The sequence below is a fragment of the Cryptomeria japonica genome, chromosome 2, assembly GCF_030272615.1.
Source record: "Cryptomeria japonica chromosome 2, Sugi_1.0, whole genome shotgun sequence".
Classification (NCBI taxonomy): domain Eukaryota; kingdom Viridiplantae; phylum Streptophyta; class Pinopsida; order Cupressales; family Cupressaceae; genus Cryptomeria; species Cryptomeria japonica.
This window is the reverse complement of record NC_081406.1, coordinates 568045414-568189592: the sequence shown is the minus strand read 5'-3', so window position 1 is coordinate 568189592 and position 144179 is coordinate 568045414. Positions and strand designations below refer to the sequence as shown.

At 37.5% G+C, this 144179-nt stretch overlaps 1 protein-coding gene across 2 annotated transcripts; it reads left to right on the top strand.

Annotated features, from left to right (window-relative positions):
- The first annotated feature begins 27760 nt into the window (after window positions 1–27760).
- On the top strand, window positions 27761–115817 carry LOC131043532 (pentatricopeptide repeat-containing protein At5g42310, chloroplastic). 2 transcript variants are annotated; one of them, XM_057976743.2, is made up of 4 exons: window positions 27761–29514; window positions 53963–54115; window positions 54483–54554; window positions 114216–115817. In XM_057976743.2, the coding sequence occupies exons 1-4, from the start codon at window positions 27856–27858 to the stop codon at window positions 114327–114329; spliced, it is 1998 nt and encodes a 665-aa protein (XP_057832726.1). In that variant the 5' UTR covers window positions 27761–27855; the 3' UTR covers window positions 114330–115817. The 2 variants fall into 2 exon arrangements, with proteins under 2 accessions (XP_057832726.1, XP_057832727.1); XM_057976744.2 differs by lacking the exon at window positions 114216–115817 and having other exon boundaries at window positions 53963–54143.
- The last annotated feature ends 28362 nt before the right edge of the window (window positions 115818–144179 follow it).

Genomic DNA, 144179 nt, shown 5'->3' with positions numbered 1-144179 from the left:
CTTATCCACCCAGGGCCAATGAAACAAGGAATGATCCCCCTAGAAATCAAGGTAGGAGGGGTCCTCCAGGCGGATGCTTTATGTGCGGGGAAAACCATTTTTCCAGAGAGTGCCCCAGGATGCAAGGACAAATTAGGGCCAATCAACCCCAACAAGGGCCCCAACAAAGGATTCATGCAGCGGTTAGGAACCAAAGAGGAAGATACCAGAATGTTCCCTTGGAAACTACAGGTACACTATTTGAACAACCAATATCAATTCTAATTGACACTGGATCATCTGAATGTTTCATCTCACCTGAATTAGTAAACAAATATACATTAAAAGTTAATCAAATGGAGTTATCATGGACGGTTAAATATGGGGATAAGGCAACTAGGGAAGTAACTAAGTGTTTACCGAGGGCAAGGGTACAATTTCCTGAGTTCGAAACAAGGGTAGATCTCTATGTGGCACCCCTAGGATTATATGATGTAATTATGGGAATGAGTTGGTTAACAGACCATCAAGCTAATGTAGATTGCTATAACAAAGTTGTTGAATGTTTGGATGATGGGGGGAAAAGGGTCAAAATCCAAGGAAAGTGTAAACCCATTAATATAGAAACTATCTCAGCAATGCAATTAAAGAAGGAAAGGAGAAGAGGAGGACAAATCTATATGGTTGAAATTGATGAAGGAAAGGAGGAAAATACACCAACATTTGAAAATACCCCTTTCTTAAAGGAGTTTAAGGATGTTTTTCCAGAAGAATTACCCGGTTTACCCCCTAAGAGGAAGTTTGACTTTTCTATCGAAGTACTCCCAGGAGCTGAACCAGTATCAAGGGCACCTTACCGGATGAACACAACCGAATTACAAGAGCTCAAAATGCAATTAGAGGAACTCTTAACTAAGGGATTAATAAGGCCAAGTGTATCACCATGGGGAGCACCAGTTTTGTTTGTTAAGAAGAAGGATGGAACCTTAAGGCTATGCATCGACTATAGGATGTTGAACAAAGTCACAATAAAGAATAGGTATCCCTTACCTCGCATAGAGGATCTTTTTGACCAAATGAAAGGAGCGGCAGTTTTCTCAAAGATAGATCTCCAATCAGGGTACCATCAACTCAGAATTAAGGAGGAAGATATTCCGAAAACAGCCTTCAGGACTAGATATGGACATTATGAATTCATAGTAGTTCCTTTTGGTGTAACTAACGCCCCAGCTGCATTCATGAACCTAATGAATAGTGTACTCCATGACTACTTGGATAAATTTGTTTTGGTATTTCTGGATGACATATTGATTTACTCTAGAAATGAAGAGGAACATTTAGTGCACCTACAAATTGTTTTGCAAAGGTTGAGAGAACATAAGTTATATGGGAAATTGTCCAAATGTGCCTTCTTTGAAGAAAAGATTCACTATCTTGGGCATATAATATCAAAGGACGGAATAGCAGTCGACCCAGATAAAATAAAGGCAATAGTAGAATGGCCAATCCCTAAGAATGTTTCAGAGGTAAGAAGCTTTATGGGGCTAGCAGGTTACTATAGGAGGTTTGTGGAAGGATTCTCTAAGATAGCAAATCCCATCACCTCATTGCAAAGGAAGGGCAAAAGGTTTGTGTGGACCGAGCAAAGTGATAAGGCATTTCAAATCTTGAAGGGAAAACTAACTTCAGCACCCATCCTAAAGGTACCAGATCCGAATGGGCACTTCACAGTCATAACAGATGCTTCTATTGAAGGGTTAGGAGGAGTACTTGTCCAAGATGAAGGGGTAGTAGCTTACGAATCTAGAAAGCTAAAGACTCATGAAGTCAATTATGCACCCCATGACTTAGAATTGGCAGCAATTGTGCATGCCCTACAAAAATGGAGACACTTCTTACTAGGGAAGCCTTTTGATCTAAAGTCAGATAACCAAGAGCTAAAATACATCTTTACCCAACCTCACTTAAATGCCATACAAAGAAGGTGGTTAGAGTTTCTAAGTGAATATGATTTTGAAATTGAATATATCAAGGGGAAAGAAAATAGGGTGGCAGATGCCTTAAGTAGGAGGAGACACTTGATGACTATAGCAACATTCAAAACCTCTTTCAAAAGGAAAGTAATGGATGAACAAGGACATGACCCATGGTATGAGCAAGTCAAATTGACTTTAGAACACAACCCAACCGATCCTAAGGTCGAAGGGTATACATTAGATGAAGATGGGTTGCTCAGATACAATAATAAAATCTATATTCCTAATTCAGGGAACTTAAGGGAAGTAGTCTTGTCGGAGGCTCACAATGCCCCTTATTCAGGACACCCAGGAGTTAACAAACTTTATGTAGATCTAAAGAAGTTATACTTTTGGCAAGGGTTGAAGAATGATATTTTCAAGTATGTAGCTAAATGTTTGGAGTGTCAAAGAGTAAAGGCAGAACATAGACACCCAGTTGGATTGTTGCAATTGCACGATGTACCTCAACACAAGTGGCAAGTTATTAGCATGGATTTTGTGCAAGGGTTACCCATGTCACCTTCTAGGCATGATACAATAATGGTGGTAATTAACAAACTCACTAAAGTGGCACACTTTATACCAAGAAATCTGATGGATGATGTGCCTACCTTGGCTAGACGCTTTGTTAAGGAAATATTTAGGTTGCATGGAATACTAGAGAAAATCATATCAGACAGAGATGCTAGATTCACTTCAAGGTTTTGGACCACTCTTCAATCAGCTCTAGGAACTCAACTAAATTTTAGCACCGCATACCATCCTGAAACCGATGGTCAGATAGAAAGGACAAATCAGATTATGGAAGACCTGCTTCACATGTACTGCATGGACCAACAAAGGAAATGGGAAGAGTACCTACCTTTGGTAGAGTTTGCTTACAATAATACATATCAAACATCTTTGGGAATGGCACCTTTTGAAGCCTTGTATGGTAGACCATGTCGAACACCTTTGAGTTGGGATAGTCTTGAAGATAGAGTGATCATTGGGCCAGATATGTTGAAAGAAATGGAAAGGAAAACTAAGGAAATTAGGCAAAGATTGAAGGAAGCCTCAGATAGGCAGAAAAGTTATGCAGACAAAAACAGAACACCAAGGGAGTTTGAGGTAGGAGAGAAAGTCTTCCTAAGGGTTAGGCCACACAAGAGTTCCATAAGATTTGGGAAAAAGACTAAGCTTGCACCTCGTTATGTCGGACCTTTTGAAATATTGGGAAGAATTAATCCAGTTGCATACCGGTTGGCCTTACCTCCCCAATTGAGCCAAATCCATGATGTCTTCCATGTATCTCTTCTTAAAAAGTATGTGCCTGATGAGAAACACATTTTGAATTGGGATGCTTTACAGGTCCAAGAAATGGGAGGAATAATGATAGAGCCATTCAGAATCTTGGAGAGGCGCCAGTGCCAGTTGCGCAATAGAGAGGTTGATCAGTGCAAAGTGCAATGGGACCAGTATGATGAAAAGAATGCCACGTGGGAGGACACTAAGGAGATGCAGCAGTTGTTTCCTTTTTTGTTTTAAACATGAACTATAAACTCTTTTGAACGCATTTAATAAGTGCATCGGGACGATGCACAGATTAAGGGGGGGAGGATGTCACAACCCTCCTTTATCACCTTTTGATTTAAATACAAACTCTATTATATTTCTTTTGGATAAACTATTGAATGAATATTATAAAGGAATAAAAATAATAAATCACACACACACATGGAAAATATACTTTTTTTTAATTGTTTATTTAAATTTCCTCACCCAAATTATGGCACATTTTGTAGGAGGACTAGGAATATTTTTTTTATATATATCGTTTAAATTAAATTTAAGTTAATTTTTTTTTTATATTTATAATGGTTTAGTTAAATTTATTTTTCTTAAAATTAGCAAAAAGTTTGAATTCAAATTATTGTTTCAATTCTTTAGGGAATTATTGGATTATCTAATCCATGATTTTGAAAACAAGTAAGTCTTATTATTATTTCGATTTGATCCAAAAATTTCAAAAATTATAAGCTAATCACTCATGGGAAATTTGTAACCTTATAATTAATTAGTCTCATGATAAGAGAAAACATTTTTGCATTTTGTATGTAAATAACGTTACTTTTGCATTGCATTATTATTATTTCGTATTCCTTATTTTCATGCAATTACTCATAAGTTCACAATTATCATTACCACGCCAATACATGTATTAATTCATTTAATTGTAGAATAATGATATTTCTCTTTTTCAAATAGTATTTAAAGTTTAAATTATGTACATCCATTTCATAATTATATTTTCAAGCATAATGTTCATAAGCTCTTAGTTTAGAAACTAAACAAAGGAAGTTGGAAGACCAAAACTAGCAGCGTTCGGTATATACGGTGCCTCTGGGTCACGCTTACGGGTAATGCTGTCGTGTTGAACTACTGCACTTAACGCCTAGTAAAGATGCATTAACGACGTCTGTGGCATCCTCCCTATAAATCGTCGGGGAGTAATAAGGGACATTTGGAAGTTAAAATCCAAGGGGCGGGTAATCCCCCTTGGATCGATAATTTAATAAGATAACTTTTAAATGATTTTCACATCTGTTGAGATAAACCATAGTAAACCCCTTTTAGGGATGGTCAAGTTAAATGCTCTCATGAAATTGATTTTTTTTTTTCTTGAAGGGATATTGGTGATTTGCAATTGGGTGACGCTCATGTTAAGTATTAGGATCTAGTTATTTTTTTTAGGGCCACAAGCAATAGGCCATCTTGAGCCTTCGCTTAAGTGCTACCATCGTGGGTAGCAACCGCAGAGAAACTGTCTGGGACACTGACCCTAGAAAGGGTTGCGTACCCACAAATCAGTTTACATCAAACCATAGAATAGAAAATAGAACTACATACTTTATGCCTTGATCCCGTGCCGAAGCGGGTATGTAGGCAGTCTTGGGACGGAGTTGTCTCTCGTACTCAGGCGTTCGTGGGTGGGTTCTAGGCTTGGTTGAGTAAGAATCCTAATTGAAAGATAAGATAATTAAATTGAAAAAGAAATTCAATGCATACTCGGAAGGAATCCCATATGGATTCGCTTGACTTCCCGAGGCTTTAAGCCAAATTCCGAGGCGGAATTCAAGCTTGTATTTAATTACTCCTAAGGACGGCGACCTCGGTGCACTCTTGTTAGAAGAGTGTAGTACTTAGTGAGTGGCTCAAGACCCGAATGGTCCCGATGAGTCTAAGTCTCTGGCCAGAGCATCTCCTATCCCATTTGGATAGATGCCTACCCCGTATGGGTAGATGCCTATCCCGTATTGGATAGATGGACTCTTATGTCCCGTATGGACAATTGCCTAACCTGTATGGTTAGATGCTCATCCCGGATGGATGAATGCCTAATCCTAAATGGATGGATGCCCAGAGTATGCAATTGAATAAAATATAATGATTACATTAAACAAAAAAAAAAAAAAAACTCAAATTTTGTTGAATCAATTTTGGTGGGTTATTACAAATATGTTTACAATCAAGCTAATTAGGCTAGAATGATAAGTAATACTATACAATTAAATTTCTCCGATGTTGTGAAAATCACTAACATATTGCCTATATCGTTATCCTAATTATACCTCTATCTAATTGATTATACGTATATCAATAAAGATATTGTAAGGCTAACGTGAATGTCTATAGCCACATGTCATTGAAACTGATTAGATATAATAAAATCGGGTTATGTTGACCATATTTTCTAATTCATAAGCATAAAATTAGCTTATGAGTGCTTTTTGATTAAGAAAATTCAATTAATTCTCATTACCACATATTCAACTAATTTTATTCATCAAATAACCATAATAATACGATGGATAGTACCTAAATTAGTTATGATAAACTGTTTTGGGCCTTACAAACATACTCCTAAGTTTAACATTATTTTTTATGATACTGCATTGATCATGTATTTATTAAATTCTACATAAGATATCCGACATGGTTGATATCTTTTTTGCTATTTGTTTTCCTTGATTTTAGCGTGGCTAAAATCGTGAGGCAACCCTATGAAACTGGTCCGTTTCGTGCCTCACGTCCTCCGGGAAAGGTTGATTGACTCCATTGGTTAGCCTCTTTTGCTTTTCGTCTTTTGTTTTTCTCATTTTTTAAAAGTTTTTTAGATTTTGCAGTTTTGCCTGTAGGTCGGACTTTAAAGTCCGACCTACAGGGTGTTTCTTAGATAGAATTGCACATCAGACTTTAAAGTCCGATGTGCAATGTTTTGGCAATCTTCTCTGTAGATCGGATTTTAAAGTCCGACTTGCAGGGTTTTTCTTTGTTAGAATTGCACATCGGACTTTAAAGTCCGATGTGCAATGTTTTGGTTCTTTCCCTGTAGATCGGACTTTAAAGTCCGACCTGCAGGCAGTTCTTTTCCTGCAGAGCGGACTTTAAAGTTTGACCTGTAGAGTTTTTCTTTGTTAGAATTGCACATCGGACTTTAACATCCGATGTGCAATGTTTTGGTTCTTTCCCTGCAAATCGGACTTTAAAGTCCGACCTGCAGGCAGTTCTTTTCCTGCAGAGCGGACTTTAAAGTCCGACTTGCAGGAACTTTTCCCTTGCACATCGGACTTTAAAGTCCGATGTGCAGTTTAGCAAGAAGGAAGTTGCATGTCAAACTTTAAAGTCCGACTTGCAAGGAGTCTTTTCTTGCATGATTATTTTTGTTTCAATTCGCCAAGGTCCATGTGCAGGTCGGGGAATTTTTCCCGACCTACAAGTTAATTTTTGCCCTTCTCGCATATCAGACTTTAAAGTCCGATATGCAATCTTTGATTGATTTTCTTTGCACATCAGACTTTAAAGTCCGATGTGCGAATTTTGAGTTTCCTTCCCAAGTTGCAGATTGGACTTTAAAGTCTGACATGCAGTTGCTTGTCAAGTTTTTCCCTCGCAGATCGCTTTAAAGTCCGACCTGCGTATGATGTTGTTTGAACGTGTAGTTCGGACTTTAAAGTCCAACCTGCAAGTTTTTACCATTTTGTCTCCTAAGTCATTTCTGACTCCTTTTTCTTGTTCTGATTGATGAAATTTGGTCGTTTGATGGTGATCATTTTCAAAACACTAATAATCCATGTTGAAATGTTCGAGCCCTCTCCCAGCAAATCGACAGAGAAAGGAAGATGCGCTGATGAGATTGTTGATATGGCGCTAAACAAAGCTAAGATGCAAGTTGCTTTAGCTCGGTTTGAAGAATTTTAGAAATCCAATGAGGAGGAGAAAGATGAATAAAGTGTCCTCTTTTTGACACTTTCTTTTCATGTAGTTGCATTGTTAGATGCTCCAAGTTTTCTTGCAGCTGCATATTTTCTTTCTGCTGAAGTTGTAGTCAAGTGGGACTGTGCAGTTGAATTAGTCAATTATGCCCACATTTTTCTCCAACATTTTCCTATATAAGGAGGACCCTCATTTGTAAATAGGATCTTTTTGGCTATGCAACAAAATTCTGCCAGTTTGTATGTGCACTCTAAGACTTTGAGTTTAGATGTAAATCGGATTGTTTTCAATAAAAGAGGCAAGTTGTGTTGAGACTTTGTGCCAATTCAAGTTGTTATGTGATGACATTTTTTAGAGTTGATTGTGAGTTTTGTTCTATTGTGAAAGAGGGATTTAAATTCAATCTTGCAGACTTTGAGCTGCTAATTGTATTTAGAGTTATATGTTTGGTTTTCAGTTTTGGTCTTGTAGACTTTGAGCTGCTTATCATATCTGAAACTAGTGTGGAAAGCTAAAGTGGGAAGATAGCTTGTAGACTTTGTGTTGCTTCTATTTTTAAGACTTGTGCATGTGAGTTGAAGTGCATCATGTAGTTAGACTTTGAGCTGCTACATATTGTGCTTAGTTAGCAGAAAATCATCTAAAAAGGTTGATAGGAGAATAGATAGTTGAAGACTTTGAGCTTTCTTTTTGTTTTCCCGTCCCGGGGAAGTGACGGAGGTCTTTGTGCCTTCATGGAAAGTTTGCTTCCCTTTATGTTCCAAAAATCCTACAAAGAAGTCTCGTTTCTGTATTTGTTGTTATTTATTTCCAATTGCTATTACTTTTCTGAGAAGAGAAAAGAGTATAGTTTTTCTTGAAAGAAGAAGAAAGATTGTTGTCCCACCCATATTAGATTGGTTTAGTTTGTAGATAGGGGGAGCCTTCCCTTAATTAGGAGATTTTTACTCACACACTGTGGTTGAAGCCACAATTTTGTATATTTTCCCAAGTGTACAAAATTTTCAACCAACACTATTTAAGGAGTATGTTTCTTGCAAAGATAATAATCATACATAGGTAATCCCATATAGAAATAAATATGAATGACTCTAACTAAAGTGATATAATAATAATGAATTTTATGACAAATTTGTTGTTTTCATTACTTCATTGTGGAATCTCCTTCTATATACAAAAGAATTTGACGTGACAATGGACAGTGACTATCGATACACAATCATCAATAAAGACACTAATAGAAATTCAAGATCAAATGTGACAGTCTTGTTTACCTTCAAAGGAGATATTCAGAAGATCACAACATCATAAGAAATAGCATTGCAACCTCACAAGTTTTAAGCATCATCTTTACACAATCTAAGGAAATTTCATACTAGTGAAATCAGTTCAAGATTCACAATGACAGTCAAAGGCATAAGGAGATTGGCACTTAGACAAAGAATCAAGATGGAAATCCAAGCATCAAGTAATATTAGCATTGTTCAAAGAAATAGTCACAAATAAAGAGAAAAAACAGTGAAGCATGGTTTCAAGGCCATGAAAAGAAAGAGATATGATTGCAATGGTTGAGAAGTAGCAAAAGGAGAAGCTATCTACTAATGAAGAGAAGTAAATCTAAGATAAAAGACTCAGTATCCTACCACAACCACAAAGGGTTGTCAAAAACAAAATGATAAGAATGTTGTTATGGTGAGAAATAAGAGGTTATAGGCACCATTGAGCCAACATAAAGTCAAAAGGGTTTGAAGCACTATTTTCTAGCCCTCTACAAAAGACGGGCTTGAAGAGTGTTGTTATAACAGAGAGGAGAGGGCATTGGAAAGCATGCCATGAACTCAAAATTCTAAGACAACAGTTAAACAAATCTATGTGATGAGTTCATTATATAATGTTGTCATGCCCCGCTTGAGGTGAGGATTTTATAACTAGGTCGCAGCACTATGAGGAAGGCCGACTCAAAATAACCAAAAATAAAATTAGACTAAATTAATTTATGGTTGACCTCCAAGTAATATGATGCCTTTCATCAAAATAAATAAACTAAATTAGCATTACTTTAAGGACTACTTCCTTTTTGACTAATGACAAGAGATGTGTATTTAAGAAGTGGAAAGGTATGATCACCAAAAACAAAAAGAACTGATCTTCATTAAAACCAACAATTATGTATAAGCGACAAATTGTTAGAATACCAAATTAATAAAATATAATTAAGTTTTAGCGAGCACTTAAGAGGAAGAGTCATGACCCTTTCAAAGGGGTAAAGATGGTGAAAAGGCATGACTTCTCCCTCATATTGGATGGTATAAAAATTCATTTGAAGGGGAGGAAGACAAGGGGGGATATATGGAAGGAAGCATTAGATCTAATATCAAAAACTCTTATCGACTAAATTAATAAGGCATCAATTATGTAGAGAAACACTCCCTTTGAGAAAGGTTATCCTTGAGAAAGGTTGTGGCGATTCATCCCCTCTTGAGGTCTATATAAGGCAAACCTCTTCTTAGAACAAATCATTGGAAAATTTAGATAAGAAGCTACGAGGATCAAGTCCTGTTGTGCAATTACATATCCTGCATTGTATGGTGTATTTGTGATCATATTTATAACTACATTTTTCGGAATTAATATATTGAATGTTCATTAATATTCAGATCATATAATTCTCTATATATACATATACTTATGCATATACATCTAATTATGTTGTTGATAACATCGTCTATACCTGTTATGAGCATAGATCTAATTAAGAACATTTTGTAAATAACTGAACATATATATATTTGTCTATAATCTGAATGTATTGTAGCCATGATATAAGTGTAGAGATTACCAGTAGGGGAATATCATTGGGGTCACTTTCCAGGGATGCCACCTCATGGTATATGAACAAAGAGTCTCATGAGGCCAAAGGGGTATGAAGGGTGGATTTTCTAGACACCTTGTGGTAGACCACCCTCACTATCATGGTGAATGTCTGATATTCATTTTTTGGAAGTAAGGTAGTGGTTACAAGATTGAGGGGAACAATGATAAGATACCTCACTAGGTACGCTACCTCATTTTGGTAAGGGCCACATGATTCCAAGGGGGATAAGGTCTGCCCTTGGGCTTGGGTTAGAGGGTCTCTAGGGAACCCTATCAACTCACCCTATCCAAGCTTCCCAATGGTGAAAATTATGCTTTCAATATGTATTTATATACTAATACTTACTAAATGAAATTATTTGTTTTGATGAGTTATAATTATAGAACAATCTCTAACTTGTTTGCAGGACTTTCCCCAAAATTAGAGGTACTCTCTTAACCCTTCATTGACTAGAACTTGAGATCTAGGACAAAATATAGACATTTATAATTTAGGGACATTACAAATGCAGTCATGAGGAGAACTCCTATTCACCTTGACAATACATAGTCCAAGAAAAGACAATATCAAAACCCTACTACACAAGAATGCACTATGAATAGTTGAGGATGAGCTCAAAATGGTGTTAATATACTCATAAAGAAATATTTGATAATACCATTATGATAGTTAATGGCCACTGTTCAAGTCAAAAGTAAAGTCACTAATAATAGCCATGCCACAATACAAAAGATAGCGTGTTCTTATAGAGTCATTGAAATTCTTTTGGTCTAATACAATCACCTCTCTAATTTATCTTATTAGACTTTGTGACGGTATTAAGAAAATGCAATAGATGTAAGGTTTTCTAGAATTGCAGTCACGAAGCACCTACAAAGACATCAAGGATAGTATTTGTGACTTCACCAATACAAACCCTCGAGAGGTAAATGAAGAAGATAGAGATTCAAAAATAATAGGTGTGTAATGAAGAGAAGGATACATTAATTCCAATAATAATGGAAGCCTTGAAACAATGTATGAACATGCATCAAAGAATATTAATAGTACAATTTTTATTAGATACCAAAATTGCAAATGTTGCAAGTTGACATGTAATCATAATGGAGGCATATCTAAGGCATATAAATCATTTGACATACTACCTCAAGAAATCTATTCTTATGCATGGCTCGATTGCAGGGTAGGCACAAAATGAAATGGTAAAAAGGCTTTAGAAACTATCAATAAAATACAACACAAATGGGAGTATGTGAATGAAAACAAATGGCGCATGACTTGTTTGACAAATTACCTCACAATTTAAATGTGTTGAAATGCATGTGAGGCGTGGAAGTGTAGACAAAGAATGCAAAATGTTTGACAGTATGACTCAAAGAGATGTCCTCACATGGTATAAAGATTGTAGCCTAGGCATGACATTTAACAATTTTACAGTGTCCCAAAGAGATGTCTTTTTACAATACCAATAATTGCAAGATATGTTCAAAATGGATCCACTAAAAAGATTTAATAGACTTTCAAACCATAACTTTGAATAGAAAATAAAATAAAATATATTAGCAAGTTCTACATGTCTCGAGATATTTGCTTAGAAATAAATCTCAATGTTATTTTCTGTAAAAAAAAAAATCATTTTTTGTTTGAATGTATTTTACTTTTTACAAGCCTCTAACATTTCATTTGTTTTGAACAAGGCTATCAAAAACCAAATAAGAATACGTAAGACTTAATTGTTGAATTTCATGATAGAGAAAATGTTTTGCTTTAATATCTGAGTTGAGGAAAGCTTTCTTTGTCTGTGAAAGACAACAACTCAGGAGCAGTAATTATAGGAAAGATCATGAACAATGACCATGTCTCCAAACAAGATGAGAGCCACCACTATGCTCTTTGGCAACTGGCTAAAAACATGAAGGATTTCATTCTTCAAATGTTGATGATTGAAATTCACAAGCCAAGAATCATCTACAAACACACAACTTGTTACAAAGAAATATCAAGCAAGGATAATTTGCCCAACACAAACCAAGAAACATGTATTGATTGTACACAAGAATGTGATTATAATGAATGAATGGACCCTTATGAAAGGAAGAATGAAACCCTAGATGAAAAATCCTAATGCTAGATTAAATTAGCTAGGACCAAATGTCACAATCATTAAGATTGAGACAACTTAAGCTATTATTAGCCTTATTAAATAAAAGAAAATGGAACCCAAGTCTAGCTTAAGTGAAAAAGTAATGAAAGGACCTAATTAAATTAATAATTAGATAAAGTGTGTTGATTACTCTAGCACCACTCTTCTTAAGATTAACTTAGGGAGCAACTAAAGAGCTAATGATGAATGCAAAAATACAAGAATGAATGGGTTCTGACAATAAAGGCCAGATTAGGTACCCATGTACAAACTAATGCAACTATCATAAATGAAGAAAAGGAGAAAAACCCAGTGGGAGAAAAATCCTCTCCAAAAGAGAGAAAATACAATAAATTCACTAGTGAAAGAAGGAAAGAAGGAGGACTTAATGTATCCCTTAGAGAGAGAGGGGGTGAGAGAGAGAGAGAGAGAGATAGAGACAGAGACAGAGACAGAGACAGAGACAGAGAGAGAGATCCCCTCATAAGGGAGAAGCTCCAATACCGAAGATGATCCAAGAGCTACAAACAATGTTCTTCCCCTTGGGAGGAAACAAATCCAATATCCAAGGTAGAAGCAACTCTAGGAAACATAATAGTACAATGAATTTCCACCCTTTGAGAGAGAGAGAGAGAGAGAGAGAGAGAGAGAGAGAGAGAGAGAGAATGATCAAACAATGTATCCGCCAATAAGAGAAAATATCCAATGTCAAAGATGAATTCTCAAAGTTGGACATTGAAGATGATCCAAGACTGAAAAACAATGTTCTCCCCCTTGGGAGGAAACAATTATAATGGCCGAGGTAGAATAAACTCCATGAAAGAAGATGGAAGGAATAGTCTCATGATGTGTGTCATGGAAGACTTCTCAATTGTCCACATGTTTGAATCAAAATATGCCAAATCAATTAAAGCAAATCCAAACATCCGTGAAGATGCTTGATGAACAACCTCTAAAGGTACTATTGAAGATGGGATGATAAGAGTGCTCAAGTTTCCATCAAAGAGGAAGTGAATATCCTTAATCATGTCCCCAATTTTTGGAGTGTGCGATGTATCAACAAACCCTACAATGTTTGTCAAGTATGCATCCCATGAAGTAGAATTTGGAAGGGAACAATCAACTTGCTGAAATGGATCAATGGGGGCCATGCATGAGCCAGTTCCAATCTAATTAGGAACAATAGAAGATAATGAATATTGATATGGTGTCTCAATACGAGGATTGAGAACTGTGAGAAAAAACTCAAATCCATTAGGACATTAAAGACTTGTGATACATTCAAGCATCTCAAAAGTACCATGATCATAGGGTATACAATCTACATGTACAAGGGGAATGAGGCAATTTGGTGCATGATCCTTTGGAAATAGAGAGATATGAGGATCTCCATAGATATCCCAAAGGTAAGTCCAAATTGTGTGGGGACAATCAATGTCCAATAAAGCACACATAGTGTCATCATCAACACTAGAACTAGTCACCCCTACAACATGATCTTTAATGATCCTTCAAGCATGCTTACTCCTCTCTAAGGTTGGTTGAGGGATGAGTCCATATAGATAAGGCAAAAAATCAAGCCACCTAAGATGTGTCAAGATGTCCTTTCCCCAACACTCATAATTATCCTCTTATTGGGGTAAGAATAGAATGATGAATAAAAAACTCATAATACCTCCTCAAATGAAATTATTAGACCCCAAAAACCTCAACACATGTAAAGAAGATCAAATAAAACCCTCTCCCACAAACAAATCCATTTCAGGTGCCAAAACGTCCAAGTAATTGACCAGATACTGAAATCAAGAAATCTAAATAAAATATATTTAGGTAAAAATCTAGTAACATTAACTTGAGATTTGCATAGAGGAGTCCACCATCTTTCCAACACTACTCATTTGTGAAAAATGGAGTTTGGATATGGAAGATATGGCCTAGAAGTGTGAAACTAAAGAATTGAATTTGTAGGATTGATATGAAAAATTGGAGCAAAATCTGACACACCTACTTGCAACACTAGATTGACCCTAGAACCAACTTTTTGACATATCTCGTTTGTGTAATTTTGAACGTGTATGACCAAATTATGGCCAAAAAACTACACTTAGGTCAAAAACCAAATTGAAAGGCTTGGAGGGGCTAACTAGGCATCCATACTACTGACATTAGCATAATATTCTCTGATGCCAACAAAATGCCCTTTGGCTGAAAAGAATTTTGATTGCAAAAAAATAGAAGGTTGTCGAAAAAATATTTGTCAATGTTAGAATTTTTTGTAGCGGTATATGGGATGAAATATTTTGATTCAATTGAATATTCTCTGATAGGTCGACTCATAGGGATGATGTTAGATTTGAGTGACTTGCATAGTGGTGTTGGGAAGAATTTAATGCTCCCACCTTAAAAAAAATTGAACCTTTTAACCTACCAAAAAATATTAAAATTTGAATTTTTGACTCACGAATTTTTTTAGTGTTGACACAGGAGGCAGAGGTTGTACAGATCCATACGACTTTTTTTTTCCCAAAAACCACCTTTGACAAAATTCGATGATTTGAAAATGAGCTTAGGGTTTTTGGGCCTTCTAAGCATGATGGTGACGTTTGTTTCACTCCAAAGTAATCGAACTTTTTGTTGATCGTTAGATTTTGCCTTTTTTTTTGTGCCCTTATCCAAGTTGACCCAAAACTTCAACTACTTAGATTTTGACGAAATGACAGTCGATCTTAGGGTTTTGGGAAGTTGTGAACACGATGACAACCTCCGTTTGAGCTCAATGTGCATAGAAAAATATTTCAAGATTGGATCCCTCAAGAATATGGACAAGAACTTAGAAAATCTACTCTAATACCATGTATAAGTTTATGACTGAATTTCACAAGCCAAGAATCATCTGCAAGCATACCACTTGTCACAAAGAAAGATCAAGCAAGGATAATTTACTCAAAACAACCTAACAATAATGTATTGATTGCATATAGAAATATGATTACAATGAATGAATGAATCCATATGAAAGGGTGAATAAAATCCTAATGCTAGATTAAATTAGCTAGCACCGAGTGTCACAATCATAATGAATGGGACAACTTAAGGTATTATTAGCCTAGTTAAATAAAAGTAAAAAGCACTTAAGTTTAGATTTGGTGAAAAAGTAATTAAATTACTTATTAATTAAATAATTAGATAAAGTGTCCTAATTGCTCCAACAAGAAAGAAAATAGATTGAGATTGGTCAAATTTCCATGGGTTGAAAGTTGGTGATAAACCGGGGCCCTCCTTGTAATACTTGATCCTTCCCATCTATAGTAGAGAATACAACCATGGGATAGCTTTGGTGAATTATCAAGAAATAAATTAATGCAAATGGCTTCCAATTTTCTTGTTCCCCCACCCTTTTTCCAAGGGAAGAACTTAAGAATCCACAAATTAGATATAGTAAGCATGTAATTAATTTTCAACTAGTAAGGTTTGAAAGGCTTGAGGCTCAAATGTATACCATATGGATATTAATTCATCAATGTTTATAACACAAGTATTGAAGACATGAATATGATTTCCACATTCCAAACAAATCAACCCTTCATTTGATCTGTACTCTATCGCTTTAGTATTTCATTTGGTCGTTCATCTTTCTCCAGTCTCTTAAGATTATGTGTAGGAAAAACACCCGCTAAGTGTATATTTATTATTTAGTTCACATATAATAAATGGTGCATTTTTGGACCATTGGAAGTCAATTCCTCCCATTTTCAATGAGATGCAACTAGGAAGTGGTTTCATGAGTTTTATATTTACATAGATTTGAACATGACTAAGCATCCTTGTTTCTTTGCTAAACTTTGAGGCTATTATGTTACTCTCTGATTGCATTGACAATCTTTCAAAGAAATGATTCTTGCCAATATTTTATAGGAAAATAGACCGAGCTTGGTCAATTTTTTATGGGGTTGAAAGTTGGTGATCAAGGTTTATCTAATATCTTCGTAAACTAGAGGCTTCTTTGCAATACTTGAGCATTCCAATCTCCAATGTAGAATACAACCAAGGAATAACTTTGGTACATTATCAATAAATAGAACAATGCAAATTGCTTCCAATTTTCTTGTTCCCACACCCTCATAGTTTTAGGGTAAGACTAAGAATTCGTAGATAAGATCTAGGGTAAGATCCAATGAATCTATAGAAGAAATATTTTACTATAAGCAACCACAATTTGATCTAAATTTAATTAATAGAAAATTTTGACCTCGACGATGCTTCCATCTTAAGGTAGTTACAAGTCTCCATCATGAGAGAAATAATTTGGTTATTACAAAATTATATAAAAACTCCTTAACATCAAAGTATTGCCAATTGCAATAATTTTCATGTTGATTATATTTGCAACACTTTTCATAAGTCTGAAACATAAAATATATTTACATATAGCTCTTCTATATAGACTCTAACTTCATAATATTGGCAATAATTTTCATGTTGATTATAGTTGCAATACTTTTCATAAATCTGAAACATAAAATATATTTACATATAGCTCTTCTATATAGACTCTAACTTCATAAGGAAGAAATAAATATAGTGTAACTATTAACAATGCCTGGAACCCTTTTATCAATCCTTAAGTAGTAATGTCCAAAAATTTATGGGCACCTGATCACAATACCACCCCAATCTATATAGGATTAGGGAGCACACAAAGTAAAAATTTATGTCGTGATTAAAATAAATAGTAGCATTCAACATTAACATAAATATTAAACTTTTTGGGGTTTATGTAAATAACATCCAAGCCATTGCTCTAATTCTCTAAAAGGGGAAATTCAAAATGTGTGAAGTATTTGTAGATCTAACTCATTTTAACACTCTACAAGAATTGTTTTCTATTTTTGATATCGATTAGTTTTGTTAACATATTTATACATTCTCCAAATAGCTAACCCTTTCGTTACACTCCTCTATGAGCAACACCTACTAGCAATATATATTGAATGCCTTATGACACTACATCCATTAACTCTTTACGACACTACCTCTTTGACAATCCACATGCTAGAGAATATGATAAGTTATGAAAAATTTCAACTACAATAACCAATGCTTTGGTGATTCTCTCGTACATACAACCCTCATGTGCATATAAAATTTGTACTCGAACATTTGACCACACACACATTAGTTGATTAAACTCTTTTCTACATCTTTATTGTAGGCAATACATATAAGTGATACAATCATTTTTTATCATAAAGACACACACCTTTCTCTAATTACTTAAGAAGCAATACACAAAATAACATATAACCACTCCTCATCAAAACTTAACAAATAAAAAAAGAAAAGAAACACAAAACACAAAAAAAAAGTCAAAACAATCATTTTTTATCATAAAGAATTGCACCTTTCTCTAATTACTTAAGAAGCAATACACAAAATAACATATAACCACTCCTTGTCAAAACTTAACAAATAAAAAAAGAAAAGAAACACAAAACACACAAAAAAAGTCAAAACTGAACATGATATTGAATACCGACCAAAAATAAGGGGAACCATCAACATATGCCAAAATATCTCACATGAAATACACTCAATCTCTAAGTAAAATGTTAACTATAGATGAAACAATTGACACTTCAACTTAGAGAAAACAATAAAATAAAGCAAACCCTATGTGTATCAAATAAATTGCATGCATATATATCATACCTTTTTATCAAGTAATACATGTATTTCATAATTGGATCTTGATATTTATTTACTTTGATGTCGTTCTTATGATTCAATTATATATTTAAAAATATATATATAAACGACAATTAAAAATATGTAAAATATGCAAGTTATATAAACATATTGTTTAATAGAAATTTAAAAAAATAGTTTTTGTGCTTGATACTTTTTTAGTCATTTTTGGTGTGTTGCAATTTTTTTTTTATTTTGATCATTAAAGGTTATATTTGTATTGCTATTCAATTTTTTTATAGTATAATGTTTCACTTCTTTCCATCTACTCATGGTCCAACTATACAAAAGATATGGTTATCCACATTATCATCATAATTTCACTATAAATAAAATTCTAGTGCAACCATGTCTTAGGTAACTACTACCCACCCAAAACATACATCATATACGTCTACCCCACTTCACTAGATTTTAAACAAAATTTACATATTCGAGTTCTATATTAAAACAAAACATTCTGCTTTCTTTGTAACGACTTCTTCCCATGTGTTTGGGCATCCCAATAGTCCTTTTCAAACTTCACTCGCTTCCTCTTGGTCGACTTCCTCTCATTGCCTACACCCTTCTCCTCCACTTCCCTATCTCACATATATTCCTTAAGACATTGCCACCCAATTTGTGCCTTTGCCCTATGGTCCTCCTTGTCACAAGGCACACTCCAAATGAGGAAGGCTCCCAACGAAGGAGTGTAATCCACTACATGGAGCCAACCACCTCTTGACGCCACAAATCCCTCCATGGGTCTAACAATTGTGATAAACACCCCGACTCCCCAACACCACTCATCACAAATGCACTCCTTCATGAGCTAATGAGCTTCCTCCTTACTGTCTAGTTCAAGACACCAAGCCAGAAACAATGAAGCCACATCAATTTTTGTGTAGTATTTGTATTCCACCTTCAAGAACTCCTCACCCAACATCATTATAACCACCTATAGAAACATTGGGTCCTCATTCTTGAAAATATTTTTCATCTTGTCATCTGAAATCCTAAAATGCGAGCATTTTTGTCCCCATTTGTCAAGAGAAATTGGCCCCCATTATACTCAAAATTCTCTCAATCCTTCACAAATGATATTTCCAAAATGTGATGTGAATGCGAACTATCCATATGCCTAAAAGCTCTTTCACATGGATCAAATGTCTTGGGAGTGTCATCACATTCAATGGTTTGTTTGCTCATTATGGGTTTTTTGCACCCTGTGCTCCTTCATCCTTGAGAACCACCTCTTGTAGATCTTCCCATATCTCCTCATCCTTGCAAGTCATTAATGTAACCACCCACTTGGATAACACATCTGCCACTTCATTCCCCTCACACAATGTGTATGTAATTTTAAAAATTTGAAAGGTATTCAATTTCTCTCTAATTAATTTAACGAACATATTTAATTTCCAAACTTGTATATCCCTTTTGATTGTGGCATTGGTAATTATTTCTGAATCACCCTCCAAGTGGATATTGGAAACCAATAGTTTGATTGACATGTTTACGACAAGCAAAGTTGCTTTTGCTTCAGCTTCGTTATTAGTCCCATCTTCAAGCCTTTGAGCACTTCATGCTAGAATGTTGCCAAACCAATCACGAGCAACACATCTGGCCCTTAATGGTCTCAGGTTACCTTCCAAGGCCCCGTCAAAATTTATTTTGATCCAACCCTCTCTAGGTTTAATCCATTCAACCAAGTTTACATTACTACAAGTTAGATGATCCCAATGAGGCCCATTAACAAGCTCTTGCAAATAATTATTAGACCCATGAAATTGTTATAAATTAGTAAGCACATCTAAAGATGCTATTGGTTGGTCAATTATACAAATAATTTTATTGATCAAACATATACAAAACAAAATTAACAGGCTACAGTGCAACAAAGTTCTTGCCAAATGTTAGCGATTATTTTGTTATAACAGTATAGGATACCAAATAATTACAGAGATGTGTATAAACAACTTGCTATATATTGGTAAAGATGTGGGCAAAGTTTACAACATAATCGTCCCAAAGTTTACATGCGTTGCTAGTGTCTTCAAGTATTAATTTTTAAAATGCAAGAGCCAACAAAAAGGTAGAAAATTGTTATGTTATGGTTATGGCAATATTAAAGAGGGTTTGAAAAGTTTTTGTTAAATATTGTTGTAGAACAAACTACATGTATCCAATATAAGATTATTGAGGTTAGTGGTAGGTCTGTTTTTTTCTTTCGGAAATGTAAGAAAAGAAAGAAGGTAGTGGAGTGGATTTTTGCCAAAAATTTGGAGGTTTAGCTACACTTAATGGTTTGGATTTCATTTACTTTGCATTTCCACAAGACAATTTACTTGCACCTTTACACCAAGTTTACTTGCATGCCAGTTTCAATTTCTTTACAATATTCTTCCATCTATATTTAAATTTTACAACTATTTATTTATTGACCATTCACTATTGTTTGACCTAGGTCATATTTGTTTACCATTGTGATATAATTGATTTTTTTAATATTTAAATAAAGTTATTTTGATTTTTTGATTTTTGATTTTTGGGCAAAAGTGGCAAGCCATTGATATATATATATATATAGATAAGAAAAATGATTCAAGAGCTCAATAGGGAAAGAATCAGGAAGAAAACCCTATATCCTTGCTCAGATACAATGAAAGAAGGAAAAGGGACTATGAGAAGAAGCCCCCCGAATCCGGAGAGAAAGATAGGGTCTACCCATAGAATGAACCTCTTAGGGGCCAAAATTGGAGTAACAGGTCGAGGCGGGACCAGAGGAAACCATAAAAAACTGACCCCCACAACCGGTTGTTGTGGGGACTGAGAAGCGGGAATCTGGTTGTCGGAACACTGAAGAGCTACCATGATCGGTTTCTGGTTATGTTGTACCGGTATGTTGATATCGGTCTGTTGTCTTCATGACTGGTTCATAAAGAAGAAAAGCCTCCAATACCGGTGCTAGCTGACAAGCTAAGAGGATGACTCCTCTACCGGTTCTAGTATACCAGTGGAAATAAATGCAATAGCCAACACCAGAAAGCAAGGGGCAGTCAATTTTTTTTGGGGGCCATACCGGTTGTCATAAGATTTTCTACCTGACAAAAAAGAGCATATTCTGATTAGCAAAAAACAAAGCGAGAATAATTTTACTCGACCATGGCAGCGTCTTCCTGGGTCTGAATTATAGGGGCGTCGAAGGTGGGCAGAGATGGGGTAGTCCATCCCATGGCTTCATCTTGCACCGGTATGTTGAGGTCTGGAACCCTATCTGTAGCCCGTCCCCTTTCCACAGATTGTGAAATTGGCACATAGGGGTCAACATTGTCCATTTCCAGGATCTCCATTAGAGCCCCGACTTTAATTTTGACTCTGTGCACAATGTGGTCGTCCAATTGTCTGCCGAATTGATGCAAGTTGTTCTTCACATGGCGGAAGTTTTGTCGTTTGAGGGCATGTTTTATTCGGTCATAGAGTACCATGTAAGCATGGCTAGATTGAATAAAGTGACGTGGAAAGAGGTCCCCAAGGAGAGCCGACCCCTGCCATAGATTATATTTTGCCAGGGCTTCATGGAACGAGGCCAAAGCAAGCACATCTTGTCTTACCAACTTGAAGAACACTAATTCAAGCAGTGGGATAGATTGCAAGAGATCTAGAGCATTTGACAGAAAGGAACTGAGAAGTTGATAGGGATACAGAATCCTTTTGGCTTGAGGGGATAACATCTCCTCACTGATGAGGTCATTGACAACTCTTCTCAATTGTGGATTGTGTAAAAGAAAAAGTTGATTGAGGTCCCTGTCATTGATGTGTCCATGAAAAGCCACCGAAGGTTTTGAAATTTGCACTGAAACCCGGTTGTTCCGTGGCATATACTCTCAGTGTATTTGCCTGCATCCTCCGCAAGAGCCATTCTCCATATTGCAAAGCACTGAGATACTTCTAAAATTTAAATTTTTGAAAATTTCCGCTGAGAGCTGTGTGGCTAAGAGCAGTCTGGTTCCATTTATAACAAAAATTACCATCTCAAAATGCAATAAATAATCGGACTTTAGGATCATGTTTGCGATTCTTGCATTAATTTTGTGACTGTAATGTAGTCGAGGGGATGTGTGAGAGGCCTAAATCTGTTTTGCCCCGTGTGAAGTGACGTTATGGAAATCCTTGGGTATTTCGCACTAAATTTCCATACATGCCATCTACAAAATGCATTTAAAAGCATAAATTCAAGTGTCCTGTCAGCCTTCTTGTTCACAGGCACCGGTTAAGTGCTTACATGCGAGTATTTAATAGGAAGTAGCTTGTGATAAGAGTGTTGTACTTTCCTTTTGTACTAAATCAAGCAATTTAGGAAAAGAAGACAGTTTAGTAGGGATTGCGACCAACTCCACTGAAATGCCATCGCAACCCATATTTGTTAACATGTCAGCAACGTAATTGCCCTCTCTTAGTGTGTGACTAACAATGTAGTCCGAGAATGTGTTGAGAAGATCCAAGGTGTGCTTCAGAACACAAGATAGCTGCCAGGTCTTGGATCTTTTCGAGGTAATGGAGTTGATAATAACTAATGAATCACCTTCTATGTGTATATTAGAGAAGCTGCACTTCCTTGCTAACACTAGACCGACTAGTAAGGCATTTGCCTCCGCCAAGTAATTTGTACCCGGAGGGATTGGTGAAGCTTGGAAAGCACACATTTTGCCAAATTGATCTCGAATGCAAACTCTGATTCCCGACTTCCTTGGGTTTCCACGGGAAGAGTCGTCGAAGTTGATCTTAAAGAAATTAGGTGCTGGGGGTACCCATTTTATGAACTACCTGTCACTCACATGAATTGAGGACCCGTTTGGGGGAATCCCTATTAGCAAAATAATACCGTGCCATAGTTGACCTTGGAATTAATGAGAGAAGAATTTATGATTTATGTAATCGAATTTTCCAATTTGATCAAAACTTGATCTAGAGATGAGGGTGTTTTTCTGAAGCTTCTTTTATTCCTCTCCCACCAAATGGCCCAAATAATGTGAGTCGGAGCACATTTCCAAATGCCTGAGAAGGTTGATGTAGAAAATAAAAGAGGGCAAGAGTTAAACATATCCCATAATGATTTCAGAAAGGGCAACATAACTTGGAGTTTATTCATGATGAAGAACCAACATTGGGAGGCAAAGGAGCAGTGTAGAAATAAATGATCAACAAATTCTTCCTCTAAGTCACAAAATACACAATTAAAAGCTTGTTGAATGCCTAGTTTTACCAATCTCTCTGTTGTTAGGATTCATTTGTTCAACGTTGGCCACACAAAACACCCTGCTTTTGGTAAACAATGTCATTCCAACAGAAAGAATATGCCCGGCTACTTACCTTACTGTTGCAAGCCTGCTGTAGGGCATTGTAACCTTCTTTAATTGAATATTGCTCTGATTTTGAAGCTGCCCAAAATAACACATCATCTTCATTAGACATGATAACTGTCCTATTCAATAAAATATTGGCCAATGAGGAAGATTGCTGGATGGATATTGGGAGAAGAGTGGGATCTTTTTAAATTATTTTCCCTGAAAATATTTCTACAGCAGACACATAGTCACTCAATTTTGTACCCCAATGAGTTATAGCTGTGTTCACAATGTCTTCCATGTTATCCAAATGAGCAATAGGAGGATGCCCACATCATGAGTCTATCTAGAAGTTAGCATTGAGACCATTATTGATTTCCCATGAAACATACTTAGATATTAGATTCCTTGAATCCATCATGAAGTTCCAAATGGCAGACCCCTTTGGAGGGTCTAAAATTGTCAACACTCTTGATGGTTGAGTGTTGTCCAAATATTTAGCTTGCATAATCTGGCACCATTTGGAGACAGGGTTAGTGTACATTTTCCAAATCAGTTTCCCTCCAAAGGCCTTGTTGCGATGCTTCAAATTGTGAAGTCCCACTCCCCCTTGGGATTTTTGGCATGACATATTTTCCAGAGAGGTTAAGTGGATTTTCCTTTCATTTGTCATATTACTATTCCATGGAAAATCTCTAACGAGTTTCTACAATTGTTGGATGACGGATGAGGGAGCTTTGAGGACATACATGTAATAGTTTGGTATTATTGTTAGCACTGACTTGATAAGAAGGATTCTTCCTGATAGTGAAAGCCATCTTACTTTCCAAGCTGAGATTCGCGCCTAGATTCTACCAATGACAACAGACCAATAAGACGGTTTGTTTGATCCCATAAAAAAGGGGATGCCAAGGTAGGAGGATGGCAATTGGTCCATTGAGAAGCCCAAGGTCTTGCATATTCTTAGTGACAAGATTGAAGGTGTGTTAAAAATGAAAATCTTAGACTTGGCAGCATTAATTTTCTGACCCAAAGCAGAAGAATAGATATCTAGTGTTTTCTTGATGAGCTTGGCTTCTTTTAGAGAAGACTTACCAAATAACAATGTATCATCAGCAAAAAGAGAGTGAGTGACTGTTATTGAAGTACCCGGAAGAGTGACAGCAAGCCAAAGCCCTTTTGAAGATTGAAAATTGATGTATCTACTCAAGGCATCTGCCATGAGAATGAAGAGAAAAGGTGACAAAGGGTCGCCTTGTCTTATGCCCTGTGTACCCTGAAAAAACCCTGAGGGATGACCATTTATTAGAATAGAAAAATGCGCGCTTGAGATGCAAGTTTTGATCCATTTGCACCATTTGTCTAAGAAGCTAAATTTTGATAATACTTTAAAAAGAAAATCCCACTTAACTCGATCGTATGCCTTCATCATATCAAGTTTGATGACAAACTTTTCTTGTTGGCTTTCATGGATAGAGTGTAAAACCTCATGCGCTACTAGGGCTCCTTCCATAGTCTCCCTACCAGGGACAAAACCCACTTGTTCTTGCGAGATGATCTTAGGTATAAGGTAGTGCATTCTAAGGTAAATGGCCTTAGTTACAATCTTATATATTGTGTTACAAAGAGAAATAGGTCTAAACTCTGCGAATGATGAGGGGGAAGGGGTTTTTGGGATGAGAACAATATTTGTTGCATCAAAACTTTTTAGCATTGCTCCCCTTTTCCTAGATTCTTCCATTACCTCTAATAGGTCAAAACCAATCATATCCCAACACTTTTGAAAAAAGAGGGCAGTGAACCCATCCAAACCTGGGGCTTTATATGGGGAAAAGGAAAATACCACTTTGTGGACTTCCTCCATAGTGAAGGGGGCCAGTAGGGCTCTATTATCATGGTCGAAGATCAGAGGTGGGATATATTGCAATAGAAGCTCAACATTATCCTTCCAAAAAGGATCTAAATTAGAGGGAGGGGGGGCTAGAAGATTCTTAAAAAACTTTACTCCATGTTCTTGAATGTCTGCTAAATTTTTAATCAATACCCCTGAGTCCTCATGCTTGATTGAGAATACAACATTAGATGCTTTTCTTTGTTTTGTGGAAGCATGAAATAATTTTGTGTTCTTATCTCCCTGCTTCAGCCAGAGCTCTCTTGATTTCTGTCTCCAATATTCTTCTGCTCTCTTACGGACTTCTTCCCACTCACTTTGAAGACCCTTCTGTGTAGAGTGCAGGAGCTAATCCAAGCCCTTGGAAATTATGTTTTGGTTAACTTCTTCCAGTTTTTGAGCAATGATTTTTTTTGAGCAAAAACATTCTTAAAGATCTTTCTATTCCATTCCTTAACCCGAACCTTAATAAATTGAAGTTTCTTAAAAAATTGGAACATCTTTGTTCCACTACATGCAAGGGCGGATACCCACCATTGTCTTAATAAAGCCTGAAAATGTGGATGTCTAAACCACATACGCTCAAACTTGAAGGAGGAGCCAAAAACCCGCATAAGGTTCTGTTTTTGCCATTCAAGGACAATTTGGATTGGGAAGTGATCTGATTCAGCAATAGGGAGAATGTTTGAATAATAACTGACCTGATTAAGGCCGCATTCCAAGGGAATGAAAAACCTATCGAGTCTCTCTGCAATTTGAAGGAAGCCTGATCTCCTGTTAGTCCAAGTGAAGAGACCATTATTGGGGATCACATCCAATAAGTTGTTTTCTATGGTGAAACTTAGAAAATCCTGCATAGATCGCGGGGGTGGGCAGATTCCTCCTTGTTTCTCCATATGAGACAAGATTGCATTAAAGTCTCCTCCAATGATGAAATTTTGTGCTTCTTGTTGTTGGAGTAACAGAGTCAGTTTGTCCCATAGGTCTTTCTTTTCCTGAGTGGGGATGGGGCCATAAACATTGAATACCGTAAATGTCATGTCATAGCATACTGTTTTCAACATTTGCCAGTTATGATCTTGTTCTAATAAGTGAACTTGAACTTTTTTAGGATTCCATAATGTGAGCAATCCTCCCGAGGCCCCAACACCTTGCATGTGGGACGATCCAAATGTGGATGTCCATTTAGCCACTGTTTTGTGATACATTTCCTGTGATAGCTTCGTTTCTTGGAGTAAAAAAATGTCAGCCTTTGAAGAATCAAGGTGAGATTTGATTCTCCCTCTTTTGTTAGGGGCATTAATGCCCATGACATTCCAGGAAATCATTTTCATTGTGAAGAGGGAGTGCCTTTTGCACTCCTTGTAATTCTTTTTGATACTTTAAATTTTCCGTCTAGAGTACTCTGCACACCTGCCTCTATTTCTTCTCGGATCTTCACAGAGTTAGGTTTTCTACCTCTCTTTTTTGGGGTTGTAAAGCCATCTGATTTCAAAGTGGGGCTCTGCTCAACCGATAAGGATTGTGCATAATCAAAAATAATTTTTTTTTCCTCACCATCTTGTGAAAGGGTTTCCATTTCTTCCTGCCTAATTGTCAGTAGTTGAACAACAACACCTTGTTTTTCGTAAGGGACACATTACATTTGTCATACTAACACCTTCCTCCTCTGCAATTTCCTCAATCATACTAGTAAAACTCAAATTAATTCCAACATTTGTAAGTTTTTAACATTTAAAATATATTAAGATATGTAATTTGAACTATTTTAAAATACATTTATACCAAAACCTTTTTGTCTTTATACGAGTCACACTAATTAATAATAAATAAAGATTAATACATAAGATGGCTCTTAAAATCAATTACACTAATTAATAATAATTAAAAGTTAATACATATGATAGCTCTTAAAACCAATCACACTAATTGATTATATATATATTGCACATACACATACATATATAATATCGGTTAAATCATTTTCAACACATAAAATAATCTAAAATACCAATTTGAGTTTAAAAATTAAATTGTTCAAAATATTAATAATATCTAAAAAAAATCTATTTTACATAATAAAATCTATATCTAAAAAGCCATTAAAAATTAATTTAGTATAAAATATTAAAAAGATCTAAATATTCAAATATAAAAATAATTGGAAAAAATTTAAAACAACTAAAACTCATTATTTTAGTATTCTTTTGAAAAAATCAATTTTCTTGATTAAAATTGAAAATTATTCAATAAAACAATTCTAATCTTTAAAAAAGATTTAAAATACTAAAATTTTAAACCTAAAATTTAAGAGCAAATTAAATTAAATATAATTAATTTCCTTAATATTATTAATTAAAAATTTGCATCTATACTTTAATAAAAATTTATATATATATATATATATATATTTTTTTTTAAATTTTAAATTTTAAATTTTGATTTGTTAATTTCTTTTTAATTAATAATAGTTAAAGAATAGTATATACATATATATATCATAATAAGTTGTGAGCTCCTTACCATATAGATTTCCGTTGGCTGCAATAGATCGGAGATAGAGATGTTCCATTAGTGTGAATGGGAGAGCAGAAGTGCAAGCAGGGCACTCTCAGCTGAAGATGGCAATTATATTTTTATCGCCGGTCTTCCCTTCTCCATCACTTCTACCTCACAGCTCCAGCAGGACTGTGTTTTCTCGCCAATGCCATGGCTGTGTTGCGGCTTTATCTGCCCCCGTTAAGCGAGAGGAATTGAGCGGTGGGAACTGGAAGTTGGGAAAGCTCCTGAAATATGTGGAGAGAGGGGATAAGGAGGAGGATTTGTTTGACAACGAGGAAGAAATGGCAGCTGCATACAGGGCAGTGCCGGAGGCTGTGTGGCGTTCCTTGTTGAAGGGGCTGTGCAAATGGGGGGATTATGACTCTGCTACCCGAGTGGTCAAATGGTTAGGAAAGCACAGGTTGATTAAGTCTAGGAAGGGGGAGGAGCTGATGTACTCCGTAATAATCCATAGTCTCAGCAAAGAAGGCCGACTGGAGGAAGCGTTGAATGTGGCGGAAAGCAGTGAGGCGCTGGGATATGTGACATACAATGCCCTCATTGAGGCCTGCGCTCGTAACGATCACTGTGAAAAGGCCCTCTCTATGCTTGCTAGAATGAGAAAGCAGGGCCTGCACTCTGATGCCATGAATTATAGTGTCCTAATTCAGGCCTTAATCAGAGCAAAGGCAGATTCTTGTGTTATTAATAAGTTGTACCAGGATATAAAGAGTGACGGGGTTGAATTGGATGCTAAGTTGTTCAGTGATTTAATCTATGCTTTTACCAAGGCCGGGGATGCTCACCAGGCTATGTTTTTCCTAGCGAAAATGCAAGGGCAGGGGTTAAGGCCAAGCAGTAGTATTTTTACTCATGTTATATCTGCTTTGGGGCAAAGTGGAAAAATAGCAGAAGCAGACGCCGTTTTTGAGGAAATGAAGAGGGCTGGGTTGCAGCCGAAAGTGAAAGCCTATAATGCTTTGCTAAAAGGATATTTAAAAGTGGGCGCTTTGGATGAAGCAGAGGCGATTTTAGTAGAAATGGAAAAGAATGGAGTAAAGGCGGATGAGATAACTTACAGTCTTCTGATGGGGGCATACGCCAGCGCCGGGCGCCTTGAGAGTGCCCGAGCGGTGATGGAGGAAATGGAGACTCTTCAGATTAAACCCAATGCTTTCATTTATGCGAAACTCTTGACCATTTTCCGCGATTGTGGCGAATGCCAGAAAGCTTTCCCGCTGCTCAAGGATATGAAGAATGCTGGGATTTCTCCTGATAGGCATGTCTATAATGTGATCATTGACACCTTTGGCAAGCACAACCACCTGGAACATGCAGTGAACGCATTCGAGAGAATGATGGCAGAGGGCATTGAGCCAAATGACGTCACATGGAACACCCTCATAGACTGTCACTGCAGGGCTGGCCAACATGAGCGTGCAATGGACATATTTCAGCTGATGCAGGAACATGGGTGTTCTCCCGGTCCAGAAACTTACAATATCACGCTTAAATCTTTGGGGCAACAGGAACAATGGGACCAGATCAAAATCACTCTCGCTAAAATGCAAAGTGAGGGTTTGCTGCCTAATATTATTACTTACACAACACTAGTGGATATATATGGCCAAGCTGGAAAGTTTCAGGATGCTGTAGAGATCTTGGAAGCTATGAAAATAGCAGGCCTGAAGCCTTCAGCGAGTGTATATTGTGCTTTAGCCAATGCCTATGCTCAACAGGTATGTTATGAAATTCATTCAGATTGTTCTGGAACTGCTACGTCCAGTAGCTATGCAACTTTACTTACCCGGAGTGAATTTATTAACCATTTCTCAATTGCCTCAAAACTACAAGAAAACATTCTTTGACTACTGTAATAATGCGTGCAGTCATCTGCCAATAGAAGAGAACCATCAACTAAATCAATACTCAGAAAACCATGTTATGGAACTCCTAATTCCGGAGGTTTGCGACTTTACTTTCCAGGGCCAAATATATTTTCTATTTCTGAGTAGCCCCAAAACTTTAAAAAACATTCTTTAGCTGCTGCCATAAAACATGTAATGCGACTTTACTTTCCAGAGCCAAATATATATTTTATTTCTTAGTGGCCCCGAAACTAGAAGAAAACATTCTTTGATCACTGTCATAAGGCATGCAGTCATCTGTCGACAGAAGAGAAGAAGCAACTAAATTAACACCCTGAGCAATTTATGTTATGGAATTCATTTGGATTGTTCTGGAACTGCTGGTTCCACAGGCTATGCAACTTTACTTTCCAGGGCTGACTTTATTTTCCATTTCTCATTGGCACCGAAACTTCAAGAAAACGTTATTTGATTGCTGCTGTAAGCATGTACTCATCTGCCGATGGAAGAGAAGAAGCAGCCAGAACAATGTAAACACCTGAACTGAATGCCTACAAAAGAAAACCAAACAGATCTAGAAATATTCCAGCAACAAGAATTTTATTTTTATTTGGTTCATAGATTCACATATTGAAATGCAGTTTATTGATACAGCATACTGGGTGCACGCAGCAGGCAAGTTTGAATGCCTTTAAAGCCCCTGAATTCTCAGCAGTCTGCATAACTGGACACTTAAAAAATCCTGGATATACTGCATGATCCTTACTGGGGGCACCCAGCAGGCAAGTTTGAATGCCTTTGAAGTTCCTGAACTGTCAGCAGTCTGCAAAAATGGACACTTAACAATCCTGGATATTCTGCATGATCCTGCTGGAATTCTGTACCATGAATTGCCTTGAGGGTTTCTGTCCCTAAGGTTTAGATTGACCAGCCTGTAGATTTCTGCCTCCAAACGTTCAGATCTGCTGAAAGCAGCTTCACATTACTGTGAAATAAATAGAGTTTGTTTGCAATCGTCAAATGTGCCTTCCCTTTTACCGTATGCCTTTTTTATGATCCCAGCTCCTGGCGATACTAAGTCATAGGTGGTAATTCCTCAAATTATGGCAGTTGATTAATCCTCAATTGATGGCAGTTGACCACTAAGCCCCTCCTTAAATCAACGGCAGTTAATTGATCAGTCTATCCCTCAATCAGATGGTGAATTAAACAATCAATTGCCAAAGCCACCCAATCAATGTGGAAACCAAACAGTTAACTGACCACCTTATCCCAGTACACTTCAGACCAAATTAACTGACCACACAACCATCTTATTTTAGTCCTAATTATTTGACAGAAACTACAAAAACACCCGTCTATGCTACTTCTACATTGACAGACCACTCTATCAAGACGGGGGACATTACAAGCAAATATTATCAAAAGCTGGCATTAAATGAAATCTATCTTATCCTACTTCTTTATAAATTTTATCTTCCTGTCAATCTCCTTTTGAGGTTGCCACCCCTTACGCTAAGTTTAAATCTAGGTCCATGGTCTCCTATAATTTTTTCAGAAAATTGATTTTGTACTGTCTGATGTTTTCTTTTATCAGACATCTCTACGTTGTCTGAGGTAGTTGCCACCCCCTAGACTAAGTTCAAATCTATGCCCATGGTCGGATGATTTTTTCAGAAGAGTGATTTTGTAGCATCTGAGGTTTTCTTTTATCAGATACCTTTACTTTGTCTGTGCTTTGTATGATTTACTTGATTAATAGTTTATTTACATATTATTGATACTGGCAACTTGGCAAGGAAATTTGCTTTCGTCACAAATAAATACACACAAGCAACATTTAATGAGATTTAAAAAGAAGATAACTTAAGGTGAAAATTGTGAAGGTAACCACTTAAAATGCATGATTTATCGATAAAGGCTTTCATTGTTGCTCATGCATAAAGCTCCTCCTCCTATCTGACAAGTGGTTCACTATTATTTGTACATCACCAGAGATTTCTTTAATCCCCAAATTTAGGACCTAACTTCGAAATGACTTTTTTCTAAGTAGTAGAGAAATTGACTCGATTATACACTTCTACACAGATTCTTAGAAGTCTGATGCAGGCAAGGCAGAGATGTAGGATACACCAGCCCCTTCCCTGGTACATGTATGGCTGTACCTTATACAAATACGGATATGTTACATCACAGATACTATACCTGGCCATACCCAAGAAGCCGCAGTTTTGTAGTCGTGCCTGATGCATAGGGATTCAATTGCTTAAAAAATTTGACCTGAATCTTATTAAAATTGTTAAAATTACTGAAAATTGTGGGGAAAAACTTGTTTTCTCTTTTGTATAAATAAACTTGCAAGCATAAGAAATTCCTATGTTAGAGTCTATGTTGGGCCCCAAAACCATTGCTCCACAATCCTATTACTCTATTCACTTTTAGAGCCAGGGATTTGTTGTTAATAATGTAAAACAAGTTTTCATCAACAGATTGAGGAGGGTTAAAGGTCAATCCCTGAGAGTGGGTAAACTCCCCTTCGCTTTGGGCTCAGTTAAACCCAAGAGAGTATTCTTAGAGGTAACTTTAAACAAGGTTTTTGTTACAGTCAAGGATATACACATATAATAAACCAACTACTAGTACCTGGATGAAAGTTTTGATACCAAATTTTGTTAGTAGACCAAAACTGACCTATTGCCATGAGCTTTATTAAGCTGATGTACACATGAAAAAACATGATTCTCAAGATGAACACTTTCAAGGTTTGCTTTAGATATTCCCTGGGTATAACAATGAATCATGAGGTGCATAGAAAACTACTTGCTACAGCCTACTTCCTAAGCTACTAGTTAAGGATTTGTTCATTCAAGGAATATGATTGAATCATTTATTAACAAGATTGGTGCCTATCCAATGGGCAACAAAGTCACAATTTGTCTTTAGAGAGAACAAGCTGAAATCACAAAAGAATAATGAGCAATATATTTACATATACCAAAAATGTGCTATCACATAACAAAACATATGCATTAATCCATCACCAAACTACATAAATCACATATAATATAGAAGAGATCATTTCAAGGCTTGTGCATTAGAATGTTGTTAAATTCATCAAATCTAGTATTACACTTAAACCAACAAATGTGGCAAAGAAGAACCCTAGCTTTGACTAAGGGATTCCTTTGAAAGTACACAAACTATCATAGAGACGTTTCATTACAGATGACACTTACAAATTTAACCTCCTTATGATTGTATAGATGTGTGGCTCCACAAATGGATTGGACTAGCATCATTTGAAACCCTAGATAGAGCGCAGCACTTGTAGGAGTTGTGGGAACAAAAACAACCAACCCGTGCAATGGAGAAGGAACTTGCATTTAAAGCAGTTAGAAGCCATGCCTTAATACCTATGTGGGAATCTGCTTTAGATTTAGAGCTTGTATTTATGGCAATCCATGTGATTGATGACTAGGCGTTGGTGTGAGAACCACTGGGAGTTGAAATATCTCAACCACCACATTAATGGTTGCATGGGTTGTCTTTTTTTCCAGTCACTGGAAGCAAATCTGAACCCTCTCCTTTGAGATGAATAGGTGTTTTTGGGCAAGAAAAATCTGATTGGGTAGTTGCAAGGTCATATTGGGTTATTAATAGTGTCTTGGCTCGAGTTGAGAGGTAGATGGGAGTGAACAATGCAAAACATGGGAGCTTTGTGGATTGAGAGTCAGGGAATCCTCATAAGTCATAACTATGACCAATGTTGAGGATTAAGGGATTAGGAGTAAGCCATGCCTCATGCCAAGGAATTCATCCCTTTGGTCATGCAAATAAGATTAGGTCCAAACTCACTGATCTTGTAAGTTAACATAGTGAAAAGTGTTAGGGATTGAGGTTTGGGGATACCTCATAACCAATACCATATTAGAAGTATTGTCACATCTTTGACTTTGAAAAAATGTATACAAAAAAATGTCGGAAGTTTGGATTAGGGATAGAGGATAGAGGAATCCTACATATGTTGTCAATGATGTTGCACAAAGTGAGGAAGCATACAAAGCATGTGAACTATTGGACAAAATGTGAAATGTGGGTTTATAGAAAAAGCACATAAGCTATTTGACAGAGTACCTTGATTGCATAGCAAAGGAGCATAGACAAGGCACATGAATTGTTTGACAAAATACCTTAATGAGGTGTTGTCATGCTGCACAAAAGTTGTAGTGTAGACAAGGCATATGAATGTTTTGACAATATATTTCAAAAAGATGTTTACTCATGGAATGGGATAATTGAAGGATATGCACAAAATGGAATTGATGAAAAGACTGATTCTTTTTGCAAACATAAAAACTAAATTATACAAGGAACAACCTTTCAAGAACTCTCCCTACCTTTGCTGTTACGAAAATTTTGAAACAATGTATGATTAATATTATCTATGAAAAATATGAATGAAAGGTTTGCTATTAGATATTATAGATGGAGAAGCTCTATAGACATGCGCTCCAAATGCGACTGCACATACAAGGCATGCAAATTGGTTGTCAAAAGGCCTCAAAGAAATATTATCTCATGGAATATGATGATTGCAGGATATGCACAAAACAGATTTGTTGGAAAGGATTAAGAACTTTTGCACAAATGCAATTGGCAATTGTAGAGCTAGATTTTGCAATTGTAATCGACACCTCCATGCTTGTGCCATTATGGGAACCTTGAAATAGGTAAAGGGACATTGAGTTGTTTTTTTAAACAGGCATGATAGACATTCATGCAAAAATGTGGATGCCTAGACATGGCTCAATTGTGAGTTGAGGATTACATAGTTTGTTTGTGGCCTCTATGCCATGACCTAAATGTAGCTGGGTGGAAATCTTATCTAGGAATAATATCAATCGAAACAATAATGCAAACCAACATTCAAATATGTAGTGGACTCTATTTCATGGCAATAACAGACAAAATCTTTAAACTGTTTGCTCTTACTTGCTAGAGTCTTCTTGAGCTATTTCCAGCTTGCACCGATCTAGTCTTCCTTCTAGCTTCAATGGTTCTACTAGACATCTATGCCGTTTTCCTTCAATAGAGGCAAATTTTCGAACGTTTTTTCCAATGCAAGAAAATGAGTCTACCCTTTTATCTTAATTTCAGCCAGGGTATAAAGAGAATGGGATCTTTCAAATGCAATTCCCCTTTTCCTTTATTCACCGCTACCATCAGCTAGTTTTAGCCTCCATAATAGAAATGTGCCATACTGGCTCCTCACTCCCATCCACTTGCAACAATTATAAGAAAAAGAGGTTAAAATAGAAAATATAATAAAGACTATAAATGCACAAAGGAAAACATTGAATTAGCAGTAGAATCGAATTATAAAACTCATATTAAATAATTCAATTGACGAAAATGATCCTAAGCTTGCAACTGACTTCCAACATAATTATTCTTAGTTCTTATTGTAATAAGGAACTTAAATTCATAATTGATTTTAAAATATTAAACTATTGTAATAGTCTTTTGACAACACCTAACACGCTCCTATGTGTTTATCATGCATCGACAAAAAGGTGCAAGTTTAAATTTGGGGTTAACACACAATACATAGATGAAATTAAAATACATGTAATTCCTCTCGGTACTTTGATATTGTTCTTGGTAGTCCTTATCTTAATGTTAAGGATTCTATTTTTATGAGAAGAGCTAACAAGTATAGATGGGTCAAGTATGGGGTTAACTACATAAATAAAGGGCACTAAAGCAGATCTAAAGTAGCTATGCGAAGCATTAATAAAACCATTAAGTTAATTCAAGAAACCAAGCATTTTTGTTTGCTCAATTGCTCTGTAATGGTATGCGTTTTGGCCTATAATGCAACAAGGAGTGGCAAGATTTGTTAGAAGTTGTAAACTACATTGCCTTTGCCTAAGTTACTGGTTCTGGTATGGGTATTAGATCCTGGTACAATGGACAACAATATATTTTCTTTGGGTATAGGATTGGGAATACCTATCTATCTATGTCTATCTATTTATCTGCATACACACACACACACACATACATATAAAAATGTAAAAACTATAAGAATAGTGGTACTCATAATTGGCAGTAAATAGAATATTTAAATGCCTCATTCATAATTTGCAAAACTGAAATTACTCATGTCTCAAAATGTCATTATACAATGAAAATTCAAAATTTCAATCAATATTTAATAGTATTCATATTCTTCATCAAAAGCATCAAGATATGCCTTCTATCCACAATTACCAAAAATGTGGTTACTTGGGTTTGCTTGAATAGGAGATTCACAGGTTCTCTTATCCTTTTCAATGGACTTTGTGAAAAAACTTGGGGAAGACTGGACAAAGTGAAAAACCCAAGAAATTTAGAGATTTTTAAGGATTTAAAACTCGTTTCATTCACCCTTTATTAAATAAGCCTTAAAGACACAATAACATCATCAAATAGAAGCTAATTTGATCACATACACAAGTACACATTGATCACAAAAGTATAAATGCAATTTGTAGCTGAAGGAAATAGTACACTTAGATATATAAATATTGTCAAATGTATACAAAACTCACGGAATATGAAATTCATGACCTCAAATGTTCCAAACAAATATCAAAACAATAACTAGAAATCTATGGCTCAAAGAAGCCCGATTCTTCCTACGAAGGTGTCTAAGGTAGGTCCTGGTGTTAAGATATAGCCCTCATGAATCTAACTAATGGTAAATCGGTTATTATTTGGAGAGTGATTTATTAACAGAGCATACAGTTTGGAAATTAAACATAAACAAACTAATTGTTATGAACGGTTGCCTCCGTAGGGACATGTCCATACTTGGCAACTGCCACGTATGGACATGTCCCTACGTAGGCAACCTTTCCTCTTGTATTTAAACCGGATTCAATGATGGAGACGATCAATAACTCACGACAATCAGTCTTCCAGAATCGCTGTCATTATTCTTTGATCCATATTTCACAGCATATTAAGAGAATAAATTAGACAGCCATATTACTCATAAGCATTTATTGGAAGTAAATAACAAATCAATGTAGAGGCTATATACGTAGAGGATATATCCGACTAAGAAAATATTCAAAATGTCAAGTAATATGAGAGTGGAAGATAGACTCGAAGGAGCCTCCAACTTCGTTTCCTGGAAGATACGAATCATTGCCATTCTTGAAGAACTAGAATTAGAGTCTTACATAGAAGAAAATCTAGACATGCCAAATGATGAACCAGAGAAATCTACCTGGAAAAGGCGTAATAATAAAGAAAAGAAAATAATTATTGACTCAGTCAAAGATCATATTCTTCCATCTATAGCTAGACTGCCTAAAGCATATGAAGTATTTAAAACCATTAAAAATACATATGAAGTTAACAATGCGAACAAAATGTTAACCTTGAAACAACAACTTTTAAACATAAAGATGAATAAAGATGATACAATATCTACATACTTTTCAAGGATATCTGAAGTAAAAGACCAATTACAAACTATTGGAAATGAGGTAGATGATCAAGAAATCTCTCTCATAGCCCTAAGAGGATTACCAATTTCATGGGAATCCTACATTCAATGTATTAGCAGAACACCCCCCTTAACCAAATTTGAACAACTTAAGAATGAGTGCATTCAAGAGGAATCTTGACTAATCTCAAGAGGATTAGGAACAAATAAAGAAGGAGAAATCCAAGCACTTAATACAAATACCTTCAACAAAAAGAAAAAGTTCTCCAAACGGAAGAGAGGAAATAAAAACCATCAGAAAAGAGATATGTATAAAATTCAGTGTTACGAATGCGACAAATATGGGCACACTCACAGGAATTGTCCAGAAAGGAAGAAAACACAAGCTAGTCTAGGCGAAGTCAAAGGAGAAAACTCACTTTTCTTCTTAGCCCTATCAAGCGAAATAAATACAAATAAAAACACTTGGATCGTAGATAGTGGAGCATCAAGGCATATAACTGGATTCAGAAATCAGTTTGAAACACTTAACGGGCACTCAAGTGAAGAGGTTACTATTGGAGATAACTCCACATATCCTGTGAAAGGAATTGGGACCTGTACTATCAAACTAAGAAATGGAGTATCTATACAATTAAAGGATGTTCTGTTTGTACCTGGAATAAAAAGAAATCTAGTCTCAATCTCAGGCCTAGCAGATCAAGGATATCGGGTTACCTTCAATGAAGATAAAGTTCTACTTTGGCCTAAAAATACAAATATCAAAAATGCCATAACAGTAGGTTCAAGAGATGATAGCCTATACAAACTATGTAGTGATCAAAAGGAAGCACTAAATCTTGAAGTTTCAAATAATAATGAATTATGGCACAAAAGATTAGGACACCTAAGATATAGTGCTCTATCCAACATAAAGAAGATTACTTCAGGACTGCCCCAACTAAAATCTGAACACACAGGCATTTGCAAAGGATGTGCCTTGGGAAAGAATGTGAAAGTTTCTTTTCCCTCAAGCGAGCACAAATCAAAAGTTATTTTAGAACTAATTCACTCAGACCTATGCGGTCCCATGTCAACACCATCCCTAACTGGATCCTTATACTACATAATCTTTGTTGACAACTACTCTCGAAAAAGATTGATATATTTTCTAAAGTGCAAAGACTCAAATGAAGTACTATCTAAGTTCAAAAAATTCAAGGCACTAGTAGAAAACCAGTCAGGGAAGAAAATTAAGGTTTTAAGATCCGACAATGGGGGAGAATATACATCTGACAACTTCAAAGACTTTTGTGATTCTGTTGGGATTAAGAGGGAGTATACTGTACCATATAATCCACAACAGAATGGAGTAGCAGAAAGAAAGAATAGAACCATAATTGAAGCAGCAAAAGCCATGATGCATGACCAGAACTTACACACTTCATTCTGGGCAGAAGCTTCAAATACAACAGTCTACATTCAAAACAGATGTCCGCACTCAGTTCTAGAAAACATAACTCCTGAAGAAGCTTTTATAGGGAACAAACCAGACTTAAGTCATTTAAGGATATTTGGCTGTCCCGTATATATACATGTTCCTAAAGAAAAGAGGACAAAACTAGAACCATCCGGAAAAAGAGGTATCTTCATTGGTTATAGTGAAAATACTAAAGGATATCGCATTTACATTCCAGGGAAAAAATCTGTTGAGATAAGTAGAGATGTAAAGTTTGAAGAAAACACTACACTCAAAGAACCTGAGGATGATAACATTACTAAAGAAGAAGAAGATCACATAACTGAGATTGAGAGGGAGAATATCATAGAAAATTCCAAACCTTCAGACATTGAGAGGGAGGACATCATAAGAGCTTCTGAACCTCTTGTTGATGAAAATATTGAAACACTCAATAACAAGAAAAGACCTCTATGGGCAAGGAAAATGATTGAAGAGAATAATGTAGAACCAAATGAAATTTCCAAAGAAAATAAGAGAACAAGAACTCTAAAATGTTATGCTGCACTTCTAACCGAACTCACAAATTCTGAACCAACAAATGTCAGAGAAGCCTTATCAAAACAGGCTTGGAAAGATGCTATGGTTGAAGAATATCAATCTGTACTAAAGAATGATGTTTGGGATATAGTGCCTAGACCAAAAGACAAATCAGTTGTCTCATCCAAGTGGTTATTCAAGATCAAATATGCATCTGATGGCAGCATTGAAAAACATAAAGCTCGCTTTTTGGCCAGGGGATTCTCTCAGAAAGCAGGAATTGATTATGAAGAGACATTTGCCCCAGTTGCCCGGTATACGTCAGTAAGAACAATCATTGCAATTGCAGCATCCAAAGGATGGAAAATTCACCAAATGGACGTAAAGACTGCCTTCCTAAATGGTTCAATTGAAGAAGAAGTATATATAGAACAACTAGAAGGATTCACCATACGTGATAAAAATTGCTATGTTTGTAAACTAAAGAAAGCTCTCTATGGGTTAAAACAAGCACCTAGGGCCTGGTATGCAAGGATAGACAACTATCTCTCCAAACTAGGGTACTCCAAGAACCTAGCAGATCCCAACATCTACTTCAAGGCTTCAAATGGCAATATGATTATATTGGTCCTTTACGTGGATGATCTTTTGATAACAGGAGAGGATAATCTCATTGAGAAATGTAAGCAAGATATGGCAGCAAAATTCGATATGAAGGATCTAGGGCTTCTACATTATTTTCTGGGATTAGAAGTATGGCAGAAGAAAAACTACATCTTCCTAAATCAAGGAAAGTACACCACAGATATTCTAACTAGATTTGGGATGATGGAGTGTAAGCCATTAGCTACACCAATGGAAACTAATTTGCACAAGCTGAAAATTGAGGTAGAAGATTCAGAACCTACAGATCCCACACTCTACAGACAAATCGTCGGTTCACTCATATATTTGGTAAATACTCGTCCTGATATCTGCTATGCTACAAATGTATTAAGTCACTTCATGTGTGAACCTAAGAAGATACATCTAATGGCTGCTAAACACATTTTAAGATATTTACGAGGCACAATCGGACTTGGCTTAAAGTATGAAAATGTTGAGATTCAACTTGAAGGATATTCTGATTCTTATTGGGCCGGAAGTACCACTGACCGTAAAAGTACTACAGGGTGTTGCTTCAGTCTTGGTTTTGCTATGATATCTTGGTTCAGTAGAAAACAGTCAGCAGTTGCACAAAGCTCCACCGAAGCAGAATAAATGGCAGCCTCCATGGGAGCTCGTGAAGCGGTATGGCTAAGAAAGTTATTATTTGGATTATTTGGAAAAACTCTGAATTCAACAATAATTCACGGTGATAATCAGAGCTGTATCAAGCTCTCAGTAAATCCATTTTTTCACAATCGATCCAAACATATTGAGATCCCTTATCACTACATAAGAGATATGGTAGATCGAAACGTCATAAAACTAGTGTACATCAGTACTGAAGAACAAAATGCTGATATCTTCACCAAGCCACTTGCAAGATTGAAGATAGAATACTTCAGAAGTAAACTTGGTATGACTAGATTATAATTGAGATTATTAGGATGAAATTCCTACCATGTGTAATTTGTTCATGAATAAATAAATAAAATGTATATTGCAATATTCTAACCGTGTTCAAGAAGATGACGATCTTCTTATGTTTAAGGTTACTATTTCAAGGTGACGATCTTGACAATAGTTGACCAAGTGTCAAGATTGACTACATTAAGTTGTTGTCCCGGACTGTGCCGGATATCTTGATCCTAAAGTATGTGATCATCTCATGATTGACTTCTTAAGTGATTGTCCCGAACTGAACCGGATATCATGATATTGAGTTTATTGTCATGACAAGACTATATTAAATGTTGTCCCGAATTGTGTCGGAAGTCATGACAGAATATGCTCCCAAGAAAATTACTTAGATCCACTCCTGCTAAGAGGGAGTGTTAAAATATAGCCCTCATGAATCTAACTAATGGTAAATCGGTTATTATCTGGAGAGTGATATATTAACAGAGCATACAGTTTGGAAATTAAACATAAACAAACTAATTGTTATGAACGGTTGCCTCCGTAGGGAAATGTCCATACGTGGCAACTGCCACGTATGGACATGTCCCTATGTAGGCAACCTTTCCTCTTGTATTTAAACCGGATTCAATGATGGAGACGATCAATAACTCACGGCAATCAGTCTTCCCAAATCTCTGTCATTATTCTTCGATCCATATTTCACAACACCTGGATGATGTAGTAGCCATAATCTCTACTTGTGACTCTGTGCCACCCACACCAACATTAGCTATGCCTGTGTCTTCTTGTGCTCTATCCTCCTTTGCCATGGCTACAACTTAGATTGTGGGCCATGTTGATGTGTTTTTTAGGCACATGCGAACACAGAATAAAATACCTAAAGTATCTTATCCTCTTGAACAAAATCTCTCAAATGCTGAAGATTAGCTTAAGGATCATTTGAGAAGACTCCAAGGTTCATGAAAGTAGGGTCACTATGTGTGGATGAGCTCGATGGTTTGATGTGATTATGTTGGAATCACAAGGGGGCTTACATTTGAATGCCTGAATGCTCAATTTACTGGAACTTAAATCATCTGATGTTGCAATCTGGTGATGCTTTTTGTCCTAAACTAACTCGTGTTGAAAAAAATGGCAAAAGATGAGGGGTTGAGAGAGTCTAATCCTAAGAATGTAGGAAGATGAGTGAATGATTGGATGGAATCCTACTGAGTGAATTTCATGATTTGAGAAAATGGAGTGAATTCCCTACAAAGGTGAACTTCATGAATTGTGAATTTGGAGTGAGCTTCATGAGTTGTGAGTTTGGAGCGAAATTCATGATTAAAAGGAGATGAGCGAATGCACCCAAGACAAAATACAAGGCAGCTAAATAGATGCATTTTCCTTGAAGCTATTTTGATGCCTAAGAGGGGAGGATTTTGAATGAGTCGGGCAAATAGAGCGAACTTCATGAATTCACCTAGGGCAGCAGACTTCAGGATTCATGATACAACAATGAACTTCGAACTTCACCTTCGAGCCTTCATGAGCGAAATGGGAAGTAAAGGAATGAAAGAAATTTGGTAACACTTACTTCATGATCAAACACTCGAGAGCGAACTTCATGACTTCACAATATGGAGCGAACTTCATGATTTCACAATTTGGAGCGAACTTCATCAATGAGCACACATCAACGAACTACACCTTCAAACCTACATGAGCAAAATTCAAAGAGAAGTGAAAGATGTTTGATAGCACTTACCTTGTATGGATTCAATTTGAAATGAACTTCACGAACTCAACAACACAAGTGAACTTCATGAGCGAGCAAATTGGAGCGAACTTCATGAGCGAGCAAGTTGGAGCAAACTTCATGTGGTAGCTGATAGGAGCGAAATTCATGTTTGGAGGAGCGGATTTTATGTTTAGAAGTGGAAGAGTGAAGGGTGTAAGAACATTTACCTCGAGCTGATCCAATTTGGAGATAACTTCATGAATTGAAGAAGATGAGCGAATTTCACAAATTGAACTACATCAATGAATTTTACAAATTGAGCTACATGAGCGAATCTCAACTTCATGTTCAAACCTACATGAACAAATATCAACTTCATGAATTAACATACATAAGCGATTCATAAACTCACCTACATGAACGAACTTCATGATTGGAGGGAGATGAGCGGATTTTCCTTAAGCGCTTTGTTTGAGTGTAAGGATTAAATCGATGAAACAACAAAAGGATTGAAGAAAAGTTCATTTGAAATTCATTTCATCTCCAAGACTTCAAGAACTTCATGTCGAACTTCACAAAATGGAGGATATGAGTAAGCTTCAAGAATTGAGCTACATCAGCGAACTTAAAAAATGAAGACACATGAGCGAATTTTATAAATCGAGCTTCAAGAGTGAATTTCAAGTAAGTGAACTCTACTTCATGTGTTCCCAGCTGAAGGTGAAGGTGCAAGATTGGTTACATGATTACTACCTGATTTGAAGTTTGGAAAGAGCCATTTTGGGTTAAGCTCATATAATGAAGGAGAGTAAGCTCAAAGACAAGGACAACTTCATGAAAATCAAGGGTGGAGTAAACTTCTAGAGCTCCTCTCTTAGAGCGAAAATCAACTTCAAAGTGCTCTTTCATGAAGGCGAATTCCTCTAGATCTTCTTATCAAACCTGCAAAACGCATAAAATCAAGGGATACATCAAGTTAAGAAGAACTATCAAAGTTATATATTATGTATTTGATATCATGTTTGTTTTGTTTTGCAGATGGGAGAGGATGGTGAGTGCAAAGCAAAAAGGAGAAAGATTGTAAGACCTACATCAACAGGTCAACTTCCTCTAGCATGATGGAGTTGGATTCAATGCCCAAAACTTGTTTGTAGCTAAGACAAAGGTTGTAATGAACATAGACTAGGTCTTTCAACCTCTCCACAGATAGTCTATTGCGCCTCTTAGAGTGTATGTGCTCAAACATACTCCAATTGTGCTCACAACCCAAAGCACTTCATGGTTGGCTCAATATGTGAATAGCAATCCTTTGAAAATTTGGTGCTTTAGCACCAAACATTTCCCACCATCTATTTGAGATGAGAAAAAGAAAAAAAATGAATCTCATTATCCAACTTTACGTTTCAAAACTTAAATTATACCCTTAAAATATATTTTTACCTTGGTTGCAATGCTATCCAACTTTCTTTGCACATTAGATGAGAAAGGAGCTCTCCTTGTGCATGAGCAAAGGTCTCTAGCATGTGGACTATCTATTTGGTATGACCATGCAACATCCGCTCTATCACTGAGTAGAGCCCATTTAGAACCTCCTCATCCGCCTTGAAATCAAGGTGCTATTGGAATGCTAGATGAGGAAATAAGCAGCTGCATGAAGGGGCTTGTGAAGTTGGAGGTACCATCTATCAATGATCTCGCAAATGGGATGATACTTACCCTCAACTCCCTCATAGATGGATCCAATGGAGGCTTCTTACCATCAACAACTCATATGAGAACTACCAAGGGCTCAATGAATTGCAATTATTGTGATTCATCAACTTAACATAAGTGTGGACGAAAATAAGCAAATAAAAGAAAAATATGAATAAAAATTAAAACATAATGTAGAATTAAATTTTACCTGCACAATCTCTACAGTAGGTACCAAAAAGCCTAGCTCATAAAAAATTCAATTTGCCACATCAATCCTTGTAGTGGTCATAGCATAGGATGAGGAAATCCACCCCTCACCAACAAACATACGCCTCAAAGCTGCCTTTGACCGAATCAAGGATTGTAATGTGATGAAATTAGTAGCAAATCTAGTTATGCCAGGACGAGCCAACTCCTTTTGCCTCGTGTATTGCCTCATTAGGCTAAGGACCCATGTGTGATTGTATACAAATTTACAAATATTTGTGGCCGAATCCTCACATGTTTTGATCCATGGATTCTTGCCAAGATCCTCCAATATGAGGTCAAGGCAATGTGCAACACATGGAGTCCAAAATAATGTTGGGTGCCTCTCCATCAATAGTCTACCCGCAAAAACATAATTTGCTGCATTATTTGTCACCACTTGCACCACATTCTCCTTGCCCACCTCAACTAGGACTTTCTCTAAAGCCTCACAAAGGTATGTGGCATTGTTTTGCATGTCTTGATGCATCAATTGATTTGATGTACATGGTGCCACCTGAAAAAGAAGCAAAATCAATGATTCAATAAAGCATAAATAAAAAATATTAATCATTAATTCAATGCATTGAGGGAAGTACAATCACCTAAGGACGAAATAAAAAAAATCAGCAATGTCCCATTCCTTCTATTGGTCCAACCCATAGAAATGGGACTTAGATTGACGAAAACTCGGCAAGGGTGACTCGACTCAAGACTCGGCAAAAAACTCGGTGCAGACTCGACAAAGTGAAAAACCCAAGAAATTTAGAGATTTTAAGGTCCATATAATTTAGGGTGCATGAAACAAGTTTTAAATCCTTAGAGGAGCTTGCATCCCTCCTACAAAGTCATCTAAGATAGGTCCTAGATGATTGAACAGCCATAGTCTTTGCTTGTGACTCCAAGCCACCCTCACAAACATTAGTTGTGCCTATGTTTGCTCGTGCTCTATCCTCCTCTAGGATGGCTACAACCTCGACGTCTCTATATGCTTGGTTGACCCAATCAAGGTCCTCGTCACTAAAGACAAGATCCGTAGCCTCAATGATCCAATCAAATTTTGGATGAACCTTCTCTATCGTGATCAGGGTGGAGTTATGGTCCAAAACCTGTCTATGTCTAAGATGGAGGTTGTAATGAACAAACACTAGATTATTCAATCTCTCCACAAACATTCTATTGCACCTCTTGGAGTGTATGTGCTTAAATATACTCCAATTGTGCTCACAACCGAAAGCACTCCAGGTTGGCTCAAAATGTGAATGGCTATCCTTTGAAGATTTGGTGTTTTAGGACCAAACATTTGCCACCATTTATTTGAGATGAAAAAAGGAAAAAAATTAGTCTCCTTTCCAACTTTAAGACTTAAGTTATAAAATTAAATTATGCCCTTAAAATATATTTTTACTCGACTGCAATTTTGTTTGACTATCTTTGCAAATTTAACGAGAGAAGACCTCCCCTCATGCATTAGAAAAGGTTTGTATCTCGTGGATTATAGTCCTGCTATCACTAGGTGACATTTGCTTTGTCACTGAGTGGAGCCCATCAAGAACCTCCTCATCCGCCTTGAAATCAGATTGGAAATGGAATGCTGGATTGAGGTAACAAGCGGCTGCATGGAGGGGTTTGTGAAGCTGGAGGTGCCATCTCCTATGAATGATATCCCAAATGGGATGATACTTATTCTCATCTCCAACATAGACGAATCTAATGGCCTACTTGACCCTATCCATGCCTTAATATATGTAGCCTATTGTAGGCTTCTCCCCATCAACAACTCGTAGGAGAACTACCAAGGGCTCAATGAACTGCCAATATTGTGAAACATCAATAGTTAACTTAAGTGTGAATGGGAATAAGCAAATAAAAGAAAAATATGAATAAAAATTAAAATATAATGTAGAATTTATAAATTTTTTACCTTCACAATCTGTGCATAGGGGGCCCAAAGCTTGGCTCATAAAAAAGGCAATCTGGCACATAAAACCCTGTAGTGGTTGTAGCATAGGATGACGAAGTCCACTCTTCACTAACAAACATACGCCTCAAAGCTACCTTTGACCGAATCAAAGATTGTAATGTGATGAAATTGGTGGCAAATCTAGTGATTCTAGGATGAGCTAACTCCGTCTACCCCTTGTATTTCCTTATTAAGCTAAGGATCCATGCGTGATTGTACACAAATTTGCAAATACTTTTGGCCTTCTCTACACATGTCTTGATCCATGGAAGCTTTCCAATGTCCTCCAATATGAGGTCAAGGCAATGGGCGACACATAGAGACAAATATAATTGGGTGCTTCTCCATCAAAAGTCTACCCGCATCAACATAATTTGCTGCATTATCGGTCACCAATTGAACTACATTCTCCTCACTCACCTCAAGCATGACCTCTATAGTCTCACATAGCAATGTGGCAGTTTTTGAATGTGTGGAAGCATCAATGGACTTGAGGAACATGGTGCCACCCAAAATTTGAAATAAAGCAAAATCAATGTTCATTCAATAAATCATTAATTAAAAATATTAATCACTAAACCTAATTCAAATTATTCAATGCATTGAGGGAAGTAGAATGATCAATCACTTGCGAAAGAAACAAAAATATTAATTACTAAATCAAATTCAAATTATTCAATGCATTGAGGGAAGTAGAATGATCAATCACCTGTGGAAACAAGAAAATTCAGGAGCGTTGTATTTTTCTTATCAATCCAACCATCGATCATGATGGTTCAACCCTTTTTCCTCCATATCTCGCATTGCTCTTCTAATGTGGCTTTTACATCAGCCACCACTTCTATCAAAACTGGGCCACTTAAGTCAGATTCAGAAGGGGCTTTGAACCCTGCCCCACATATAGTTATGCCATCAATAATGTTCTGCCAATAAGGAGACTTGTCACAAATAAATTAAATAAGATAAGTATGTCCAATAAAAAATGATTAGACAAAGAATCAAACTATAAATTTTAAAACAATAAAATAAAAAAGAATTACCTGGTTGCAAAAAATGGAATGGTGCAATAGTACCAAAATTGGCCAATTGCATGTCTAGCTGCATCATGTACCTCCTTATTCCAACTCCTGCTCTCAAGCGACGGTTGGGCATGAGGAGTAATGCGTAGCTCAAAATATGAATCCATCCTAAATTTATGAACTCTAGGACCAATGCTAGTATTCCCACTACCATTGGCAGAAGCACTAGCACTAGCACTAGGATGATGTGGAGGCATGAAAGAAGCCTCTCCAACACAACCAATGCTTGCCAACTCCTCCCTTTTCCTATTATTTCCTTTTGCACTTCAATTGTTTCTAGTTGCACTTGGCACTTACGAATAGCCTTAGCAAGTGCTTTGGTGCATGGATTAGCATCATAGTTGTGTATGTTGGCAAGATGGTATATCATTCCATTTATGCCTCCATGGAATATTGTTTTGCAATATTTACATCTGGCCTCTCCTTTTTTTTGGCTCAGGAAAAATTTCAGCATGTTTTCAAGTTGTATCCTTTCTACCTGGGGTTGTTCTAGGACATGACATTGTGAAAAATGTGATTTTCAAAAGCTCAAGGCTGCTGCAATAAGACATAATTACAAAAAAATGAAAATTTGTGCATTGTCATTTATACACTAATACAAAAAACATTGTACAGTTTGTTCCAAAAATAATGTAGGGTTTGAACTTTGTTTCGAAACAAAATGTAGGATTTGTAACTTTCTTCCAAGGAAATGAATAGAAATGTATGTTTTTTTTAATAAAATCAATGTAACATTTGCTTAGAAAACACAAAAAAAACCCCCAAAAAAATCAATCTTACCTCGTAGAACAAAGTTGAAATGAAATGTAATCTGTTTTCAATCCTTTGTATGGAGCTCTTGATGCACCAAAATGTGAGTATTATGCTGGCCCAATGTGATTTGTTGACGAATTTTGGGTCTTCCTCCTTACTGGTTGCCCTACAATGCACTCTTGTTTTTCCTCACAACTCACTCTTCTCCTCCTATTTTGCCAATATAATGAAATGAGCTCATTTTTAGGGTTGGGGAGGCAATATAAGTAAAAAAAATTCCAACTTAAATCACTTTATTTTATGTTTTTTATTTGTCTTTTTCCCTATTGTCCGTCGACCGAGTCCAACCATTGGGACTCGCTAGGTTTGGGCCGAGTTCTTGAGTCTCAGGACTCGCCTAGACTCGACAAGCCCAAGACCGGGCCCCTGGGACTTGCCCAAGGTCACCCGACTCCGGACTTGCCGAGTCCTGGCTAGACCCAAAACTTTGGTCCAACCATTGGTCATGATGGTGCAACCCTTCTTCCTCTATATCAACTGCTGCTCCTCAATTGTGGTTTTTACATCAACCATCTTTTGTGTCAAAACTGGGCCCTTTAAGTCATCTTTAGTTGTGGCTTTGAACCATGGCATCTATATTTTGCCAAAAAGAAGACCTAACACATGCCACAAATAAATTTTATAAGATAATTATCGTAAAATAGAGAGTTTAACTCTAAATTTGAATTCAACAGACACCTAAATATAAAAAGTCAAGAGAAAGACTCAAACTATAAATTTTAAAACAATCAAACAAAAAAGAATTGCCTAGCTATATGGAATGGAATTGTGCAATAGTACCAAAAGTTTCCAATTGCACGTCTAGCTACATCATGTGTGGCCTTGTTCCAACCCATGCTCTCGAGCAACAATTGGGAACTATGAGTAGTGCGTGGCAAAAAAAATGAATCCATCCTAGATTTACGAATTCTAGGACCAAGGCGAACACTCCCACGACCACTGGAACTAGCACTAGCACTAGCACGATAGGACGAAACGGAGGTATGGAAGAAGCCTCTCCAATACCACCAATGCATGCTCTTTTTCATTTCTTTTTGCATTTCAAATGTTTCTAATTGCACTTGCACCTCACAAACAAGCTCAAGAGGTGCCTTTCTACATCCCCCATCATGGGCGGGTATGTGTGCAAGATGGTATTTTGATCTCTTAATGCCTCCATGATAAATTGTTTTGCAATATGCACATATCACCTCTCTTTTGTTTTGTCCAGGAAAAAAATCAGCATGTTTCCAAGCCAGGTCCTTTTTAATTGGGGTTCTAGACATTGTGAAATAAATTAAGTGAAAAGCTCAAGGCTGCTGCAATAACACATAAATACAAAAAAATGAACATTTGTGAATTGTTATTTATAATTATTAAACTAATACAAAAAAAAAATGTAGGGTTTGTTCAAAAAATAAATCAAACACATCTAGGGTTGTTTCTTTGATCTAGAAAAATAAAATAGAAAAAAAGAATTGAATGTGAAAAAATAATGCAATTTTTGGTTAAAAACACAAAAAAAAAATAAAAATCAAGCTTACCTCTTAAATCAAATGAAATCTCCTTCCAATTGTTGGTAAACACCTCTTGATGCGCCAAACATAAATACGAAGCTGCCCAAATGCGGTTCAATGATGAATTTTTGCTTTACTTGCTGGTTGCCCTACAATGTACTCTAACTTTTGTTCACAACTCTCTCTTTCTTCTTCTATTTTGCCAACAAAATGAAACGACAATGCTTTTAGGGTAGAGGAGCAAACATAAGTGAAAGAAAAGTGAATAAAACACTTTAATTTTATGTTTTTTTTTGAGTTTTCACTTGTATGATGCCGACTGAGCCCAGACACGGTTGAGTCCAAGTCCAAGCCCTTGGGACTTACCAAGCCTGACTCAACTCGTGACTCGCCAAGTCTGTGCAAGTTTCGTTTCTTTAATTCCAATAGAGTTTCTATTTGTATCATATAGCTATTTTTAGTAAGTGCTATTTTTAGCACTTGGTCTTGGCCTTTGTCTCCTCTCAGTTCAGAGTGAAATATTTCTAGTTAGTGCCTTGGTAAGTTCTAAGGTTGACAAAATAATATTTAATTTATTTCACTTAAGTGCTTTTTATAAAATCCTTTTATAACTTGAGTGAAAAGATAACGTGTTTATAAAGTGTTCCCCTATTGCTGCACCTCAGGAAGGGGGTCAACTTAAGATGTTTTAAAAAACTAGTTTTGACTTCACAATGTGATGCCAAGGTAAGGAGGGACTCTAGCAATTAAAAAGATTTATTTTATACCCTCAAAAGGTGTCGCCAATACTTAGAGTTGGATAAAGTGTTTTTAAAAGTTGATTTTTGTGCGCTCAAAAGGGGTCGAACTAGAAGAGGTAATTTCATATTATTTCAAAAGGTGAAATGAGAGGGAAATGGATTCAAATTCAAATGTGTGTTGCCCTAATTCTTCCCTTTTTTTATAAATTTGATTTGGAGCTCTCATTTGTAGATACTGGATTTGACAACTTAAGCAGATGCTGCTGGAATGAGCTCTGAGAGTTCTTTTGCTAGTTGAGGACAAAAACCCTCTTCTTGGTTGCTCATTTAAATGGTGAAACGTCCATCCTAGCTGGTTGGTGTGCTTCGTTTCAGTTTTACAGAAATTTTAGCTTGTTTTGGTGATATGGGTTTGAAGATGTTGAGGATTTATGGAGTATTCTAATATGTGTTATCACAAAAGCTTGCACCCTTGCTGAGCTATCAACTCAACAACCTTGTGAAACATGGGAACAACCCCGAAGTTTGGGACCTTGCGCAAAGGGGTTGAATCTCCGGAGAAAGCTGACTTCCTTCTCAATCCAAGTGCAGGTGTTGAACCAACTCAACACTTCAAAACTAACTCCTAAGCCTATCCTAACAAATTGTAGTGGAAAAGGGAAGAGAGAATGCTTGAAATAAGGAGGTGATGCACCAAGAAGAGATTGTTCCTCTCCCTACCGAAATGGCACAAGGAATCAACTGAAATACCCAAGAGATGCACAACTTCAGTTGCATGAGTGACCCAAACGCATGTATGGAGGTTGGAATTTGCTAAGTGTCAAGAGGGGAGAAGGATTCCCACAACTCACACTCAGAAAACAAGTTAACACAACATATATGGAGAGAAGAGCCACAACACACACTTATGATGAAGGTAAGGAAACATACACAACATGCATAAGTTGAAAGAAGGCAAGAATGTAATTTCAATTCATTCAAAGGCCAAAGGCCAATCTTATAGTTGCAGAAATGCAAAAATGATTACAAGTCTTCAAGAGAAGAGAAAGAGCATAGGAAAGCTCAAGGCAACAGGGAGAGAACCCTTTACGATGAGGCTTAACAACCTTTATATAGAAAAATGGTTACAAGAGTGATCATGACCCCTGTATGTCAGTTTGGGAGTACAGGGAAGTGCATGCACTTGACTCGTATAGGCAAGCAACCTAGCCATACCCACAAAGGGCAACCCTGAGAAGGTGGATTGATTGACCTTCCAAAGTCAGAGTATGTAGTCATGACACAAGTCACCAAGCCTGGCCCCGTACCTCCTTTGATGGAAATCTTGCCAAAAACATTAAATGCACCCTTGTGGCTCCACAAAGGAAATTGCATAAGTCACCAAAATTGTCGGAGCATTTAAAGCCTTGAGTGTTGATCACGCCATTTAGAAGTGTCGCTAGTCGGAAGGAAGTCCAGGGAGGCTTCCGAAGTGAGGAAGACAAGGGAAGAACTTCGGAACCTCGGGGTTCCAGAGTTCTGGGAAGGGAGAAAAGAGAGCTGGAAGGAACTTCGGAACCTTGGGGTTCCAGAGTTCCGGAGAACTAAAAAAAGGCTAAGGAAAGAACTTCGGAACCTCAGGGGTTCCGGAGTTCTGGGATAGAGAGAGGAAGAGAAGGAAAGGAACTTCGGAACCTCGGGGTTTCGGAGTTCCGGGGGAACTAGAGAGAGAAGGCAAGGAAGGAAGGAACTCTGGAACCTCGGGTTTCTGGAGTTCCGGGAAAAGAAGGGGAAGCAAAGGAAGAGAACTTCGGAACCTCGGGGTTTCGGAGTTCCGAAGAAAAGAAGGAATAAAGGCTAGGAGGGAACTCTGGAACCCCGAAGAAGGCAAGGGAAGGTAATCTAGGACCTCGGGGTTCCAGAGAAGAGGGAGAAGAAGAGGAGGGAACTTCGGAACCTCGGGGTTCCGGAGTTCTGAAGAAGACAAGGGAAAGGAACTTCGGAACCTTGGGGTTCCAGAGTTCCAAGGAAAAAAAGAGGCAAGGAAAAGGTGGAACTGCGCAAAGGAATTTCGGAACCTCGAGGTTTTAGAGTTCCAGAGAGAAGAAGAAAAAGGACAAAAGGAGAGGAACTTCAGAACCTTGGGGTTCCGGAGTTCCGGGAGGAGAAGGCGAAGGGAAAGAACTTCGGAACCTCAGGGTTTTGGAGTTCCGGGGAAAAAAGAAAAGGCCAAGGGAGGAACTTCCTCCGGACAAGGCAACACTTCATACTTCATGATTCTTCTGCTTTCTCCTTGATCAACTAGGGCGGCGCTGGTCCATGGATCGTATCTCTGATCAGTTCTTTCTGAAGGACCAAGGGTGTCACAAAATGACAACAATATGATTATTGAGTTTTTGGTGTGTGGTGAGCTTTCTTCAAGTGCTGTTCAAGCTTTGTAGTGATTTGATGCCTATTCAGTGAGCTGATCTTCATTTTCAGAGGTTCTGGAGACTATAGTTTTGCTCATAACTCAGTGGGAGTGATAGATATCATTCTATGTTTTGATTGGTTGTCTTCCTCATTGCTGGGTGCCACATTTTGGTATGTGATTTGCAGATTTTGGTAAAGGATTGATTTTTCTAGACAATTGCCTCTGTAGGCTGGGTGCCATTCCTCATTTGGCATGTGGGTATTTGCTGGTGACTCCAATCTGTAGTTTTGGTGTGGGTTTCTCTGGATTTGAATCTGCATTTGGTTGGTTGTTTGTTCTAATTCATTTTGAGGAGATTTGGAGAGTTCTCTGTTCATTTGAAGGTCTCAAATAACTTCTTGGCTTGTAATTAGGTCTGCAAATTAATTCTACAAGTCTGATTTCTGTTTAATACTTGATGCTTACTGATTTTGTTATGGTGATAAATATGGTTTAATGCAATGAATTGTCTATTCACTTCCAATGCAATGTATATTCAATGTATGGATAAAAAATGGTGAATGAAACTTGAAAAACAAAACACTTTCTGCATCTCCATCTTATTCTCTCAAAACAAACAAAAAAATAATGATCAGGGGTGAACCTTTCATTAGGGGATTTGGAAGCAGTAATAGCAAGCCATTTTTCCATATGATGAGAAAGACTGTAACGTAGGCATATGGATTTTAATATCCTCTATAATGTGTGCCAATAACTGGATGATTTATTAGATACATAATAGGTCACCAATTGATAGTGGTGTACTTCCCAAGGATGGGAAGGCATTCTAGTAACATATCAGACATGAGTGTTGTATTCATTCGATTTTTGGGATTGGCAAAAAGATATCTGCAAAGAAGAGATGCAAATGTTATCCCAAACTATACTCATTACGTGATTAATAAAAAATGTTGAAACATTAAATAGACTCAACTTTTGCTTAGATACTTTTCTACTTCATTTGTTGGAAAGTTAGTTAATGTCTAGTTAGTTTCTCATTGAAAATTAATTCATTTGTTAAGAAGCTGGGTATAGTCTAGCTAATTTATCATTGATCATATGATACTTAACATATGCTTTTACCTTGTTTATAGGGCATGTGCGAACAAGCTGTGAATTGCTTTACAGTTATGGAAGCAGAGGGGGTAGAGCCTAATCTTTTAATGCTTAACTTATTGATAAACGCATTTGCAGTGGCTGGAAGACATTTGGAGGCGTTTTGGGTGTTTGAGTATATGAAGAAAAGAGTATGTCATCCATCAATTGCCTTTTCTTGTGGGTTTGCAACCTTGTTTATTGTCAAAGTATTATTGTTTCTTGGATGCTTCCCTATTTGTATCTGCCTTGTCTGAAAGCAAATAACTATTTATTTATTATTTGCTTCATCATATTGCATTGTTTCCTTTGCACTTTTCTTGGCAGACTACAAATTTTGTCGTCATATTTCTTTATGTATACAGTTTTCCTCAGGTTTGCATGAAGTGTATATATCTTGCTCTTTTGTCGTTTGCTTCTAGAGCTATTCCATCTTTGGATACAAGTCAAATTATTTTTAAAGGAGGATTCAACTTGAAGCTCATTCAGCTTGTTTGCTATGATATTTCATGGTTGAAGGGCATCAAACCGGATGTTGTCACATACACAACTTTAATGAAAGCACTTATCAGGGCAAAGAAATCTGATCAGGTATACTCAGTTATTTTTCCTTATTTCTTATATAAAATATAAACACAAATTGTTATATTTTGGCTATTGTTTCAGGTTGGGTGGTTCATCTTTCATATTAAGTTTTAGCATAGTTTTTATTTCTTAACTAGATAAAGTAAATCATGGAGAAAGAGGGAGCTACTTTATATTGGAATTTAAAATTTTTTCACAAAAGTATGAGCTCATATATACAGCAGTATGAAAGTTGTAAAATATCTTTTGGACAAGATTATTATCATGAGCAGCTTTTACAGATTTAATGTTCTAGCTCTGATAAAAGGTGTCCTCAGAAGGGGAATATGAGAATGGTATGCTTCAATTTTTAATTTATTTCTGTTATATTTTTAACCTGTAGTGTAGTGCAGGAATTTTGTTTTCCCAGTCATCCTGCTTAGGTACTTGCATAAAATAGGAAAATGACTATGTTAAACAGGGATGTGTCGCCCCTCTGAAATCCATTGGCCCCTCCCCAACTGCATTTCCAGAGTGGTGGGATGGCAGGGGATGCCACCTGGGTTCCCACAATCTCCAGCAAAATGATGGAATGTCCCTGGGTTGTGTTCAGAATTGATGGAATGTCATTGGGATGCCCAGCCAGCCATCAGGATGGCTGGAGACATCCGAGATGTCCCTTGACTGTCTCAGTGATAGCTAGGAACGTCTGAGATGTGAAAAGAAGAGTTATTTTCCTTTCAAATCTGTTGCTTACAGAAAAACCTCACAAGTACAGAAGAGATTAGAGGCATTTTTTATACCTCCATTCAGTGTGGGCACCGGTAGGAAAGAATGGAGGGAAGAAAACCTCCGGTCTAGCCCAGATCCTTTACTGGATCAGCATACAATTGTTACATCAATATTGAAGGTTCCAGTTGCTTTCTGAATAAATACATAATTCGTAAGCTTTCAAGCTTACTGCTAAGATATCCTTAGTTTTCCTTAGATGATAATTTCCTTGTTGATTGATTCCCAGCCTTAACTGTCATCTTCGACCCCAATGCTACCTAATTGATCTGAACTTTTCATCCTGGTTCTGCAACAAAAACACAAAAACACAGAAAAGAACCACCACACCACTTCCAATCAAGTATCAGTAGCATTGTTAGATATAAGTCTGAAATACAGCATAGTGAATTTCCTGTTTGGACTACTGTAGCCTTACTATCTCTTATTTTAGAACCATCTTTGCTATGATCGTTCTAATTTAAGAGATTATCTAGGCTACAATACTCACAGGCATTATTATACCATCCTGTGTGTGGGCTAGATTACTAGCAAAGATTCATACCATTACCTTCCTCTGTTCATATAGATCAAATCTCCTTATAGTCCTAGTTTAAAACATGCCCGTAAATAAATTAACTGGATGTAATAGTCTAAGATTCATTTTGTTTATCTATTCATTCAAACAGCAGAGATGAGAAAGACCAACAAAAGCTAACAGATATCTAAATATTTCATCCATCGGCTTTCAGCACACCCCATATTGCCTTACATAAAGCATGGAGCTAACTATTACATAAAGCATGGAGCTAATAGATAATCATAGATTCCAAAAAGACACCAAAAGACTCTGCCAAATAATCATTCGAAACATTATCAAACCTATGAGTCATAGTCATTTATATATAGTAAAAAACAAAAAACGTATCAAGGTCCATTCAAGTTTGAACTGATAAACGAGCATATGTAAAAACTGTAATAAACTGTAAAGTCCCTGCCTCCGTCCATATATACCATAAGATTCTAACAAACTAACCCAAAAGATCAGGAGAACTAGGCTCGGCATAGATATTTATGCCTTCCTTGTGGAGATAGGCCTTAAACCAGTCCTCTTGTTTTGGTCGAGGGATCATCAAGTCATTGTCTATGTTAGTTAAGACCCTATTGAGCTCAACTAATATGGACGGAATAAACACATTTCTACACAGGGCTTCAACCTTCTCCTTATTCCTTTCAAAATGTAGTGCAACTGCCACAAACATTGCGGCAATGTCAGTATTTGCCCTTGTTCTGTCTTCATTGAGGAGGTAATCTTTTCCTAAAATCTTCTGCACCGCATATACTACTACCTCATGTGGGAACTGTATGATCTCTTTTAAACGCTTTTTAGTGATTTCCCCGACAAAGGCCATTTGCCTCTTAGTGCTCATTGATCTTATGCAGGTATCCATACTATCTTGACTTTTCCTAACAGAAGAAATGTCTGAAATACGAAGCCTAGGGTTAATTTATCTTCGCGGTGTCATCATAACTATACATGCTCGGGCTCTGATTAATCTCATATGAAATCTTATAAAAGATTCATAGGACATCCGCATATGCCCTATCCTACTTAACTTTGCTACAGCTGTACCTTACTCGATTATTAATATGTCATCATCTTAATTACCTAGATCTACGTACATACTGTCAAGTGAGGCGAGCTCGCCTAATATTTATGCTTCGCACAAGCTTTCACAAATATCCCATACGTTACCACCTCCAAAAATCATTGTTTTGATGAAACCAAGATATATGCAATAATCAAAAGGGATCTAGGCCCAAGATTTTGATAAGTATATAAGGTGAATCAATATAATTATATATATATATATATATATATATATATCCACAAGCCAAACGAAAAAGGATATATATATATAATATAATCAGAAAGGGAGAGCTTACAATATATATATATATATATATATATATATATATATATATGTATATATATATATATATATATATATATATATATATGTATATATATAATTCTCTGATTATACGAGTGAAAAAACAATATATAAAATATATATATATATATATATATATGAGCCTATATATATATACATATATATATGTAAAAAAAGAGATAAAAGCAAGCCGGGGCATAAGGAACATAAATATATATATATATATATATATATATATATATATATACATATATGTATATACATATGTATATGTATATATAAACAGATATATCCACATATATATATATATATATATATATATATATATATATATATATATATATCAATGTATTAATATCCTATTTATTACCCTGTTATGTTTATTGAAAAATTTCCGTCTGCCCCAGAGTTTGCAAGTATATCCGCTATGGTATTCCCTTCTCTAAAGATATGTTTAATAGAGACTTCTTCAAAATATTTAATTAGGTCCAAAATCCTACCTACCTCAGCATTCAGTTTCCAATTTGTACATTTCTCTGCTCTGACTGCATTAATAATTAGAGCCGAGTCACCTTCAATTTCCAATTTCTTAATTTTTAATGACCTGGCTAGGATAAGTCCTTCATGTAGGTCTTGTATTTCTGCCATATTATTAGTGGTGTTCCCTATAGGTTTATTAAGGCTAGCCACTACATTGCCATTATCCTGGTGTATTACACATCCGATTCCTGCTATTCCCGGATTACCTCTTGAGGCTCCATCAAAATTTAGTTTAAGCCAACCTTCGCTCGGAGGTGACCATTTCGATGCCATCCTTAGGGTTGACGAATGAAGCCCCCCTGGACCTATATATGGTGGTATTTTGAGCCCGGGCCATTTCATTCTGAGAATCTCATCTCCTCTAGATAAATTAATATTCCTTAATTGCATAGCTGCTAATCTATTGTTAGTTTTCTCTACTATTACAGCTTCGATCTTGTTTATGAGAGACTCTACTAGCATCCGCTTATCCTTAAAGATTCTTCTATTCCTTTCCTTCCATATTTCCCATACTAGGATAGCGGGTGCTATTTTCCAAATCATAGCATAGACACTAAGGTTTGAAGGGGGTTGCCAGCTGGTTACCCAGTCCATAATATCTCTTGGCCTTGGCGTTTGCCAGTTTAGACTCCTACATAACCAGTCCCAACACTTCTAGCTAAAGGGGCAATTCAAAAGCAGGTGATCTGCATTTTCCTCCTCCGCTTCACATAACGGACATCTGGATGGCCTTGAGTAGCCTAGTTTATTGAACCAGTCAGAGGTTAAAATTCTTTTCTGAGAAGCAGCCCATAAAAATAACCCTGCTTTTGGTATCCCAAGATTATTCCAACATAGGTTGGTAGGGATATTGGTGCTTGTGTTATTATGTCTACCTTTTAATATGTCATATCCTTCTTTAGCATTGTAGACTCCCGAGGAACTTCCAGCCCAAATCAACCTATCCTCCCCGCTATGGAAGGCTACTTGTCTATCTCTTAGTATGTTTACTAGCATCTCCTTGTCCCTAACTGGTAAGTTCAACTCATCAAAAGTTTTCCATTCCCAACCTAATGCTGGATCATTATGGGGGAACATAACATAATCCCTTACATACACACCCCTCTGTTCTTTGCATATGGCAATACCTGCCTCACTTATACTTGACTCGCTTAGGGCTGAATGCCCTCCCCACGAATCATCCCAGAAGAGAGCTTTGTTACCATCCGCTATATCCCAGGTTAACCACTCCCTAATTAGGTTCCTGCACTCAACCAGGAAGTCCCAAACTTTCGATCCTTTCGGTGGGGTTTCTGTACGGAAAAAACAGTCCGGGTTGGAGTTTTCCAAATATTTAGCTTTAATGATTTTTACCCATTTAAGATTGGGCTCGGATAACAATTTCCACACCAACTTTGCTCCAAGAGCCATATTTTGGGCTTCCAAATCCTTAATCCCCACCCCCCCTTTATTCCTCGGCTGACTAACCTTATCCCATGCGATCATGGCGAACTTCTTTTTATCTGACGTTTTCCTCCAGAAAAAACTTCTCATAATTCTAATCATGTCTTCCCGGGCACATTTAGGGAGTTGCATACACGACATCTGGTATATCGGAATAGCAGACAAACAAGCTTTTATTAAAGTCAATCTTCCTGCTGAAGATAACCACTTATTCTTCCAAGAATCCAATCTTTGGTTCATTTTTTCTATGATATTTTTCCATAATGCTTTTTTGCTTTTCCCTTTGTCTAGGTTAATCCCTAGGTATTTACATGGTAGTTTTCCTACTGGGAAATCCATTATTCGGCTAATCTCAATTTCTGTTCTCAAATTAGTGTTGAAAAAGAAAATCTCAGATTTCCTATGATTAACTCTCTGACCAGATGCTGATGCATATTGGGAAAGGATGGTTTTGAATGTCAAGGCTTCTGTTCTATTGGCGCTGCCAAGGAGCATTGTATCATCTGCAAATTGTTGGTGGGTGAGAGCCTCCATGTTCTCAGTGATCTTAATCCCTTCAAGATGATGCTCTAATCTGGCCTTTGTTATGGATCTCCCAAGAGCCTCAGCCATTATAATAAATAAGAAGGGTGAAAGTGGATCCCCCTGTTTGATACCCCTGGAAATCCCAAAGAATCCTTCCGGAGAGCCATTCACTAGGATTGAGAATTGGGGCGTAGAAATACATGTATAAATTAAATTAACCCACTGCTTCGAAAAGCCAAAGGCTTTGAGGCATTTACATAGAAATCTCCAGTCCACCTTATCATACGCTTTCCTAATGTCTAGTTTGATCATCATGGCTTCCTTTCCGTTCTTTTGCAATGAGTGCATTGCTTCTTGTGCTATTATTATACCATCAAATATAGATCTACCTGGTACAAACCCCTTTTGTTCTTCTGAAATAATACTGGGGAGAACTGATTTTAACCTATTCGCTAAAGTCTTGGTAAGCAATTTATAAATAGTATTACAAAGAGAGATAGGTCTGAAATCATCCAAGCTCCTCGCTTCAGTATTTTTTGGAATTAATGTGATAAATGTATTGTTGATCTCCTTAAGTATATTGCCCGAGTTTCTTACTGCCTCCAAGGCATCCACCACATCCCTATCTATGATTTGCCAGCACTTTTGGAAAAAATAAGCTGGGAAACCATCTGGACCCGGAGCTTTATCCGGATTGAATTGATCAAGAGCTGTTTTAATTTCTGTTTCTGTGAATTTCTTGTTTAGAATACTGTTTTGCCTTTCTGTGATTAATTTTGGAATGTTCCTGATAATTTGGACTGTGTTGTCCAAATTTGAATATTCCGAGTTGAAAGTCCCTTTGAAGTAACGTATCGACTCCAAGGCAATATTCTTTGGGTCTTCTAGCAAATTACCATTGTTGTCCGTAATCCTGGTTAAAGTATTAGCTGCTCTTCTCGCCTTGGTGCAGTTATGGAAAAATTTGGTGTTTCTGTCTCCATTTTGGATCCAGTTCTCTCTTGATTTCTGTTTCCAATATATTTCTTCTTTGGAAAGGATTTCTTCATACTTTCCTAAAAGTTCTTTTTCCTTAAGGTAACTGTCCTGGTTCATCCCTTTCTTAAAAACCTTCTCATTAAGGTCCGTTAACTCCTTTTCCACTGTTGTTTTAGCCTCAAATATGTTTCCGAATTCTTCCCTATTCCATTTTAGTAACATATTTTTAACATATTTCATCTTGCTTATCAGACAAAACATTTTAGAACCTTGGCATTTTGCTTCCTTCCACCAATTTTCGATTAGTTCAAAAAACCTGGGATCTTGTACCCACATTTTTTCAAATTCAAATGGGCATCGGATAGGTGTTGCAGCCTCCTCTATATGAAGGAGGATCGGAAAATGGTCAGATCCCGAAGATGGTAATAGAGAGGCTGAGAAGTTAAAGGGGAAGTTTGCTAGCTCTCCTCTAAAGAAGAATCTATCTAATCTTTTTGCAATTTGGGTAAACCCTTTTCTTCTATTATTCCAAGTAAAGTACCCATTGTTGGTAATTATATCTATTAGATTATCATGCTTTACCCAATTGCGGAAGTCTTTAAGAGATTGGAACTCTCTGCGAATACCTCCATTTTTCTCTGATAAGTCAATAATAGCATTAAAGTCTCCCCCTATAACATAGTTTTTACTAGGATCACTATTTAACAGATTGCTAATCTCGGCCCAGACCGCCCATTTATCTCTGTCTGGAATTGGCCCATAAACGTTTATGAGGTAAAAGGATAGGTCGCTATTATGTCTAATAACCTCCCCCACGAGCCAATGTCTGTTCCCGGCCAGGGGAGAAAATGAAACCCTCCTAGGATTCCAGATGATTCCCAAACCACCTGCTGCCCCTAGGGATTCTACAAATTCAGATTTTGATAAACCTATTTTCTTTGTAAAGGCTTCTATTTCGCCTGTAGCTAACTTAGTTTCTTGGAGAAGAATGATTTCACTCTTATAATTAGATATAAAGCGCCTAATTAAGCGCTGTTTGTTAGGGGCATTCATACCCCTAACATTCCAACTTATGATTTTCATTGTGACAAGGGAAGGTCCTTGCCCTTCCCATTATCGAAGAAGGCAGTCAATTTGCCTTGGTCCTTAGCATTCCCAACCTGGGATCTTAATTCTCCTAAGGATTTCCTTCCTCGAGCTTTAGATACTTTAGCACAATCTGGTTGAGTTTTCCCTGAGTAGATATTCTTAATCCCAAGAGTCTTCTGAGGTTCCAAGACTGGACCATTCATGCCTGGGTTAGGAGAGCTTTGTGGAACCGACCTGTGGCTAATAGTGTGAGGGTAGCCAAGCTCTTTCCTAACTTCTCTAACTTCCTCTTCCTCCATAGATGATAGCAGCTCCTGAATTAGGAAGCATCGCTCTGCCTCCTCTTCCGGGGATAGATCTTGAATGGTGTCATTGTCAAATACTTCCATCGCTGTTTTTAAAATAGGTGAAGTGCCCGCATCCTCCTCAACAGAAGGGTTTTGGGTTGTATCCACCTTGGGTGACATAATTCGGTATTTATCTTCTAAATCCTGCTGTGTTATTATAGCTAATTCTAATTCCGCTTCCTCTTTGAGATGCTCTCTATCCTTAATTAATTCTTTTAGATTTTCAATTTCCTTGATTGCATTATCCTTGTTAACTCGAGGGACAGAATGCTGTTGGTGGGGAGATACCGTTTTACTCACCTCCAGTTGGATGTTGCTGTTTTTGGTTTCAGACCTACTATCCGGCTCCTTCCTGAGCAAATCGTTCTGTTTTGGCCCTTTTTTCAACCAAATATCAGAGCTGTCTAAAGCACCAGTATAAAGTTTGGGGGAGATAAAGCAGGTTCCTTTCTCTGTGCTAATGGACGTGGAATCTACAGTGTTAATTTCATAGGCTATTTTAATAAGAATTTTCAAATGGCTGGTGAGGTCCTTTCTATCTAAGCCCTCACAACCACAGAATTGCCCATATTGATTACCTATTATTTCCAAAATTTTAGGGTTTACAAATTCGATGGGAACATACCCTAAATCAAACCATTTTAAGCAATCGACAGGTTTGTATAACCAAGGATCAAAGTGCGGATGCCATGCACAACAAATAAAACCATAACCACAAAACAATTTCAAATTACCAGACAAGATGTCATTCCTAATGCTATTATTTTCACATAAAATGAAGATAAAATCATTCTCTAACCTAGCAATACTTATCTGTTCTGGATATTGTTCATTCCACCAATCAATAATTTTATCGAAGTCTTTGCCCTTCCTCGTCCATTTGACATATACTCCATTTCGCTCATATTGATTCCATATGGGTCTCATCAAATCACTGGGGATTTTGCATGTATTTTGCTTTGCATCTGTTTGGGGGTCGATTGTCTTAACCCGCCTTAGGGCCCCAAACCCTAATCCTCCCTAATGGAATCCGATTTGAGCTTGTAAGTGGAGGGTATCCTTGACGGGGATTTCGGACATCTAATTGTGCCTTTCTGATGTTCTTTTTTTCCTTTTTAGAATGATAAATCTGCCAATTTCCGTCGGAAGGGGGCGAAGCCACTACACAAATTGGTTCTTTCGGTCCATTGCCTAGGTCTATTCTTTGAAATGCTTTTTCCCACTGTGCGTTTAAAATCGATCCTACACCAGACTGCCCCCTGGAGCAGCAGGGCTTGCGTGAGGGACTGAAGATCGTTATACTCTGCGGCTGGGTGGCATACACTTGTCTTCGCCCCCCTCCCTTCGAAATGTTTGGCGCCGAATGTTTATTGGTATTTCCTTTTCCGTATTTTCGCATTTTAGTGTTTTTTATATAAATTGTAAATTATTTAGAAATATGGTTTTTATTTTAAAAAATTTAATATACTACTTAATCACAATTATTATAATTGATTTTTCTGTAAGCAATTTTTTGTGGAATTTAAATATGAACCAAGCATACTTTGTTTCAATTTGTTGTTTATTTGAATACTGCTATCGCTGATCAGCTATGTTAATTACATTTTGTAATTTTTATTTAAATTTAATGTTGAATTTGATACATTATATGAATATTTAAACTTAAATTTTGATCTCATGTATAGTTAAACTTATAAATTTATTTGATCTAGTTTGTTTGCTTTTGACTTTCTGGATTTGTACAGATCTTTAAGAATGCTCAGTCTTCAGCGTCTGCTTGAATGGTCCTATCAAAAATGAACTTTCCAAAAATAGAAACTTTTAAAAATGTCAGAGTTAGACCCCAAAACAGGACGTAGGATGACTTACTATAAATGGAAACTTACTAAAAATAGAAATTACTAAAAATAGTAAGTTTGATTTTGGGCAAAATGAAGACATTCCGGGAGGAGTAAAATCTCTAAAAAATAGGAACTTTCTCAAAATAGAAAATTGCTCAGAATTCACTCAAATTTTACTGGGAGGTTCCTTGAAGGGTTCTGACTCCAATGCAACATTCAATTTTCGAAAATCCTAAAAGGAAACCCCTAAAATCTAGGACTGAAAAAAAAACCCTAAAATTGACAAAATGAGCCCTAGACTTAACCAAATTTGCTCAAATGAAAAGAAGACTTGATCAAACTGACCCCGAAACACTCGCAAAGCATAGAGATTGTAGAGACTGCCACAAAAAGACCAAAAAACCAAAACCAAAAGACCGAGAGGGCCTAAAAAGTAGGGGGTCCCCATTTGTGATGGGGTGATGTGTGAAAACGTCATAACACGTACTACTAATAATTGTTTCTTATTCTTAATATTCCCTATTACATATCTTGCAAATGTTCTCTTAATACATATTTCAGATACGTCATACCATTCTGCTGATAAGGTTGTGATGCACGATTTTCTGTTACAGATTACTTTTATTCTTCTTGATCTGATTTGATCTGCGTTTGTCATTATATTTAGTGATGTAGATATCTGAAGAGGTGTGTTTTGTATTCATGGGTGATGATAGTATTTTATATCCATTCTTCCTGGAAAGTCGTGCTTCTTCCCATTGCTGGCTGTGTTGGTTGGGAGGAGATGCCTCCCTATCAAACCATTGTATCTTCATAATCTCCCTTGGATTAATAGCGCCCAAGTTTGACCAATCAAACTGTTCCAATTAATCCTTTGCTAACTAATTAATAGAATCGTGGCAACTCTTGGGAAAAGGGGACTGGTCCTTTGCTAACTAATTAATAGTTTGATCAAGTCCGCCCACCTGAGATAGGCAATCAAGGCAATGAGATTGTGAAGGCTTACTTTGTAAGACAATTTCATCACTGGAAATTGAATGTCAAATTGAAGGGTCATGACACGTGATGCAACTAGTGGGAGTGGAATCTAATTGATTGTGGTTCAAATGAAATTGAACCAAATGTCAACCTTGATACTTTTAATGAAGAAGAATATGAAAACTATTAAATATTGATTGTAATTTTGAATTTTCATTGTGTAATGACATTTGACTTGAGTATTTTCTTTTTTTGCAAATTATGAGCATGAGCTATTAAATATTCTATTTATTGGCAATTTTGAGTATCACTATTCTTGTAATTGCCAATAAGAATAGTGATACTCATAATTGCCAATAAATAGAATATTTAAGTACTTCATAGTCATTATTTGCAAAAATATTTGTTCCCATACTTGTACCTAAGGAATTTGTTTTGGCCATATTGTCGTACTTGCTTTCGATACCCATACCTACACACATATCGGAACCGATGACTTAGTTGCTAAGTATCGGATGTGTGATAGAGTAATTGTAAGGGCCAAAAGCATGTTTGCAACCAACCTAAATTATTTTGGTAAGACTCATTGGAAGGCCCTATCATTACTTTGTTTGATGTTTTAGTTCCTAAAGTCCATAATGCCAAATTTGCATTTACACTATGGGAAACTTTGAAAAGCTAGTCTCAAGTATTTGAGAAAAGTAGTCATATATTTGAAGAATTTGTTGTTTTCTTCTAAATTGTAAAAGGGTGGATCATTGTTAGAGCCCTTTCTGAAACCCAAAGATTGTAAGGATCAGTTTGCAGCAATCAACAAACTAGTGGATGAGGAAGATATGGTCACTTTGATCATCAACAACTTGTTTCCCTGTTATGAGACTTCTGTGGAGTCTCTAAACCTATTGGTGGAAAGCCAAATTTTGACCTTTGACATGGTCAATTCATACTTGTTATAGAAAAAATAATGACAATAGTAGATGAATGCAGTTTTTGTGGGGAGTTCAAAAAGAGCACTTGCTGCACAGTCTTAGGGTACGCACCATAGTTTTCTATCTTCCACTTAACAACCATGAAGATAAGTACAATGCATCTATTCTCAAAAATTTTGGCATGTGAAGAATGATTGCAAGAAATGACAATATGATCTAATGCATAAGCAATAAAATGAGGTGAAATACTTTGAGGAAGACTACAATGAGGAGTTTGCATTAATGGCTCTCTTAGATGGTGCTAAAAGCAGTTGTTGGTTCTTTGATTTACATGCATCCAAGCACTAAACATGTCAAAAGGATTGGTATGGCAGGTTCAATGTTGATGACTGTCATAGGGTTTATGTTTTGCTTGGTGATGACAAGTCATATATAGTTAAAGGGACAGGTGATGCAAAAATTGCATTCAATAATGGTATCAAACTTCTAGTATGGAATTTTGTATGTTTGAATAAAAATTTACTCTTTATAAGGGAGATTACAAAATATCCTAACATTCTAGTTCAATTTTATTGAAAAGAGTGCGTAGTTTGTGATGTAAATTGGGATAAAGTAGTTGCTTGAGGCATAGGGTAGGTGGTGTGTTCAAAGGCTTATGCATACTTACTAAGCTTGTTTTGCATGATAAATTAGAGTAATTGTGGTCTAATCATAAATCTAAGGAGGTCAAGATAGAAGCTTGTATTGTGGTGCCATTGATAGTTGTACCTTATAGTTCATGGGGTGTTCCATTGTGTTGGCCTATGGGTTGTACTTCTCCACTTTTGTATCTGCAATGTAGAATTGAATGTTTCTCCATTTTAGTAAGGGTCAATCCATACAAAATTCGTCTTTAGTCAAGACTTTGTGTCCACAACATTCGTTTTCTATGCTTTGAAGGCCCTACTAGTACTTTGGAGGTGATCCCAAAGATGACTTCATCAAATTAGGTGCATCACCTTGGAGGATAAATAAACCAATTGATAACTCCACAACAAGGCATGCTCACTATGTTCTTTCTTGCACTATTCACATGTGCCTGCTATCATGTGTTAAATTTGAACCAGAATATAAGAGTAAACTGAGAACTGAAACAAAAAAGAAAACACAAATACACATGCCCTTATCTTGGAAAAACCCTCCACCTGAGGGTGAAAAACCCAGCCCACAAATAAAAACTTTATTTAGATTTCATCACCAGTACAAATAATGATAGTCACCGCTTGCTATCAAACAGTCGGAGATACTATCAAATAAATACATTTCACTTCTATAACACACTTCAACAATATGACTTTAATCCTTACACCATACTGAGAATTTAGACTTCTCAGAATATACAAATGAATACTCTGAACATCAATGATGATCGAACTCCTTAGTTCATTAACTTGCTGATGGACCTGCATACAAGAATCAATCTGCCGGGAGAAGAAGAAGTGCCAAGAAAGGAACGTGATATATAATATATCAAATGGTATACAAAATAGTCTTCACGATGGGAGATGAGAAGTCACTGACAGCCACAAAGGCTCAGTTACATCACCGACAGTCACATAAGCATAGACGAACTGCCAACATAGCATTAGAAAATACGATGGAGGAAATACGAAAGAAAAACAGTAGACACCAAGGTGGAACAAGATGGATAAAGAAACAGTAGCCACAAGAAGATGCCAGGTTGCATAATCCCAGACATCACAATTGAATAACCACAATAAGATACATCAACATGGACATAGAAGCGTAGAATACTTCAAGCACAATTACCCAGCATAAAGCAAAGAAACACGAAGTGCAAATAGAGCCGAAAACGGTAATAAAGATCTCTATCACAGCTATTTTCTTCAACATCATGAAGGTTGCTTGTGTAGATATTCCTTCCCAGTTTTGCACATCTCAACGGACATACTGTAATTTAATGGCTAACCATCTAAATCCTTCCAGTTTAGTCATTAAGGGGAGCATTAGTATACATATTAGGATGTATTAGAATAATAATGTCATAAAGTGTATTTACACTTGTATGTAAATTAGGTAGTTAACGTAGGTCATTAAATAAGGTCGTTGTAGTTGTTGCAACACTTTAATGAGCCTATTGTATTGTCATTGAACGAGGTAGATGTTCATGTAACATTAAATATTGCAGTCATAGTAGTGAATTATTATATTTATGTAATGTTGTATTTTACATTGAGACAAACCATTTTCTCTCAGCTCATTTAATTGTTCCTACCATAGAAAAAGTGGACTCGGTCTGGACTCACAACCCAAAATTTTGACTCAGACTAGGGATTTCACATAGACTTGAAAAAAAGCACAATTAAACAAAATAATTGAAACTATTGCATTTAGAGAACACACGAGTCTAGAATGATCACAAATATGTTTGGGAGAATGATGAAGTTTGACACCAAATTTAGGAGCTAATTTGTCAAGGAAAGAGTAGACTTGGGTCTTCTCCAAGTGATAGTCCAATAGCCCTTACCCCAAAACAAGATGGCACATGGTGCCTTTGCATTGACTATTGTGTACTCAACAAGATCATAGTGAAGAATTGGTAGCCTCTCTCATGCATTGGCAATCTCTTGGATGAGCTCTATGGTGCATAGTTCTTAATGAAGAAGGACCTCATATCAAGATAGCGACATGTACTTGTTCATCCTGAAGATGATAGGAAAACAACATTCAAAACCAAGAAGGGGCTATATGAATGAATGGTTATGCCCTTTTGTCTAACCAATGTGCCAATAGCAATCAGGCACTTGACGAACAACATCCCACAACCCTTCACCAACTCCTTTTTCATTGTCTACTTGGATGATATTCTCATCTTTAAGAAGACTTGGGAGGAGCATGTCTTATGCATCTTAAACACTTTTTGGTACTCACAAGTTGCAATCCAACTTTAGCAAGTGTAACTTTGACAGATAGGCATCCATGTAGATTCAAAGAAAGTCAAAGTGTTTTGAGATTGGCAAACTTGACAACTCACCAAATTGTGTAGCTTTATTGGACTTGCCAACTTCTACAACATTCATTGGAACCCTTGTGCAACAATGAGTCTTTGAGGAGCTTAAGTGGTGTCTCCACATAGTGCCTATTTTGCCAATATGGACCTTGTGCACCTCTTTGAGATTCCAATCTAATCATTTGACTATGCACTTGGCATATTACTCACTCAACATGGGCATTTGATAGCCTACCATCCAAAGACATTTACTGGTATGATGTAGCATTGCATCAAAAGTAATAGTATGTCGTTGTTCAAGTTGTTTAAGTAGTAGTGACATTACATTTTGGGTAAGGAGACAGTTATCCATTCTAATCATAAGCCACTTTAGTTTTTGCACACTTAGAGAAAGCTAGAGAATGTGTGCCACATGAAGTGGACGACATATCAAGCACAATATGGATAATTAAATAAATTTATAGATTGCCTTAGTTGGCTGCTGAATCGTGTACTCATCACAATGTTGCACTCTTGTGTCCACAACTTTGTAGACTCAAAGAATTTATACTCAATAGTTTAGGACTTTGCATAGACCTACGTATGTTTGCATATGGTCAACACGCTGGTGAATTTAATTTGAGTGACAAGTTTTTCAAGCTCAAACATCTTTGTGTTTACAAGGTATAACTCGAGAATTAGTTAGTTGGCACACTTCACCAAGAGAAGTGGACACTCAACAATACCAGGACCCTAGCAGTGCTACAACAACACGTATATTGGCCTCACATGGATGTAGATATTGAGTGCCATATCAAGTCTTGTATCATTTTTTGCATTGCCAAGCTCACAATAGGAAGCCCGAGCTTACACACCTCTTGTAGCTCCACAAAAATCCATTTTATGAGGGAACTCCCTATGACAGAATTAGAATGATTCAATATTTGTTGTATGTAATGTTCCTTTCTTGGATCACCTTATACTTTGCCCTAATTTCACAAATCCAAATGAAACAAGAGTATAGTATAGTTATAAATTTAATCCTCACCTAAGAATAAGATGAGATAAGTCTTGTTTTGGAAACCTGCAACCAAGTTAGATAATAATGTAGGTATAGATCTTGAGATACATCCATTCTAGGGTTAAGGAAAATGTATATATATCTATAACACATAACAAATCTGACCAACTATGTGGGGGTTCAATCATAATGAGGGTTGAGATGGGAGACATGATAAGGTGTCCCAAATATCCCCCACCCTAGGGCCAAGGGCGGAAACTCCGTCCCCCTTGGCCTCATGAGGTGGTGTATCTAGTGGGATTTGTATGCTGTTTCCCTCTATCATGCCATCCTTCTCTCCTCTTATGATTGAGGATCCCTTCTAGCTCATGTCAACAATTGATCAATATAGGATTTGTAGGGTAGACATGCAATAGGGTGCCCCTAAATTGACCCTCAACCTAGGCCCAAGGGCGGAAACTTTGTCCCCCTTAACCTCATGTGGTCCTTAACCATTCTCATGAGGTGGCGTGCCTAGTGAGGTATCCCTCATCATTCCCCCTCCTTGCATTCCCTTTCCCACAACATGATCGATTATTGCAAACAAAAATTCACATTATTAAATTCATAGATATTTATGTTAAATTCAAACATTTAGATCTCTCTCTCTCTCTCTCTCTATATATATATATATATATATGTATGTATGTATATATATATGTATGTATATGTATGGGTAATACAAATACATATGGAGATAAATGTTTTCTGCATACCGCAATAATTCAATATTATTATTTTGATCAGCCTGCTGTGAATATGAGGGGTTTCTTGTTCGATCCCTTTCTTGGATGCTGGGCGATGTCTTCATATATCTTTCCATCGGCTTTGGAGGGTTGTGGCTTTTCCTTGAGGTTGTGATCCTTGGAGTGGGGTATGTCCATTCGCTGCCAAATTGAGACCTTTGTTGCCAACCACACCCCTTCATAGCTTACTCACTCTTCATAACTGATTATTGTTAAGTCTAACTAATCTCTTGTTTGTGTTGGAGGGAATCGCTGCTAGGGCAAGGAGATAGGATCAATTCACAAGGCAATTGCTATCTCATTTCCCTATGATCTGTTATGGTGATCACGATCTGTTGTTCCATTAAATTGTGAAGTCCTACTATCATAAGACAATTTCCCTTTCAAATTCCTTGTCAGATCAGGGGCATGACATTGGAGTGGATAAGTTTTCAAAAATTCCCATCATGGTTGTTTGCAAGAAAAGCATCATAACAAGAAATGGTGCACCTCTTCTTCAATTGTGTAGGGGTTCATTTTGGGCTACCTACACATCTATTGTGTTTGAGTGCGACCCAAAGTTCATCAATGCTTTTTGGCAATCCTTTTGGGAGAGATTAGATACATAATTGGTTCAGTGCGCAACCTTTCATCAACAAATAGATGGTTAATGACATGCACCCCATGCCTCACTCTTTCAAGTTTAGTGACAAAATTTTGGTTGCATCTTCAAAAGGAATGCTTCAAGGGTGCACACTAGAAGATGAAGTCTCTCCACAATGGTCCATATGTCATTCTATGCACAATTGGTGAGGACACATTTGCTCTTGATCTCTTGCAATATTTGGGTTTGCATACAATCTTCAATGTGGAACTCAAGCCATACATTTCTTCCCTTCTTAAGTAATCATCAACTCAACATTCTTGAAACTTGGATCATGCGCACTTGCACATTGTTGCTCAAGACAACATCATTCAAGCTATCACAACACACATTCACGAAGGTTCACATCATCTATTTAGAGTGGCTAAGGTAGGCGTTGATGTGTTTTTATGCACTATCGAACATAGAATAAAGTATTGAATACTCTATCCTCTCTTGAACAAAGACCTCTCTAGTGCTAAGTGCTAGAATCACTTGAGAAGACTCCAAGGTTTACAATGTCAGGTCTTGACTTGTTGGATAGCTTCAATGGTTTGATGTGTTTTGCTGCTCCTCCAAAGGGACTTATGTAATTGTTCTTCAAAGAGATGAAACTTCTTAATCACAAGGAATGCTGTTCTTATGAATTATGTTGCAATGAGGTTCTTTCTTACTACTACTAATGATTTCTTGATTAAAAGAAGCTATAAAAAGGGACGAGGCTTTAGGAATGCTAGACTAACACTAGGAATGCAAGAATAATGGATGGCTTCAAGTGAGGCTCAACTAAGCTTTGCTTTAACATGTGAAGAACATCTCCACAAAGTGAGTGCAATCTTCTAGGGACAGCTAATAATTTTCAAATCACTACCACAAACATAGATACCATCAAGATGAACAATATCAATGAGGAAGTAGTAATTGAAGTTAAGCTTGGCCAAAATAGTTCAGTCGACTATGCAAGATACTTCACATTCAATGAAATACTAGTATGAACAATGAGAGCTTCACTATCAATCATACACATGAATCTTTCATTCATCTAAATACTTAAGCAAATTCTATTCTATTTTTTTTTTTTTTAAGTTATTCTCATAAAAGGCTGAAGAAACAAGCAAATGCTCTAAAACACAATAATTTACCAACACTTCAATGATTTAATTACTTTTGGCAGCATCAAAGCAACACTTCTTCAAAACTCTTCTAATTTACAAATGAAATGAGTGGAGCTTATATAGTGCTCTCAAATACAATGAATTGTTGAGATCGAATCAAAATCAAGGGCCAAGATCTTGCCACCTAAACCCTAATTAGGGTTTTTTACAACAAATGCCTAACTTATTGCAAATTATTAAAAATCAGCCAATGGGAATATGACATCCATTTGGCACAAACTTTGAGGAAAAATCCTCCAATGAGAAAAAAGATGCCACATGGGATCATGACAAATTATCTTCTAGAAGTTTGTTCCCCTTATCCTTTTCTTTTGTTGCAAATTCAACGAATCTGGACACTATATGATCTCAATCTAAGTTATTGGAGCAACAGGTATGTTCTTCAATAGATCTTCCATGAAGCTCACCTCATCTAAGGCAGAAGCAAAGGTTTTTTCCCATCTTGGCCCGAAATCTTAAGTCTTGCTGGCAAGTACCATGAATGAGTGTATGTCTTCCAGCTGCTTCTTTGAAGGTGATCCGGCTGTCCCAAAGAATATCTTTTACTTTCTCAATCAGCTGATCAGCATCTATTTGAATTCCTTCATTCATCTCTTTCTCAAGTATGATTTTAGCTGCTTCTGTAATGTTCCCTAATGGGACCCTCTTATATTCTATCTTAGAATCACAACTTTAGTACATAGAGAGAAGAATAGAAGGATACAAAGCTTGGTTTAGAACCACTAAGAACAAGGATGTTACTGCCTATAACTTAATAACAGCTATGATCTGATCTGATCGATGGTGCTGTCTAATGTCTGTAATGTTTATGCATGTTTAATATATGTATACTCATGACATTTGATATCTATATTGATTGTATTTAATATCTACAGTTATTATATTTAATGTCTGAAGAAACTTTAATATCTATACCTACTGTGATTATTAGTACTTCACTAAATTCAGTTATGATTGTTTTCGAGTCTGATACTTGCTGACAATCCTATATTAGTTTCTGAAAAAATGCTATCAAATTAGAATAATAGAATGAAGTATTTATATCTTATTAAATTTCTGATGTTGCGATAGTAAGCAGCGGTTTAGATACATCATACCCATGTGGAGGGCATTTACCATTGCTTTCACTCTTTGTTACTGCTACGATTTCCTTCCGCCTTCCCCCAATCCTACTTCCTAGTTCTTCCCCTTATACCTTGCTAAATGAAAGGGTTGCACCTCTTGAATAATGAACGGACATATCTCTCCTAAATTATATCTCTTCACAACATAACAAATCGTATCTCTTTGTGCATAATGATTATTTGTGACCATATCTAATCACATTACTAATTTTGTTGATAATTAATTGCCATCTATCCATACGTTAACTCTACTTACCTTGTTAGCCTCTGTTTAGACGCTGCATAACACTTCAGGAATATACCATAATCATTATCCCTTACTGTTTCCTCATTCATCGATTGCTTCTCAGTATCATTTTATATTCATCGATCTTCTAACTATTGACAATGAATAGCTATCATTAGACGTTGGCATGGGCTAGTATGGACTCTCTGTTTGATACATAATCGCTGTTATCATAATAGTCATTTCAAACTAATCGCTGTGTAAGTGTAATCACTGACTTTGAATACAGATCGCTACATAATGAATCTTATAAACCAGGTATGAATCGTGTGTAATATGGATTAGATCCTTGTTTATTATAATTGTTAGCCTTCATGATTACTCATTATCAATCACTTTTGCTGAATATCACTGTCTATTGTTGAGGGGACAGTCTCTGACATCAGCAGTCAACCTGGTATTTGATTTAATAATTAACTTTATTTATTGGTCAGGATAAATGCTATTCTATTATATATTGTTTTTTAATGAATATTTGTATTCTGAATTTATTCATTATTATATTTGTTTCTAATTATATTGTTATGATGATGAATGTTTATTAATTTATTATTGATCAATTACAGTTACACACTGTCATTGATCAAACATTTAAATATCACTATCTTATTAATATGTAATATTTTTTTTTTAAATATTAATTAAATAATATTATTTAATAAATAAATAAATATTTAATGATTCCAAGTAATCATTTATTGATAAAAAAATATTACATATTAATAAGGTAGTGATATTTAATGATTCCAAGTTATCATTTATTGATAACTATTATAATAATTAATAATAATTACTTCATTTAGGATATGTATAATGATCAAGGAGGGGACATGACAGCTTCCATCAGCTTCCATGTTTTTATCATGTATCACATTATTGCATTGTGTACTTGAGTGCAACCACTGCTGATATCTTCAAAGATGACTTTCCTCATTTGGAGCAAGTTATACCAATGTTGGAAATCATGTGATTGTCCATCTTTCAACACACTTCCGCTCACCAAAGTCTGCTTGGGTAAATTCTTCATTGCTTGCTCAGTGGTGGGAGGACCTAAGTCAATAGTCTCCAAGTCGTACTCCTCTGCTGTTATCTCATCTTCAAGCTTGTCTACCTTTGGAGTGGCAATTTGTATCACTCAAGATCCTGTACTATTCTTTGTTATCTTTAACATCTTAGTGGCTTTCTTCTTTTCTACTATCTCTTGAGCTTTGTTTAGGAGGCTGTCTAAATCATCTATAGGCTCTTCTTCTACCACTATGACTTCCCTTGCCAACCTCTCCTTAAGCCATGCTGGGATAGCGGATCTTTCTTCTCCCACTTGCACACCTCTTCGAGCTATTGATCTTCTCGGGGTGGAGAGGTTGCTTCTTCATCTTCATTCTCTATATCCACATGTACATATTCACCTTCTTTATTGCTAGCTTGCTCATGTGGTACTAAATTGTCTTTACTTGGGCTTGTTTCCCTTTGTCTTTCTTTTCACATCTACTATTTTGGATTGTAGACTCCATGGATTCATTCATGCCATGATCTATGCTTCCCTGGATGGTTGACTCTCCTTGTCGGCTGCTTGATTCATCTCTACCTCGTGTATGGAAGAAGTACTAGTAGAAGGATGGCCTGAATTTGATTTATGCTTCTTATGTGATGATCCTTCTTTATGACTTTCTTTCCTCTTTGAGCCTTTGGAATGAGTCGATTGGGTGGTGCTTCCACTCATGCTCATGCTTTTTGTTTCTTCATCGGATGAGTTTGACTCTCCCATCAAATCAAATGTTAGTTGTGCATTTTGGCTCTTCAACTTTTGAGGTTGACGTCTACCCATTGTCATGTGTATGCTAAGATTGGTTTTATCAAGTCCTTCAAATCAGTGATTTCAACATCAATCCAATTGACTTCTACCTTCTTGTCTTTCTCTCATTCGTATACAGTTTGGAGGCGTTTTCCACTATCTGCCTTGAACACATCTTCCTTCTTATCTCTAAATCATTTTGGGTGTTCATCCAATAGTCTTCCAATTGTAGCTTATGCTTATGCCTTCCTCCGTTAGCCCTTCTCATGTTGCCGTAAGGATCAAAGTTTCCTCTAGAGAAATGTGGGAGAGATATGGAATAAGAGAGTAGGACTTCAACTCTTCTTCTGATTTCTCAACTGCCTGCAAGGATGGACACACTTCTATCAATTGCCCAACTGAGATGGGAAAAGCAGTTCCTATTTGGTGTCTATTCTTTATGTGATCAACTGTCTTATCAACTCTAGCAACACCATCTTGCCGGTAGGATAGCGTGGTAGCATGCATGGCGGACAAGAGCATCCTTGAACTCTTATATAGGTGAACTTGGAAAATTGGATGTACCAAGCACCAAATTACTTTACTAACTCTTTTGCCTGCAGGGATAGTCTTTGATGGATGCTGCCTTGCAACATTCTTGTCAAGTGCATGGTGAAAGCATCGTTCACCCTCCTATAATGTGTTTTTGCCAGGGTAGTGTAGCTATGTGTAGGATTCACATGCTCTCATCTCTCCAACTCTCATTCCAACTGGACCTCTATACATTAATCCTGCATATTCATGAGCTCTGGCAAGTGAATATATGAGGTATGAACTCATGTAAAACGTCTTAGTGTGCTGAAGCCTCTTCAACTGTATGTCAAGGTCATGCCTAGTTGATCTTTTCTCTTCTAGTTGACACCATTTCCATGAAGTCTTAACATCCAATTCTCAAATTGAAATGCTTGAGAACTTCTCGTAACTCAGTTGAGTAGAGTGATCAAATCACGAAACTCTTCCATGAAATCAATTCTATGCAACTTAATGGGTACCTTTGATATATCGGGTCTACTTTTCAATACATAGTTTTTTGTTAATTATGCCTAGGCATCGGTCGGTATCATCATCATAGATTGCTTGTGCTCCTTCTTTGCTTTTGTAGACCATGCCTTTGTGATCTGAAATGTGGAAGGCTTCACCGATGGTTGTCTCGGATAGGTAGGCAAGTACTATACCATCAAGTGCTACTATCGTTCTAGTGCTGGCATCATAGTGTTTGGCACACTCAACTATCGATTCATTACATTGGATGGCTGGAAGGAAACCTGTTGCATGTACTATATCCCACTCTCGATCATCCTCTTTGAGACCTCGGATAGCTTGCTTGTATATAAGGATCCTTGGAACTTCTTCATGTTAATTTGGCCAAGATTGGTGTCTCCTACGTTGTTCCAAAATGATGTGATCTTCGATTTGGGCATCACTCCTTTCGAGTCCTCTTTGATGAGGGTTTGCCTTAAGATTGCTCCTATCTTTGGGGCTGCCATGCTCTATCTGAAAGAGGTGTCTAAGTTAGGGTTTTGATATGACCTTTGATGTTTAGAAGCCAAAATTAATAACTTAGGTTAGCAATTCCTTCTTAGAAAGCTTAAAAATCATTAAAATCTCAATGAATTGTTAAAACCCTAGGCATAAATATAAACCCTAGACTGTCAAAATCTGAAAATAATCATCTAATCATAATGAATTTTGCATTAAAGCATGTTAAATGATCAATTCGAGGGTATCAAAGCATAATGCAAGAAGTATTCTATGACCGAAACCTCTTTAAAATCCTAGACCTGAAGCTGCACCAACATCATTCTAAGGTCTGATTTCAACAAAATGATAAAAATAAACCTGATTCAGACCTGCAAATGAGTTTTAAACTGACTGTTAACCTCAAATCTGCCCTCAATTTGACAAAATTGTCATTGTCTCGATGTGCTATCGCTGTGACAGTGCTGATAATTACTGATATTGAGCCTTGAATTTGCTGATCGTTGATGTTGGTTGCTTCCTTTTGAAGGTGTAAGTTCGCTGTGATTAATTCACCGATCCTTGAAGGTGAATTGACTGATCTTTACAATGATGAATTTGCTTTGCTTGAATGGAAACCAGATCGCTGTTTGCAATGATCAGAATCGTTGCCCTTAGATGGTAATTTGCTTTGCAAATGGTTTGTTGATCAATTGAAATGATCAACCTATCTTTATAGGCGATGAAGGGGTGTGTCTCTTGATTGAATTAGGCCGACTTGTGTTCTTTCATTTACTGTGTTACAATTTTTGATTCCCAATGCTTACGCTGACTCTGTTTTGTCTTGGAAATTTGAAATAAAATGTCTATCCTAGGTGGGCCTCTCCTTTAACATTACCGCTCAAGCTTTTCAATATGCATGGGAAGCTCGGGCTTTTGAATAGCATTAACTGTGGCACAAGGAGATCGGAGTTTTAGGGAGGCATCGACTGGAAATGATCGAGGTTTTAGGGAGGCATTGACTGGAAATGATTGGGGTTCTTGATGAGCACTGACAATGCCAAAAAGAGATTGGACTTTTGAGACCCCATTGATTGAATATGGGAAGACTTTTGCATGGTCATTGATAGTGGCTCAAAGAGATTGGGGTTTTAATGGGGTATTGATAGTAGCTTGCTTGTGATTTAGCTATTGGTGAAAGTAAAAGCTTCCAGTCTCCATTATGTTCATACCTTCAAACTTCTTTGATGATTCATTTTGATCTCTCCTTTATCTTACTTGACACATTGAATTCATCTTTCTTTCATCATTAATATAGTCATTGCCTTAGACATTCCCTTCTAACCTTGGGTGGGAATTTTAGCGTGCACTGGTAGTCACTCAAGGAGATTGTGGTTTTGATGGTGCATTGAATGGAAATGGTCAGGGTGTTCACCCCTCACTGACAATGAGCCAAAAGATGTTAACTTTGCTTGCTCAATCACCTCAATCTCTTCAAACCTCAAGCACTTACCACAAGGGATAGTCATCTTGCCAGGTAAAAGGACTTCCTCATCTTGGTTGGACTTTTAGAGGGTCATAGGAAATGCCCATGAGCTGATTGGACTTTTGAGGGGGCATTGACGGTAGGCTGAGGTAAGGCATGGTTTTGGGGGGTCACTGACAGTGACTCAACTTGCTCAAATTTGTGAGTAGTAGCACTCACCTCATCGACTGAAAGGGTCCCTCATCATCATCAAAGCCTTTTCCATGTTGTTTAAGCCTTCATCTTGCATTTATCATCTCAATTCTAATGATTGATCTTCATATTTGCATTCATTGTCTCCATCTCTGATGATGATCATCATCATATGCCTCTCATAGCCAAGGTGTTGAGGACTAAATCAACTCAACCTCATCTAATCTAAAGGATTTGACTGCTACCAAACCTATCTAAAACCTAAAACTGAAAGCAAAAGAGGGGGTCCCCATTTGTGATGGGGTGATGTGTGAAATGGTCACACCTGTAGGGTAGTATGAAAATCAAGAAAAGTAGTACAATCTTTAGTAGCTCTGTGGTCAACTTCCACAATTTAGCAAAGATACAATGGGGGCCGTTGCTTCTCAAGAAAGGATGAATGGTTAGAGTGTAACCACAAAAGCTGCTAGAAACATTTCATGCATTGTGATAGTCTTTGGAACTTTCGTGTTCTCTTTCACAACATGCATGCCATGTGTGCAACACTTAGTAACCCTGCTAATAATTTTAGATGATAACTTTCAGATTTAAGCATTTTAATCAGATCTTGTAAAATCTACATTTCTTCACAGCTTTTTCATTAACATTGATAACCTAGATTAACAAATCAAGTCAATAAATGAAAGATAGATTCCATAAATTTTTATGATTTATAATGTGATTTGAAATACATCAAATTATTTCGCAACAATACTAGGAACGATATCAGAAACGGAAACTATTATACCTAAGTCCACAACAATCATTATAAATTACTAAACTTGAAGCAACATGAAACCTACAACCATGAAAGTTCATTCACACCCTTTGAGTGAGATTGTCCTATAGGGTCATAGGGGTTTCATTATTTGACTTTTAAAACCAAAGGGTTTTTGTCTTATAATCTCCAATAAACCCTTCAATTTTCATTTTTAGATCTGATTGCTTGAACACAAATGCTCGGAACAATTTTTGACAAGAGTTTTTTGGGTAGAATGAAAATCTCTAATCTAATGCAAAAGATAAGGGTTTCAAGAGATGGATACTAATCTAATCCTAAGAATGACTCAATGTAGGCTAGACTTGGTAAGATTCTACCAATTTCAGTATTGCCAAGGAATTACAACTCTACTGGAATTGATGCGATCTTCTAAGGTGATTAGTGGTTTTCCAATCATCAAGAATTATAGATACTACCATAAAGATACATATTAATAGTTCAATAATGATTGAAGGTTCAAGCAATCTCAATATTTCCAGTTGACCACACAAGGCGTCCTTACAATCAGTAAGAAGCTAGTGGTTTGGAACGTGAATCTCACCAAAGATCAAGCACAACACTTAGTCCTTCAAACTTAAATACTACTTCGACTGAGAATGATTCAAGAAGATAAACAACCATGAAGATAGCTACAAGAATTGCAATAAAACACCATAACTTCAATATTTTATTGATCTCAAAGCCAAATGGACAATAATTGTTCAAAATCCTTTCTTCACTACTCAATCTTGCTACAAAATAACTTTCTTCTCTCCAAAGCTCTAACTATTATCTATCTCTCTAATATCTAATCTGATCTAATTTCTAATGACAAAATGAAAATGAGTGAGGGTATATATAGCATTCTCAATTACAATGAACGACCCAGATCAAAAGAAGATCAATGGCTGAGATTCTGACACCTAAACCCTAATTAGGGTTTGTTACAAAAAGTTCCCTTTTTAGATGAACATTATTAAATGCATAGCCAAATATTTAATTGGCACAAAAGTTGAGGAAACATAGACCAATGATAATTAAGATGCCACATCATCCTATAACAACCTCTCTTCCAGAACCTTGTTCCCTTTCCAATGCTCTTTCTTAGCATATGCAATGAATCTGGACACAATTCCTTCAATCTCAGCAATAGGAATCTCAGGAAGATTCTTCATTCGTTCTTTCAAGTGAATGACCTGGTCAAAGGCAGTGAGAAGAGCCGCTTCCCATCCAGGTTCGAGTTCTTTGATCTTCTCAATCAGGAGCATAGTAGTGAACATTAGATCCCGTTGCTCATCTGTGATGACATTCTCATCTTTGCAAAAGATGACTTTGACTCTCTCTTCCAACTCTTGGAGGTCCACATCCGTCTCAACTTCGATCCGCCTGCCAAGAATGGTACACAACACCTCAAACACCTTATCCTGAATTGGATGGATGACGCCTTCAACTTGATTGCATTTGGTGTTGATGTCTTCGAAAAGAACCTCTTTCATCTGGAGTAGAGTTGACCACTGAAGTAGGTTATGAGCTCCTCCATCCATTATCTTTTCTTGTGCTAGGATCTTCCTTGGTGTTTGCTTGATTACTGGCAGGACAGGAATGATAACATCTCTAGTGTGAACGAAAGTGGCTACAGTTATCATTAGATTGTGGACAATCTTAAGGACTTGGATAGCTTGATGGATTGTCTTCATCATTCTTGTTGTAAATTCAACAGCTACCGTGTGGGATTTGTCAATCCAAGAGCTCATAAGCTGAACCAAACTCTCGACTCTTTCTGCCTCGCCAACTGATTCAAGGGGAAGTGCTTGCACAGGAGATACAGCTGGATCCTGACGTCTCAAGGGCTGATTGAGATGACTAAAGTAGCCTCTCCAAGCACCTCTCTCTCTCTCAAGCTTCTTATTTTTTTCCATTTCTTCCTTAAGTTTGCCCTTAAGTGCTTCAAATGAATTAGTTGCCTCATCCATTGCCTGTTCAGTAGTGAGTGGACCCAGCTCAAATGTTTCTACATCATACTCATCTGCAAGAATTTCATGTTCATACTTGTCCACTACTGGTGTAGCTATCTGCAATTTCCTGGATCCTGTCTCATCCCTTATCACTTTGGACATTTTCGTGGCCTTCCTCTTCTCCGTTACTTCTTGAGAATTTCCTATAAGGCTCTCTAAGTCAATTACATCTTCTTCTTCTTCAATCACAATCACTCTTGTTAGTCTCTCCTTCAACCAATCTGGAATGGCAGATCTTGTCTCTCTCACTTGTATTTCTTTAGGTAGTGGTTCATCTTCTCGGAGAGAAGATGTCACTTCATCATCATTTCCCTGATCTTCCTGTAGCTCATCAATTTGCAAAGGTTGACTTGATGAATGTTGAGGTGTCTGTCCCTTCTTTGGCTTATCATTCTGTACCATGGATTCCATAGATTCATCAATCTCAGGTACTATCTTTTCTTGACCTTCAGCTTGACTTGCCTTCTTTCCATGTCGAGAAGATGTGCTTGATGGGTGATCTCGATTGGCCTCTTGCTTCTTCTTGGAAGATTCCCTTTTCTCAGGTCTTTCTTTCCTCTTTGCGCCTCTAGGATGAGAAGTGTTCTCACTCACGCTAGCTTCTCCTTCATCTGGTCTAGCCTCCAAAGTGAAAGTCATTGACACATTCTGTTCTCTCAACTTCTGATGCTATACGTCCACCCATCTGCGAGTACATGATAAAACAGGAGCCATCAAAGCTCTCAAGTCGAAAACCTCGGGTTCATTCCAATCTATCTTCACTGCTTTGTCTTCTTTGTCATAGGATGACTGGAGATGTCTGTCATTGTCTTGAGCTTGATCGGCCACTCTGTAAACTTTGCGTTTCCTGATGAAATCTAAAGGTAATCTAGAATGCATCTTTCTTTTCACTTCTAAATCACTTGAGAGATTCATCCAAAAGTCTTCTACCTGAAACTCATGTCCGTACTTCCTAGCAACTGTTTCCTCCATATAACCATAAGGATCAAAATTCTCCCGCGGGGCAAAGAAGGTGAATGAATACAAGGCTAATTCCTTCTCTGCATCCTTCGAAGCTTGAGTATTAGGACATACCTCAATTGAATTCCCCAATATGATAGGCACGGGAACTCCATTTCCATGCTTGTGTCTGGATACCTTTGCACAAGCTACCAACTGCCTGGTTACCTCAAGTAGCACTATCCTGTCTGTCGGATATCTCGGCAACATGTAGGGAGGTGAAGGACACCCCTGAACTCTGATATATGTAAACTTCTGAAACTGGATGAACCATGCACCATACCTCCTCACAAGCTCTTGTGCATCCAGAGATAGTCGATGGTGAATCCTGCCTTGCAATATCCTAGTGATGTTCATCATGAAGGTATCATTGACTAACTTGTAGTCACTTCTAGGTGGATGATGCAAATGAACATAAGAGTCACAAACTCTCACCTCTCCGGGTCCTCTTCCAATCACTCCTCTGTGAGGTAGCCCTGCATACTCGAAACTCCTGATCAAGGCGTATATGACATATGAGCTCATGTGGAACGACTTGGTAGGCCTTAGTCTTCTCAACTGCACATCCAGGCTATTGCTAATAATTCTGGCCCAATAAAGTGTTCCTTTTCCTTGGACAATCACTTGAATGAAGAAGAACATCCATTTCTCGAAGTAGAAGGCTTGAGGAGCCCCTGTAACTCGATTGAGCAAAGTTATCAAATCTCTGTATTCCTCCTGGAAATCAATCATATGCGGTGTGTTGGGAATCTTGTTCAGGGGAGGACGACTTTTGAGCAACCAATTCTTGTTGATGAGATTCAGGCAAGTGTCGGGATCATCTTCATACATTGACTTGGCTCCTTCTAGGCTTTTGTAAATCATGTCTTTATGCTCTGGAAGATGAAGAGCTTTGCTTATAGCCTCCTCTGAAAGGTAAGCTAAAGTGTTTCCTTCCTTGGATACGATCGATCTTGATTGTGAGTCATAATGGCGGGCACACTCGATCATCAGCTCATGACACTGGATTGCTGGAGGGAAACCTGCCGCCTTGATGATGCCACTTTCAATAATCTTCTTCGCAATAGGTGATGGCTTGCCAATGTAGGGGACCTCTCGAAACTTCTTCACACTGAAGTTTCCCAAGTTGGTATCTCCGATATTACTCCATTTGGACACGATCCTGGTCTCCAATTCGTCGTTCTTTTGATCTTCCTTCATGAGAGCCGAGCGACTAGTAGATGCTCCCGCCTTTGGAGTCGCCATCTTGACACCTACACAACATTTCATAATTATCAATATATCTTGAAGTGTAGAAATATAGACTAAAAAGGAAGATTTAGGATTTTAATTGGGAAACTTCATGATAAATCTTGAGTTATCATTTCCTAATTAACCATGCCAATCTTAGATTTTTCAAAACAAATGTTCAAAATTCAAATCTTCAGCACTGGTGTCAAGATGATTTCGCCATACCTCCTCTTGAGTATTAAACTCTAAGAAATGATGCAAAAATAGAGTTCGCTAGGCAAAATGTAGATCAAAGCCCTCCTTTGAATGAATTGCGCCCCCTCTAGCTTGGGAAAGAATAAAACTCCACTTCCTTCTAGCCTTCCAACACTTGAAAGAAATTCGCTCCAAGTACACCAGATTTCACACCTCCTTCTAGCTCTCCAAATTCGCACTTAAGGCAATGATTGAATGATTTGAAATGTGAAAAAAACTCCCCCAATATATAGAGCGCTCACCCTTTTGCTCCCTCTAGGCCGACTTGGCAAAAAAGAGGTTAAAAAATAAATAAAATTCCAAAAAAGGGGGCTGACTTGGCAAAATAAATCAAAATAAGGCCTTGAGCGCTTTATATTTAATTTTAATTTAATAAAGATTAATTTTAAATGCCTCCAAGATAGAAGTTCGATTTTTTAAGGCTTAAAATTAATTTATTAAATGCCAAAATGTCTTTTATTTAATGCCAATTCAATTTCAATTTTCCAAATGCCTCTTAATTTAGCAATTTTGGCGATCAAATGCAATTTGGAGAATATTAATCTTTAAAACAAGGCTTAATGAGATTCCATGAGGATTTCGCCCTGGACCCTCTCTGAGGGTCAGGAGCAATTTTTGAATTTTAGCCTTGAATATTTCACATTTCAACTTGAAAATCTCCTGGAGGGTAAATTGGTATCTAGTTAACGCGTTGCACTTCAAATTTGACATTTTTTATGAGGAAAAATAGGTGAAAATGTAAATTCTGCCCTGGACCCTCAGCAAGGGTCAGGAGTGATTTTTAATTTTCTAGCTGGAATCCACCTTGGCTTGTTTGTAAACTCACAATGTCACTTCCAAAATCCATTTCCTTGGACTATAAAGTTAATTCATCAATAATTTTGAAGGAAATAATGTCCTTGGAGGCAATTTCGCTCTAGACCCTCTCTGAGGGTCAGGAGCGATTTTTCTGTTTTCAACAAAGTCCTTAATCATTTCTAGTCAAAACTTCTTCAGGCGGGTGGAGAAAGTCCTTTATTTTCCATTTATGATCAAAACTTGGTCTCTTTTCATTGCAAAATGAAGGAAATCAAAATCTCGCTGTGGGCCCTCCCTGAGGGGTAGGAGCGATTTTTCATTTTTTGCTCAAATTTAGCATTTTTCAACCTCCAAAATCTCTTCAAGACATTTCAACTAGGTCCCCTCATTGACTTGCAAACTTAGCTTTGTCAAATTTTGGGGAAAAGGTGTGTTTTTGGTGTTTTTCGCTCTGGGCCCTCTTTGAGGGTCAGGAGCGATTTTTCGTTGTGGGCCCTCTCTGAGGGTCAGGAGCGATTTTTCATTTTCTGACCAAAATCATCAAGTTTCAAAGGCAAAATAATATTCATCATGTTTTTGGAGGTCTCTTCTCCTTATCCTAACCTTGCCTTAGCACCATTTTGAAGAAAACATGCATTTTTTGAAAATCTCGCTCTGGACCTTCACTGAGGGTCAGGAGCGATTTTTTTGGTTTTAGGCAAATTCCTTTATCTCTTAATCTTCAAATCACCTCCAAGGCATAGCACATCACGTTCTCCTCCTGTCCAAGCAAACTTTTACCTCAATTTTTCAAACAAAGGAGAGAAATCTGGAAAATCGCTATGGGCCCTCTCTGAGGGTCAGGAGCGATTTTTGTAATTGCCTTCAAAATTTTGATTCTCAACGATTTCTTTTCACTTCAAGGCTTTTCAAACATCGTTTCAAACCCATGCCTAACCTTAGCTTTCCTCAAACTTGGATGAAAAGTTCCCATATTAAGTTTCTCGCTGTGGGCCCTCTTTGAGGGTCAGGAGCGATTTTTTGATTTTGGGTTGATTTCATCTTGTGTTGATCCTCCAAGTTATATTCAACGGATAGAACATGCCTTCCTTCATCCCTTCCACTCATAAAACATACTTTGATCTTGCAAGAATAATGCATTTTTGAAAATCTCGCCATGGACCCTCTCTGAGGGTCGGGAGCGATTTTTGCTACCTGGACCAAAATGCTTCACTTTTCATCTAAAAATCACTTTGCCATCTAAAAATCACTTTGCCAAGGAAGATGTCATCTTGTTCTTTGCTATGAATAAAAATTTATGTCCAAGAAAGGTCCAAAAATGTGCCCAGGAAAGGTAAAATCGCTCTGGACCCTCCCTGAGGGTCGGGAGCGATTTTACCTTTCCTGGGCAAAACTCCTTCAATTCATCATCTTTGATCAAGTCTGGATACTTCATTGTGCTCATTTCATCCATCCCTATGCCTTTGACATCTTAAGTCGACCAAATAAGGCTAGCAATGACCTCTATAAGATTTCTCGCTGTGGGCCCTCTCTGAGGGTCAGGAGCGATTTTTCTCTTAGTTTCCAAAATTCACCATCTTTCATGTCTCCAAACCATCCAAAGCATCAAGTCAGGTTCGATCATCCTTCCAGGAGACTCTGCACAAAGCAATTTTGAAAAGTCAGTGACAAATATGACTTGAACAACATTTTCGCCCTGGGCCTTCACTGAGGGTTAGGAGCGATTTTACCCCTTTTGGCCAGACTGCTTCAAATTTAAGTCTCAAACTGCTTCACAAGGCAAAGTCAGGTCACTTTCAAGGTCAGGAACCAGTTAGCAAGTCCATCAAAAACGAGAAATTGCACTCGGGATAAATTTCGCCCTGGGCCCTCTCTGAGGGTCAGGAGCGATTTGTCTGTTTCAGGCATCATCTTGCTTCAAAAAATTGATCAAAACTCACCTAGGCAAGAACACACAACTTCACCTTCAAAAATGCTAACACTTAGTCAAAATTGGATTTTACCCGAAAAACCCTTTATTAGACCTAACCTGAGACCTATTTGACTCTCCTGAAAGACTTACCTAATTTCAATCGTCTCAATTCTTCGGGAGGACCCTTAACAACTTTTCAAAATTTGACTGGACTCAGCTTGAATAACATCAAAAGAAACCCCTAAGGTTTAGCCCTAGCCCAGACAGACCACTCACTCACTCAAAACCCTAAAAGCGGAGAGAAGAACAAGCAAAACAAAAGCGAAAAAGAGGGGGTCCCCATTCTAATGGGGCGATGTGTGAAATGGTCACAACAGTGCCTTGATCTTTTTCATCGTTGGAAGTACATGTGAATGGTGAACCTATGCCTTTAGGATGAATAGTGATTTCTAGGTGGGAAAATCCCAATTGAGTAGTTGCAATGCCTTATCGGGTCCTTAATTGTGACTTGGGTCATTTAGGGAGGTAGGTGGGAGTCTCAAGGTTTTGGGACTGGGGATACTTTGTGATTGTTACCACTTGCCAAGGATCAGGGTTTGGGAATGAGGCATATTGGGTACCTTGAAGAAGGTACTTGGGTACATGGATGGTCAAAACCTTGGCTTGAAAAGGTAACTTAGTGTAAGGATTGAGGAGTCAGGGTTTGGACAAAGGCCATGTAAGCATGATAAAGTGCAAGATTCTGACCTACCAATTTGACTTTTCCTGTTGCCATACCTTAGATCATTGGAAATAGGGAATGGGTCCTGTTGTCATTTTAAGACACCCTTGGTCCATCAGTGAGAACCAATTAGAGACATGTTCCATGGACTAGCGCTGTCCCAGTTGATCAAAGAAGGAAGAATCATAGTTCAAAGTGTTGCCTTGTTTGAAGTTCCTTGGCCCCCTCTTTCTTCTCTTGGCAACTCCAGAATCCCGAGGTTCTGAAGTTCTTTGCCTTGTTTCTTTCCTTCTCCGAAACCCGAGGTTCCAAAGTTCCCTTCTTTCCCTTAGCCTTCCTTTAGTTCCCCAGAACTTCGGAACTCTAAACTTCCGAAGTTCCCCTCCTCCTTCCTCTTTCCCCCTCTCAGAACTTTGGAACCCCGAGGTTCCGAGGTTCCTTTCTTTTCCCTTCTTCGAAACTCCGGAACCCCAAGGTTCCGAAGTTCCTTCTTAGCCCTTCTTCCTTCTTTTCTTCGGGACTCCAGAACCCCGAGGTTCCAAAGTTCCTTCTTAGCCCTTCTTCCTTCTTTTCTTCGGGACTCCAAAACCCCGAGGTTCTGAAGTCCTCTTGCTCGCTTCACCTTCTTTTCTCCGGAACTCCGGAACCCCAAGGTTTCAAAGTACCTTCCCCTTTCTTCCTTCCCTCTCTAGTTCTTCCAGAACTCCGGAACCCCGAGGTTCCGAAGTTCCTTTCTTCTCTCCCCCTAGTCTGAAACTACGGAACCCCGAGGTTCTGAAGTTCTTTCCTTAGCCTTTTGTAATTCTCTGTAAACCTCGGAACCCCGAGGTTCCGAGGTCCCTTGCTGCTCTCCTTTCTCCTATTCCGGAACTCTGGAACCCCGAGGTTTCGAGGTTCTTCCACTTCGGGAGTCCGAGCTTCCGAAGTTCCTAGGCTTCCTTCCGAGTGGTGACACTTCCTGATGGCGTGATCGACACTCAAGGCCTTTAATGCTACGATAGTTTTGGTGACTTTTTGTGGAGCCATAGGGGTGCATTTATTGTTTTTGGCAGGATTTCCATCAAGGGAGGTATGGGGCCATGCTTGGTGACTTGTGTAATGACTACATACTCTGACTTTGGAAGGTCAATCAATCCACCTTCCTCAGAATTGCCTTGAAGGTATGGCTAGGTTGCTTGCATGTACAAGCCAAGTGCATGCACTTCCCTGCTCTTCCAGATTGACATGCACGGGTCATGATCACTCTTGTAACCCATTTTTCTATATAAAGGTTGTTAAGCTTCATTGCAAAGGGTTCTCTCCCTGCTGCCTTGAACTTTCTTATGCTCTTCTTTTCTCTTGAAGACTTGTAATATTTTGCATTTCTGCAACTGTAAATTGGCTTTTGGCCTTGAATTAATTGAAGATCACCATTCTTGCCTTCTTTCAACTTATGGTGTTTCAGTTAATTCCTTGTGTCATTTCAGTTGGGAGAGGAACAATCTCTTCTTGGTGCATCACCTCCCTTTGTTTCAAGCAATTCTCTCTTCCCTTTACCTCTGCAAATTGTTAGGATAGACTTAGGAGTTAGTTTTGAAGTGTTGAGTTGGTTCAACATCTGCACCTAGATAGAGAACGAAGCCGGCCTTCTCCAAAGATTCAACCCCCTCGCGCAAGGTCCCACACTTCGGGATTGTTTCCATGTTTCACAAGGTTGCTGAGTTGATAGCTCAACAAGGGTGCAAGCTTTTGTGATAACAGTTTTTGGCACGCCCGGTGGGACTTCATTCAATTCACATGCTAAGGATTTAGTGCTGTTCTTGGCATCTCAGCCTTTAGAGGCAGTCATCTTCAAGCACTTGGCGACTCTGCTCACAAGACCGGTCTCTCGCACGCACTCCGGAACCCCGGGACCCTTAGGTTCCGAAGTCAGTAAAGCTTGCTTATTCCGGAACCTCGGGACCCCCACGTTTCGAGGTGCTTAAGCCCGGACATCCGGAATCGCCAGGTTTCGGACTCCCGATCTTCCTCACTTCGGACCTCCGAACTCTCGAGTTGCCGAAGTGATCATACTCTGTGGCTCCAGACCTCCGAGCTTCCGAGGTTGATTGCGGATTTCATGCCCAAAATTCATACAAGGGCGTCTTCTAGAGGCAAGTACTAATTCGTAGAGCTTCCATCTGCAGGTTCTAGAAGGCGTAGAGGTAGACCTTCATTGTCACCAGTCAGGGGTGTCAATTTTAAGCACTCCATCCCCCAGGTCTCATTCTACTCATTCATTTGCAATACCATTGCTATCAAGGGTTCCCACCACTCATATCAACAGACCATTGTTTCACATGGCAAGAAATCAAGTCTTTGTTACCTTCAATGGGGGGAGTCCCCTTATTTTGACTCAATGGAATGACATACCAGTGGTTGCGTTGAAGAGTATACCATACTTCACTGGTGAAACAGCTACTACACCCATTGAGCACATTCAAGACATTGCAAACATTTGCTCTGTCCATAACATCACTCAGGACGATGTTGCTGTCAGACTCTTGGCCACATCTTTGAAAAGCAAAGCCTTGCAATGGTATAGAGGGTTGTCGTCTAGCTCCATTCACAATTGGGACGAATTGGGGGAGAGGTTGTGCAACCATTTCAAAGACAAAAGTGATCACCTATCACTTGTGGAGCAGTTGACTACAATCAAGAGGGCACCCCACGAGTTCATGGGAGACTTCAACTTCAGATTCCATAAGACATGGAATAGAATTCCTGCTCTAGTGAAGCCATCTCCAAATCATGCCTTCTTGTATTATCTTAGAGCTCTCAACAACGATATAGCTGTTATGATCCAATCAATGGGTGGAGCCTCTCTACCGGTTGCATATGACATAGCCATAAGAGTAGAAAATTGTTTGATTCATGCTCTACCGCGTGCACATAACATAGCCATAAGAGCAGAAAATTGTTTGATTTAGGCTGAGAAGATAGCTCCAAGGCCTCCAATGCCTCTCTTCCCAGAGGCTCCTACTCAACAGCCCACCTTGGCTCTTATTCCCATGGCACCCGCAAGTCAACCATCCACGCCATCTACATCCTCAAGTGAGCTCCATGAGGTCAAGGCTCTACTGCAAAGCTTTGGAAATGAGTTGGTGACACTAAAGAAGCAACAAAATCAGTATAGCAGACCTTACCAAGCACACGGTTAGAGCTATCAGCAAAATCGGCCACCCTTTCAAGGGCAAAACAAATGGAGCAATGCCAGGCCGTTGAATAGTGTGAACCCCGCAACCGCAAGCAGCTAAAAGGCGATAGTTCCAATGCAAAATAACCTCACCCAAGAGCAAGAATGGTGTCAATCATGCAATCAGCCACACAACCAAGGTGCATGCTAAAATGAAGGGTTTGCCCAAACTTTAGTAGTGCAAGATGAGCCAACCAATTCTGGCTAACAATATGACCCAAATCAGCCTAGTGTTGGCACTTAGGCTCACTTACAAGGGGATTCTATCTTTGTCAATTGGCAGGAGGCAGAATTCTGTGGTTTGAACCAAACAAATGGTGAGTCCATGCTGCAGTATGCAAGGTCAAAGAAGAGAGCCATGGAGGCTGCCTCACCTTCAACATCAGCCCAAGCTCCAACACCCAATATAGCCGTCCATGATACAAGCCAAAGTACCATGCAAGGGAGCAGGAGGCAGGAGGAGGCCCCAGTCGTCCAAAGAGCAAAGGCAGACCTCGTAGCCTCAGAGGGTCCTCTAAAATTAGTTGGCGTCCCTTTAAACATAGTTGATCAAATGAAGAAGGCCAACCTCAACGTCACTATGTGGGAGGCCCTTTCAATCCCATCTCAGAGGGATTTGCTTAAAGAGGCATTAAAGGATGTCAATCAGTCAGGTGGTGAAGCAGCAGTCAACCAAAAGGCAGCCTCCACCAACTTGGTGCAACCTAGGGAGGAGGAAGATTCAAGCAAGATCAGCAAGCATACTAAGTTGAAGACAACCTTATGGGCTGACAGGATCACACCCAAGAGAGCGATCGATAACTCCCCTTTCATGCTAGTATATGGGAAGGAAGCAACACTCCCAACTTCCTTGGAGTTACCCTCTCTTGAACTAGCACATCAGCTGGAATTGATAGAGAATGATGCCATGACAGTAAGGCTAGCAAAGTTGATGGAGCTAGAGGAGGTTAGAAGTCAGGCTATGCATACGCTTGCGACCCATCAAGGGCAGGTCAAGAAAGTTTATGAGAAAAAAGTGACTAATAGGGTCTTCAAAGAGGGAGATCTAGTTCTCAAGTGGGATGCAGACGGAGCCAAAGCTGGGCAACACTCCACGTTTGATGCTATCTGGAGTGGCCCATATGTCATCACTAGTTGCAAGGAGGCCAATGTATTTCTTCTCTCCAAGCTCGATGGGGAAGTCCTTCCAATCCCAGTGAATGGGACTCACCTCAAGCCCTCCTTCTAAAAAGGGTGTTGATGGCTATGTAAATATTAGACTAGGAGTTGTTTTGCTTTCATAAGTGCTTATGCACATGCTGCATTCTCCTTAAGAGGGTGTGCACTCTAGTTTTCAGTTTTCCTTCAAATGATGGCTGGGAAGATAGCTCCAAGGCCTCCAAGGCCTCTCTTCCTAGAAGCTCCTACTCAACAACCCACCTTGGCTCCTATCCCCATGGCTCTCGCAGGTCAACCATCCACGCCCTCTACATCCTCCAATGAGCTCCATGAGGTCAAGACTCTATTGCAAAATTTTAGCAATGAGTTGGTGACGCTAAAGAGGCAACAAGCGCAACATAGCAGACCTTATCAGGCACAAAATTAGAACTAATAGCAGAATAGGCCACCCTTTCAAGGGCAAAACCAATGGAGCAACACCAGGCCTTTGAATAGTGTGAACCCCACAGTTGCAAGCAGCTCAAAGGCGATAGTTCCTATGCGAAATAACCTCGCCCAAGAGCAAGATTGGTGTCAACCATGCAATCAGCCACACAACCAAGGTGCATGCCAAAATGGAGGGTTTGCCCAAACCTTAGTGGTGCAGGATGAGCCGACCACTTCTAGCCAGCAATATGACCCAAATCAACCTAGTGTTGGCACTCAGGTTTACTTACAAGGGGATTCTACTTTTGTCAATTGGCAAGAGGCAGAATTATGTGGTTTGAACCAAACAAATGGTGAGTCTATGTTGCAGTATACAAGGTCAAAGAAGAGAGCCATGGAGGCTGCCTCACCTTCAACATCAGCCCAAGTTCCAACACCCAATTTTGCCGCCCATGATACAAGCCAGAGTACCATGCAAGGGACCAAGAGGCAGGAAGAGGCCCAAGTCGTCCAAAGAGCAAAAGTAGACCTTGTAGCCTCGAAGGGTCCTCTAAAATCAGCTGGTGTCCCTTTCAACATAGTTGATCAGATGAAGAAGGCCAACCTCAATGTCACTATGTGGGAGGCCCTTTCAATCCCATCTCAAAGGGATTTGCTTAAGGAGGCACTGATGGACGTCGATCAGTCAGGTGATGAGGCAACAGTCAGCGGAAAGGCAGTCTCCACCAGTTTGGTGCAACCCAAGGAGGAGGAAGATTCAAGCAAGATCAACAAGCCTCCACATTTTTATCTCTCCTTAATCATAGGAGATAATTTGGTTCACAACTGCATGATAGATTCAGGAGCTAGTAGCTCAGTCATGCCTAAGAAGGTAGCTGATCTTCTTGGCATAAAATACGAACTTGTGACCAAAGGGGTGGTCCAATTAGATGGCACTTCTATTAAGACAGTAGGGGTGGTAAAAAAATTGAAGTTAACCTTGCATGCATGCCCTGGTTGCTCTGTCTTGCAAGACGTATCAATTATCGACCTCCCTGCCTTCTTTGCCATCTACCTGTCTAGAGACTTCACCGCCAAGATAGGTGGGTACCTGTCTTCTGATTGGTCCCACATGCTATTTCAAACAAGGTATGGTACCAAGGTCACCATAAGGGCAGAGCCTATTGCCCAAAACCACATTGAGCTTTACACCCCTATCCCTATAAACATGAATTGTACTTTGCATGAAGAGGGGGAGGAGTGTACTATCTGTGAGCCTGCTGCTCTTTTGCAAGAGGTTCCTGATTGCTTGCTAGACGAATGGGCCAATGCTTTTCAGTTTGATCCATTAGCTGAGACTAAAGAGACTGGGCTTGGCACCTATTGTATCCATGAAGAGGATACTCTTATCCCTAACCTCATCAAGATGCAAGGAGACTCAGAGGGGTTATGGAACATGTTTTTTGATGGTTCAAGAAACAAGAATGGTGCAAGTGCCAGTGTGATGCTTGTTTCTCCTTAGCTAGAGAAATATTTCTTTTCCTTTAGGCTTCAATTCGGTTTCACTAACAACGTCATTGAGTATGAAGCCTTGATCCAAGGTCTCCAACTTGCTCAAAGCAGAAAGATCAGATCTCTGCAAGTATTCGGAGATAGTGAGTTGGTTGTTAAACACATCCGAGCCCAAAGTGTAGCAAAAAACAACCTACTAAAATCATACAAACACAGGGTTTGGGACTTGATTGAAGGGTTTGAGGCCTTCAATATCCAGAGCATTCCTAGGGGTCAGAACAAGCATGTTGATAGGCTTGCAGTGGTTGGTGCTCAATTCAACACACCGACGCATGTCGCAAGTGAGAAGGAGCAACACATCAGGTTTGTTGTGAGGCTTGCTGTCCTAGAAAACCGAGTGAATTGGCAAGTGTTTGAAAGCGATCAATAGATTGTTAACTTCTTACAAAATGAAGCAGAATTTTCTGCTAAAAATCAGTCTAGGCTGCAAGACCAATATGGAGATCAAATCATGCAGCTCAACTCCAACAAGTTGCCTAAAGGTCTAGTTACCTTGGAAGGCATTTTCAACTCGGATGATCAGTTGAAGAAGAAGATGAACTTGGCTGGAAAGAGGGGTGATTACAAGCCAGTTGTTGTTGCTGAGGGTAGGTCCTTAAATTTGGGCAAGGTGTGCTCCTCAATCGAGCAAGAGGCCTTTGTTCAGCTTTGCCAACGATATGATGACATAGTTGCTTGGACCTATGAAGACTTAAAGGGTTTTGACCCTAGCTTAGCCTAGCATACCATAGAGTTGAACCCGAATGCAAAGCCAGTTAGACAAAAGTAGAGGCCAATAAACCCCAAAATTGAGCCACTAATGAGGAAGGAGTTGACCAAGCTCATAGATGCCAATATCATCTTCCCTATCAAGCACTCCTCCTAGGTAGCCAACCTTGTCCTTGTAAGGAAGAAGAATGGGGAGATCAGACTATGTGTGGACTTTAGGGATCTCAATAGAGCTTCCCTCAAGGATCACTACCCCCTTCCCTCTATGGAGCAGATTCTCCAAAAGGTCAGTGGCTCAGAATGATTTTCATTCTTGGATGGGTATTTAGGATACAATCAGATCTTGGTCCAAGAATCAGACCAATACAAGACTGCATTTACTACTAAGTGGGGCACCTATGCAAATTGTAAAATGCCCTTTGGGCTAACCAATGTAGGTGCCACGTTCCAAAGAGCAATGGACGTGGCCTTCAAGGGTGTATTAGCAAAGTTTGTGCTTGTATACCTTGATGATATAACTGTTTATTCGAAGCATGCAGTTGACCATCTTGGTAATCTTGAGCAGGGATTCATGAAATGCAGGGAATATGGTGTGTCCTTGAATCCTAGTAAGTGTGTATTTGCTACTGATCAAGGAAGATTGCTAGGACACATCGTATCCAAGGAGGGTTTGACTATTGATCTAGAGTGAGTGGAGCCTATTCTTTCTCTTCCACTCCCCAGTCACAAGAAAGGATTGCAAAATTTCCTTGGTAGGATCAATTTTTTGAGGAGTTTCATTCCAAACTTTGCCAACATGGTAAAACCCCTCACTTCCATGTTGAAGAAAAGCTTGTTTTTCAGTTGGACCAAGGAGGGAAGGGCCGGTTTCGAAGAGATCAAACAAGCAATTGCTCAGGCCTCTGATTATGTAATCTATTCTTTGTTTGTGTGCAAGATGGAAGATTATGATATTCTGATTATGTTTTCTCCTCCCTAATTAAGAGGGAGTGTTGATTGTAATTAGGTAGGAGGGGCGGATTCCAATTGCCTTAGGCAACATTGGAATCCGCCCAAAGGGTTGGCCCCTCTTTAACGTATAGGGTTGGGCCCTCTCTCACACGCCACTCCCTAACCTATTCCTCATGCCACTGTGTTCCCTCTAAATAGGGCCGACCCTATATTCAAAAGGACAATTTGCACAAAATAAATAAAAGGATAAAAAGAATTAATGTCAAAGCCGACCTAAATAGGTCCTTCGCCTCATATAAATAAAGGACAACTTGACTTCATTTGTACACTCAATCATTTACTCTCTCATATGCGAATCTGATCTGGAGGACAACGAACTTAGTCTTTTATCTGTTGGGCATAAAGCGATCCATCCCTGCTGTTAAGGGAGTGGTCTTCATCAAGCGATCTGCCAATTGAAGGACCTGTTGTTCTGGAGTTGATTACAGTCATCAGCTGGAGACATACAATTCATTTCAAGATCAAATCCTTGGTTGCTGGTTGATACAACAAAAGGGCAGATCCGAAACTGGTTAAGGGGCAGATCTGAAACCACTTGAAGATGCCATTAGCCCTAAGGGTAAATTGAGATAAGTATTATAATCAGATTATTATTCATAATCCAAAATCAGATCTGAGGATCTTTTCTGGCTGGGTTTTTCCTCCTAGGAGGTTTTCCCAAGGTACTTGTGTGTTGTGTGTTCATTTTGTTCATTTTTCTACTTTTGCTTAATTCTATAAATTCGTAAACACTAACAACAATTAATATTAATCTGGAAATTAAAGATAAATTCCATTTTCTGAGTATTGTATTAATCTAAAGGACTAAAAACAACATTCTTTTCTCTTGAAGACTTGTAATCTTTTGCATTTTTGCAACTGTAAGATTGGCTTTTGGCCTTGAATTAATTGAAGATCACCATTCTTGCCTTCTTTCAACTTATGGTGTTTCAGTTAATTCCTTGTGTCAATTCGGTAGGGAGAGGAACAATCTCTTCTTGGTGCATCACCTCCCTTTGTTTCAAGCAATTCTCTCTTCCCTTTACCTTTGCAAGTTGTTAGGATAGACTTAGGAGTTAGTTTTGAAGTGTCGAGTTGGTGCAACACCTACACCTAGATAGAGAAGGAAGCCGGCCTTCTTTGGAGATTCAACCCCCTCACGCAAGGTCCCACACTTCGGGGTTGTTTCCATGTTTCACAAGGTTGCTGAGTTGATAGCTCAGCAAGGGTGCAAACTTTTGTGATAAAAGGTCCTATTTGGTACCCTCAAGTGGTAGGTTATTCCAACGATCCAACTATTTTGTGATACTCCTCAAATTCCTTACGGTATCTAACACTTCCTTGAATATCGAAATCAACTTGTCCTCATCATCCAAGGGTGGGAGCCCCCCGGAAGGTACAAGATGTTGATCAAAAGACCTTTTCAAATAAGAAACGTGGAAAACATTATGAATTCCGTTGTTTTACGAAAGTTCCAACTCGTAAGACACTTTAGCTATTCTCCTTAATACCCTATAAGGCCCATAGTATCTAGGTTTGAGTTTTTTTTCTCTTGCTTCTCTTGATGGAAGATTGCTTGTATGGTTGCAATGTTAAAAAAATCATATCACCTACCATAAAAGATCTTTCTATACGTCTTCAATTTGTATATACCTTCTGCTAGTTTTGTGCTCGTTATAGGTGATTCTTAAGTGATCTTAGTATGTCATGACTTTGATTTACCAAATCACATGCTGTGGGTACTCTATAATTTTGAAAATAATAAATTGGCAAAAGAAAAAGCATCATATCCATGCAAATCTTTAAATGGTGACATGCCAATGGACATACGGAAATAAATGTTGTAGCAATACTCTCCCAAATGCAACCACTTATTCCATTTAGAATGTTGATTTGTAACATAATTTTGTAAGTACCCCTTAATCCAGTTGGTCACTATCTTTGTTTGTCCATTTATTTTTGGATTATAGCTCGTACTTGGAGTAAGTTCTATGCATGTCTAGTGAAAAAGTTATTGCCAAAAACAACTAAGGAACCTGCAATACCTGTCACTATCAATGTTCTTAGGCAAGCTGTACAATCTGAATATTTCTTTTAGAAATAAATTTGTCACTTGAATGCCTTATTTTCTAAAGTGATAGAATAGAAGTGTGCATACTTAGTTAATCTATCAACAACAACATAAATACAATCTCTGCTATGTACCTTAGGCAGTCTTGTGCTGAAGTCCATAGATATAGTCTCCCATTTCTAGTTAGGAATTGGTAGTGACTTGAGTAAAATTGCTCCCCTATGTTCTAGTGATAAATCATGCATTCTCTAATATTCTTATGCACATACTTTTAAAGCCCTTTTTATGAAAATATTTCATTGATTTGCTTGTAAGTATTGTAATATCTTTGATAATTTTATGGAAATTCTCTTAGAGAATGCAATGATTGAACACCCAACACCATGCTGGATTCTCCTAAATCAACAACTTAAAAATAATCACCTACCTTGTGGTCCTCTTGGGTGAGATTAAGCTGCTGAAATATCTTGGTGCAAGGAATGGTAAATCCATTGGCAATGATGACATTAAAACCTTGAAATTCTTCTATGTTGAGTCCTCTCTTAACAACTAGGCTTTCATTAATAAAGTTATGGGTAGCCCCACTGCTAATAAGCATCGAGATTCTTTGACCAGCTAGTGTCTCATGCACCCTAATGGGATGATATTTGGGTGCCCCTGAAAGAGTTGAAAATGTGCCTCCGCTCCTTTCTTCCTTCTCAGGTACATGGTCTTTTGGATTCATAAATACTGCAGGCTCATTTGAATTTGAGTCTTGTTGTGACCATTTCACACATCGCCCCATTGCAAATGGGGACCCTTGCTTTTTGCTTTTTAGGGTTTGTTTTCTAGGTCTTTTAGGGTTTTGTTAGTTAGCCTTTGCATTTTGAGTGCTATCGGGGAGATCAATAGGATAGCAGGTCCCGATCCTGAAAATTTGGCTAAGTCTGAAAGTCCTGATCCTGAAATTTGGCTAAGTCTAAAAGTCCTGATCCTGAAATTTGACTAAGTTTGGAAACTGAAAAACCTCAAAAAACTAGATTTTGCAATATAACTCCTGGAGGTCTGAAACCACTCTCAAACATCCTGAAAGTATATATGGAATATAACTTAAAGTCTTTCTTATACTTAAATGTTATATTCCATAAAAATTATCCTGATAGAGAGTTCAGAAGGTCAAAATTCGCTCCTGTCCTTCACTGAGGATCCAGAGCGAATTTCGCTCCTGTCCCTCTCCAAGGGACCAAGGCAAAGCGCTCCTGTCCCTCACCAAGGGACCAGGGCGAAAGGGGCTTATTTGAGTCATTCCTGGCCTTGTTTGGTCAGATTGAAACATCAAAGGCATGGTGAAGGATGAAATGAGCATGATAGAGCATCCAGACTTGATCAAAGACAATGAAATGATGGAGTTTTTGTCTACAAAGGTAAAAGCGCTCCTGTCCCTCACCAAGGGACCAGAGCGATTTTCTTTATATACACATTTTTAGACCTTTCTTAGACTTGAACTCTTATTCATGGCGTGTAACAAGATGATATCTTCCTTAGCCAAGACGTTTCATGGTGAAAAGTGAAGCATTTTGGCCTAGAAGACAAAATTCGCTCCTGTCCCTCACTGAAGGACCGGAGCTTGAATTTCAAATTTGCACTGTTCTTGCAGGATCAAGACAATTTTATGATTTGAAGAGACCAAGGAAAACATGATTTATCCATTGAATATAATTTGGAAGGCTAACAAAGGACGGATAAGCTGGGATTTGCAAAATCGCTCCTGTCCCTCTCCAAGGGACCAGGGCGAAAAACCTAATATCCAGTCCTTCTCGCCAAGTTTGGACAAATCTAAGCCAAGGCGCGAATTTGAAATGATGTTTAAAATGCCTTGAGGTTGATATGATCAAGAATTTGCGCAATGGATGCAAAAGGCGCTCCTCTCCCTCACTAAAGGACCAGGGCGATTTTTATAAAATCAACAATTTCCCTCCGAGATTATGCTATGGCAAAGTTGAGCAAGATTGGAAAGCCCTTCTAAATCATGATGAACAAAGGTTTGACTCCAAAAAACTTGATGATCCTAGGCCAAATGCAAAAGGCGCTCCTGTCCCTCACTGAAGGACCAGGGCGAAAATCTCTAGAACATCAATTTTGCCTTGCAAAAAACGAGTTGAACATGCACTGAAGGGATGAAAGGGATCATTGCTAGCCCCACAACGTGAATTGGCAATTAAAAAATGAAGGATTGAGGACAAAAGTGAAAAGGCGCTCCTGTCCCTCTCCAAGGGACCAGAGCGAAGTTATTGGCATTCACTATTTTCTACTTGGGCGTTAATATCCTCCAAATCGCATGAAATGCCAAAATCATCAACTTCGAAATATTTGAAAAAATTAATTAAATTGGCATTTAATAAATTAATTTTGGGCCTCAAAAAATCGAATTTCTATTATAAAGGCATTTAAAATTAATTTTTGTGAAATAAAAAATTAAAAGTTGAGCGCACAAGGCATTATTTTGTCTTTATTTATCAAGTCGGCCTTCTTAGTGTTTTTTATATTTTATTTTTTGGCTTATTTTGTCAAGTCGGCCTATGGGAAATGAAATGGTGAGCGCTCTATATATTTGGGGTGTGTTTTTTCATTATCCAAATCATTCACTCATTATTTCAAAGTGCGATTTGGAGGGCAAAGAAGAAGTGCGAAAGCTGGCCTATTTGGAGCGAATTTTCCTCAAGTGTTGAAGACTAAAGGTGGTGGAGTTGATGCTTGTGAAGACTAAAGGGGGTGCATTTTGCTAAAGGGAGTCTTGATCTACATTTTGCCTAGCGAATTCTCCTATTTTTGCATCATTTTTTAGAATTAATTCCCAAGTGGAGGTATGGCGTAATCACCTTGGCACCATTTTTGAAGATTTAAATTTTGCTTTGAAAATCCTAAATTAGGAAATGATAACTCAAGATTTATCATGAAGTTTCCTAATTAAAATCTTGAATCTTCCTTTTAAAGTTTAATTTTTAGATTTCAAGATATATTACTAATTTTGAAATGTTGTGTAGGTATCAAGATGGCGACTCCAAAGCCCGGAGGATCTACAAGTCGGCAGGTTCTCATCAAGGACGATCAAGCAAGGACAAGGGCGACCTCCTCCAACCTAGCATCGACAAGGACGGCCTTCTTTGGACTAACGTCATCAAGGGCGACTTCTCCAATCCAGTATTACAAGGCGAGGTACATCAATCATCCTGCACATCAAGGACACAAGAAGTTAGAACAAGGGTTCGTTGAAGAAGCAGATAGTTCCAGATGAATTAATTAAAGCTAGCTTCTCAACAACATCAAGTTGAATATTTACCAAGTTACAAGTGTCAGACGAGGTGGCATCCTAGTCATCACTTCTCCAATCAGTGTGGTCCACCTCAGCATTTCCAGATTCAATGTACCTAACTCATGGAAGGTGGCACAAACTCCGATGTACCTACCCCAGCTATCCATTGGTGGAATTTTCTAGAGAGGACATGTGTCCAAGCAATACAATTTTATCATTGGTCAAGCATTAAATGTTATGTAATGGTTGTAACAAACCCTAATTAGGGTTTTCATTGTTGAATCTTGGCCATTGATCTCAAATTGATCTGAGCCATCGAATTGTATTGAGGGCACTATATAAGCCCTGGCATTTCATTTTGTAAAGGAGTTAGTAAATAGTTGGAAGCAGTTAGAAGATAGATAGAGAGTAGTTAGAAGGCGATTAGCTAGTTGATAGAATAGCAATTAAAGTAGAGTAGAGAGAGAAAGCAAAGATTGTTGCCAAGATGTTGTTGTAAAAGACTTGTAACTTCATTGAAGAAATGGTGAAATTTATGGGTCGATTCGACAATTTGCATGGTCTTTATACTTCTCATATTTGATTTCATGTTATTAGATGAGTGGAAGAAATGTGCTTGATTGATGGTGAAATTTGTATATCCATACTACTAGCAGTTTGTTGATTGCAGACTTGCCTTGCGTAGTCAACTGGAATCATTCAGCTTAAGCTTAACTTCAATTGTCGCTTCTTCATCGATATGCATCAACCTGATGGTGTCTATGCCTGCAGTGATGATTTGAACATCATAAAGCTTTCCTTCGAAGATCGCACTAACCTTGTGGAGATGGTCCTGGGATGTCAAAACAAGACTTAGTTAGAATTTCATCAAAGATCAATCATTGCTCCTACATTTCTTAGTATTAGGATTAGATTCTCTCCTCGCCCTCGTATTTTTTCCTTTTTTTTCAAATCAAAGCTAGTAAGAGCCTGTGTTCCAACAATATTCAAAGCAGATCAGACGTTCAATCATCAAATGTAAGTCCCCTTGTGATTCCAGCAAATCACATCATACCACAGAGAGCTTATCCACACGTAGAGACCCTACATACAAGAACCTTGGAGGCATCCTGATTGATCCTTTTTCGCGATATCTTCAGCAATCAGAGGCTTTATTCAAGAGAGGATAAGGTACCCTTAGGTATTTTATTCTGTGTTTGATAGTGTACAAAATACACGTCAACAAGTCCCTATGTGACAGCACTTCAATGTAATGTACTTCCCTTCCACCTATGATCAGGGGTACATGGTTCTTTGCTAGAAAAACAAAGCTTCTTCCTCTTGAGCTCGCCCATTCTTGATTTTATTATCTATCTTTGTAATAATTCATGGTTTAATCTATTGCGGGGACTCAATGACATCCCTTCCTGTGTGAGACGTCCTTTGATTTGATCCCAAATGGTGTCTTTGAATTATATCTTGGTATTGTAACCTTTTATAATAGAATTCATCATAGGTGTTGCTGAAATTGTGGCCTTTGTTAACTAATTTACGATACCGCCATTCACCCACAATATTTTCCAATTGCAAAGTGGAAAACTTGATAGCTTCATATTTAGCCATAGGCTTGAAAGATAGGTACATGTCTAGCTTTTGTATCCATGCACAAGTGATAACCTTGTCTGATCTATCAAAAGGGGAAAGTGTCAACTCCCCTACTACATCCAATGATCTTTCTGTTTTTGTTGAGTCCATGGCTCTTGTCTAGTTACACCTCTAGCTTTCTTCATATTCATGAAATTTGAGACATTGCTTTTTGGATCTCTACTAGAAGTTTTTTATGTTTAGCATAACAAGCAAATGATGTTTTCCTTCCTCAAAATTTGAGTCTCTACCTTGTGACTTTTTCCTCTCTATGAAGGAAAGTGGGTTGGAGAGGTCTATCATCACTTTTGCTCTTGTTGATATCGGCTCTTGAAGAGCTCGTTTTACCAGTCTGGATAATGTGGTTATTCATGTTATTATCCAGCTTATGAAGAATTTGTGCTAACAAATCATGTCAAACTTCCTTTTTGCCCAATTTGCAGAGCTATCTAACATATTAGTTCTCTTCTCTCTATTTGCCATAATCTCTCTTCTTCTATGGCTAAGCCTTCTATGCTTGATCCTTCTATCAACAATTTCTTTTACTCTCATCAGAGATATCTAATACCTCAGTCCAATAACAGAAATAATTGGAATACTCAATAGGCTGGCAAGATCTTTAGCTCTAATACCACTGTAGTAACCTTGCTAATAAATTTTGTTGATAATTTTCAGATTTAATTATTTTAACCAGATCTTGCAAAATCTGGATTTCTTCACAGCTTTCACGTTAACATTGATAATCCATATTAACAAATGAAGCCAATAAATGAAAGATTCTAGAATTTTTTTTTGATATATAATGGGATCTAAAATACATCAAGTATTCTGCAACAATAGTAGGAACAAGAGCTGCAACAACAGCAACACAAACTAAAACTACTATACTTAAATCCACTACAACCACTAAAAATTACCAAACTTGAAGCAACATGAAACCTTCAATCATGAAATCTCATTCATAATCTTTGAGTGAGATTGTCTAATAGGGTGACGTTGTGACGTATTCACACATCGCCCCATTGCAAATGGGGACCCCTACTTTTTTGCTTTCTAGGTTTTTAGGGTTTGTCTATTAGCCTTTGCATGCCGAGTGTTGCCAGAGGGATCACTAGGATGGCAGGCTCTGCTTGAGCCAGGGTGAGTCCACGGGGCCCCAGAATTAGGGTTTTTTTGAGAGTCTTCCTTAGGGCCTGGTTTTGCTCATGTTGCTAATTGTGTCTTGCTTGGTAAGTGAGTATCATCCTTGAAGGTCTGAGCTAGATCAAGTTGGTGAGTGATGAAGTCTGGAATGTCATCCTGATCTTCAAATGCCCTGAAATTTGGCTAAGTCTGGAATGTCTTCCTGATCCTGAAATTTGACTAAGTCTGGAAAATTGAAGAATCCTCCAAAAACTAGATTTTGCATTATAACTCCTGGAGGTCTGAACCACTCTCAGACATCCTGATAGTATATATGGAATATAACTTAAAGTATAAGTGACATTTCCTTCACTTATACTTAAATGTTATATTCCATACATGAATCCTGACGGAAAGACCAAAATGTCAAATTTCGCTCCTGACCCTCCCAAAGGGTCCAAAGCGAAATTCTTCATAAGACATTCTACATTTCCCAAAGTTATGAACTAGCTCATTCCCAGGCATTTGTGAAGGCAAAACATTTATTTGGAGTGAAGAAATGTGAAAATGAAGTCAGGATTTGAGCCCAAGGATGATTTTCGCTCTTGACCCTTCCAAAGGGTCCGGAGCGAAATTCATATAAAACCCTATTTTTCACAAAATCTTGAGCTATGTGTCAACTTAAAGAGCAAAGTTGGCCTAGAGATGATGGGAGAAGTCTTGAAAAGTTATATCCAAGGCAAGGAAAGGAGGCTAGAGGTGTGAAATGAGCTTAAACTAGGAATTTCGCTCCTGACCCTTCCAAAGGGTCAGGAGCGAAATCCTCAATAAACACCTTTTTTCTTCCTTGTTTGCACTATGAACCTTGTTCCTTGGACATAGTGGGGATAGATTGATGTACTCTTGCCAAGAGAAGTGAATGAAGGCACTGAGAGGTGAGGATTTTGTCCAAGAACATGATTTTCGCTCCCGACCCTTCCCAAGGGTCTAGAGCGAAAATCCTTGTAAACCTCATTTTCTTCTTTGGTTTGGTTAACTTTTGGTGTTCTTGGCTTGAAAGGTGGTTGGACGCATGAAAAAAATGAAGATTTTTTGCCTAAAGGATGAATTTCGCTCCTGACCCTTCCAAAGGGTCCAGAGCGAAATCCTTATTTTGACCCTCTATTTTGCCTTGAGCACTAGAAGGACCTTGTTTTGAGCTTATTTGGTGGTGGATTGCCTTGATTATGGTGAAAGGAGGTTGGATAAATCAAGTTTGAAGGAGAATTGAGACAATGGAATGTGAAATCAACCTAAATTGGAAATTTCGCTCTTGACCCTTCCAAAGGGTCCAGAGTGAAATTCCTAGATGGCACCCATTTCTTCCTTGTTTAGACCAAGATCTTAGTTTCTAAGGCATATTGTGAAAGTTTGGACATGTTCTTGCCTAAGGAAGTGATTGAAAGCATTGAAATGTGAGGGTTCTTGTCCAAGAATGAAATTTCGCTCCTGACCCTTCCAAAGGGTCCAGAGCGAAATTCTTTATTAACCTTATTTTTTACCTTGTTTGGGCTTAAAACCTTGTTCCTTGGTCTTGGAGGTGAATTGGAGTTGAAAGAATGAAGGAATATGCCAAAAGCAAGAATTTCGCTCCTGACCCTTCCAGAGGGTCCAAAGCGAAATTCCTAAAATCCACCTTTTCCTTTCATTTTGTGTCAAGCTAAGCATGGATAAAGATGAATAGAACTTAGAAGGATCCCTAGGCATGCCTTGGAGTTGATTTTTTTGCCATCAACAATGATGATTTTGAGCTAGGATATGAATTTCGCTCCTGACCCTTCCAAAGGGTCTAGAGCAAAATCCAAATGGGTCCTGTCCTTGGCCATGGTCTTGAGCGAATTTCTCCTTCCAGGTCTTCTTGGGGGTCAAACAAGTGTTGTCCTCATGAGGAAGGAGTCCAAAGGTGAGAATCATGGCATAGCAAGGGAAGAAGGAGATGGATTTGTGTCCTAATCTTGAATTTCGCTCCTGACCCTTCCAGAGGGTCCAGAACGAAATTCCCCAAAACCACCCTTTTTTCTCAATTTTATGCTAAGTCAAGTGTGGGTCAAGATGGGGTAAGATTGGAGAAGTCCTTGAGCAAAACTTTGAGTTGCTAGTGATTCGTGAACATGAAGGAATCGAGCCAAATCAAGAATTTCGCTCCTGACCCTTCCAAAGGGTCTAGAGCGAAATTCCTAGGATCAACTATTTTCCTTGCAAATCAAGTTAAGTTTTTGGTTTTTATGGCCTAGATAGGAGTGAGGCGATGTATCCTTGGTCTTGGAGGTGGATTGGAGTTGAGAGAATGAGAAAATAAGCTCAAATCATGAATTTCGCTCCTGACCCTTCCAAAGGGTCTAGAGCGAAATTCCTAAAAACCACCTATTCCTTTCATATTTGTGCCAAGCCAGGCCTAGACCAGGTGATAGAAGCCCTTGAGATTGCCCTTGAATGGATTGCTGTCTCCAAAAATGATGATTTTGGGCTAGAGGAAGAAATTCGCTCCTGACCCTTCCAAAGGGTCCAAGGCGAAATCCATTATAGGTCCTGTCACTGGCCATGATTTCTAGCGAAATTCTCTTTTCTGGTCATTTTGAAGTCAAACAAAATGTTGCAAACATGGGAGAAGGATCCAAGGATAAGAGTCAAAGTATAGAAAGTGAAAAAGATAGACCTTGGTGAAGGAAAACAAGCAAATCATGAATTTCGCTCCTGACCCTTCCAAAGGGTCCAGGGCGAAATTCACCAAATGTCCTTTTTCTTCCAAATTTGTGCTAGACCAAGACAGTGATCAAGGTAGATTGGGCTTAAAGATTGCCACAAGCATGTCTTAGAAGGGGTTGTGAGTGAAAGAAGTGAGTGTTTTGTCCAAGATCAAGAAATTTCGCTCGACCCTTCCAAAGGGTCCAGGGCGAAATCCTCAATTTCACCTAACTTGCTCATGATAAAGGTCAAAGCATGGATCCCTAGGCTTTGGAGGAAGGAAAGCTATCATAAGTTTGCCTTGGGAGGAATTTTGGAGTAAACAAGTGATAGAATTATCCTGGAATGCAAAATTCGCTCCTGACCCTTCCAGAGGGTCCAGGGCGAAATCTTTTGAAACTCCTATTTTTCACCTTGTTTGGGCCAGGCGAAGAGCTAATTGTGAGATAATGTTGAAAAGAGGTCTAAATTGGGCAAAATTGCAAATTTCGCTCCTGACCCTTCCAAAGGGTCCAGGGCGAAATTCTTGTAGGGCCTGTCCTTGGGAAGGATTTTGAGCGAACTTTATTTTAAAGTCTTCTTGTTGATGATTTAAGGTGGAAAATGCTTTGTTGAAATGAACATGTCATATGTACTTAAATCACCTTTTGGTTTATTTTGTAGATGGAGAAAACCAGGCCAGGGCAAGGACGACCTCTTCCAGTCCAACATCATCAAGGACGACCTCTTCTAGTCCACCATCATCAGGGACGACCTCTTCCAGTCTAGCATCGTCAAGGACGTTCTACAGGCAAAAGGGAAGACTCAAGGTGCTCAAGGAATTGTCAGCTACTTCCAGAACCTTCACTTTACCACACTAAGGAACCACAAGATGACAATGAAAGGCGTTGCCAGCATTTCAAGGAAAGGTACACCACCCATCCATCATGTCAAAGACAAAGGAGAATCAAATAAGGTCAGTGCAAGGGTCCGTTGAAGAAGCAGATAGTCTCAAAAGAGTTAATCAAAGTTAGCTTCTCAACATCATCAAATTCAACATCTGCCAAGTTACAAGTGTCAGACAAGGTGGCATCCCAGTCATCATTCCTCCAGTTGGATTGGTCCACCTCAGCGTGTCCAGATTCAATGTACCTGACTCATCGGGGATGACACAAACTTCGAGGCACTTACCACTGCTTCCTATCGGTCCTCACCCTTGGAATGTAATTTTCTAATTGGCTAAGGAAGTTTGTTGTAACAAACCCTAATTAGGGTTTCTATCTTGTAATCCTAGCCATTGATTCTAAATCAGTCAGAGTCATTTGTTTGTAAAGGGTTCTCTATATAAAGCCTTGGCTCGTCATTTGTAAAGGTTAATAGCTAGCTAATAGTTAATAGTTGGTTAATAGAGAATAGATAGTAGTGAATAGTCAAAGAGTAGGAAATAGTTAGAGTAGAATAGAAAGAGAAGGCAAAGATTGTTGCCAGGATGTTGTTGTAAAGGACTTGTAAACTTCATTGAAGAAATGGTGAATTCTATGGGTCGATTCAACAATTTGCATGGTCTCTATACTTCTCAAATTTGATTTCATGTTATTAGATGAGTGGAAGAAATGTGTATGATTGATGGTGAAATTTGTATATCCATACTACTAGCAGTTTGTTGATTGCATACTTGCCTTGTGTAGTCAATTGGAATCATTCAGCTTAAGCTTAACTTCAATTGTTGCTTCTTCATTGATATGCATCAGCCTGATGGTGTCCATGCCTGTAGCGGTGATCTGAACATCATAAAGCTTTCCTCATAAGATCGCACTAACCTTGTGGAGATGTTCCTGGGATGTCAAAGCAAGACTTAGTTAGAATTTCATCAAAGGTCATTCATTGCTCTTACATTCTTAGTATTAGAAATAGATCTTGTTTCAGCCCTTCTCCTTTTTCCTTTTTTTCCAAAATCTAGGACCAGTAAAATCTCACGTTCCAGCAATATCCAAAGCAAATCAGATGTTCAGGTCGTCGAATGTAAGTCCCCTTGTGATTCCAGCAAAATCACATCGTACCGCAAAGAGCTTATCCACACGTAGAGAACCTACATATCGGAACCTTGGAGTTACTTCGACTGATCCGTCAGCGAGATCTTCAGCAGGCGGGAAACTTTGTTCAAGAGAGGATAAGGTACGTTTAGGTATTTTATTCTGTGTTTGGTCGTGTACAAAAGACACATCAACAGGTTAGACGTGTTTTTTCCCGACTCCTTAAACCAAAGGGTTTTCATCTTTAGATTTGATTGCTTGAACATAGGTGTCTAGAACAATTTTTGACAAAAGTTTGTGTTGAATGTAAAGTTCTTTGTCAATAATAAAAATCTAGCCATGTATCTCTCTAGGCCATTCATGCCACCTTGGGTGAAGAAATGTGGTTGCTTTATGCTATTGAGGTCGCCTATGTCCTTGATGTCATCAACTTCAATGACCTTACATAGAAATCGCCTTGTTGGAATGTTCAAAGGTACTAGAAGCACGAGAAAATCTTTCACCTAATTGTAGCTGTGAAATTTGTTGGAACGACGACTAGGAGATGGCATGAGGACCATCGGAAGCTTGAAACTTCAACCACTGCATTAATTGCTGCATGGGCGTCTTGATCTTTATCAATGCTTGAAGTACATGTGAAAATGTGGCTTTAGGATGAATAGTTATTTCTGGTTGGGTAGTTGTAAGGACTTATTAGGTTATTAATGATTACCCAGTTTGTATAGGGAGGTAGGTGGGAGTGAACAGTTGTAAAAGGCTAGAGTTTGGAGGTTTGGGGGTTAGGGATACCTCAGGTCTCTTACAACTTGTTGAGGGTTTAGGTTCGAGAGTGAGACATACTAGGTATCTTGGAGAAGGTACTTGGGTGAGGCGATTGTTAGTATTTCTATAGCTGTAGGAGGCATTCCTAGAAGCAAGTGGGCCTATTGCAAATTATTATTTTATAAAGGCTGACCTAAGATGAAAAGTCACCTTGGTTCTTGAATGAGGCCGACTCTTGTGAAGAGTCGCCTTGCTTGAGAAAAGGCACCTTACTGTGTATATATAGGAGGTGATGATCATTTCATTTTGATCAATCAATTCAATATAAGAGATATATTCTTGGCTGGGTTTTTCACCCTCGAGATGGAGGGTTTTCCCGGGATATATTGTGCATTCTATTTTGTTCATGTGTTGTATTTCTGTGTTTCTGTGTTTCTGTGTATTGCAAATCTGATCATAAAAATAACATGGTATTAGAGCGGGTCTAAGCAAAGATCCGATCAGATTTGCTTAAGCAGTCAGGCAGTATATCTAAGATCCAAAGATGGTGAATGGAGCAAATAATATCAATATTACTGTGGAATTGTTTGAGGTTCCATTTCTTTGTGGAAGCGGCTGGAGATTTAAGCACAGGTGCAGTTGAAGACACCATTCTGGGTATTACTGGTGAGATCACATAAGAAATTATAGAGCAACGATGGAAAACAATTATGGAAACTGCGATCTTGAGAAACAAAATTTTAATCACGCATTATAGAGTGATGATCTGTATAAAACAGAAGGTTTAATGAATAACAATACTTATGAAAAGCGACTATGATAAGCCCAGCGATAGAAGTTGGAAATAAAAAGATTATGCCTAACGTGGCCTGATACATATCCAGCGATCATGAAGGTTGGCACATCGGATGGTAATGAGAATTAACAAATAAGAAGACACGATGGAGGTTAGAGCACAGATAAGAGAGAATTACATGTTTATGGTAGTAAACGACAATGTATGTGCAAGCATCGAATGAAAGTATGAAGACATGCAAACATGTGTTAAGGAAGTGATTCAATCCTATGATTATGCAGCTATTCCAAAGAAAAGGTAAATAAAGTGGTGGCAGCAATGAATAGAGGAATAAGCTAGCATTCAAAGATGGCAATGCTTTTGTTAGACAATGGCGACTTCAAAGTATTAATGTGCAACGACTTCATAATCAATATGGGCGACTGACTTGGATCAGACATGTCAGAATGGAATGATTTAATATGGTCAAATTGATAATCCAAAGACAGCGACAATTATTCTTGGGAAATATTTAAGGATAGTGATAAAATTCATCACCTTGATTTGCAGCGATTACATCTGTTAAAGACACAGGTGAAATACAATATTAAGAGCAGCGATATATTAAAGAAATGATGGTGTTTGAGAATCAAGTCCCGTAAGAAGAGATAGTGCGATCAGCAATTATATAATGAAGACACGACTTTGATTATTAACAAACAGTGAGTGACTAAAGGTGATGCGATTAAGAAAAATACAACTGATGCGATTAATGAGATTAGTGAATGAAGCTATCATTATTCATAGACAATGATATAAGCAGTGACTGATGATTGAGAGACAGCCGATGATTAATGGAGTCGTGATTCCTTATTAAGAAAGAAGTCAACATCAGCAAACCCAATATCGTTCATTATGTGCAAGTCGATGTGATAATACTGGGCGGAAGGCATCGTGAACAAATATTCCAGTTGAGTTTGTGAAAACTGATATGAAATGATATAATTACCTTTAGAAATGAATAACAGGGAAAAGAATTAATATAACGGATATTTGTAGCATGCTCTTTAGCGTGGATACACCTCTACAACATGCAAGAATATGTCTTGGTTTGTGACATGAATCTTGATCAGGATTGTGCTACTTTGTAAGAAAGGATTAAGACGACAGTCCAACATTTGTTGGTTGAATGAAAAGCCACTGATTTATTTATATTAATGAAAGAAAACAGTTGACGTGAACATTATTAGAGAGGGGGTGTGGCTTCTTAATAGTAAGAAGTATGATTACTAAAGAAAATCTGAATCTTTAAGTGCTAAGATCGGGAAAGAACAATTGGTGAATTGTGAGGAAGAACTTGATGCTTGCAGCCATGACACTGAGATGGTGACTGGAGACATCTCTCAAAGAGGAAGAACCTGATTGTCATTGCGATCAGTTTCTTCGAAGAGATGCAAAATAACATTCAGAGGGAGTCTGACAAACCAACAGAGGCAACCTTGGACAAGGAGGTCAGGAGGTTGATGCAAGAACTTGGAGCTTCAGAGGGAGCCACATCATCATGAAGATTTGTTATAATGTATATTTCTCTGAGACGAAGAAGTATGAGGTGAAAGTCCTTGTTAATGCATTTTTCTCTGTGAGAGAGAAATTTGAGGTGAAAGCCCTTGTCTTTCCATCCTCTGGGAGTAGCCATGGTGGATGTCATGTTGAGTGACTCCATGACGATGTGTTTCTTTCCACAAATGGGAGTAGCCATTGTGGGCATCACGTTGAGAGACTCCGTGATGAACCTTTGTACATCTTTGAGACTGAGATGTGTCTTTTCCACAAATGGGTGTAGCCATTGTGGGCATCACGTTGAGAGACTCCGTGATGAACCTTTGTACATCTTTGAGATTGAGATGTGTCTTTTCCACAAATGGGTGTAGCCATCGTAGGCATCATGTTGAGAGATTCCATGATGAGGATATTTTAAAACACCTCCCTAGCTAAGAGGGAGTGTTAGTGTTTCTATAGCTGTAGAAGCAAGTCGGCCTATTGCAAATTATTATTTTATATTTATAAGGGCCGACTCAAGATGAAAAGTCACCTTGGTTCTTGAATGAGGCTGACTCTTGTGAAGAGTCACCTTGCTTGAGAAAAGGTACCTTAGTATATATAGGAGGTGATGATCATTTCATTTTGATCAATCAATTTAATATAAGAGATATATTCTTGGCTGGGTTTTTCTCCCTTGAGAAGGAGGGTTTTCCCAGGATATATGGTGTGTTCTATTTTGTTCGTGTGTTGTATTTCTGTGTTTTTGTGTATTGCAAATCTGATCATAAATATAACAGGGATGGCTAAAATTCCTACTTTGAAAGGTTACTCAATGCAAGGATCGAGTTGGGGTTTGGACAAAAGGCATGCAGGCATGATAAAGTGTGAGACTTTGATGTACCAACTCGACTATTTCTTATTTTCATACCTTAGCCCACTGAAATTAGGGAACGGGCTAATATTGCTTCTAATTTGAAATAAATAGAAAGGGGACATTACAAACACATAATGTCATCACACATCATTGTGCATGAACTCGCATAGGTCTTTGCATCATTGTGCATCACCATTTGTAACTTAGCATAACCTTGCACACACCTGGAATTTGTTAGCAGGTCTTTTACATGTAGACTTCTTTGGCCATGGTAATAGGGTGCAAACTGTCGAGAATCTCAAACCAATAGGCAGTTGGAAGGTTGATGGTTGAGGAGATGAACTGCTACAGCTTCCTTGTCTTATTTGTTCATCTCTTTACATTGATAGAGGATGGATAATTGAATAGTTGTAGGGAAACTAGTTTGATGTGTTCACCTTTTTTTGGTCATAGGAATTTTCATTCCTTGCTGCAGTATATGTAACATCTGTTGTACCCTATTCAATAGAAGTAACATACATATTTGCTAAAGTCTTGGCTTACATATCTCAATTGTGTGTTGGTTTTACTAATCTCCTATTTTCCTTCATAACCTATAAACCTGTCATTCTCAAGATTGATTTTTACTCCTGAGAACATTGAATCTGGATCACAAACTTTGTTGAAAATTCAGTTTTTATAATCAAATATGTCAAATAATTAAGCAATTAAAATTTTTAAGAAAGTAAACAGGAAATGTTTTAATGACTACATTACTTACCATGATAAAATTGCCATTAACAATATGCAACACAAAGTCTGTTTACTCTCTCAAAACACACAATTGACAATCCTGCCAAATAGAGAAAGTTGTTTGCCAATGCAAACTATAGTTAGAACTTAGAAGCAATCAGGGACTGACGATGAAAATTCTGTCATTTTTGTTCACTAAAATCTCTGTTTCAAATACCATATACTTCATTAGATTACTCTGTTGTCTAATTTACTGAAATGTAGACCTAAAAGTTGTACTTGCAAAGCTTTATATGTGAATTGTTTGGTTTTGGTAAAGCCATAGATATTTACACAACCATCAGACGTGTTTAAAATTTCTTGATGTGCTTAGTAATCACTATGGTAATAATCAAATATATTACAATAGAAATTTAATAACTCTAAGATGTTGGTGATACCTGGGAGCATTTGGAGTAGAAAGTTTGAAAACTATCAATTCTTTTAGGCAGTACTTTTGGGATATACGAATACAATCTTGTTTTATTCTAATCTGAAAGTTTTGGATAAAATCTATAAAATACAATCAGTAAAAGGGATCAATCGTTCTATATGCCTTCCAATAACAAGTTGTGGATGGCATGGTTCTCTTGGTGAGATAAATCTATAGCTACCTTACTCTAGTAGAGGCAGATTACATGCCAGAAGGAGGATATTTCTTTTCAATCTAGTGTGGGATTGTATTTTTGAAAGACAATGCACTGTCTGTTTTTCTTTATTCACTTTTTTATTGAAGCATGAATTGGTCAAATGCAATTCTAATATTTGTTAGGATAATACTTAAAAAAGGTGGATTTCTGCTCTTGGTTCGGTGAGTTTTCACTTTGATTGATCAATATATTTTTTTTGAGAAAAGTAATAATATAGGCCATTAATGCAATGACCATGAAAAAACTAATAGTATCAAGTTATTTTACATAAATGTGATGAACCATGATAAAACTTATATTATCAATTTATTTTACACAGTCTCCTTTTGCAGGCTCCAAGTGTTTATAAGGAAATGGTTATGGCTGGGTGCATACCAGATAGAAAATCCAAAGACATGCTGCGGTCAGCTCTGCGGTACTTAAAGCAAAATTTGAGTTCTAATTAGGATGAAGCAGCACATAGAGTATCAGCTTGGATGGTTGGTTTGTTTCTGATCCTTCCCACATAGAATACTTGGCTCTTAGTTGTTGGCCAGCTACCATTTAAAGGGATTTACTTAAGATTTATCTGAATGACTTGTCACACAGAAGTTATGTACTACCAAATGCAATTCTTTATGCACAAATAACCTTCTACATGGAAATCAAGTTTCATTAAGTTGAAAGGAATTGCATTTCACTCCATTTCCTAGCCCCTCTGTATGTTCCTTATTCTATATAAACTGAAATCCACAGAGTATTAAGTGTTCCTAGAGACTATGGCAATATTTGTCGCTTAATGGGACAAATGCATATTAACTTAAAGATTCCAATTAAATTCTCATGCAAGGTATATTTTCCTTGGGCTAACTTTTCAATTCTGGGACATTGACACCTGGAATGCCATGGATGCTCCTATTTCAATGGGGATTTAGGCATTGGCAAGGAACATATCAGTATGCTCATTATTTGGGAGACATTTACAGAAGTTTGAGCTCCTGTTACTTATTTTTGTACTCGGCACGCTATCTCTTGATCTATACTAAATCTGGCCTTTCATTAAGCAAAAGTTAAGAGAGTTTTTAGGTCACTACCAGCAGAATCCCGTGGACAGATTTTTTTCCATGTACCTCTTATATATTGTTCATTCTGATAACCGGACATACATGTAACTCCTGCCCACTCCCAGCCATTTTCCCCTTCCTCAGATCTCTGCCTAAGAAATAAGATGACGTGTCAGGTGATTTAGTTGACTACACCCAATAGAAGTGCACAAGATAGGTGGCAGAAATGGAAAGACAGGGTGAAGACATGAACAAAAGGCCTGAACTGATTCGGGCTCAGAAAGCAGAAAGAACTCTAAAGGGCGGGGTGCTCTAAGAAAATGCAAAGATCCCAAATTCTGCCCTCCCTTAGCCTATCAATCACCAGTATGGAAAGTGCAAGAGGCCAAAAGACCTGCTCATGGGATACATAAAGCATTTGCATGGTCTGATATTTCAGTTAAACAGTAAATATGTACAGATTATAGACACAGTTATAAGATAAGAGAAACAAGGTGCTCATCTAATCACTCATGACCTTCTAGCTTTTGATATTATTAGATGGATGCATTCGTTCCAAGGAAGCTTGAGCCTACACAGAGCAGTGCATTTGTTGGATGGGCTGTCATGCTTAATCCCATTTGCATCTTGTTCCTGCAGATTCCTGTGGTAGCATACCTAGCCAGAGTGAAGTCAATATAATTGGCATAGTCACTAATTGTAGTGACCAAAGAAGAAGCCTCTTCTGCGAGTAATTTGCAAGGAGTTTATAGTAATAGCTTTATCCATAAAGATAGTATATGAATTGGAAATACAGCTTTAATGCAAACACACATACAGTTAAGTGGTACACTTGTCTTATGGTTTTACCTAAGAAGAAATGATAATACACAACAGTTTAATTTTTGTCCCCTTATTTTCAGAAACAACTTATGCTGTTTCCACACTGGATTTAAATATGCATTTTGTTTTTGTATTCATCTTGTGTATAATGATCGTTGGAATATAATTCAGCTGGACTTGGTTGAATAGACAAGCCATGTGGTTTTCTGAATTTAACTAACTATTTTGAATTTCAGGAAATAGTTCAATTAGTTTGAATGAGGAGACAATATCATGTCAGATTGCTGCACCTCTACTAGATCTTACATGGCACACCATTAAGCATTACAAATTAGATTATATTTGCTTGACAGTGAAAATGTTGGATATCCATTTTAATACATATTTTATGAGCTCAGGCCTTTTGTTTTTGTTATATGTCTATGGTACACTGTTTCGAGGACAGGAACAGCTGGGTGCATTTCACGGTTGGCAGGAACTGAATTTATTACGAAATCATGAAACATGTTAATTTTTACTAGTCAATTTCAAGTGACTTTTGGAATTGCTAAAATAGTATGTAGGAAAGCTCAAATTCCTACAATTTTAATTGTACATGACATCAAAATTCAAGTTTATAAAAACCCAATGACTAATCTAGTCGGCAGGTTCATTTAGAGTTACATATACCAGTTTAGCCATTCCAAAAGTCACTTGAAGTTGACTATTAAAAATCACCATGTTTCAGGATTTCATAATAAAATCAGTTCTTCACACTCAATTTCAATAATCTGTATCTCGTTTGAAGAACAAGGTCACTGCTAAGAGAATGTTCAATCACAAGGGTGACTTATTATGCTTCATACAAACTTAAACATGACAACAGTTATATGCTGGAAAAGTGTGGATATTCAAAGTCTCAACATTCATAACACCGAACATATATAACAGTTAATAGCGGCCTTACATTATATGTATACAGAAGATTTTTCCTAAGAAGCTCATCATTCGTTGTTTGATATCTCCAACACACAGATATAGCCAATCACAATGTCAAACTCATGAAAACATGATAATAGAAATTATGGCTTACGAAGATTTGAAAATCTCAAGTCCATATTTATTTAAAAATAGGTGAAATTGGTTTTTAACCATTTGTGATACTTGACCATCCCCAAGACAGCTGAGGATCCTCGCGGGCGTCCCTAGGAAAACAATCTATCTTGTGTTTCTTGATGTATCATGGCATTTTGGGAATATTTTGAGATTTTGGATAAAAAAATGGGGCTGGCCAAGGGACACCGCAACCATTCTCTAGTCTCGGAAACACCACATGAGCTGGGGAAATCAGTTTCAGGGGCAGAAACGGGTCCTTGTTGACCCTTTTTATGTATCTCTTCCTTGTTTGCACTAAGTTTTGTGGAACATAGGAAAGTAAACTCCTCTATCACAGCCATTTTTTTATTTTTGTCAAAACTTCAGAGGCATGGATATGATATTGCTAAAGGTAAGACAGAGTTAATTGTTAGAAATTAGGATCTTAGTATACTAATCATTATAAATAAAATATAAAATAATTAAAATGACAATCATGCAAGCATAGATTTTACATATTATACAACATATATGTGGGTAAACTCTTCTTGATAAAAAACCCATAAAGCATCATTTTACTAATACACTTACAAAAAATAGTCTATTAAAAAATAGATTGAATCTAGGGACACTACATATTTCTACATGGCAGATGATACTTCTTGTACATAGTGATATAATTCATTATAGATCCTCCAAAATTGCAGTCGTGAGGGAACCTCCTTAAATATAGGAGAAAGAGTAGAAAAATACTTTAAAGGGTATTATTAGTCACATCTATTTAAAACAACCATTAATAAATAATTAATAATCTAATAAATATTATATTACTAATTATTAAGTGGTATATGCTTTATAATTTAAAGTTCTATAACCTTAAATTAGAACATTATATAAATGTTTATAGTGGTATGACCCCTAATAACACTATGTTCTAATACTCCCCTTTAATGTTAATAGGGGCATAACATGTTAATTTTATAATTTAAGAAAAAATAAAGTAATATTAGTATTTTTTGACTGTGACAAATAGAGACATAAATATATGCCAAAATTAAGAACATGTATTCCAGACTACATGAGAGTCATCTTGTTATAATTTATAATCCCATTGTTTTAAAAAATGGTTTGTATGAGGATTTCAAACTAGCCTCCCCTAATTCATTATATAATTCTCACAGGTCTTATATAGTACAATGCTTTTACAAGTGAAATATTTACAAAGAAGAAGAATTTACAGTATGTTCGAAGGACTTAAAATAATGCCTAGATGTTTTATGTTATGTTTGTTAGGACTTAAATATGTCCAAATGGCTTAAAATAATACTTAGAGGTTTTATGTCATGCATGTTAGGACTCCAAAAGACTTAAAATAATACCTAGAGGTCTTATGTTATGCCTGTTAAAACTTACTTATGCCTTTTAAGACTTACATCTAGGATTTAGCCACTAGGTGGTGTCATTGACATGTTCACTCCTCAATGAACACGCATTGACAAATTTGGAGCATATGATGTTGGAAGGTCTTATATTATGCCTCTTAGGTCTTACACCTAGGATTTAGCCACTAGGTGATGTCATTGACATGTACACTCCCTTTGCATGACATTACTTTAAGGTTAATAATAATTGCACATAGGTTTGATATTTGATGGTTGAGATTCTAATCTATTTCTTCTTGATCATTTGTCTTTAACATAATTAAAAAGGAAATTTATTACACTTAGAATACTTTCACTTGAGTGAAGTTTTTGACTGTAAATAAGAGTTTTTAGTAATAATAAAAACTCTTGTTAGCATATAGTAAGGTGGTGTTGTGACAAGTATACAGTTGGAACTCTTCTATAAATCTTGAAAGTCAAATTGATTCTTCAAGAGCTATTTTGTAGTTTACCTTTTTTATTTAAAAACTTTAGAAGATAGCTTTTTAAAAGTATCACACCGTCCATTTAATAGCATTTGCACCACTTATTTTGAAGATAGTCTTTGGTAGAGTTATTATAAATGGAATCACCAGGATAACTAGCAACATAGTAATCAAAATAAAGTTGATTGTGGGTGCAAATAATAATAATATTTTTAATATGCATTTGTCATTTGCTAATAAGAATATAGTTTTCCTAAAAAATCTAGAATATAATCAATTTAGTTCTTGATAATGTAATGACCATTATCAAGAAGATCACAAGAGACTTTCTTGAATATAAGCATGAATAATTTGTCATGTTTCATTCAAGGATAAAAATAGTCATACACTAAATATATAGCAATGGTCCAGCAAATGTAAGCAATGAGTGAGCTATCTTTTTTAAGCTTGCCCCCTAGATAGTTTATTATGACAATAATCACCCATTGGAAGTAGGTGCTTTACACCCAATAAATTTAGAGGATACCTAAAGCTCATTAAAAAATGCTAGCTAAAGTAGCACTCGAGAAAATAAAATCTAGTAGCCAAAAGATGCTTTGAAAATTTATACAATTCCAATATGCATATGGATGTATAAGAGTTTGAAACTTTTTTGCCTTCACCATTTTGATTCACCTTATCATCCTTGTGTCCTAGTAAAAAAAGTATGAACTTGTCCATTTTAATATAATGGGACAGATAATTATTTGAGAGAAATAATGACCTCCTTAGATGGTTGTGAACCCACCTATGTATTTTAGGGTCCAAATTGTTCCATGTTATTAGATCAAATTTGGTACATATAAAATATTGATACCTAGTTATAAGTATTAGGCTAAAAAAAGACTGCTTTTTTAACATATTTTTTTCCAAAATAATCCTCAAACCTTGTCACCATGTGACACTCAACCATTTACCACTTTATATGCAAATCTCTTAGCATTAGTTTTCTTATAATTAGAATCAACCAAATGTGTCACCAAGTGTCCTTTTCTTCTCCTAGTTATTGCAAGACTCAAACTTAAAGGATTTTATCAGCAACATCCTATGATCTATTTACTCAAAGACCATATACAATGTTTAATGTCATATTATTGTAATTTTTTTGCAACATATACTCTATTGTATTCCTCTCTTGTGTAAGTAATTTCATTACACATCATAATAGAATTGAAATCACCCCATTCTACAATTTTTACTTTAGCTATATGACAAATAAACAATAGTTTTATTAATAGTGAAAAAAACATATCATCCCTTTCCTTAGTTAGGAAATCAAACATTGTATTATCCTCTACCACATGATGAGAGAATCTCAAAATCCATAATCGACTCGTGTAGAAGATTTAATTTGTAGAGTTTGAAAAAGGATTTTTTGCTCACTTGTAAATATTGACAAAAGAAAGATAAGTATGAAGGGGAAGTATCAAGTCTCTTACAATATTAGAACATTCACTTCATTTGTACCCAGACTTCGATTCTTATTGAAAATCTTCATACTTAGATCATTAAAATATATGTTTTAGCAAGTAATCCCTTCAAATATGAGAAAGTGTAATAGAAGATTACGTTTATCATAATAAGGTAAGAAGAAAGATGTAAAATCAGTAGGAACCATCATTTTAATGAAACATTAGAACTGAAACTAGCATTGGTAGGGAATTCTCTAACTACTCAAAAGATCAAGAATATTTGCAAGTTTTCAAATGCAAATGAGGATGCCAAGAAAAACTAACATTCTAATAGCACTATAGGGATGGAGGAGAATAATCAGAAGGGTAGAATGTTGATTCTTTTGGAGCTACTCATTGGTAAACACATGATCCTAGAGGTGTATGCAGAAAATACTAAGTAATACAATAATAATTCTTGTTATCATAATAATGATATTTAGGACTCCACAGGAGGACATGTAAGAATAAGAGGAAGAAGGGAAATTTTAGTAGGAGCACGATTGTGATGCAATTCTTTGTCTTCTAGTTACTCTAATTGTCAATCACATTCTCATTCCCCTCCTCCCATTATTTTAAGGGTGAACAAAGATGAAGACTCAAGCATTCCCAAACATGGAAATGGCCTTTGTGTTCTAAGAGGAGGCAATAATATATGCTAACAACATTGAAATGTTGTAAAAATGGAGGTTAGTATAAACCCATCGGAATTCATGTTAGTAACAAGCTTTCAACCATAAAGAAAACATGAAGACAAATCCATCAAAGCATTATCAAGGAAGATTAAAACAAGAAGCTAGTTATGAATTAAACAAAACTGAAATTACTTCCCCATGATGCTCCCTATGCCATGACTCTTCCTTGTCCTCCTCTACTCCAAGATCCTGTTGCTATGTGAAGTATGCCCTCAGCTTGAGCACTAGCACAATGAATGTCAAATGGAAGATGAGAGATGGTTGATTATGTGAAGTGTGGATGAAGCTTGCAAATGAAGTGTTAATGTAAACTAGCAACTCCAACTAGTGGAAGAGCTAAAACATCATACAAATCATTCAAAATCTAAGTAAAATAAGAATGCATGGATAACTCTTCTTTTGTGTGTGACCCTCCACAATGAAGGTATCAACTCTATTTATAGGCAAAATGGGCAAATGAAGGGTTGAGATCGAGTTGACTGAGGAAGGATTAGGATTGCAAGAAGGCGATTGTCAAATAAGCAAAAGGGGTGAAGCCAACAACAGAGCCAACAAAGATAGAAACTGCCATAACATCCCAAAGGGTAGGATCATCAAACACCATCACGGGGATAAAGCCACTTGAATATCCCTACACAAAAGACAAAATCATAAAAAAGGAATGAATACATGATAATAGCAAGAATGAACCACACCCTCCAAAAGCCAAACAATAGCTTTGGTATCCGCAAAGTGGGAACATTTAAAGAGATAGCAAAGGCTCCCAACAAGCACAATAATACAAACCCTAAAAAAAATTCTCCAATGAAGTATTAGGTGCATAATCCAAAACAAACAGAAAACCCTCATAGTATCTAGAGATATACTTAGGCATCTACAAAGGGTCTCAACCCTAATAGAGAAATCATAGAAAGAGTGGGCTAGAGAATAATAGAAAACCCTTATCAAAAGTATTAGCCCCCCAAAATTAAAAAAAGCCAAAGAAAAGCCCATACTAGAGAAAGGGCCATCCAAATGATGAAACTTGCACAAACACGACTGGACCAAAGACAACACCCCTCCATCAAATCTTCAAAAAAACCCATACGGCATAGAAGGCTCCAGCTGCATCTAAGATCTTGAGAAAAAATAGACAACCCGCTCTAGTGGATGTAACCCCGAAGCAAAAGAAAAGAAGGGCCGAAGACAGACACATGGCGACTTCCCCAAATAGGGTGCGAGGCCAGACCAAGCAAGGCAATCCTCCATACACAGGCCCAAACAAAGCCCAGAAGAAAAGCAGGGCTGAAGAAAGGAGCAAAGCCACCCCTTCCCAATCCATCCATCTCACCATCTTCTTCCCCTTCGCCCGAATCCTCTGCATTGTCTGTTGAAACCCTAGCTACATTTGCCGCTTCTACTCGCCTGCTCTCGCTTGCTCGCTCCTGCTCGCCCACTCTCGCTCATCTTGAAGATGAATATAAAATTGTTATGGTTTGAACCAAGGATGTAGGCTCTATAGGAAAAAAGCCCCACCATTTCTTCAAGGTTCTCCCCACAGACAAACATGTTCCATTGTTAACATGATAGAGACAAATCCGAGAGGTTTGAACCTATGTTGTAGGTACTACAGGAAAGAAGCCCCGCCATTTCACCAAAGGGTCATTCTCAAAAATTGTATGGTTTGAACCAAGGATGTAGGCTCTACAGGCAAGAAGCCCCACCATTTCTCCAAGGTTCTTCCCATGGACAAACTGTTGGCAATTGACACTCATCCGATGACTTTTGATAGTTGATTATCAGTTTAGGGTTGTCATCGATGGAAACTCTTCATGGAGATTCGATCCGGTAATCATAATTCTTCTTAACCAGAAGTAGGTGTTAACCAGTAGCTAGATAACTAGTATTTCAGGATAATCAGAGCAGTTTTGGTTCGGAAGCTTTTCGGTGATTGTGGTGCTATGATTTGTGTATGGGTTGATTGAGACGACATAGTAACATCATTTTATTGTTGTTTTGGTGATCTGCATTTATCCTTTGTGATCCGGTCAAGCTGACATGTGACTTACACGTTACACTAGTAGGCCGACATGGTAAATGATCTATTTTGTGATTGTGGATATATAAGACCGGTGTAGATGATATTTTTGGTGGATGATATGATTGTATGCGAGCTAGTGGTGATCAAGAATCCGTTGTGGTGCAGTTTCACGTGCGCATTCTTGATCCTGTAGCTGACTGAGACAATGAATAGGGAAGAATATAGTAGAACAATAGAGGTGATTCAGTCAGTATATTTGGCACTCAACAGGAACTCATCCAAGCATTGTAGATGCTATTTTGGAGTTCATTTTGTTATAATTCATCATTGTAATTAATCAATAAGGCAGTGAGCCTTCCGGGGTTGTAGCCCTTATTGTATTTGAGTAGTGAGCTCTAGGCAGTGTGCCTGAATGCTTGTGCATTCCCCATAATGTAATATCGTTTTGCTACTAGCCATAGTGGAATAATATTGTGGGTTCAAATCCCACTGTGGTTTTTCCCATTTGGGTTTCCACGTAAAAATCCAGTGTTATGATTTTTTGGTTGATTGTTTTATGTTTTTGTATTTCAGTTTCAAGTGTATGCTTCCGATGGTTTAAAGTTAAGTTTGAAAATAAGAAAACCGGTAGATCACTAATTCACCCCCCCTCTTAGTGATCCCTGATTCCAACAATTGGTATCAAGTCTACCCTTGCTCCGATGGCACCATCTTCAAGACGTAGCCCCTCCAGAAAGGGAGTATTGAAGCAAAAGGAGAAGCCCAAATAGACTTGTGTTGCTGTATCTCCAGTGGCTTCTAAAATTAAGTCAGAGGAGGAAGAAGGCAATGCTAAGAAGAAAGGTGTATTTGTTAGAGTGGTGAGGAAGTCGAAGACCGGTGGAGCCCAACAAAGGAAGAAAGAAAAATCTAAGCCTGCCCCTGTTGGAAGATCTCAGAAAGGAAGAAAGGTTAAAACTCAACTTGACAAAGACCTTGAATTCGGTAATTTGCAAGGTAAATACACAATTGTTCCTCCACTATCAACAAACCAACTAATAGATGAAATAATTGTTGATTGGAACTTGAAGAATCTTGGAGCTTATTATGAACATCTAGATGAGGGAGATCAGAGAAAGGTTGAAGAAGCTGTAGTTTTACACTTGCATAACTTTAGCAAAACTTTGATTGAATTAGGGCATAATATCCCTAAGGATTTGTATAACATTATTGATGCAAGAAGGCTAACAACTAGCAAGATTGACAGAGAAATGAAAGAAAGAGAACTGATAAATATTTGCCCCTGTATCACCCATGATGAAGTCAAAGGACTTATTGAAGAGGCTAACAATAAATAATTTAGAAGAAAAAATAGGGTAAATAGGTTGATGATTGGGAGAGTGGAATAGGTGAGAAAGGAAACATAAGAAATATGTAGAAAAATAATTGTAAATGATCCTCTGTACAAAGATGCATTTAAGTCTTCTCAGTCAGAAGAAAAGCAAGGTGTTTCCGATGATCAGAAGGGTGAAACTCACACCGAGGGACATCTGGAAAATCAAGACAACACAACTCTTGATGCTAAGATAGGTGATAATCCTCCGGTGATAGAATATACAACAACCCCCGGAATTCAAAAGGATGATACTGCACCAAGTGGCAACACCAGTGCACAAGATAAAGGGGATGGAGCAGAGAAAAGGGGAGCTAAGGGTGTAGAGGTAAAGGCTGCAGAAGTAGACAAGGCCAAAGGAGTTGTTGATTCAACAATTGACACTCCTCCGGTCACAAGGACCCCACCTCAAATCTCCATTAATCTAGATGGTCCACTAAACCTTGGACAGATGTCCCCTGCCGAGAAGCTAATGCTCGTAGCTGCTGTTCAAGCCTAGGCTAGCCAGCATTTGGTAAACTCTAAATCAAAAGATAAAAAGTTCATTTTGATGTCGGTTAATATTTTGTAGAAGGTGGCTCTAAATGTACAATTAGATTCTAATGCTAGCCCCCCCCCCCCCCGATAAATTGTTTCAATTGATTAATAGTGTAAATACCAGTTTTGATTCTTTAGAGAAGTCTACTACTAAGTGAGTTCTGGATAGATTAAGGATGTTAAAATGCAGATATTTCAGAAGTTGATGGAAGATGATAGAGTTAGATTAAATAAAGGTCTGCAGGTTATTTCAGATGCGTTGACAGAAGGTGGAATATTGTACAAATCGTGTCTAATTTTTCCTAAATTCACTGTAGATTTAGACAAGCAAATAAGTGTTTTCTAGGGAAAACTTGCTAGTATTTCATAGTCTTTTGATCCCAATGTAGCTCCAACCAGCAGTGTTGAAGGACAAATTTTGGCTCTAAATGATCAGATCTCAAGTCTCAATGCAGACAAGGACAAAATTTTGAGGAGAGTTGGTGAACTTCAGAACTTAATTGCCCCTCGGTTGGACACCATGCTAAGCAATAAAGTAGACTGCATGAAGGCGATAGCTCAACCTGTGTCATTCGGTTTGAGGGAAGTAGATATTCATGCCACTGTATCTAGTGCATTTATTACAGTTTTGGATAACTTGAAGAATGGGTGGGACACTCACCTAGGATCTTTGAAGACCATTTTTGCTGACATCTTCAAGTTTTTGTAAATTCTCCGACAAGTATCTCTGTATATAAATTTTGGACAATACCCCATCTTTGGCATTGCTGTCAAAGGGTGAGAGAAACAGTGAAAAATGTACATTATAGAGGAGTGTAATTACAAGTTTCAAAATTATTTGTCTAAGGGGGAGCCTTAGAAATTCTTGTGATCTAGTGTACAGTGCTCAACACTTAGCCATTTTTCATGAGTGTTGCCATCAATGCTAAAGGGGGAGATTGCTGGCAATTGACACTCATTCGGTGACTTTTGATGGTTGATTATTGGTTTAGGGTTGTCATTGCTGGAAACTCTTCATGGAGATTCGATTCGGTAATCATAATTCTTCTTAACTGGTAGCTAGATAATTGGTATTTCAGGATAATCAGAGCAGTTTTGGTCTGGAAGCTTTTCGGTCATTGCGGTGCTATGAATCGTGTATGGGTTGATTGAGACGACATAGTAACATCATTTTAATGTTGTTTTGGTGATCCACATTTATCCCTTGTGATTTGGTCAAGCCGACATGTGACTACATGTTACACTAGCAGGCCAACATAATAAATGATCTATTTTGTGATTGCGGATATATAAGACCGGGTAGATGATCTTTTTGGTGGATGATATGATTGTATGTGAGCTAATGGTGATCAAGAATCCATTTTGGCTTAGTTTCATGTGCACATTCTTGATTCAGTAGCTGACTGAGATAGTGAATAGGGTAGAACAAAGCAAAACAACAAAGGTGATTCTATCAGTATATTTGGTACTCAACAAAAACTCATCCAAAATATTGTAGATGCTATTTTGGAGTTCATTTTTCTATAATTCATCATTGTAATTAATCAGTAAGGCTGTGAGCCTTCTAGGGTTGTAGCCCTTATTGTATTTGAGTAGTGAACTCTAGGCAGTGTGCCTGAAATCTTGTGCATTCCCCTTATTGTAATATTGTTTTGCTACTGGCCATAGTGGAATAATATTGTGGCTTCAAATCCCATCATGATTTTTTCCATTTGGGTTTCCACGTAAAAATCCGATGTTATGATTTTGTGGTTGATTGTTTTATGTTTTTGCATTTCAGTTTCAAGTGTACACTTCCGGTGGTTTAAAGTTAAGTTTGAAAATAAGCAAACCGATAGATCATTGATTCACCCCCCCTCTCAATGATCCCTGATTCCAACACAAACATACTCCATTGTTAACACAGTAGAGATGAACCTGCAGGGTTTGAACCTAGGTTGTAGGCACTACAGGCAAGAAGCCCCATGATTTGATTAATAATTGAAAAATTGTTAAATAATCAAATAAATACTAAGTATTCATTTAATTAAGTGGATAGAATTAGGTGTCTACAAATACCATTTCCAATTTCAATTAGAAGAGCTCCAAGTCACATTTAAAGAAGAATGTACACAAAAACTATAAAATTGCTAAAGCATGGGGAAACATAGGCAATTAGAATAATGATCACATATCTTTGGGTTCTACGAAGAACTAGTACATGAGGTGCTAGCTAAGCAACTTAGAGCTTTGCTTCCCTCTTGCTCAACTGATTGGCATGAGATTTGAGTGAGTGGGAGATGACAATGAAGAACTGCTTGACTCTGATGTATATTGAAGTTGGAGAGCTTTGTCTCATAGGAAAATGTTCCTATGAGGATAGTGATTATTGTGAATGGTGCACATCTATTTATAGAAAGTATTTAGGGAAGATGTAGATTTATATTCAAAACCTTTTGATGAAGAGGACTTTAAAAGTCCAAACACAAAATTCTTCTCTGAATCACCTCTAATTTATTTTAAGTGCATTTACAATGTTGATAGATCATAACATGCACATGATTTATCACGTGTTTGCACTATTTATAAAAAAGTAAAATATACGACAATGATTTATAAAACTAAAAGGTTAAGGGAGGTGTTTTTCACAATTGGAGAGAGTTGTGCCTTTTCAATATGTTTTTTTGAATCTGTAAGCTCGTGATTTTTTACTATTTTTTTTAAATGAGAGAACTATTTGTTGTTTCTTTATTATCAAACATTGTTCTATTCACTAATCAATCTCATTATCATAAGTCATAATAAATTGGTTCAAATACAAACATATAATACCACTTTTCTCAAGATCATAAAATGATATCCTTCTTAAATGTATGATGTGGGCATCTCAAATGTTTGATAATAAACTCTTTCACAGAAACAAGAAAATGCAAGTAATAATTGCAAAAATAAATTTCATGAATATTACCACTAGTCTCCAAACCTATAAATATGATCGATACAACCTAAGTAGGATAAAAAATATCTAGTTATGCATGAAGTTTTACCCAAAATAAATTAGGGTTTTGGTGTGATTATAGGTCAATGTACACTACCAACAACTTAAGAGAAATAAATGAAATAATGAATTTAAAAAATAATAGAAAAAGGCACACTAAATGTATTGTTAAATTGATCTTGCACATGCGTTGATTGATCATAAAGAGGTTACCCATCAAGTTCTAGATATCTTGAAGTATAGTGTGTAAAATTGATTATTATACCTAACCTATCCTAATACCATGTTATAAATCAAGATCTTGGGATACTAAACATTATATAAAAAAATTAAATAATTAAAATGAAAACAATAAAACCATAGAATTTTACACATTACTCAAGATATACATGGGGTAAACCCTTTCGGGTAAAAAACTCCATAAAGCATCATTTTATTCAAATAATTACCAAAATATCCTTGTAGACGTATAAAATTAATTAAATTAAATATTTGATTAAGTTAGCATTTCTACATAATTAATTTAATTATGTTTATCCTTATTCCTCTCAAAATTAATTAAATCAAATTTAATAAATTGTCACTAAGTCTAATAATAAATCTGCCAACAAATTAATTATTTTCCCCATTCTTCTAAAGTCATCTAAATCATTAATTTTTTAAAATTCCTCTTAGTTGACTAATTCTAATTAATTAACTCAATCATGTGATTCCTACAAATCACTTCTGCTAATTCTCACTTAGCCCAATTAATTCTTTTAGAAGCATGATTAACAATATCCTCCAATTTTATATCCCTCCACTCATTCTCTCTCTTCATGCCACATCCTCCTAACTTTCCCACTTGCACTCTAATCTCTCATTAACCTTCCTAATTACCCTTCTTAATCATTTGTACATTCCTAATCCTCATGAATAGGAATAAGTCAACCATTTTCCATAAATGGTTTGTCTCTCTTTATCCTCCAAATCTTAAATGCACCTATTTTGGTCATGTTAAAGGATTCCAAATCTTTTGCACATTCCCATGCCATCTCTTCCCAAGGATTTTTTAATTCCCTTTCTCATTTATTCCTTCTATGCAATCTTCTATTTGAGAATTTTTAAATCCTTTGTTCCATCTCAAGGAATTTCTAATTTCTTTTATTCTTCCAATATGCCTAGGGATCTCTTCCCTATGCACCTTGAGGAGTGTGGAGACAAGAAATGCCTTTGTGGAAAATCTCTTCGTCTCCACACCATGTCCTCTCAATCCTTCCCATCACTTTCCTTCAATCTCCACCCTTCATTTCAAATTGATTATGACCCTCCATTTTGACCATCTCAAATCTATAAATTGGAGTCTCCTTCCCTCATTTCCATAGCTCATGTTTTTGCAATCTTATGCTGCTACTTTGTGCTTTTAAATCCTCCCTTAGCATCCATATTATAGTAAAATCCCTCCACACTTATCTAAATTCATCCATCATTTCATCCATCTATCCAAATCCCTTGTTGTTATTGTGTAGTGGAGAGCACTCCACATTCCAAATCAAGAGCCAATTCAATCAAGTGGAGCTTGGGTGCAATTCCACTTCATCGAAGGCTTAATCCGAGGAGAAAGAGATAAGGTTATGTGAAGATAAAATGGTTTCTTTCATGTTTATTTGAAGTTTTTGTGCTTCTTTGGATTGAAACTAACCATAACACTTCACATCAATTTTCCCTTGGTTCATTTTGGCACGCCCGATGGGACCCACGTCCCTTGCTACTTATCTTTTTTGTGGATTTTTGAGTATTTACTCGTAGGTTTCCAATTCAGTGTATGAGATTATATTTCGACGTCTCTTATTTGCTAGATTGACGTTTACGCACAACCACATCAACATTTGCGTTTAAATTCAAAGTTTTCCCGCTTTGTTTCCTTGCAGATTTTAGATCGGCGTCTGCATTTTGCAAAATAGTGTCTCCGTTCTTCTTTATTGTCTGATATGTTTTCCGTTTTATTCCACTTTTAATTTAGTTAAAAATACAAAAAAGATAAAAATATAAGTTAAAAATCACAAAAACAACTTAGATTAGCAGTTTCATTTAACTAACATTTGGATTTTTAGTAGGGAATATAGGTTTTTAGGCTAATTAGTTGATATTTTGGGGAATTTAGCGTTTTGGCATCTATGCTATGGTTCGACATCTCCACCGAGACTATTTTTCCCACATGCATTCAAATTTTAAATTTTCAAACTTTGCTAGCTAACTGTTTTCTGTAGCAATCTGCTTCGACATCTACGCAAACAACCGATGTTTGCGCTAAGAATCGGTCAACGTCTCCGCAGGTATAATATTCCTCTAGATTTTCAAATTTCAAATTTCAAAATTTTCTCGTTTTTTGTCTTGGTTTTTACATTGATGCCCTACTTCGGCGCTTGCACAGACGTTCGGCATCTGCACTTATACATCGACGTCTATGCTGAGGTAGTTAGGATTTTTGGTTATTAATCAGGTTTGGAGTTTTGCAGGGTTTTCGGTGTGTCCAAGACTAGTTTTTATCAGACTACTAGCACTTTTCTTGCAACACGCTTGTCCAAGCCCAATATTTTCCATTAGTATTAGTTTGGTTTCATTGCACTCAATTAGAAAACCTATTTTTGTGGGGCTAAAAAGAATCTTTGTTTGCCATGTTTGTGTGCACCTGTACATGTGTAGAAGTTGTCCCACGTCTAACCCACACTATCCACTCCCCTTGATCTTCATGATCTTGGGTGCATGAGAAAAGTGTTAGCAACACTCGAATTTTTGTTTATTAGGTAGAGGGCCTATCCCCTCGAGAAGCCCATAAGGCCAGTGTGGGAAGAAAGACCCAAGATGTAATGGGGTTTTAGCCAAGTTACCTCTCAGCCACTATATAAAACACGTGGGATGAAAGTCTTCACGACAGGTGCTAATTGCCTACCCACGTTGACTTCCCTAGTACCTATGTTCTACAGGAAGGAAGCCTCCCGAGAGAAAGAGCATATGTGGACACCCAAAAGAGAGTCTCGTACCAAGAACCTTGTTTAGTAAGCCAAAATATCACATTGATGGTGCAGGGAGTGTAGATCATACCCCGAAGTAACCCCTCATGTATCAACTCAAGATGAGACAAAAATCCCTCAATTAAAATATCTTTGAATCTTCATGGTAAGAGAATTTAGTATACCTAAGAAGTGAGTGCCATGGAGTGGAGCTAGTGTTACTAGAATCTCTATCTATCTACTTGTTTGAGGTATCACTTTGTGCGAGGGGCCCTATTCAATGGTTTCCAATTTTCAACCTAGGATGTATGTTTGATGTGTCTTCATTTGCATTTTATCGTTGGGCTAATCTAGGCTCCCCAACCAATTTCACACTTATTATAAAGCATTGTGCTTGGCCAATGTGTCTTCATTGTCTGATATTCTCTTGCAAAAAAATTGACCAGATTTGACAAAATTTCTTTTGAAAATTTCACTTCAAACTGTCAAAACTGTCCTTTGATGTCTCTTCCTTGTCAAAACTGTCCTTCGGTGTCTCTACCTCACTATTTCAGCGTCTCTATCCTGCTTTGGTATGTCTGCCTCACTTAAGTTTTTAGTTAGTTTCATTCATGCACCACAAGATAAAATCCCTCAAGCATCCCAAGAGGTCAATTTATCGTAAGTCAAGAAGAAGAAACCTAGTTGTGAGAAACTCCTCAAGTGTTGTAAATTTTTATACATCAACTGTAAACTCTTGTTGAAACATAAAACCTTCTTGCATCGTTTTCACGATTACCTTCATGGTTACAACAATGAGTTTGATGAGGAACCTTTGAGTACCCGTGCTTTCCATCAAAGATCTAGTTTGTCCCAAAGCATCAATAGGAGTGGTCATATCCCTTTGCCAAACTTGCCCCATCCTTAAATCACTTATTGAGTCACTTGTTTATGTAAGGTAACCTCCCTTCTCACATTTTCTTTTATTCAATCAATCCCTCTTTCTTCCATTATGATTGTTGTCTTTTCTAAGGACTTAGCATAATTAATCATCAACCTTAATCAATCCAACCAATCAAAGTTTTCAACCAATCAATCAGTCAATCAACCTCATCCTAAGGTTAATACTTTTTGAAAGTTGGATTTAGACCTTTATATTTAATCAATCATCAATTGGCATTTGTGCTTGGGAAAGAATCTCCCCTGAGTACCTTTGCCTAATCATTTGGGTTGATCAAAACCCTAGTCCTTTTTCCCTATTTTTCTTGGGAACATAAGACTATCCTAAGTAGAAGAAGGTTCGATCAATTGCACTTAAATACAAAGGTCTATTTTTTTCCTAGCTTTGTTATCACATTGCTTTGTGGTTAATATCATAAATCCTCAAAGTCCTAATCCAAGGGCTAAGGTTTCATTTTAATCAAATCAACTTCTTCCTAATCCAGGGACTATCCAAATCACTTTCAATCTAAATCAATTATCAAATAAAACCCAACCTTTTAAAGTCATTTCATCATATTTGCTCACCAAATCTAAATCATTTCAAAACCCCTTCCTCCTTTTTCACCACTTTCACCCCTAAGGTTACCCGTGTATGGTCTCGACTCACTCACAAAAAGAGAAGATGGACGTCGAAGGCAATGAGATTCCTGTTCAACTAGTCACCCCTTTGATCAAAATCCTCAACAAGAAGAAGAAGAACTCGTTGATCAACTTGAGCTTTCACCATGCGTACAATCCTTCATAGACAACCCGTACAATCAAGAAATGATGGAAAGATTTTTCAAATACAATCCCAATAATCTTGCGGCTCAACTCATCACCCAAGGGGCACGTTTGCCCCTAGATTTCGATCGATCTATCCTTGGCAGACCACTGATAGGTGAACTCATAGACAGTTCCATTCTTGATGCTCTTCTCCTTCCACTACCTGTGACTTTTGCACCCACGACCACCTTAACTCCAATTTCCATTCCCCTAAATATTTCTAATCCTCCAAGGTCATCCACATCCCTTCACAATTTGGCCAACTACATCAACACTAGCCTACCTCCCACTAGCACCATTCGTGGGTCGCATCCTCAAATCAATTCCCAACCTCCTAGTTCCGCTTATTAATATATTGGTGGTGGTGGTATTCCATGCATGTCCAACCAAACCCTAGGGTCTAACATGAGTCATTAAGTCCTTAATGTCCACAACCGACAACAATCTCATGAAATACATACAGGATATGAAGAACCTTATAAAAAATTTCAAGGATGGGACTAATAAGAGACCTTATACTTTTGAGGAAATATGTCCTTGTCCGTATGATTTTGTGATGCCCAATTTTTAAAAAATATAAGGGCAAGGGTGACCCTAGAGACCATGCCCATGAATTCTATATCGTTCGTTAAGAGGTCTCTTACAGTGATGTCTACCTTAGAAGACTATTCCCTAAAATTCTTAGTGGAGATGCTCTCGCTTGGTTCTCTGCTCTACTCCATGGCTCTATCAAGTCTTTCCCAAACATTGTAGTGAAGTTCATGTCCCATTACGCATACAACATTGAGAATAATGCTTCTATGATGGACTTATGCAATACAAAGAAAAGGCCCACAAAGACATTCACCAAATTTTTACAAAGGTGGTAACATTTCATCAAGAAGTTTTCTTGGGACATACCAGAGTCATACCAAATTGAGGTATTCCAACTTAAGCTGGTACCAGAACTATCTAAACCTTTTAATTGTCAGTGCTTAGACACCTTTGAACAAATCACTCAGAAAGGTCTCACCTTAGAATGCATCCTTTTAGTGGAGGGAACATTAAAACACTATCAAAAATCTAATCAAGGTTCCTTCTCGTACAATTACAAACCTAAGTATTGGTATAAAAACAAAATTTCTGTCAATGATGGAGTCATTGATGCCAAGCATGTTCAGACTATGACTATCCCTTCCAAACCTACCACCACCAACAATTTATTCAACACTCAATCCAACCCTCACAATCAATCCCAACCCCACAACACTGTCTCCACCCAAGGTCAACCTTCTCTCTCCAACAATCAGTCCCAACATGTGTACACTCTACTTGCTGAACCCATTGAGGTCATATTCCAGAAGATTGTCAAGGCTGGCACTGTTGTCTTTCCAATGACTTGCCCTTTTGATGCAAATCAACCTAAGCCTCAGTAGTATAATGAAAATGAATATTGCGACTACCATCTTGTCAATGATAATGATACACACGTGTATGAAATTTAAGAACTACATCCAAGACCTAATTGACAAGGGTGACTTTGAGGTTGCAATTGCTAAACCTAGCAATTCCAATGATAAGCTCAAAAATGTCCCAGGATCCATTCCCCAAACATGGTAAGGACAAAGCCTCATCATCTCATAAATTTCACTATGATTAGAATAATTATGTCTCCAACATTAACTCCTTGGTAGGCCGCATAGAACCTGTCGATACCCATGTCAACACCATCACAATCCAAGGAGCTGATCCTCCCCCTACTTCTCACAGGCCCAGGGTTACCATTAAAGGTGCCCCTCCATCGCAATCGTCAAGCCAACCCTCCCAAGAAAAGATAGTCATTCAAGGTGCTCCATAATCCACTTCATATATCCAAAGTGATTACAAACTTAGTACTTGTAAAGGAAGAGTAACCATCCAAGGAGCTCGTCCCCCTCCCCCACCAGCCCCCATGTAATCCATCGACCGTTATGATATCCTTGATCATCTCGGTAAGACACATGCACAAATTGATGCCAAGCCCTCCTTGTAACCTGCCAAACACCTCAAAATGTATGACACTTAACCCTCAAAACAATAATAGGATCCAACTAGACAAGGCTCTACAACATTAGTTCGATCATCTCACCATCTTCAAGGCTCAAACTTACTCAACTTGGTTAAATGGCTCCAACATACACTTTGAGACCTCCAAGGGTTATGGACCATTAGAACACTTTTTTTGGGTCAAACATGACTCACTTGAACCAGATCCAACACTGGTTTTGAGGATTCAACCCTATTCCCCATAGCACCTTCACAATTAGGCTTATTTGCTTGTAGCCCTTTCTAGCGGGTAAAGGGACCTTAAGTTCAAACTTTCCCAAACACCCTAGAAAAAAAATTATGGATTCAAGTACCCTTTTGGAAGTTACACAATTCCCCAAAAGAAAGGTTCAGGGTCTGACAAACAAAGGTCTGAACCGGTAGGATGTTGACTATCCTAAAGGGCTAATTAGGCCTCCATTTGTGAAGGACCTATATCCAGATGAGTAAACCGGGAAATTACAACCCCATGGGTGTGTGGGGAACCATAAACCATAATGGATTCCAAGTTTACATGCCTGGAATAATCACCATTTGCATTCAAGGGTAATTTTGCTATTCAAGGTCTAGGTAGCCACATAGAGATGTCTACCTAGGGTCGGTTCAAACACACCTCTCCCTTGCTCCTCCTGCAAATTTTTTTTGGAATCCTAGAATAAACTGACCATACTTGCATTTCACCAAATCCCATGAGTCTCAGATTGATAAATTGCAAGTTATGGCCATGGAGGAGGAAAAACCCAAGGTAAACCCTGGTTTTCTGGGCACCTACAACAAAATTTGAATATCAGGAGAAAAACACACAAATATAACTTCAAAAAAAAGGAAAAAAAAAGACAAATCTCCTCTCTAACCAATTCACATCATTGGGGATTGATCCCAATCTGTACAGTACCGTACCCCGCACCAAAACTCCAGAATTGCAGTTAAAACTCAGAATTTTATTAGTTTGCTGTCACCAAAACTTTCCTCCGTACAGTCTCTCCTTGGGAATTGGATCCACAAGGTGTATAAACCACTCCAAAACTTCTCTCAACCCAAAAAAAGAGGTTAGAGCCGTTGGAGGAGTTCAAAACAAAAATGCAAAAAGTGCGTAAAAGTTGCTCATGACAACTTTTGACAACTTTTGCAAAAGTTGTCAAAATGTCATCTTTCACCTCCTAATGCCTTGGGTCAAGTCTAACTCCTCCTAAAACATCCTAGAAGCACTAAAACCACTAGGATAACTATGTCCTAAACACATTTGATCCCCTATTGTCGAAAAGTCCTAATTGGCTTATAGAAATGCCAAAATAGGAGTTTGGCTCACAAGATGGGGTTCTTTATTACAAACACACAATGCATGATTGAAACACACACAAAAAAATCCTAAAGAAATGTTTTATTCCTTATCCATCCTCCCTTGATTCTGACTTATCATCTTGAAGGGGTGCTCCTACACCACAAATCTCCATCCTAGAACTCCTCAAGACCTCACCTATCAACAAAGAGATTCTCAAGCAAGCCCTTCTGGAGTCCCATGTCCCAGATAACTTGATCATTGCAACCCAATTCCAAGCCCTCATTAGTAACCTTATTTCATAGTGTCACCTTTTTTTTACATCCAAAGATGCCTCATCTGACGATCCATCCCACAATAAACCTCTTCATATTAGGGCTATTGTACATAAGCATAAAATCAAGAGGGTCCTTATAGATGGTGGATATGGCTTAAACCTTTGTACATACAAATTTATTAAACAACTAGGAATATCTAAAGATTTGGTTTATCCATCTGGTAAGATCACAATAAAGGCCTATAATGATATTAAAAGAGTTTCAAAAGACACCATGACATTACCTCTTCAAGTGGGACCTGCAATGGCAGAAACCACATGTCAAGTCTTAGACCTTGACCTCCCATACAAATTTCTCCTTGTCCGACCATGGATTCACTCCATTCAAGCTATTTCATATACCTACCATCAATGTCTGAAGTTCCCTTACAATGGTAGAGAGATCACCATCCCGACTGATCGGCAACCTTTCTAATACTGCAAGCTCCTTGAAGGGAAACACCCCTATCATTGCCCACATAATACACCCACTCCATCACCTCCAAGTGATTTGTCAAACGTCACATCCACATCATCTCAACTAGAGGTCAAGGTCAAGATAATTGACAATGGTTGTGGAGAGTACACCCTTCGAACTGTTCTTTATGTGGGTCAACTTCCACCCTCTCCTAAGTCATATGGTAAACCTATACAAATCAAGAATCTAAGAAAACCCACCATACAATGCAAGAAGACCACCTTTCAGCATTGGGGCCCACTTGATGAAGGGAGCTTGGAAACTAATGTCACTTCTTGGTTGTACCGGGAAGAAAATGAAGCACCAACAAACATCCCCAAACAAATGTATCCTAAGACATCTGCCAGAGTAGATAAGATGGGATATAAAGGACATGGTCTTGGACCATAGGAACATGGAAGAAAGAACCCATCTCTCCAATCTCCTAAAAGTACAATAGGGTGTTGGGTTACTCACTTATACCCAAGATCACTATCACTAGTGCTCTGACAGACTCTCCTACTGAAATAGAGGACTCTGATGAAGAGGAGTTCCACGAAATGCCTTTTGAATACCTTGACAATATATTTTATGATGTCCATATTAACACCATCACCCTCGTTATCCCTTCCACTCTATTTGAGCTTCAACTCATTCACCCTGAGTTTATTGACTGGAATCAACGAGGACTATTATGGGACTTTTCCCCCAAAAGAGATAATAAAGTTATAAAAAATCCCTTTAGAGTTAAAAGGGAGGTAAAAGTAAAGGATATTATAATCCTTTGGTTTTAAGAAATATTAATAAAGAATGCTTATGAAAAATCTCTCTTAAAAGAGGAATAATTATAATTATTAAAAGATAGTTAAAGGTGAACTTTTCGAAAGGGTGTGATGGTTTGGAAACTACCCTTTGAAAGGTTATATAAGTCATTTATGTGAGACTTGGAAGGGGGCATGGAGATCATTCAAGGAAGACGAAGAAGGTGGCTTGGTGGGCTATGTGCATAGGAGAAAATATAGGAATTTAGAAGGCACAAACGAATGAAGGTTAAGGGCATTGGTTGGCATGGGCATTGGAGAAGGGGCACACAACGTGTGTCCAACTCGGGGTCTAATGTACATCTGAGAGTGTCCTGGCTAGGGCTATGTTTATTTCATGCCATGAAGGCATGTGAGGTTATGTGTAAGAACCTGTTCTCTTGGAGTGCTTACTTGCCTTAAAAGAGCCTAGACCTGTGACTATTCCATTGAATTCTAGATATATGATTGGTTCTTGTAAGAACTGGTTCCTTTGAGAAGTGCACCCTAGCAATAAGGGCCAATACCACCAGAACTTCCTTGAAGTGGGAGTGACCTTTCCAAACCCCATGATACAAATAAGTACTTGAAACCCTTGATGATAAAGGATAATGAGAATATAATTATTTTGATGATAATATGTGGCTATGTTATTCCGTCTATTGTATTATCAATTGACTTAATAAATATTGTCAAATTATTACATTGGTTATTCACATCTAATTTAGTCTTATTACATTGATCTTAACATTAATATTTAAACACTTAATTCTACTGCAATTAGGTACTTGAGTCTCAGAAAAAGTACCATTACCACCCATTCTTGACATCCGTGCTAATGATAATGACCTCTTGGAATTTCTTACTATGTGAGACCTTGAGGACCACACAACTATAAATGGAATCCATCTCAACAAGGAGGTATACTTTGGTAGTCAAGTCAACTCCCTTAGTCACAAAAATGAAAATAAAAAGAAAAATAAGCAGTCCCTTGGTGAAAATCTCTCTGAGGCACCTTCAAACTCAGAAAAATTAAAAATAAAGGATGTATCTTCTAGTAAAAACCTAGACTAGGCACTAGAGGATGAGGGTCTTGACTTGCCTGCCATGGTTCCCTCATATCAAGAAAAATCACCTTTGCTCATTAAGGAGACTGACACTATCAACATGGGAACAAATGACAATCCAAAGAATGTGCTTATTTCTAAGTCCCTTGTGGATGAAGAAAACCAAAATTTCATGAGCTTTCCACAAGAGACACAAATCAACTTCACCTGACCCTATACTAATATGCCCGACCTTGATCCAGAATTAGTAGTGCACAATGTTGTAGTTTGACCAGATGCTTAAATCGTCAAGTAGAAGCTATGCAAGATACATCCACAGGTAACACACCTAGTCAAAGCAAAACTTCAAAAGATGCTAGATGTTGGATTCATCAATCCTATAGACTATCTTGAGTGGGTTTTGAATTTTGCACCTGCACAGACTTTAGAGACCTCAACAAAGAATATGTGAAAGATGATTTCCCCTTTCCAAACATAGATATGATTGTGGATATTACAATTAGACATGAAATGCTATCCCTAATGGATGGCTTCTCAGGATATAATCAGATTAGAATGGCAGAAGATCAACATAAGACAATATTCACAACTCCTTGGGGCACCTTCTACTATCAAGTTATGCCCTTTGGTCTCAAGAACACAAGAGCAACTTACCAGAGAGAAATGACAACCATCTTCCATAACTTTTTGCACAAAATTATGGAAGATTATGTGAATGCTCTCCAAGGAAAGTCTAAAACATGAGAAAAGAAAATTCCTATCCCAAGAAAAATATTTGAGAGACTTGAGAAATATAAGCCGTGTCTAAACCCTAAGAACTGTTTCTTTGGGATCACATCCAAAAAGATATTGGGATTCATATTCTCACACAAAGGAATATAAGTGGACCCGACTAAAGTCAAAACAATAATGTAAATGCTTCCTCTTAGAACACTCAGACAACTTCACAATGCTTCATAGTCTCCAAGGAAAACTTCAATCCATCTGTAGATTCATCACACAACTAGAAGATAAGTGTCATCCATTTGCACACCTCTTGCGTAAAGACACTAAATTTAAGTGGGACTCTATGTCAGAAAGCCTTTGATAAATTGAAAGAATATCCGACTTCCCCTCTGGTTTTGATGCGACCTATTCAAGGACAACCCCTCCTCTTGTACATATCAACAACTACAGTGGCGTTAGGGGCATTGCTTGCACAAATAGATGACAAAGGCAAATAACATGCGATATACTATATTAGATGCACTCTTGTGGGATATGAACTCGAATAAATTCCCATAGAAAGAGCTTGCCTCACAATGGTTTTCAACACTCAAAAACTGTGTCACTACATGCTCAACAACAAGATAAAGCTAATAGAAAAAAATGACCCCCTCGAATACTTGTTGTCTAAACCTACTCTCACAGGATACACAGGAAAATAGGTCATGCTCTTGAGTGAAATTGACATTGAGTATGTAGATAGAAAAGAAATCAAAGGGAAAATTATAGCTGATCAACTGACTAATTCTCCTCTTCAAGGTGACCACCCCCTCATAACAAAATTTCTCGATGATACCATTATGACTCTCAACACATCTACAAAATGGCACCTATACATTGATGGTTCTTGCACACAAAATGGATTGGGGGTAGGTATCTTGTTAATCACACCTCAAGGAGATTGCATCCCTAAGTCCTACAAGATAGCCTTTGCATGCACAAACAATATAGCGGAGTATGAAGCTTTAATCACTAGGCTTCATCTAGCTATTCAATGAAAGATCACATAATTTCACGTCTATGGTGATTCCCTACTTGTAATTAAGTAAGTAAATGACGAGTATCAGATAAAGGATGACAAGTTGCTCCCTTATTGCAGCATGGTTGAGGATCTCAAACAACATTTCACTTTTATTCAATTTGACCAAGTTTCTAAAATAAACTACAGAGCTGCTGACATCATGGTTGCAATTGGTTCCCTTCTATAGATGCCTGCAAATAGTTAGAAGTGTGACTTTTTGGTCGAGAAACTTCTAGTACCAGCATACAATGTCCTTGAATAAAAAATGGTGCATGTCCTCATTGGTTCTGATTCCCCATGGTACCATGGTTCAAGATAACATCATCCCCCATTACCTCATTAAAACCTAGCAAAAAACCTTCATCCGTCGATCCACTCGCTATACCATCCTCAGTGACACCCTATTTTGAAGGAATTTTGATGAAACCCTCGTAAGGTGTTTAGGCAAAGATGAGGCTTCATGGGCACTATGTGAAGTGCATGAAAGTATTTGTGGAGCACACTCAAGTGGCATCACTCTGGCTAAGAAGATCTTGCGCATCAGATACTACTGGCCAAGAATGGAAGAAGATGCTTATCATTATGTAAATAATAAATGTATCCCTTGTCAGTAACATGGTGACAAGATTCATGCACCCTCTCAGGATTTGCAACCATTTTGTTAGACAACTCAGATAACTAGAGGACAACTGAGAAGGGGGGGAGGGTGAATCAGTTGTCACCGGATTATAGAACTTTAAGCATTCAAAACCTTATTACTAGAACACATAAACTCAATACCAGAATGCATAAACAAAATATCAGAAAAACTGATATAACAATTAAACATAAACATAAATCATAGAACAATTACCATCCATCTAGAACACATAACACCAAGATTTGTACGTGGAAAACCTGGTAAAGGGAAAAACCATGACCGAAAGCCTACCCACAGTTAGATAATACTTCTGCAGTAAGTATGTGATTACAATATGAGGGGCCACACACATACAGAAAGGCCAACAACCTAGAGCACACTGCTCCTCACAAAAAGGAGCCTCACTAACTACAAATTAAATCTAGACTACAATCTAGAAATAAGAGTGAACTGCAAGGATAACATATCCTATGCCTGAGTATAGTTTCGGTTAAGCTCAGTACCGAAGGCCTTAAACCTCTCTTACCAACCCAATTCGATAATACAATAAATTCATAACATAAACCTGCAATACAATAATCAACCAAGTCATCTTAGGCCGAAAAAAATGTAAACCAATCATTAAATACCACCAGTAACACATTAGGAACATCCTACAACACGTTACATAAACCGCTCCATAACCTAGATAACATCGGACCCAAAATAGGTCGCCATAAACCAAATCCAACACCACCGATGAACTAGAATACGAACAAGATAACCAATAGCATCCTGAGAACCATCTAGAATCCACACCAACAACACTTATCACGTGCATCAAAAGATCTTCAACAAAGCTCTGCTGGTAAAACCCTTACTGGTAACCAGAAGATTTACTAGAACAAATGATAGCTCTTGAGTTATCAAATCTTGAACCAATTGATCGATATACGAATTTGAATAGCATGAATGACAGATTTAAATCAATTCCACAAACCAAAGCATACCAAAGCAATACCAGTGTTGGTGCCCAAAACCACAGATTGGAAAACCCAAAGACTTGCCAAATCCTCAAGCAGTCTAATCAGCCTTGGCCAACGAACAGGGATAGTCAAACACTAAATCCCTTTGCACTTCAGGCTCCACTAAACCTAGGTGGGTATACCTCCCCCTCTCAAGCACAACAAGAGTTATTTAAAGTGGATTTAAACTTTGCTAAGACAACTCTTTGCAAGAATGACAATAATTTCCTGCTACCGTTGAGTGCTTTTATTTGAATGCTTTTGAAATTGAAAACTGAATGTAAAGATAATTGTGTAAAAAGTTTGTTGTAGTTTGGAAATAAAATACTTTCAGGACATACAAGAAATATACAATAGATTAGTTCAAAAGGCTTTAGAAGAATGTTTCTCTCTCAAGGACCTTATGCGTATCAAATCAGAATCTCAGAGAATGAATAACAGACCAGTGCCTCTATCCAAGAATATATATGGTACTTTGTGGACCAATAACTTTATCAACTTAGGAGACAATATTAATCATCACTATAAAGGTTCAGTATGTGTCACGTAAACAATAAGAACCCAATCTCACATTTAATGTAACAACATGTGATTCACATTATAGCAAATCCTTAAACATATTTATCAAGAGGACAAAGAATATTTCATCAACACAGAAGTATACACTATATTTGAAGTAGAAACAATGAACCTTGTATATTAATCTCTGAGAAATGACAACACACAAAAGCTACACTTGGAGATACTTCATTACAATTTGCTTGCACAAAATGATACTTCTTCTTCCTATAGACTTCCCTAATACAAATGACTTTTAGTCTTTTACAACAACATGATGTTCTATCCCAATCTCCCCTATCCCAAACAAAATTACTCCCCTATAAGTATGTCCATGAAAAGGCATATATGAAAGGACACACCCTTTCATACACAAGAGGGAGTTACAGATAGTTGCATTCCCAAAGGACACACCCTTTGGTTTAAAAAATAATTACAAGTAATAACCCTAAAATCAAACTAAAGAAATGCTTTAATAATGTTCTTTTATTTTCTTCCTTGATGAAGTTCCTCCGTAAATCTTTAAATATTCATTATCTTCCCAAAATCTCCTCCACATAAGATAAACCAATCAAATCCCTTGGTTTGAACATTAAATATATCTTACCTTCAATTAGGTTAGAAAATATTATTTGCAAAATCAATCAAACTCTTATTCATAGGATATAAATAATTTACCCTAAAGAACATTTTAAATATATTGACTTAGGGTAAATAACATATGAATAGATTTCTTCATAACACTAAAATCCATTTAATAAATGCTACTCGTCATTTTACCTTGAGTAAAAAGAAAATAAAATACATTTTCTCTTTTAACAAAATAATAATCACACTTTGATTCCTCACATACATTATAAATATTTACCCTAACATGTATTCAATTAAGTGTTTTTAGGGGTAAAAATATTTATAAGAATACAATATAATATCCACTTTGGTAATAAAATGCTTTCAATGATTTTTAATATGCATTTAAAACATTTGCAAATATAATGTATTTCTCTCTTTTGACAAAATATATTTATTTGAAATTTCTCAAAAGGCAAAGTAAAGAATAAAATATAATAAATTTACTTTCAAAACGCCTCAAATAATAAAGAACATTACATCTCAAAATAGAATATTAAAATATTATTCTTGGATAAGGTATACTCCCTGCTCCTTAATGTGCCTAGAAATTTATTTTTTCCCATGTGTAACAAGTTAGTTTATTGATAAATAAAAATATTTACATTAGGGATATATTAAAATATAATCTTTAATAATGTAATCCCTAATGCAAATATTTAAAAACAATAAATTTGCCTTAAAAGAGATATATGTATCATTTCTTTATAATATAACACTTTTAAATTAAGGGCAAAAATATAATGTGAAATATTCCCAAACATTTTATTTTAATAATGAAGTGATTTTTCTTCTTTAAATAAACTTTAATAATAAAAATCACTTTAAGGAATCCTTCTCAAAATTTAGTAAATAACATTTAAGAATATTTACTTTAAAAATTTTCAAGAGTAAAAAGTGATATTTAATAATGCTTTTGGAAAAACAAAATCATTTTCACCCTTAATAAATAAACCATTTAAAATACACTCACCTCATGGCAAAATTAAAATAATAATATTACCTCCAAATCTTTCATCGGGGTAGCTTACTCTATCGGGTTAGTGCAATTTATGTTAT

What these genes read in the sequence shown, in the direction of transcription:
- LOC131043532 (XM_057976743.2), top strand. Translation starts at nt 27,856, where the DNA reads ATGGCAATTATATTTTTATCGCCGGTCTTCCCTTCTCCATCACTTCTA. An exon ending in CCAATGCCTATGCTCAACAG is followed by an intron (nt 29,515 to 53,962) that starts GTATGTTATGAA and finishes CCTTGTTTATAG; the next exon opens with GGCATGTGCGAACAAGCTGT. An exon ending in TTGAGTATATGAAGAAAAGA is followed by an intron (nt 54,116 to 54,482) that starts GTATGTCATCCA and finishes TCATGGTTGAAG; the next exon opens with GGCATCAAACCGGATGTTGT.